We start from the raw sequence: 144,179 nt of genomic DNA, 5'->3' as shown, positions 1-144,179 counted from the left end.
CGTCGAGGAGTCGCCGGACTCGCTCCGTCATCAGGCGGCGCTCTTCACCCTCGAAGTTGTCCAACTCGTCTGCCGCTGCGTGGGCGGCTCGGATGTTCTCCGCGGGCGTGGCGTACACGGGGCGATTGGCCCCGAACAGGTTGGCGATGTCCACGCCGAGCTGCCGGACCGCGCCTAGGTGGCTAGGCCCCGTTGGGGCCGGCGAGCCGCCCACAGCGCGATCCATCTCTCGCTGGTAGGCCTCTGACAAGCGTCTCATGCTTGCCAGCTTCTTCGCGCCCTCGATGAGCTGAAGGCGGCGTGCCTCCAGCATCTCGGCATCAGCGTCTTCTGGAATGGGCGCAGCCAGGTCTTGCAGTGCTACGTCGAGCGGGTCATGAGCTCCGTCGTCAGAGTGCTCGCCATGACCGATGACGAGCACTTCTGTGACGGTGCTTCCGCCGCTCTCCGCGCGAGGGAGCGGCTCGTCGTAGACCACCACGTTGGTGGGGAATGCGTCGATCGACGCCATCTCAGAATCGACCAACATCGGGTCAGTGAAGCCTACGGACTCCAGGTCCATGGCAGGCTTGCCAGCGACGTGGAGTTGATCAAGGAGACCCGCGAGAAGGCTCTCGGGGCGGCCCGTGCCTGCGTCGGATGCAGGCTTGTCGGAGAGGCAAACTTCGCCGACAAGTTCGGCGAGGCAGCTAGCCGCGCAGGCAATCTCAGCGCCGTGCAGCGCGTCGGCGCGGACTCCATCTGGCGTGCCAGGCTGGCTGCACTCGCCACAGAGAAAAAGGGTTCCCATCCAGAGCAGGTCTCCGGACGACGGTGCACCTCGCCCCACGGTGGGCACCAAATGTCGGGGGTTGGGAGCGACATATGCCAAGGGATGGCTTATCATGGTGGGGGCGAGTAGAACATCGCCGGTGCCTGGAAGCGGGATGAGGCGTAGGCATGCATGCCGGCGAATTTTAGCCAGCTTCAGGGCTCTCCGAGGAGATAACACCCCTACTGCTGCTCTACGGGGTCTCCGCATGATCACTATGGCAAAGTGTGTACAAGGTTGCTCCTTGAGCTGTTTCCTGGAGGTAGGAGAAGGCAAGGCTAGCTCTCTCCTTCCTATATTATCTGGTTTATTGCTAATGGAATTGAACCCTTTGCATGGGTGCCCCGGGGGGTTTATATAGGCCTACCCACCGGGGGTACAATGGTAATCTGGTCGGGCGCGGGTCCCAACCTTCTGTCTCTAAGGCCGCCGTCTTCTCCACCGACTACTGGGCCCGCCGACTGGTGGGCCCCACCGACTGACCCGGTACGGAGCCGACAGGCCTTGTCCGCCGCGGGCGGGTCTTGCCGGCTGCGGATTACTGTAGTCGTGCTTCTAATGACGCTGGCTTGGTCATGGGGTCATGGCAACAGTGCCGCCGCCTGACGGGCGATCACTGTTGCCACTCCCCGTCTTGTCTGGTTAATGGCATGCGGGGCCCGTGGGAGGGGCCACCCGACTTCTGGAGGCTGACTCCCACTGGGTCCGTCTTGTGGCGCTCTCGCCGTCTTCTGTACCCCCGCTGACTGGCGGGGCCCGCCGTCTCTGGGCCGTACAGGCAGGCCGACGTGGGCACAGGGTTCCGCCACTGGGGCTGATGTCAGGGCTGGCATGGCAACAGTGCCGCGCCGGACGGAGATCTCCATGGGTATGGTGCACTGTGGCCATGCCTGCCCTTGGTAATCGGGGTGGGAGCGGGCCGTACTGCGGCCGTTCCCCGTCCCGTCCCTTCTTATGAAGGCAGAGGGTGGTTGGAGTCGCGGGCCGACTCCCCATAGCCGGCTTCTCTGGAAGCCGCCAGTTAGGAGTCGGCTCATCTTGTAGTCGTCCCTGGGACTCGGTCGTGAGTGGGTAGTCGGCAGCGCCGCTGCCGACTCCCAGAGGCGGCCCTCCGTCCTGGGGTTCCTGAGGGGCGTAGCCTGCCCCGATGTCTTGAAAGGTTCTGGGCTTTGGGTTAGCCTACCCGTGGCCCATTACTCCGACACTCCGGCTGGGTGGCGGACAGAGGAGGGTGTGGGGTTCGTCACGAGTTTTCGCAGTCTCGGTGTACGAATGGGTGTGCGGATGGGATGGGAGTGGGGAACCATGGCTTAGGGACGCGCTTGTCCAAAATGTGGGGTATGTTACGAAAGTACCCCCACCGATTTGAGGCGGTTCTTTCGGTTCAGGGGTACCACGGGCATTTCGCGTGTCGGGATTTCATAGGAGGTGGGAGTTTCCGCGCGCGTTGTAGTTTCAGAATAGCAAGGCGCGGGTTGAGATGGAGGGAGTTGTCGGAGCACAATGAGACAAAGATATATCTTAAATATTTCAGGCTCACAAGGCGCGGGTTGAAATTTCCGGACAAGCCTAACGTGTACTGTACCAAATCAATTCGCACTACAAATGTCATTCAAAACTTTGAATTCATGTTATGTTCAATTAAAATATTTCGCTACGTGTATAATGCATGCAACCTACTACTCAAATGAACGTTTTAGTGCATTCCGAATGTATATACTACCGCTTCAATATGAACTAAATTTGAATTCGTTTCTCTATTTGAATAAGATCTACAGTAATGATTGTTGTGAAGTCAAAGCATTTGAATTCGTTTCTTTGTTTCAATAAGATCTACAATCATCATTATTGTCAAGTTAAACCATCGTTTGTGTATTATCTTCACAGCACACCACATGATTAGTCTCGAGTTACATATGAACTATGTGTACTATATGAACTCGAACTCGATTTTTTGAATCCACTTTATGTTGATTTAAAATCACATTACATTTCTAGCTCTAGCTAGATCTTCATAATCTAAACCATGTCTCATATATATAATGAGTTTATCACATTATATATGGTGCCCCGCCCCCTAGCCTACAAGTATTTAGATGTTAGTTGTAAACACCACACATTACCACAAATTCAAATAAAATGTGAGAATGTTCGATATATCATATTGTTTAGATTGTTCGATATTTAGTTTTAAGCTCCAAACGCCACACATTATCACAAATTCAAATAAAATGTGAGATTGTTTGATGTATAGTATGGTTTATATTGTTTGACATTTAGCTGTGAGTTGCAAACGCCATGCATTATCACATTATGGTATAACATGTGCACAGCACGCGTATCACCGTTATATTCATGCATGCATATATTTAAAACACTATGATCTCCTATTCAAATATATGATTCCACTATCATATCAAATTATGATCTTTGTTAGTCTCTTACACCCACACAATCCTCTAACGTTTGTAGCTACCACTAACTTTCTCTCGTGCATGCACACGCCCTCCTCACCCTCCCCCTCCCTCGGCATTCTATCCACCGGGCACATTCATTTTTTTTCTTTAGGTCATTCTCCTAGAGTCTCCACAACTCCTTTCCGACACACACTGATAACCTCTCCAGCGATGCCTGCCTACAACATACACACGCACCTTCAATCTCCTCCTTTATGTGTCCTTGCCTCATGTCTCTCATATGGTCCCACACACGTGTAAACTCTCGCCCCTCTTTTCATCGAGCTCACAACCGCACACTCCTCCCCCTATCTAGCTAGTAGCTGAGCCTCTCGCACCACCTCCTAGCTCCATTCTCTCTGTCTATCCATCTCGCTGGGCCTTATTTGCCTCTAACAAATGGACGTACACCGACCGATCTCCTGCTATACATATAGCTAGCCAGGTCCTTATAACTCGTTTTTACCCACGCGTCGATCAATCTATCTCATTAGTTATGTCTCTCCCTTCCTCCGACAAACAACAATTGATCTGCCGATCTAGTTAGGTTTGCTTACCAAACACATGGTTCCCCTTCATCATCCATGGATGCGTCCCGACAGATCTATCACACACAGGTACACACAGAAACATATCCCCACTCTTATTGATAACATTGCAGTTCCACCCTCAGTTTGTCTAGTAGGCCTCTTCCACCATCTTCGAGAAGCAACTCCATCACCCATCCAGCACTCTACCCCTCTCCCTCCCTCTCTCTCTCCTCTCTCTCTCTCTTTCTCTCTCTCTCTGTCCCATCATATTTCACGTCCTTCAGTTATGTATGGATGTCGACCAATCTCCCTCAAGACATAGTTGGGTCTCTCCTTCTCAACACATATACGAGTCGTTCTACCTCTATAGTTAGGCCTCTGCCTACCCCACCCCCTCCCCCCACACACACCGATACATTGAGCGCTCTAGTCATGTGTCCCTGCCACACACAAACTTGGCATGTGCCCTCTGACGTTCCAGTAGGCCAGTCGCCCTATATCTTTGACTTGCACACACACACACACAATTTCCATGGCTCTCTTCATCGATCTCGCACCCACCCACTTGATCCTCTCTTCGACTCTATGGATATCTATGACCCCTCCCTCTCTTCTCGTGGATCGCCCGACCCTCTATATATGATATGGATAGGCCTCCATTTCACACATCCATTTCACACATTGCATGCAAAATTTTGTTTGAGATGTCATCGACACATATTCCCACAAATACATTCACGAAATGAACCCCCCCACCCTAAAACAATAAACACTCATGAACGCGGTTTGTATCTCTCACACACACCCACGTAGGTGGGGGACGTGCACCAACAGAAGAGGTGCATGCACAGCGCATGTACTCCCGTCTCTTTCCCAACCACACCCGCGCGGGTACACGGTGCAGCTCATTTCTGTACGAAAAGGCAGCCCATGTGGTAATTTGGCACGTGTACTGGTTGTCCACTTGGTGGAGGGAGGATCGTCTACCACGGGTGAACAAACAAATTGCGACTTGACGCATTATGTTAAAAAGAGAGGCAAACCATGTGGGGCCTACCTTAGAGGCAACGCTCTATACACTGGAGTACTTTTATGTCTCCCGTCAACTCGCAGAACGAGGAGAAGCTTGCTTAGTACGCCGTCTCGCCCGCCCACGGGCGCGGTGGCTCGCAGGATGAGGTGAAGCTTGCTTAGTACTATACGCCTTACGCCCACTCCCTCGCCCACGCGCGCGGTGGCTCGTAGGACGAGGAGAAAAATTTACTACTCCCTCCATTTACTCCTCGTCCCTACTACCTTGGTTATAGAGATTATATCATATTGTTTGGAATATATATGTCCTTTAGTAGATTTCAATATGAACTACTAGTACATACTCCAAACACTAATGTATATAGACGTATTTTAGAGTGTAGATTCACTCATTTTTCTCCGTATGTAGCACTCTCCCTCGCCCCTCGACCCTTTCCCACATGGTGGACATGCAGCAATTCATTCGGTCTCATATAGCCAGAACGACACATACTGCACTACCATTATTGCTCAACTTCCCGAAGAGGCGAAGAGCCAATCGCAAGGTTAATATTTTGGAGATGCCAAGCGCAAGGTTATAGGAGAACGAGTAGTAGGTGTTGCGTCATTTATAAATAAAGTTTTTTTCTTCAGTGGCACGTACGCAATATGATAGGTTCATATGGAGAGAAAAGGAAACCGCTCCACTATATACATAGTCAGGACGGGCCAGCCTACATGGTTGCTTGCTGGGGTTGCTCTCTTCACACTCTCTCGCACAAAACGACTGTGGCCACATCTCTAACATCCCGGCGGATCACGTTCGCCAGGGGAAGGGGTGGATGCTTAGTGTAGATGCGGTCGCCGTCGTCGACGGCGAAAACCCACTGTCGGCACCTCCCGATCAGGGGTCCCCGCCTTTCTCTCTCACAAAGCCGGTGAGGTTGCCTTCGTCCCTAGCTCACTGCCGCAACGTGGGCAGTTGCCGCCTCCTGCCGCCCTCCTCAAGGTTGAGCTACGTCACGACATCCCTCAGGTACAACTCCCTTTACAGCCGGCTTGCACCACTGCTCCAGGTGCCCACATCACTCCATGTGGATATTTCTCTACTTCTTTTCCCCGCACATAACTCTACTGGCTTCTACGTACTGTATTTGTGATGAGTTTATGTCTCATCAACTAGTCCCAGTAATCTTATTCTAATCACGCTTCTTCAATTTCTTTGCCACATGGATGCTCATCTCGATTTTGGTGAAACTGCACAAAATGATCTGATGGTCAAAAGGTTGCAAACTTCATTTCTTAGGAAGCTCGAACATTGCCAGCAAATTCAAGCCTGCTTAGGGTTCACGGTTCAAGGGCTAGGGACTGCATCGATCGTTTTTTTCTTTAGCTGCCTCTGTTCCAAAATAAGTGTGAACTTTAGTAGTATTACAACTTTGTACTAAAGTTTGCATAAAGTTGAGACACTTATTTTGGAACGGAGGGAGTACATATTTGCTATGATCTGTCAATCATTGAGATGCAATAGCATGCATGTTAGTCTCCTTTGTATTTGATGAAATGTTGCAACAGGCAACCTTGGAAGCAAGATACATGTAACGGAAGCTGGAGGCTTCATAGCATTGTACAAATTTATCTCGCTGATAAATTATAGTACGTACTATACTAGTACTTCCTCCGTTCCTAAATATAAGTCTTTGTAGAGATTTCACCATGAACCACATGCAGATGTATATAGATGCATTTTAAGTGTAGATTCATTCATTTTGTTCCGTATGTAGTTCACCTAGTGGAATCTCTACAAATACTTGTCTACTAGTAATAGCTAGCCCCCACTACTAGGAATTCTCTATCCTCTCCTTGAGCCACATCATCAAAATTAATGTAGCCGTTAGATGAACTAAATCAGTCCATAATAGCCGTCTGATCTAGACGTCGAGAGGCTCCGCACTAAGCCACATGCAAGCATGCAGAAATACCGTGACATGCATGTGAGTGGGTTTTAAATCATATCGACATGTCTGCATGCAAGCATGCACCGATAGCATCCATGTAAGTGAGCTTTTAAGTCCCATTAGCATGTCAAAAAGAAATATATAATCCCATTATGCAGTAGGAGTTGGCTGATCTTTTTTACTTACGTGGGATGATCTAAATGATGATGGGACTTTTTTTAGTTTGGCTACCACATTGTTCATGCGGTTATAGAGTTTGTTTTTAGTTCTACGAAATCAATAATTTTACACAGAGAGATATACGGCTGTTCCGCGGCAATGCACGGGACTCATCTAGTATTTAGGAACGGAGGGAGTACTATGTAAAGAGTTAGGTGTCACACGGTGTCCACAAAATATGGTGATAGTGTGAGGTGGGCCATGTAATCACTGAGCCTGCATGTTTTCACTGCTCTTGCACTCCTCCGCTGCAAGAATGGAGAAAATTGTAATCTAGTAGTACCTCCTTTCGCCGAAAGCGTGGGACATCCAGCATTCCTACCACCTCAGTAATAAATACCAATGAGCCATCAAATCACATAGACCCAGCAGTAAGTTGGACGGATGAAGCAACCATCACTCTTGAGCCAATGAGAGGCCGCGTCCGCTCTGCCCGGGCATGAATGTGGCACCGATTCTTTGGAGCAGCGCTGACCGTTTCAGGCGGAAGCGCGCGCGGGCGATGGAGGGGCTTTGGGTGGGCCAGGCTGGTCAGGAGCGGGTGTGGCAGCTGTCCGCCTGTCCCTACCGGACGCCTGGAAATGAGAGGATGCACCGACTCTCGCGGCTAAAATCGTACACTACACGCCATCTCTTTGTAGGAGTAGGTCGATCTATCGCTCTCTCTAACACACACATGCTGTTAAATACACACACACACACGCACGCACGCATACACAGGTTCATAGAGTAGGAAAATCATGCGAGTGAGAAGCCACAGGAAGTGAGATACAAATGGAGTACGTACAAGAAGAGAAGAGGTGATGAATATTCCATCAAACCTGGACCGAGGAGTAGTACTCCCTCCGTGTAGGTGTTAAGTCATCTTACGGAAATCAGATATTCCCAAAATGTTTAGGCGTCGTCCATTAACTTCGCATCTCAATCCCCTCCTGGCCTCGTTGCTAGCGAGCGTTGTTACTTAGGGAGCGTTTGGATCCTTAGCAAGAACAGCTTATAGCATAGCCAGGCAAGGTTAGGCGTTTGGAACTGTTAAATTATGTTAGTTTTTGTGGGCCAGCTAGCTTGGGTGGGCTAGAAAAACCTTGCTAGCTCAGGAGAGCCAGATCGGCTCGCTTCCGATGGCAAACTTCGCGTACTAGTGACATAGACTAGTAACATATGCATGTTACTAGTCCAAGTTACTCACCACTATGACCAGCCTAAGCAATGTAACCAAACGCTCCTTGCTCTGCCTTGTTATCTCCCCCGGAAACCCAATGCATGGAGCGCAACTACGCGTTGATCAGTCAAGAAATCAAAGTCGGCTTGCATGCGAGTTAATACATGGCCCTGCATGGTATCTGAAATGGCATCTCTTAGTTGTTTGGATTAATTGTTGCGTTTAGAGACAGAAATTAGGGCTTTGATTGGAGGAATGACCGGTCAAGCTTCTCCTTCTCCTCCAATGTGCTTGCACCTTGGTCCCGCTGCACCTTCTAACGTGACTTACTAAACCTAGACGGAGGGAGTAGTAAGTACGAGATACGGTGGCACACTGACTTAGGTCAAATACAAGTGCCCAAAATTGTGTGCATGTTATAATAAGGATTCACTTAAAATAGTATGTGAGCGAATAGAGGGATCAATTGGATAGTGTTCCCGAGAAGTAGCGAGTTGTGTGAGGTAAGATACACCGCTGGCGCTTTTAATTTTTCTTATTAATTTGTTTGTTTCACCCTCTGACTGGTGGGACCCAACATACTACGTGGAGAGAGGTAAGGTGACTAAGGCTGCATTATTTCTGCACCATGTGGATAGTCTTACCACCAAAGCCACATGACACGATTATGATTTAAATCCCAATGACTCCCACGCAAAAAAACATGGCATGCTTGTCACACAAATGCAGGAATGTATAAATTTTTTTTCCTCTCGTTGAACATAACGGGAGGGTTGTGTAGCTGGTTGGCCTGTTCGCTCATCAAACTTGAGGTCTCGGGTTCGATGACTACACTTGAGCATAATTCATGCTAGGAGGATTCTTTGAGTGGTCAGAATGGATGGATACAGAGCTATACGATCTCGTAGTGACCGTATAATCACCTCATCACGTATAAGCAGCAGCCTCGGCGCTTGTTTTCTAGGGTTTGCACGCTTCACACTCTCTCTCAGTATATATATACATGCTGGAGCCTCAGCGCTTGTAGTTTCTCTCTTCACACTCTCTCACCCTCTCCAGATCTAAACAAGACTTCGTTGGCCTCTCTCTCCCCTCACTGCTGGTCAAAGAGCTGGCAAGATCCGTCTGCCGGGAAGGGAAGGAGGCTTAACGCTGTCGCCATCGGCGAGGGAGGGAATCCACTACCGGCACAGCTATTCACTTTCACCCAGCGGCGGCGCGGGAGGTCAGGGTGTGCGTTCGGTTTTTTCGTTTTGATTCGGTTTGGTTTATACGATTTTCGGTTTATACGGTTTTTATACTTCGGTTTATATGGTTTTATACATAGATACGGTTCGGTTTCGGTAATAACCATTTAATTTTGGTTCGGTTTCGGTAATAACCAAAATAACCAAAGTTGACGTGAATTTTTGAACAATGCATAATTTTTTATCACATGATTCAATTTGTGTATGTAGGTTAGTTTTTTTCTTTTGAGAACTATGTACATAAATTAAATCATTAGATGTCATACATGATTTGGTGGGGCATATATGTATCATGTATGTACGACGTGCACCAGATCGAGGCATATGACTGATGAGGCGTTGAGCCGTTGACAGAGATGTATGCATGTACTATGAAAATTTGAGGATAAGACAGGGAAAGAGCACCCCGTGCGCTACGCTAGCCTCCAGATTTTTGTACGTGAAAAAATGCCACGAAATACCATAGCGCTAGCCTGTAGCCTCCAGGCTCCTAGTCCAAGCGCAGCACCAGCCCTGCGCGTGCGTTGGGCAGCCAAGGGTCCAGGCGGCCAGGCCCAAGCACCAGGCGCTAGCCACCAACTCGGGCACCAGCCGCGCCATGCAATAGTACCATCTCGCGGAGCGAGCAGGATTGAGATGGGTGGATGGCTATAAAAGGAGGGCGACGGGAGGGATCAAGATCAACTCAGGGCTTTGGTTGTTTAACACACAACAAAGAGTTTCGGTTTAATTCGGTTTAACCGAAAAACCGTCGGTTTTTAACCAAAAAACCGAAGGTTATATGGTTTTCTAAATTGAAAACTGAAACCGAAACCTGAAAAAACCGAAATTTGGTTCGGTTTGGTTTTTTCTGGTTCGGTTTTTGGTTTTCAGTTCGGTTTTGCACAGGCTGAGTGGGAGGGCATCCGACCCCTTCTTCTTCGCCGCTGTCCCGTCGCCCACCGAACCACGCCCCAAGAACCTTAAGGTATAATTTACTTATTCCACATGCATTGCTCTAGTTGCATGTGGACTTTTTCCGCTTCTACACTCGAATCTAGGTGTTGGACCAAACAGGAAAGTAGTGGGGAAAGTTGTATACCATGAATCTAGGACGTGGTTCAAAGAGGAAAGGAGTGGGGGAAAGTAGTGGGAAAAGTTGTATAGCATGAATCTAGGACGTGGTTCAAAGAGGAAAGGAAGGGGGAAAGTAGTGGGGAAAGTTGTATAGCATGAATCTAGGACGTGGTTCAAAGAGGAAAGGAATGGGGGAAAGTTGTGGGGAAAGTTGTATCGCATAAATCTAGGACGTGGTTCAAAGAGGAAAGGAAGGGACGAAAGTACTAGTACAGACTGGCTATCCAGCACCTACGTTGGTCGAAAAGGGAAAACAATGACAAACGCAGTATGCACATCTGTAACGAACTGATCTTTTGTTTTGGGGGACAAGGTTGTAGAGTTTGAGGACGACTAGATTTGTTGCGCTCACATAGGGAAAGGTGTCTAAAGATAACAAAACTGGGACCAACACAAATATGCTCCTTGGTTGTTTGTTCTTTGTTGCAACAGACTGTGCATGACCACAGTACATCGGTAGATGCACATGGTGCTGGTGCATCCACTGTCCCGTGCAACTCTTTAGCTGTTGTTAATCTAATGCCCTATTTGGTTAAAAACTCCCTAGTCCCTACCTGCTTGGTTCCAGGGACTAAACATGGACTAGAGGTTATTAAATGACATGCTAAAAGACCATGTTACCCCTAGTAATGAACTAATAGAGACAAGGTGCGATGCGTGGCAGGGGAAACTATTGGAAAAAGTCCCAAAAAGACTCCCTCAGGGTCTTCTATCTTTAGTCCCAAATGCCCACTTTTAGTCCCTAAAAGTCCCTCCTGTTTGGTTTAGATGGGACTGATATGGAGGTTTTTTAGTCCCTACACCAAAATGTCCCTGTAAACAAACACCCTCTAATAATGCCGCTGGAAAATTGATGCAATGCCACAGTTAAAAGCAAATTACATGTTTAATGAATTTTATTAATATAATCTCTGTGTTAATATTAATCAATGCCACCATTTGAGAAATGCTACTGTCTTGCTTTCTTTCCCATTTAGATAAGGTAGATGCTTCTTTTTGTTGGCTTATGTGTCATCCACCGTTATTGACCACTAGTTGTTTCCTTTGCACCTCTGTGTAAACAGGGTTATCTACTTCACCTCGTTGCCATTGTGACCTTTTGTTGCACTACACAAAACACTTTTGTTTTAAGAGTGTTTTGTGCAGTTCAACCAAAATGTCACACTGACAACGTTGCTTGATTGCCTGATCTTAGTGTAACTGCACAAGAGGAGATCTTACTTCCTATCCGTGTTGGAAAATTTGGTTAAGATCTTCTTCTTGTGAGTTGTTTGAATTCCGCGTCATGAGAGGTCAGTACTAGCCTTCTTTCACATGATTCTGCAGTGTGCTTTCATATGTTGTGCTACTTGTATGGTAATGTTGCTTGATTTTAGTGAACTGCACAAATGGAGACAAGACTTCCAATCTGTATGTGCACCGTAATATCCCATTGAGGTAAGATAAGGATATTTCACAACTGTTGGCCTATATTTTGCCACTTTCATCAGAAAATTAATGTCATTGTTTAGTGCTATACTTGTGCTCCCTAATTGACATGCCAAATCTTACATTGAAGGCGAATCTTGTATGTTATTGAACCAAGTGATGAAGGGGAAGAACAAGCGGAAGAAAAAACAAAAATCAACTCCCGGTGCTGTAATGAAGCACTGGAACTGTGATGACACAAGTAATGATATAGTTTTGCATCTTAATTTATTGCTACGGCTGGAACGAGCAATTGTTTTGCCACTGATTTGATGCCACTCTTAATGTAATACGTAATTATCTCTACTTGTGCAAATAGGGATCTTCTTTGAAGATACCATATATTTTAGTGGAACTGCACAAGAAGATGTTGGAAACATTAAACTAATCGAGGAGTATATAGTAAGCATGGCCACTACAGTAGATAGCAATATATGGTTCCGAAGAAGTGCTTCATCTGTATGCTCTACACAATAAGCCTCCTGACAAAGGTTGGTACTTGCCCACTGGTTTCATCCATATGATTGAGCTTTGTCATCTCTATTGGTGTTGTGCTACTGTTTAGATACTGTCATGAAAAAGTGGTATTGTCCTTGAGAAGTGCTTCATCTGTGTTGTTTTAAATATTTCCTTTCCTTTTCTTCGAGCAAACAAGGATGCTAGCATTTAGTTGTCCTCTTGTCTTTGCACAACAGGATCATATTCCTCTGAAGAAGAATATGGAGTACGTGAAGTGACTAGTTTCGATTATGGCAGGATGAAGAAGCCATGTCTATCTTCTCATCAGAAGGAGCAGTTGAAGGATGGTTACATTACTACCCACAAGACCAAACTAACTTCAGCTCAGAAGGACTGACAAATCTCCATTTTTTTGCTGTGATGCGTGAGTACAATGTTGTTCTAGGATTCTTTCTGGTGAGTTCCATTTTTGTAAAAGTGTGCTCTACATGGACCATGTAGGTGCCTGTTTAAACTGTCAATTCATAGTACAGTTTGCTTTATACTAATCACTTTTTTGTATTTGTGCAAACAGGGGTGCTCAGCTTGATTTCAATGGGAACTGCATAAAATGTTCATGAATACATCGAATCATTCATTTCCACCACAAGAAAGGAGGTGCTTATAAGTTCAAGGTGTTTCAACATATAAGGGCGAAATCATACAAGCTACGCGTGAATTTGGTTGATTTTGGTGGAACTGCACAAAAAGAACAGCTGGTTTATTTAGCATGAGGTGCCATGTCAATGTCCGAACTGATGGCAAACCCTGCCCATTCCACAATCGCAGGCATTTGATATTTTGGAATGGGACAACCTTGTCAAATATTGCTCATTGATTTTAGCAAGACATGCATTTGATATTTTCGAATGGTATGCCCTTTGCTGTCAGCAGCGTCGATCAATTTTTTCTTATTCTTTAGTTGTGAAGTAAATATTGCCTCTGACATGTGAGTCGCTGAGATGCATAATCATCGATCGTTTTGAATGTTCTCTATGAACCCTGTGTGTTTGATTGCAATGTACAGAAATGCTAAAAAGCTGCTCAAACTCTTTGTACTCTTTCTGTTCCTTTTTACTTCGCACATTGTGAAAGTGCATACTTTTTTCCATAAGATTGGTGAAAGTAGAGATACTTTGACTACAGACAAAACTTGTATGCAGACTAGAAAGGACCGGAGGGAGTACATGTGAAACTACTGCAAACAAGGTGATCACCCAGGGAATAATGCTAGTACGTATTGTTTTGCATGTTCATCCAATGCCAATGATACAGTAATTCGAACTAATCAAAATAAATGCATTCATACACGGTCGGATTTCATATAAACATGCCGGATTTCATTACATTTCATACATTCTTCAACTAAAAAGGCGTGCGCTGGAGGTATAATTAATTAACCGAAGCTACCCACCTATGTCCCCCTGAGCCGAACAAAAGCTTCAGTGACTTAACTGCAGGTGCAGTTGCGTAACTGGCATGTGGCCTGTTGGGCCCATGTGTTAGTCAGCCAACTGCACCAGCAGTTAAGTAGAAGTAGCGTCCTTCTCCAACACAGCTCTCCGACTCCACATCGCCGCCAAGAAGCTAACCGGCTGTCAATGGTCAACCCGCGTAGCTTGGCTTCAACCGGAGGGTAGCAGCGATGGCCTTACTTGGACCCGAGCGGCGGTGACCTACTGTGTTCTACTTTTCCTCGTTTTCTGCGTGGCGCGGCCTCGTAGGCAGCGGGGCAGGGCCTCGGCGGAGCCGGCGATGTCCTTTGTCTCGTTGCCGGCTGGCGGTGCCTCGGCAGAGCGGTGGAAATCCTCCCCCTCGTTGCTGGCAAGGTGGGGCCTCGGCTGAGCCAACGATGTCCTCTGCCTCGTTGTTGGCGGGGCGGGGCCTCGGCGGAGCCGGCGGTGTCCTCTGCCTCATTGTTGGCGCCGTGGGGCCTCGGCGAAGCAGGGTCTCGTCGACGCCAGCGGAGCAGGGACTCGTCGGAGCCGTCATTGTCCTCTGCCTCATCCTCGGTCTCGCCAAACAGCGCCTCGTCCGCTTCATCGCCCTCTTTTTAGGCGGCCGCACCCTCCGCCACCCGCATGCGGTACCGCCTGAGCTCGATGCGGCCCTCGCGGGCAGAGCGGTACGAGTCGAGTAGCGCCTCCTGCTCCGCCTGCTCCGCGGCGATTTGCTCCTCCGCCTGCAGGTGCTCCTGGAGGAGATGGTGGTTTCAGGCAGCGTCGGCCTGCGCCTCCCGAAACTGCTCCTCACGCATCTGCCTCACCGTGTCCATATATTGGGCATGGGCCTCGCCGATGGTCATGGTGCAATGCACTGGTGAGGATGGCGCGGAGGAGGGGGTTGGCGCCGGATCATAGACTACCATCTTCTCCATTGGGACGTCGTCGTCCTCCGGCTGCCTGCCGGCCAGCCGGTCGGCAGCAATGGCTGCCATCTCCTTGTGGTCCATCGTCTTCCTGTCCCGAAGAGCGCTGGAGCGCGAGGAAGTCATGGTGGGCAGTAGTGGTGTGGACAGGAGAAAGGGAACGGATTCGAATGACTGCGGCTATGGCCGGCGCAGCAGTTTATATAGCAATGTTGGGCTGAGGAGGGATGGACGTGTGGCACCGGAGTAGCCGCCTTGGCAATCGCGTATCGTTAATGTGGGCGGCAGACGGGCGGACGGACGGAACTTGTGTCGTTTTAAGGTGGACCAATCGCCTGCACCGGGAAGCGGGGCGGGCGGCGCTGACTGTTTCGGGCGGAAAGCGCACGTGGGGGAGGAAATGACTTTACTTGGAGAGGATGACAATGGGGACCCACCAGGGCCATAGCCTCACGTAAGCAAGTGCCTCCTTATTATATAAAACTATAATTTTTTTGGTTCCTCCTGGTTTCCTGACATCACGGTCCCACACCATTGTCAACCTATGTAGTCAATAAACGAGAGAATTGCACAAGAAGCGGCCGACAGTTGGGACCAAGCAGCTCGAGCAATATTTGTATTTTTGAGGTGTGAGCACTACAGAGTTTTTTGATGTTTAGCCCAGATATTAATTTTCTCCTCTAAACAACAACGAAAACATCGCTGCAGGTATTAACTGGGCGGGCTGTGGCCCGTCTAGCCCAGGCCAGATATCCGGCCCAGATATTAAATTTTTTCAAGATGAAAATGGCTAGCCCAGCTATACTTTTTTTTAGGAATACCCAGGCAAGGTCAAGTTATTATTCTCCATCCCGTTGGGCTGCAAATCTTTCCTAGGAGGGATGCATTAGGCTTAACAAGAAAATGGGCTTTAAGAAATAATAAATGGGATGTAATTATAAAAACTGGGCAGTAACTATAAAAAATGCACCAAACACGTAATTACTTTATAAAATATATTTTTTGGATATTGAAATTTTAATTTCATTAATTGTTGCGAGCACAATGTTTCGTTGGATTTTACGTAATATAAATTTATATTGAAATTGTATTTAATCTGACTAGAAATTTCGGGATAAAAATATTTCGGATCCCATCAAAAAGGTGGGAAATTTTATAGAATTATGTTTTGAACGGTTGGTTGAAATGGGCTATACTTTTAACAAACTATAAATGGGATGTAGTAAATTCCATTAGAATTCAAAAATGGGCTGCACATTCTTACAAATCTCAAATGGGCTATAAGTTCTCTGCCACACACTTGTGGCCTTACTAAGTTGACGCGTCCCTTAAAAAAAGAGTTTACGCGTATGCAAGGCTTTGTCAACTTATAGTCAACACACAGTTCTAGCAGCAGTGGCCGTTGGATGTCCATCCAACGGATGTCGTGCTTCTTCTTCAATCTCGGATATTCTAGCTTCACCCGCCCAAAAAATGATTCCTCCCCCTAACATCTGGGGTGCACCATTTCGGAAGCTGACCTGTGGGCCTATAAGTTGACGCGTACCAAGGGCTTTGTCAACTTAGTCAATATAAACAATTCTAGCTACAGTGACCGTACGACGTCCATCCAACGGTCGTCGTGATTCTTCAACCTTTGGTCTTCTTGCTCCAGCCGCCCAAAGCAGCGCCGGTCGTGCCGTTTGCTCCTGCCTCCCATGGCCAGTTGTGCTGCCGCGGAGGCCTCACCGCCCCCTACTACTCCCACTGCTGGCTAGGCCATCCCTCCACTCACCCACACCCCCTATTATTCTGCGGCGACGGCAGCCTCACAACTCAGCCGAACCAGTGAACCCTCATACTCCTCTCTGCGTGGGCATCCACTATCGTGTCTTCCCCGGCTCCGCGTCATTCCCTTCCTAGGCCTCGCCGTCGTCCACTGCCGTGGTGCTTTCGGTGCGGCATGGTTAACATGGTCAAGGAACGGCTTCCATCGGACATGGAATGTACGTGGAGAGGCTGACAGCTGGGTCCACGGCCACAGCAAGGAAGTTCCTCCTTATTACGTGGAAAATAATGATTCCTCCACCTGACAGCTGGGACCCACCGGACGGGCCACTGTATTTCGCGAAAAAAACGTTTCCCCCTGACTGCTGGGACCCACTAGCTACATCTTCGCACGCAAGGAAGTGCGTCCGGGCAAAAAGACGATTCGCCCCCCTGATTGCTGGGACTCACCATCTACATCTTCGCACACAAGGAAGTGCCTGACAGTCGGGACCCACCTGGTCGAAGCGTACGTAGCATTGTCATTCTAGTCGCGGATGTGTACATACATACTGGTGGATGTAGAGGCGCATCGTAGTAGAGGCGCGCACGTAGCATGTACACGTACGTATAGCAGCCAGTGTGCAAGAAAGAAAATACGGCCACGTACGTACATACGGGCGGGGTCTCGAACACCTACTCGCGCATACGTACGGCCAGGGCTTGTGTACATGGCTGGGTCGGAACGGAGAAACAGTGTCGTCGTCGTGTTCATGGGGAGCCAACCGGCTGGGTCGGAACGAAATGTGTCGTCGTGTTCATCAGGAGGGCTTGGATGGAACAGACGATGGAAATGAGGCCTGACGTACCACAGAACGGAGGAAACGGCCTTGTGTTCGACCGGCCACGTTCGAAACGGGATCCTGTTCATCGGGAGGGGTCTGGCGTAGCGCAAAACGGAGGAAACAGACTTGTGTTAGACCTCCTACGGTCGAAATGGGATCCTGTTGATCGGGAGGGGTGTGGTGTACCGCAAAACGGACGAAACGGACTTGTGTTGGAGCGCTACGGTCGATACAGGGGTCCTGTTCATCGGGAGGGGCGTGGCGTACCGCAAAATGGGACTCCACGGGATACTATTCATCTCCACCGTCGACCTCCTCCAGCCTCCACGGGCTACTGTTCATCCACCGTCGACCTCCTCTAGCCTCCACCTGCAACTGTTCATCCACGGGCTGCTGTTCATCCAGCCTCCACCGCGCGCTACTCCACCGGCTACTGTTCAACCACCCCTCTCCACGGGCTCCTGTTCAACCACCCCTCCACCGTCTACTGTGTTGGGGATCATAGTAATTTCAAAAAAATTCCTACGCACACGCAAGATCATGGTGATGCATAGCAACAAGAGGGGAGAGTGTTGTCCACGTACCCTCGTAGACCGAAAGCGGAAGCGTTAGCACAACGCGGTTGATACATTAGTCTTTTCCAATCTGTTACAATATTACAATTTACAGTCAGACAGATCAAAAACTCTTTGCTAAATAGGGCTTCACAGCTTGCTTGGCTTCACGGCTTCACACTCCAGAAAGAATAGGCAGGGAGCTCCTGTAAGAGAGTGAACATAAAGCAGCATTAGATTGTACTGCTGGTGAGACCAGAACCAAACAACTTGAATGGCAACACTAATGTAAGCAGTAGAGCAGATCCAAGATGTGATAAATGTTTAGCAAAATTGTTCATGGGAGTAACTTTAGTCGTTCAAAATCAGAGTTGTAAATGCAAGGAAATTAAGTTACATAAGACAATTAGGTATTCTATGTACGCAGCATTGTCAACAACAAATACAATTCTCAATAGCGACAAAATTCGTTTTCTTTACATCCTTAATCCGATCAAACCATAAGCTTTCTAGTTATTAAATACTTCGAGTTTCCTTGATGGTAATAGCTAGTAAATGGCATGGTGAGGTAACAGCCATGATCATGATCAAAAGAATTGATCATTGGTAGTTAAGACAACACATTCAGAAATGATCATGGTAGAAGTCAGAGAAGACAAGTGAAACAAGATTGCAAAACAGAAGGCAAAGGAAAATTTTGGATATAGAAATCAAACAGAAAACTAGTACAAAACATGGTCCTATCATATTGCTGCAATTTATTCAAGAACACCAGACTTAGAAATTGCATCAAGCAATTCATAAGAAAACAAGAATGTGAGTGCATTTCACAAGACAACAGTTAATTGAAGGTAAGAAATCATCAGACTTTAAACTACGAATCACAGGAAGGTAACTCCTGTCATGTTGTTGCAGTTTCTCATCATCACTTGAACCACAAATGAAATCAGGCAACATTTTAGATTGGAACTACAAATGGTAAGTATCTTTGTTGTGGAGATAGTTCAATTTATAAACTCGTTCAAGAAAAATTATATTTGTTGTGAAGATAGTAGGACTTCCTTCAGTATGTGGACATCATAGAAAGCCACAAACATATCAGGGTGTTGAGGTATCATCAGAGACTTAAATACTAAGAATCAAAGCAGCATAGCTCCATCATATTGTTGATGGTTTATTCCTCATCACTTGACCCTCAAACATATAAGCATGCATGGACAGCAAGAAAAAAGGCTATAACAATTTATAGTTTGGCAACTATCGGTATGAAATGCAAACATTATTGCTCAGAATATGAAATATCTTCTCATCAATGCCAAATGGCATCTCTAAAGTCTGACATACGTTGTAGATTTCATGATTCACCACAGCATTTTGCAAACCAAGCAAGTAGGCATATAGCAGGAACAGAGGGAATATCTGCTACTATCCCAACATGTACGTATATGCATGTGTGCTTGCTTGACCGGCGCATGCATCACTGTAGCAGCCAAGCAAGTAGGCATCGTTGATGTCTACTCACAACTTTCCTCGCACCAGAGAAAGAGTCAAAACAAAGAATATTATACCATAATATGACACCAGACCACATATTAGTAACTTTAAATCAGAAAGTATATCCACATCACCATAAAATATTCCCAGACCATCACAAAGAAGCCAAATGCTATTAAATGATGATTACTAGACACAGACATGATTCAGCCACATAATGGCTACCACAAGCAAACGTGACAACTGTGTAAGCAAGCTGCTAGTGTACAAAAGGTGATTGAAATCCTGCTGTTTAGTACATATACATGGTAGGCTACTGCTGCCAGTGTTCTAAACCAACAGAGCATAATATAGGAGCAGAAAATAGGGCTCTAGGGCTAGAAGATGGAGCCGACTCACCGGAGAGCTTGTGGTCGCCGCCGTACATAGCCGGCGTCACGCCGGTTGCCTCCGGCTCCTGCCCCCCACTGCCGTTCTTCTTCAGATTCTTGTACACGTCCTCTGCACATGGGTTAAGCAGAAACCAATCAGTGGCAGACACGAGTGAAGCTACCAAGACAATATAGAATTTATATAATCAGTTCCACTGCTCGACTTTTGCAATAGTTTAGAAAAGAACAATTGAGTTTTTAGTAAAGAGGAATATGTTTAAATTTAGGGGCACTTCTATTTTTCTTGTCATAAGAAGTGGCTAGAGCCTTTTCTTTTTGGTTAAGGTGCCGATGGTATGCACGCTTGTATTTACAAGAACTACAGCTGGGCGTTTTGTATGAGCAAGGAAAGCATAGGTGATTTTTTTTTAAGATCCACAAACCCAGGCACAACAAGTTTGTTTTTATGTGCTGTAAAAATAAGGAAAAGGAGCTAATATAGAAACTGAAAGTTCCCACAATTTATCTTTTTTTGTATAACCACACAATCAAACATGCTGTTTCGCAGAACATTACAAGTGCACCTATTAATCCACAATCAACATCTGATTTCACAAGAGATCTACAAGTACATCTGATACAAAGGTATTTTCTGGTCAGGAACTCAATTCTAGAAGTTTGGAATAAGTAGCCGATAATAATTTCATTCAGCAGGCACCAAACAATGAATCAACACTTAGACAGACTACTTTCAAAATGGAATAATGCCCAACTGTTCCAGCAATGAATCAACACTTAAGACTACTTTCAAAATGGATCAATGCCCAACTGTTACAGCAATGAATCATCAGCACGCAAGGCCTTGACTGCTAATAGCTAACATGACTGATAAGACTAATTCAGCTATCCTAAACACAACAATTCCCTTACCAGATCAGTCTGTTTAAAAACCGCGATATCGCTTCCGTATGCAGCAAAGGTGTATTCCTTGAAGGACGCGAGAGCGCGGATCTTCTTGGGCAGTTGAGGTCCTTAAATCGCAAAGAAAATTCACGCACCATGAGCGGGAGAGCTAAAAAAACACTGAACATAAGAAACCGAGGTACTGAATAGCAGGCTCACTGGCAAGGACCAAACTGAGCTTGGCACACTGCACAACAAGAACAGAAAACAGCATGATTAGTTTTATCGCAAAATGGAAGTCGGCTGCATCAGAGTTGTATGTAAAGCCCTGATCCAAAGTAGGTACTGCTTCCATGCCTTGCGGGAGGGAGAGAGGGAGATAATAAGTTACCTGATCCGAAGCTCCTGGTGCTCCTCGGTGCCATCGTTGTCGAGGACGAGCGGATCCGGAGGCGTTGCTGTCGAAGAGGAGGGGGTCCGGTGGCGGCCTTGTCGGAGAGGCGAGGATCCACCGATGGAGAGGAGCTGATCCGGCGGCGGCCTTGTAGGAGGATCTCACGCGCACCGCCACCACCGCCGAGGATGTTCATCTCAGCCGTGCGCAACGAAGAGGTCCACACCACCACCGAAACCCTAGCGGGAGGAAGTGATGCGGGCGACCACATGAGGCGGGGTAAAGCAAATCGACGCGGTGGTGAAGAGGGAGTGCAGCGAGAGGAAGCTGTGGGTAGGCTTGGCGACGCCGGAGGATGCCGGAATCAAGCGGGATCCGTAGGTGGTTGTGGCAGACAGGAGTGGTGCATGGGAGAGGGAGAGACGAGCGAAAGAGGGGTTGCCTGAGGTGGGAGGAGAGAGAGATGGGTGGGTGGTGGCTCTACCTAAGGTGGGAGGAGAGGGAGAGGACACCGGCCGGCGAGGTTTGGATCGGTGGCGGCAGCGATGTGGGAGATGAGGGAGGGAACGGATCGGGGAGAGGAGGGGGATGAGGCGGAGGACTGGTTTGGGAGGGGGCGGCGGCGGCGAGGAGATGGGGGATCAGAGCTAGGGTTTGGGCTGCGGGTGGGGTATCTCCTTTTCAGTTTTTTTCTTTTTTTCTATAGATAGATGGATGGATGGATGGATGTGGGATGGAGAGATGGATGGATGGATGGATGGGCGCCATGTCATCGATCCGTGGGAAGAGTTTTGATTGGTTTGGAAAAACCATTGATTTAAGTAGTTTCCAAGTACTAAAAATTCATTGATTTTGTGAAGTAGCTATCAAAAATATATTGCAAAAGGGCATCACACAAATTTTCACTAGAGTTAGACCACATTTCATGGATAAGGACTAATTTGTATGCATTTCTGATCTTTGTAGCTATTTTTAATCATTTTCCCAGTGGCAAAAATAGGTTTTTTTAAAGAACCTACCAAATATTTGTTGCAAAAATGGACTCCATCAATTTTCTAAAATACTAGTCCATATTTAATATACAATTGACAAAATGGTTGGGTGTAAAAAGTTTTGATCCACCTCTCGTGAAAAAGATAAATTTCCGCCGATTCAGCTGGAAGCGGGTCAAATTTGAACTGCAGCTGCCTCATAGTTTGCTATTTATTTTTTACAAAAATCATTTCTAGGTACATAAGTATCTATTTAATAAGAGAAACACCAAAAGTTTTCCAAGATTCAACCACTAGCTAGGAACGGTCAAGCCCGCCGTTTTGACCGCATTTTGAAACGGGCATAAAAAATTCAAAAAAAATCAAAAAATTGGGAAACCTTCACATTGTGTCATTATATGTGGCCAAGTTCCCAAGAAAAATAACAAACTTGTAATACGGCAATTATTTTAAAAAAGTGTTCTCAGAAATGAGCTATCATGTGTGAAGATTCATGGCTTTCAAGCCAAATGATCAATCTTATGGCCACATTCGTGGCATAGTTTGTTCAAATGATCTCATATTGTGCACAAGGGTGCATATTGGAATGGCAAACAATGTTGCCTAAGGAAGTTTTCATTTTCTTTGGACGAAAAAACCATTTTTCATTTTCCGAGTGCTGAAAGGAGGTTTTTTTGTGAAGGAACTACCAAATAATTGTTGCAGAATTGGACCAAATCAATTTTCTAAAATACTAGGACATATTTAATGCACAATTGACAAAATGGTTGGGTGTAAAAGTTTTGATCCACCTCTCGTGAAAAAGACAAATTTCCGCCGATTCAGTTGGAAGCGGGTCAAATTTGAACTGCAGCTGCCTCATAGTTTGCTATTTATTTTTTACAAAAATCATTTCTAGGTACATAAGTATCTATTTAATAAGAGAAACACCAAAAGTTTTCCAAGATTCAATCACTAGCTAGGAACGGTCAAGCCCGCCGTTTTGACCGCATTTTGAAACAGGCATAAAAAATTCAAAAAAAATCAAAAAATTAGGAAACCTTCACATTGTGTCATTATATGTGGCCAAGTTCCCATGAAAAATAACAAACTTGTAATATGGCAATTATTTTCAAAAAGTGTTCTCAGAAATGAGCTATCATGTGTGAAGATTCATGGCTTTCAAGCCAAATGATTAATCTTATGGCCACATTCGTGGCATAGTTTGTTCAAATGATCTCATATTGTGCACAAGGGTGCATATTGGAATGGCAAACAATGTTGCCTAAGGAAGTTTTCATTTTCTTTGGACGAAAAAACCATTTTTCATTTTCCGAGTGCCGAAAGGAGGTTTTTTTGTGAAGGAACTACCAAATAATTGTTGCTGAATTGGACCAAATCAATTTTCTAAAATACTAGGACATATTTAATGCACAATTGCCAAAATGGTTGGGTGTAAAAAGTTTTGATCCACCTCTTGTGAAAAAGACAAATTTCCGCCGATTTAGTTAGAGGCGGGTCAAATTTGAACTGCAGCTGCCTCGTAGTTTGCTATTTATTTTTCACAAAAATCATTTCTAGGTACATAAGTATCTATTTAATCAGAGAAACACCAAAAGTTTTCCAAGATTCAACGACTAGCTAGGAACGGTCAAGCCCGCCGTTTTGACCGCATTTTGAAACAGGCATAAAAAATTCAAAAAAAATCAAAAAATTGGGAAACCTTCACATTGTGTCATTATATGTGGCCAAGTTCCCAAGAAAAATAACAAACTTGTAATACGGCAATTATTTTAAAAAGTGTTCTCAGAAATGAGCTATCATCTCTGAAGATTCATGGCTTTCAAGCCAAATGATCAATCTTATGGCCACATTCATGGCATAGTTTGTTCAAATGATCTCATATTATGCACAAGGGTGCATATTGGAATGGCAAACAATGTTGCCTGAGGAAGTTTTCATTTTTCTTTGGACGAAAAAACCATTTTCATTTTCCGAGTGCCCGAAAGGAGGTTTTTTTGTGAAGGAACTACCAAATAATTGTTGGCAAAATTGGACCAAATCATTTTTATAAATACTAGGCCATATTTAATGCACAATTGACAAAATGGTTGGGTGTAAAAAGTTTTGATCCACCTCTTGTGAAAAAGACAAATTTCCGCCGATTCAGTTGGTGGCGGGTCAAATTTGAACTGCAGCTGCCTCATAGTTTGCTATTTATTTTTCACAAAAATCAGTTCTAGGTACATAAGTATCTATTTAATCAGAGAAACACCAAAAGTTTTCCAAGATTCAACGACTAGCTAGGAACGGTCAAGCCCGCCGTTTTGACCGCATTTTGAAACAGGCATAAAAAATTCAAAAAAAATCAAAAAATTGGGAAACCTTCACATTGTGTCATTATATGTGGCCAAGTTCCCAAGAAAAATAACAAACTTGTAATACGGCAATTATTTTAAAAGTGTTCTCAGAAATGAGCTATCATCTCTGAAGATTCATGGCTTTCAAGCCAAATGATCAATCTTATGGCCACATTCGTGGCATAGTTTGTTCAAATGATCTCATATTATGCACAAGGGTGCATATTGGAATGGCAAACAATGTTGCCTAAGGAAGTTTTCATTTTCTTTGGACAAAAAAACCATTTTTCATTTTCCGAGTGCCCGAAAGGAGGTTTTTTTTGTGAAGGAACTACCAAATAATTGTTGCAAAATTGGACCAAATCAATTTTGTAAAATAATAGGACATATTTAATGCACAATTGACAAAATGGTTGGGTGTAAAAAGTTTTGATCCACCTCTCGTGAAAAAGACAAATTTCCGCCGATTCAGTTGGAAGCGGGTCAAATTTGAACTGCAGCTGCCTCATAGTTTGCTATTTATTTTTTACAAAAATCATTTCTAGGTACATAAGTATCTATTTAATCAGAGAAAAACCAAAAGTTTTCCAAGATTCAACCACTAGCTAGGAACGGTCAAGCCCGCCGTTTGGACCGCATTTTGAAACGGGCATAAAAAATTAAAGAAAATCTAAAAATTGGGAAACCTTCACATTGTGTCATTATATGTGGCCAAGTTCCCAAGAAAAATAACAAACTTGTAATACGGCAATTATTTTAAAAAAATGTTCTCAGAAATGAGCTATCATCTCTGAAGATTCATGGCTTTCAAGCCAAATGATCAATCTTATGGCCACATTCGTGGCATAGTTTGTCTCATATTGTGCACAAAGGTGCATATTGGAATGGCAAACAATGTTGCCTAAGGAAGTTTTCATTTTCTTTGGACGAAAAAACCATTTTTCATTTTCCGAGTGCCCGAAAGGAGGTTTTTTTGTGAAGGAACTACCAAATAATTGTTGCAGAATTGGACCAAATCATTTTTATAAAATACTAGGCCATATTTAATGCACAATTGACAAAATGGTTGGGTGTAAAAAGTTTTGATCCACCTCTTGTGAAAAAGACAAATTTCCGCCGATTCAGTTGGTGGCGGGTCAAATTTGAACTGCAGCTGCCTCATAGTTTGCTATTTATTTTTCACAAAAATCATTTCTAGTTACATAAGGACCTATTTAATCACAAATACATGGTTTGGTGGCGATAGGTCGAGGTTTGGACGGTGGCCGAGGGCCCCAACTCTAGGGCGCGTAAACTCGTATGCCCGTCGCGTGGTCACCGCGTGACCGTAATGTTGCCATGTGTTTTGGGCGGCCTAGGCATGTCTAGTGGGTTGGGCACTCCCCAGGTTGGTGCTAGGAAGAAAATTACAACATAAGATTCTCACGAGGATACCGATCGATGCTCAAACATGAATTAGCAGCCAAGTGTTTGATTAGTGGTACGGGAAATGCACATGGCCAATGGGCGTGAGTTTTGGCTGAGGATGATCATCTACTATGGAGAATGTCTTCACAAATGTTGAGCTCAAAAGGAGGATCCTAGGTGGTACTTGCTTTGCAAAGTACCACGCTGGACAAAAATATGAATGTTGAAGCTGGGCTCAAAATAATGAATGGAGTGAGCTGAAATTTTGTGAAGGATGGTTATTTGGGAATAGGAAAGCATTGTAGAAAATTGATACCATTTGGACATGCCAAAGTAGTACTTCCTTCACAATGCTCATCTATGGACAGAAACTTGGGAAAACTAGTGAGAGAGATTGGATGAATGAAATGAGCTCAAAATTGGTGTAGGTAAGTTACTTAGGTATGGTCATGCGCTGGTAAATTTTCAGATCATTTGGGTAAGCCTAGCTAGTACTTACTTCACAAAGCTTCTCTCGAGGTAGAAACTTTGGAAATTTCCCAAGAAAGATTTACTAGGAAAATTGAGCTGAATATTATCATGTGGCAATGATTTGGGTATGGAAGAGTGCCCGAAAAGTTTGAGGGTAATAGGAGGGGTCTATATAACACTTGCTTTGCAACGTGCCAATTTGGCCATAAAATATAAATTGAACCTGGGCTCACATAGATGATTTGACTGAGCTGTAATTTGGAGGAGGGTGATAATTTGTACATATGAAGGAACTGTATAAATTTCATGTCATTTAGAGATATAAAAAAGGTACTTCCTTCACAATGCTTCTAGGTGGACAAAAACTTTGGAAATTTGCCGAAGAAGATTTGCTAGGAAAATGGAGCTGAATTTTGTCATGCGGTAATGATTTGGATAGGAAAGAGTGCCCAAAAATTCCGAGGGCAATCAAGAATATATAAATAGCACTTCCTTCATAAAGTGTTGTTGTGAACAGAATAGGAAAATGAATATTGTTGAATTAGTTTTGAACTAGGCAAGGAAGGTTTTTACATATTTGATGAAGATATGCCCCAAAGAATTTATGAGATTTTTTTGGGAATTTTGGGAATGATAGAAATATAGGTTGCTTCACAACCTAGGGCAAAAACTGCCACATGGACATGACACATAGGCAAAACTGATGAGATGGCGCCTAGTCATCACAACCCACCACAATCTACAAGGCTATGACCATCTATATTGGTCATTAACAACTAGAAATAAGGCAGCGGACTAGCACTGTTTGCTTTGTGACCATTTCGTGTAAGGAAATTACGACCTTTCTGACCAAAATGGTCGCAATGGTTTAGGGTTTGGAGCCCCCTGAACAGCTTTTGACCAATTGGTCTAAAATGGTCATAAATTTATGACCAATTCTTCGAGGGTCACTCACAGAAGGTCATAAGTTGACATATTTCTTTTAGTGAAGCAAGATACTATCAGGGACTAAGTTCATGATAAATTTAAGTTCAATTTAATCATATTACTCAAGAACTCCCACTTAGATAGACATCCCTCTAATCATCTAAGTGATCACGTGATCCAAATCAACTAAACCATAACCGATCATCACGTGAAATGGAGTAGTTTTCAATGGTGAACATCGCTATGTTGATCATATCTACTATATGATTCACGCTCGATCTTTCGATCTCAGTGTTCCGAGGCCATATCTGCATATGCTAGGCTCGTCAAGTTTAACCTGAGTATTCTGCGTGTGCAAAACTGGCTTGCACCCGTTGTAGATGGACGTAGAGCTTATCACACCTGATCATCACATGGTGTCTGGGCACGACGAACTTTGGCAACGGTGCATACTCAGGGAGAACACTTTTATCTTGAAATTTAGTGAGAGATCATCTTATAATGCTACCGTCAAACAAAGCAAGATAAGATGCATAAAAGATAAACATCACATGCAATCAATATAAGTGATATGATATGGCCATCATCATCTTGTGCTTGTGATCTCCATCCTCGAAGCACCGTCGTGATCACCATCGTCACCGGCACGACACCTTGATCTCCATCGTAGCATCGTTGCCGTCTCGCCAATCTTATGCTACTACGACTATCGCTACCGCTTAGTGATAAAGTAAAGCATTACAGGGCGATTGCATTGCATACAATAAAGCGACAACCATATGGCTCCTGCCAGTTGCCGATAACTCGGTTACAAAACATGATCATCTCATACAATAAAATTTAGCATCATGTCTTGACCATATCACATCACAACATGCCCTGCAAAAACAAGTTAGACGTCCTCTACTTTGTTGTTGCAAGTTTTACGTGGCTGCTACGGGCTTAAGCAAGAACCAATCTTACCTACGCATCAAAACCACAACGATAGCTTGTCAAGTTGGTGTTGTTTTAACCTTCGCAAGGACCGGGCGTAGCCACAGTTGGTTCAACTAAAGTTGGAGAAACCGTCACCCGCAAGCCACCTATGTGCAAAGCACGTCGGGAGAACCGGTCTCCCGTAAGCGTACGCGTAATGTCGGTCCGGGCCGCTTCGTCCAACAATACCGCCGAACCAAAGTATGACATGCTGGTAAGCAGTATGACTTATATCACCCACAACTCACTTGTGTTCTACTCGTGCATATAACATCAACATATAAAACCTAGGCTCGGATGCCATTGTTGGGGAACGTAGTAATTTCAAAAAAATTCCTACGCACACGCAAGATCATGGTGATGCATAGCAATGAGAGGGGAGAGTATGATCTACGTACTCTTGTAGATCGACAACGGAAGCGTTTGGTTGATGTAGTCGTACGTCTCCACGGCCCGACCGATCAAGCACCGAAACTACGGCACCTCCGAGTTCTAGCACACGTTCAGCTCGATGACGATCCCCGGACTCCGATCCAGCAAAGTGTTGGGGAAGAGTTCCGTCAGCACGACGGCGTGGTGACTATCTTGATGTACTACCGTCGCAGTGCTTCGCCTAAGCACCGCTACAATATTATCGAGGACTATGGTGGAAGGGGGCACTGCACATGGCTAAGAATATGATCACGTGGATCAACTTGTGTCTAGGGGTGCCCCCCTGCCCCCGTATATAAAGGAGCAAGGGGAGGAGGCCGGCCGGCCCCTATAGGCGCGCCAGGAGGAGTCCTCCTCCTAGTAGGAGTAGGACTCCTACTAGGAGGGGGAAAGAAGTGGGGAGGGAGAGGGAAAGGGGGGCGCCGCCCCCCTCTCCTAGTCCAATTCGGACCAGGGGGGAGGAGGCGCGCAGCCCACCTCTGGCTGCCCCTCTCTCTCTCTCCACTAAGGCCCATATGGCCCATTTCTTCTCCCGGGGGGGGGGGGTTCCGGTAACCCTCCGGCTCTCCGGTTTTCTCCGAAATCACCCGGAACACTTCCGGTGTCCGAATATAGCCGTCCAATATATCAATCTATATGTCTCGACCATTTCGAGACTCCTCGTCATGTCCGTGATCACATCCGGGACTCCGAACTAACTTCGGTACATCAAAACTCATAAACTCATAATATAACTGTCATCAAAACCTTAAGCGTGCGGATCCTACGGGTTCGAAAACAATGTAGACATGACCGAGACACGTCTCTGGTCAATAACCAATAGCGGAACCTGGATGCTCATATTGGCTCCTACATATTCTACGAAGATCTTTATCGGTCAGATCGCATAACAACATACGTTGTTCCCTTTGTCATCGGTATGTTACTTGCCCGAGATTTGATCGTCGGTATCCTATACCTAGTTCAATCTCGTTACTGGCAAGTCTCTTTACTCGTTATATAATGCATCATCCCACAAATAACTCATTAGTCACATTGCTTGCAAGGCTTATGTGATGTGCATTACCAAGAGGGCCCAGAGATACCTCTCCGACAATCGGAGTGACAAATCCTAATCTCAAAATATGCCAACCCAACATGTACCTTTGGAGACACCTGTAGAGCTCCTTTATAATCACCTAGTTACGTTGTGACGTTTGGTAGCACACAAAGTGTTCCTCCGGCAAACGGGAGTTGCATAATCTCATAGTCATAGGAACATGTATAAGTCATGAAGAAAGCAATAGCAACATACTAAACGATCGAGTGCTAAGCTAATGGAATGGGTCATGTCAATCAGATCATTCAACTAATGATGTGATCCTGTTAATCAAATGACAACTCTTTGTCCATGGTTAGGAAACATAACCATCTTTGATTAACAAGCTAGTCTAGTAGAGGCATACTAGTGACACTCTGTTTGTCTATGTATTCACACATGTATTATGTTTCCGGTTAATACAATTCTAGCATGAATAATAAACTTTTATCATGATATATAAGGAAATAAATAATAACTTTATTATTGCCTCTAGGGCATATTTCCTTCATCGGCCCCCTCACCCAATTTGGATTGGGCTTGGGGGGGCGCCCCCTCCTAGGCTTCCTCCTCCTCTATTCCACTAAGGCCCAATAAGGCCCATACACTCTCCGGCGAATTCCCGTAACTCTCCGGTACTCCGATAAATACCCGAATCACTCGGAACTTTTCCGACGTCCGAATATAGTCGTCCAATATATCGATCTTTACGTCTCGACCATTTCGATACTCCTCGTCATGTCCCCGATCTCATACGGGACTTGGAACTACCGCCGGTACATCAATACACATAAATCATAATATAAATCGTCACCGAACGTTAAGCGTGCGGACCCTACGGGTTCGAGAACTATGTAGACATGACCGAGACACGTCTCCGGTCAATAACCAATAGCGGAACCTGGATGCTCATATTGGCTTCCGCATATTCTACGAAGATCTTTATCGGTCAAACTGCATAACAACATACGTTGTTCCCTTTGTCATCGGTATGTTACTTGCCCGAGATTCGACTGTCGGTATCTCAATACCTAGTTCAATCTTTTTACCGGCAAGTCTCTTTACTCGTTATGTAATGCACCATCCCGCAAACAACTCATTAGTCACATTGCTGGCAAGGCTTATAGTGATGTGCATTACCGAGAGGGCCCAGAGATACCTCTCCGACAATCGAAGTGACAAATCCTAATCTCGAAATACGCCAACTCAACAAGTACCTTCGGCGACACCTGTAGAGCACCTTTATAATCACCCAATTACGTTGTGACGTTTGGTAGCACACAAAGTGTTCCTCCAGTAAACGGGAGTTGCATAATCTCATAGTCATAGGAACATGTATAAGTCATGAATAAAGCAATAGCAACATACTAAATGATCAAGTGCTAAGCTAATGGAATGGGTCAAATCAATCACATCATTCTCTAATGATGTGATCTCGTTAATCAAATGACAACTCATGTCTATGACTAGGAAACTTAACCATCTTTGATTCAACGAGCTAGTCAAGTAGAGGCATACTAGTGACACTTTGTTTGTCTATGTATTCACACATGTACTAAGTTTCCGGTTAATACAATTCTAGCATGAATAATAAACATTTATCATGAAATAAGGAAATAAATAATAACTTTATTATTGCCTCTAGGGCATATTTCCTTTAGTCTCCCACTTGCACTAGAGTCAATAATCTAGTTCACATCACCATGTGATTTAACACCAATATTCACATGTGTATGCGATTAATACCCATAGTTCACATCATCATGTGATCAACACCCAAAGGGTTTACTAGAGTCAATAATCTAGTTTACATCGGTATGTGATTAAGACCCAAAGAGTACTAAGGTGTGATCATATTTTTGCTTGTGAGAGAAGTTTAGTCAACGGGTCTGTCACATTCAGAGCCGTATGTATTTTGCAAATATTCTATGTCTACAATGCTCTGCACGGAGCTACTCTAGCTAATTGCTCCCACTTTCAATATATATCCAGATTGAGACTTAGAGTCATCTGGATCGGTGTAAAAGCTTGCAAAGATGTAACTTTTTACGACGAATTCTTTTATCACCTCCATAATCGAGAAACATTTCCTTAGTCCTTACTAAGGATATTCTTGACCGTTGTCCAGTGATCTACTCCTAGATCAAAATTGTACCCCCTTGCCAAACTCAGAGCAAGGTAAAAATAGGTCTGGTACATAGCATAGTATACTTTATAGAACCTATTACTGAGGCATAGGGAAAGACTTTTCATTCTCTTTCTATTTTCTGCCATGGTCGGGTTTTGAGTCTTACTCAACTTCACACCTTGTAACACAGGCAAGAATCCCTTCTTTGCTTGATCCATTTTGAACTTTTTCAAAACTTTATCAAGGTATGTACTTTGTGAAACTCCAATTAAGCGTCTTGATCTATCTCTATAGATCTTGATGCCCAAAATGTAAGCAGCTTCACCGAGGTCTTTCATTTGAAAAACTCCTTTCAAATACTCCTTTGTGCTTTCCAGAAAATTCTACATTATTTCTGATCAACAATATGTCATTCACATATGTTTATCAGAAATGTTATAATGCTCCCACTCACTTTCTTCTAAATACATGCTTGACCACAAGTGTGTATAAAACTATATGCTTTGATCAACTCATCAAAGCGTATATTCCAACTCCGAGATGCTTGCACCAGTCCATAGATGGATCGCTGGAGCTTGCACATTTTGTTAGCACCTTTAGGATCGACAAAACCTTCTGGTTGCATCATATACAACTCTTCTTTAAGAAATCCATTAAGGAATGTAGTTTCGACATCCATTTGTCAAATTTCATAATCATAAAATGTGGCAATTGCTAACATGATTCGAACAGACTTAAGCATCACTACGGGTGAGAAAGTCTCATTCTTGTCAACCCCTTGAACTTGTCGAAAACCTTTCACAACAAGTCAAGCTTTGTAGACAGTAGCATTACCATCAGCGGCGGTCTTCTTCTTGAAGATCCATTTATTCTTGATGGCTTGCCGATCATGGGGCAAGTCAACCAAAGTCCACACTTTGTTCTCATACATGGATCCCATCTCAGATTTCATGGCCTCAAGCCATTTTGCGGAATCTGGGCTCATCATCGCTTCCTCATAGTTCTTAGGTTCACCATGGTCTGGTAACATGACTTCCAGAACAGGATTACCGTACCACTCTGGTGCGGACTGTACTTTGGAAGACCTATGAGGTTCTGTAGTAACTTAATCTGAAGTTTCATGATCATCATCATGAGCTTCCTCACTAATTGGTGTACGAATCACTGGAACTGATTTCTGTGATGAACTACTTTCCAATTCGGGAGAAGGTACAATTACCTTATCAAGCTCTACTGTCCTCCCACTCACTTCTTTCGAGAGAACTCCTTCTCTAGAAAGGATCCATCTTAGCATCGAATATCTTGCCTTCGGATCTGTGATAGAAGGTGTACCCAACAGTTTCCTTTGGGTATTCTATGAAGACGCACTTCTCCGATTTGGGTTCGAGCTTATCAGGTTGAAACTTTTTCACATAAGCATCGCAACCCCAAACTTTAAGAAATGACAACTTTGGTTTCTTGCCAAACCACAGTTCATAAGGCGTCGTCTCAACGGATTTTGATGGTGCCCTATTTAAAGTGAATGCAGCTGTCTCTAATGCATAACCCCAAAACAATAGTGGTAAATCTGTAAGAAACATCATAGATTGCACCATATCTAATAAAGTACGGTTACGATGTTCGGACACACCATTACTGTGATGTTCCAGGCAGCATGAATTTGTGAAACTATTCCACATTGTTTTAATTGAAGACCAAACTCGTAACCCAAAATTCATCTCCACGATCAGATCGTAGAAACTTTATTTTCTTGTTATGATGATTTTACACTTCACTCTGAAATTCTTTGAACTTTTCAAATGTTTCAGACTTATGTTTCATCAAGTAGATATACCCATATCTGCTCAAATCATCTGTGAAGGTCAGAAAATAATGATACCCGCCGCGAGCCTCAACACTCATCGGACTGCGTACATCAGTATGTATTATTTCCAACAAATCTGTTGCTCGCTCCATTGTTTCGGAGAACGGAGTCTTAGTCATCTTGCCCATGGTTCGCAAGCATCAACAGATTCATAATCAAGGGATTCCAAAACCCCATCAGCATGGATTTTCTTCATGCGCTTTACACCAATATGACCTAAATGGCAGTGCCACAAATAAGTTGCACTATCATTATCAACTTTGCATCTTTTGGCATCAATATTATGAATATATGTATCACTACGATCGAGATCCAACAAACTATTTTCATTGGGTGTATGACCATTGAAGGTTTTATTCATGTAAATAGAACAACAATTATTCTCTATCTTTAAATGAATAAACGTATTGCAATAAACATGATCAAAGCATATTCATGTTCAACGCAAACGCCAAGACTAATCCCGAAAGTATAGGGAGTGTGCGATGATGATCATATCAATCTTGGAACCACTTCCAACACACATCGTCACTTCACCCTCAACTAGTCTCTGTTTATTCTGTAACTCCTGTTTCAATTTACTAATTTTTAGCAACCAAACAAGTATCAAATACTCAGGGGCTACTGTAAACACTAGTAAGGTACACATCAATAACATGTATATCAAATATACCCTTGTTCACTTTGCCATCCTACTTATCCACCAAATATTCAGGGTATTTCCGCTTCCAGTGACCATTTCCTTTGCAGTAGAAGCACTCAGTTTCAGGCTTTGGTCCAGCTTTGGGCTTCTTCACGGGAGTGACAACTTTCTTGCCATTCTACTTGAAGTTCCCTTTCTTTCCCTTTGCCCTTTTCTTGAAACTAGTGGTCTTGTCAATTATCAACACTTGATGATCTTTCTTGATTTCAATCTTCGTCGATTTCAACATCACGAAGAGCTCGGGAATCGTTTTCGTCATCCCTTGCATACTATAGTTCATCACGAAGTTCTAGTAACTTGGTGATGGTGACTAGAGAACTCTGTCAATCACTATCTTATCAGGAAGATTAAATCCCACTTGATTCAAGTGATTGTAGTACCCAGACAATCTTAGCACATGCTCACTAGTTGAGCAATTCTCCTCCATCTTTTAGCTATAGAACTTGTTGGAGACTTCATATCTCTCAACTCGGGTATTTGCTTGAAATATTAACTTCAACTCCTAGAACATCTGATATGGTTCATGACGTTCAAAACGTCTTTGAAGTCCCAATTCTAAGTCGTTAAGCATGGTGCACTAAACTATCAAGTAGTCATCATATTGAGCTAGGCAAACGTTCATAACGTCTGCATCTGCTCCTGCAATAGGTCTGTCACCTAGCGGTGCATCAAGGACATAATTCTTCTATGCAGCAATGAGGATAAATCTCAGATCACGGACCCAGTCCGCATCATTGCTACTATCATCTTTCAACTTAGTTTTCTCTAGGAACACATATAAAACATAGGTAAGCAACAACGCGAGCTATTGATCTACAACATAATTTGCAAAATACTATCAGGACTAAGTTCATGATAAATAAAGGTTCAATTCATCATATTACTAAAGAACTCCCACTTAGATAGACATCCCTCTAATCATCTAAGTGATCACGTGATCCAAATCAACTAAACCATGTTCGATCATCACGTGAGATGGAGTAGTTTTCAATGGTGAACATCACTATGTTGATCATATCTACTATATGATTCACGCTCGACCTTTCGGTCTCCAGTGTTCCGAGCCCATATTTGCATATGCTAGGCTCATCAAATTTAACCCGAGTATTCTGTGTGTGCAAAACTGGTTTGCACCCGTTGTAGATGAACGTAGAGCTTATCACACCCGATCATCACGTGGTGTCTCGGCACGACGAACTTTGGCAACGGTGCATACTCAGGAAGAACACTTTTATCTTGAAATTTAGTGAGAGATCATCTTATAAAGCTACCACTGAACTAAGCAAAATAAGATGTATAAAAGATAAACATCACATGCAATCAAAATATGTGACATGATATGGCCATCATCATCTTATGCCTTTGATCTCCATCTCCAAAGCATCGTCATGATCTCCATCATCACCGGCATGACACCATGATCTCCATCATCTTGATCTATATCAATGTGTCGTCACATGGTCGTCTCTCCAACTATTGCTCTTGCAACTATTGCTATCGCATAGCGATAAAGTAAAGCAATTATTTAGCGCTTGCATCTTATGCAATAAAGAGACAACCAGAAGGCTTCTGCTAGTTGCCGATAACTTCGAAAAAACATGATCATCTCATACAACAACTTATATCTCATCACGTCTTGACCATATCACATCACAACATGCCCTTCAAAAACAAGTTAGACGTCCTCTACTTTGTTGTTGCAAGTTTTTACGTGGTTGCTACGGGCTGAGCAAGAGCCGTTCTTACCTACGCATCAAAACCACAATGTTATTTTGTCAAGTTAGTGTTGTTTTAACCTTCACAAGGACCGGGCGTAGCCACACTCGATTCAACTAAAGTTGGAGAAACTGACACCCACCAGCCACCTATGTGCAAAGCACGTCGGTAGAACCAGTCTCACGTAAGCGTATGCGTAATGTCGGTCCAGGCCGCTTCATCCAACAATACCGCCGAACCAAAGTATGACATCCTGGTAAGCAGTATAACTTGTATCGCCCACAACTCACCTGTGTTCTACTCGTGCATATAACATCTATTCATAAGCCTGGCTCGGATGCCACTGTTGGGGAACGTAGTAATTTCAAAAAACTTCCTACGCACACGCAACATCATGGTGATGCATAGCAACGAGAGGGGAGAGTGTTGTCCACGTACCCTCGTAGACCGAAAGCGGAAGCGTTAGCATAACGCGGTTGATGTAGTCGTACGTCTTCACGATCCGACCGATCCAAGTACCGAACGTACGGCACCTCCGAGTTTAGCACATGTTCAGCTCGATGACGTCCCACGAACTCCAATCCAGCATAGCTTCAAGGGAGAGTTCCGTCAGCACGACAGCGTGATGACGGTGATGATGTTGCTACCGACGCAGGGCTTCGCCTAAGCACTGCTACGATATGACCGAGGTGGAATATGGTGGAGGGGGGCACCGCACACGGCTGGGAGAGATCAACAGTTCAAATTGTGCGTCAACATGGGGTGCCCCCTCCCCCGTATATAAAGGAGTAGAGGAGGAGGCGGCCGCCGGCCAGGAGGAGGGTGCGCCAAGGGGAGTCCTACTCCCACCGGGAGTAGGATTCTCCTCCCTTCCAAGTTGGAGTAGGAGATGTACGAAAGAGGAGGGAGAGAAGAAGGAAAGGGCGGCCAGCCCGCTCACCCAATTCGGATTGGGCTTGGGAGGGCGCGCCCCTCCTAGGCTTCCTCCTCCTCTATTCCACTAAGGCCCAATAAGGCTCATACACTCCCCGGCGAATTCCCGTAACTCTCTGGTACTCCGATAAATACCCGAATCACTCGGAACCTTTCCGATGTCCGAATATAGTCGTCCAATACATCGATCTTTACATCTCGACCATTTCGAGACTCCTCGTCATGTCCCCGATCTCATCCGGGACTCCGAACTACCTTAGGTACATCAAAACACATAACTCGTAATATAAATCGTCACCGAACGTTAAGCGTGCGGACCCTACGGGTTCGAGAACTATGTAGACATGACCGAGACACGTCTCCGGTCAATAACCAATAGCGGAACCTGGATGCTCATATTGGATCCCACATATTCTACGAAGATCTTTATCGGTCAAACCACATAAGAACATACGTTGTTCCCTTTGTCATCGGTATGTTACTTGCCCGAGATTCGATCGTCGGTATCTCAATACCTAGTTCAATATCGTTACCGGCAAGTCTCTTTACTCGTGATGTAATGCATCATCCCACAACTAACTCATTAGTCACATTGCTTGCAAGGCTTATAGTGATGTGCATTACCGAGAGGGCCTAGAGATACCTCTCCGACAATCGGAGTGACAAATCCTAATCTCGAAATATGCCAACTCAACAAGTACCTTCGGAGACACCTGTAGAGCACCTTTATAATCACCCAGTTACGTTGTGACGTTTGGTAGCACACAAAGTGTTCCTCCAGTAAACGGGAGTTGCATAATCTCATAGTCATAGGAACATGTATAAGTCATGAAGAAAGCAATAGCAACATACTAAACGATCAAGTTCTAAGCTAATGGAATGGGTCAAGTCAATCACATCATTCTCTAATGATGTGATCCCGTTAATCAAATGACAACTCATGTCTATGGCTAGGAAACTGAACCATCTTTTATTTAACGAGCTAGTCAAGTAGAGGCATACTAGTGACACTTTGTTTGTCTACGTGTTCACACATGTACTAAGTTTCCGGTTAATATAATTCTAGCATGAATAATAAACATTTATCATGAAATAAGGAAATAAATAATAACTTTATTATTTCCTCTAGGGCATATTTCCTTCATAATGTTCATCCAGCCCTCCGCAGGGTCGTCCTGTTCATCCAGTCCCAACCGGATCAATAGATCGGGGTCTGTACATACAGAGGCAACACCACGGGGTCCTGTTCATCCACCCCCACCGCTCACTGTTCATCCCTCCCCCCCCTCGCAACGCTCACTGTTCTTCCAGAGGGAGCATCGATTGGCTTCAGTTAGTAGCAGTAGTGAAGGAATCGCTCGATCACCTGGGTTCAGTAACGCGTAGCCTGCAGTGCAATCGCTCGGGTTCAGTTAGGCGACGCCTCGCTCGGGTTCAGATAGAGCCCAATGCCTCACACACAAGCACGTACGTGTACGAGAGAAACGCGCATCGCTCGGCCCCCGACCACCCACCATAACCGGGAACTCCCCGAAATTTTCCTCGCCCTCACTTCTACCACGGTTTTTCCCATCATGGACGGCCGAAAGAATGTCATGCAGCTGTGTCTCCGGCCCGCCCAGGACGAAAAGCCCATTTTCTATCATGATTTTTTTTCATAGAAGTAGGAGCCCACTGTCAGTGTCAAAACCGGCGGATCTCGGGTAGGGGGTCCCGAACTGTGCGTCTAAGGCCAATGGTATCAGGAGGCGGGGGACACAATGTTTACCCAGGTTCGGGCCTCTCGATGGAGGTAATACCCTACTTCCTGCTTGATTGATCTTGATGATATGAGTATTACAAGAGTTGATCTACCACGAGATTGTAGAGGCTAAACCCTAGAAGCTAGCCTATGATTATGATTTCTGTTGTCCTACGGACTTAACCCTCCGGTTTATATAGACACCTGTGGGGGCTAGGGTTACATAGAGTCGGTTACAGAGAAGGAGCTCTACATATCCGTATTGCCAAGCTTGCCTTCCACGCAAAGGAGAGTCCCACCCGGACATGGGACGAAGTCTTCAATCTTGTATCTCCATAGTCCAACAGTCCGGCCAAAGTATATAGTCCGGCTGTCCGAGGACCCCCTAATCCAGTTCTCCCTCAATAGCCCCTGAACCAGGCTTCAATGACGATGAGTCCGGCGCGCAGATTGTCTTCGGCATTGCAAGGCTGGTTCCTTCTTCGAATACTCCATAGAAGATCTTGAACACAAGGATCGTGTCCGGCTCTGCAAAATAATTTCCACATACCACCGTAGAGAGCACAATATCCCACAAATCTAATCCGCTGACAACTTTTCATAGAGTTACATCATGCTGCGGCCCGGTCATTACGAACCGTTTTTCCCAGCCTGCTACTGCACGTGTTGCGAGGCGGCTTTATTGGCACGTCTTTTCGAAGCAGACATCATGTTCCCCTTATCACGGGATTCTCATCAATACGGGTGTGGGTAACCCAACCGTGATTGTTAGTATGACTCCTCGATTTTAGGCAAGTTCCAAACAGCCACGCGGAGGACGCATGATATTCACCCTCTTTATAAAGGGGCCAAGGCCTATCATTTTCTTCCCACACTCGATCCTTCCCTTCCCCCACCTCGAGTTCCAACACCCAAGGCTCAGGCTAAGCGCTTCGGACCTTCAACCATGTCCGGATCCAACCTTCAAGGCCGGTGGATTGCCTCCTCTGTCACATAGGAGGACATCAAGAGCTTAGGGAGGCTAGGTATCTGACTGCCGAAATCCCGCACAGGCTGCCTGCTCAAGGGCGGGTCATCCCTACTCCCGAACCCCACGAGAGTGTCGTATTTGTTTCCCACTTCCTCCGAGGGCTAGGCTTTAGTCTGGATCCCTTTGTTAGAGGGCTCATGTTCCATTATGGGCTAGATTTCCATGATCTAGCCCCAGATTCCATCCTTCACATCTCATCGTTTATCGTCGTGTGTGAGGCCCTCCTCCGCATCACCCCACACTTTGGCTTATGGCTCAAGACCTTCAATGTGAAGCCGAAGATGATCCACGGGCAGCACGCGGAGTGCGGAGGCACTATAATAAGCAAAGGCGCTGATGCCCTATGGCCAAAGGGTTCCTTCCCGGAGGTGTCCAACTTATGGCAACGGGAGTGGTTTTACATCACAGCTCCCCGAGGCACAAAGCGGGCGGCCGCCCCCGCCTTCCGCTCAGGCCCTCCGCCCCAACTGGTGTCATGGGTCAACAAGGGGTTGGACTGGGTGCCAGTTAATGACGTGCTGACATTGCAAAGCCGCATCCGATATCTCCTCAAGAGGGATGTCAGTCTTGTCAAGGTAATGCAAGTAATGCTAGTTCGTCGGGTCCTGCCATGCCAACGTCGATCTCTCTGTATGTGGGAGTTCAACCCAGAAGGACTGCGAACTATTCAACAATTCTTCGGCGTGACGCTCGAAGGGATGTATGGATTGTTCTTCGAATCACGAATAAAGTGTTCGGACACCACCGAGGATGCGGGTCTCAACTTCAACCGTCCATATACCCAAGTAAGTAATTCCCCGACCGAACATGCCATCTTTATATTTGTCACAACATCATCTGAAAAATTGCTCTCGCCAGGACTGGATAAGAAAGGCGGAGAGGATCAGGTGTTTGCCCCCCCTTCCCGAAGGCTTGCCGGATCCTGTACTAACCAGGATGCTTGAGCACGCACCCTATCAAGTGCCATCGGGAGAAGATGAAGGGAGGAATAGAGAAGCCGAAAGCGGGCTTCATACATTACACATCCAAACCGGGGGAATTAGTATCTCCGCGAAGGAGGATAATCGGGGAGGTGAATCTAGAATCCCCTCTCCCCACGGGAAGAAAAGGGCCACCTCTGAAGACTTGGAAACGGAGGTTTCCAAACGAGGGAAGAAACCTTCGCCAGGGGGCCCTGCCCCGGAGGGCGTCCTTACCGGACAGCGCTCGCAAGGGGGCCAGCCATCAACCGAGTTGTAAGTGAACAAAAGTACTTCGGTAAATATATCCTGCTTTATCTCTAAGAACAATAACCGAGACATATATTTTGCAGTCCGGCTCGTAGCCCTTCTCAACAAAGTTCGTCTTCGGGGGATCTTATCCGAAGATGATGGAGAGGAAACGCCTCCTCCTGCCTCCCCGCCTCATGGGGCGGATGACCCCGAGGTGTCGTCATGGAGGATTTCTCGTGATACGCAAAGGCCAGAAGGTAATTCTTCAGCCGCCCAAAGTCCGGAGTATTCGGCTCCTAAGGAGAGCAACAAAAAGAGTCTGGAATTGTCCGGTGCACAACCGGACACACTAATGGGTCTTCTGTAGCAAGCGGCTATCTCAAAGGCGCATCGTACCTTAATGGGTATGGTGGTTGAGAGGATTTCATCCGCCAAAAGCGGGTTGAATGAAGCTTCTATGAGCCTGCTAAGAGGCTTTGAGATACGCAAAGTGATATATATGTATTTTTTGACGGTACCGCACACGCTAGGTGTGCTCTGTATAGATAGTAGCTCCTGAGACTCTGGTTGCCATCCAGAGGCGGCAATCAGAGGATCATAGTCCCGGGTAATGATCATGCTGCTTTGATGTGCAGGCGGCTGAGGGTCCGGTGGCTGGCCGGACTGCTGATTTTGCCAAACTGAGGCGGCAGCTTGACATGGCGGATGCCGACATCGCGCTTGTGAACAAGTGGCTTGACGAGGCACAGGGTATGTATTTTCGGGTGGTAAGCAAATATTAAGAGGAGCAAGATGCTAGTATCTATAATATGTTGTGACTGCAGATGGAGCTGCCGCCGTGGAGACCCTTCGGGCGGAACTTGCCCGAGCCAAGGAACAAGCCAGAAGAAATGATGCGGCCGCCCTAAAGGCGGCCGAAGAGTTAAGAGCCGAACAGGCTGCTCATCGCCAGAGCGAAGATAAAATAGCCAAGATGGTTGTTGAGCTGAAAGATGCCGCCGGCCGATATCAGCTCCTTGAAAAGGAAAGCCAAGCGAAGGCGGCTGACCTAGAGAAGGCCTTGGAAGCAGCCAAGGAAACTCGCTCTGAAATCAGAGCGGCAAGGGAGGAGCTTCGCCAAGCCAGAGATATCATGGCTGGGAAGCCCTTTTTGTTGCGGACAAAGTTCGGAGATCCGAAGTATGCCCCTCTGGATCAATTATGGAGTGCTGCAGACGCATACTTGGACTTGGCAAAGAGTGCTACTGATGCGACTGAGTATTTCAAAGATCAGAAAGATCATGAGGTGGAAAGGTTGTTCTGGTCACAGTTCAGTGCTCCAAAGCGTCCGCTGCTGTTGAATGAACAAATGGCCGAATGGGCCGAGCTCCATAGGTTGTCCGGGCTGTTGGGAACGTAGCAGAATTTAAAATTTTCTACGCATCACCAAGATCAATCTATGGAGCCTTCTAGCAACGAGAGGAAAGGAGTGCATCTACATACCCCTGTAGATCGCGAGCGGAAGCGTTCAAGAGAACGGGGTTGATGGAGTCATACTCGTCGTGATCCAAATCACCGATGACCGAGCGCCGAACGGACGGCACCTCCGCGTTCAACACACGTACGGTTGGGAAGACGTCTCCTCCTTCTTGATCTAGCAAGGGGAAAGGAGAGGTTGATGGAGATCCAGCAGCACGACGGCGTGGTGGTGGAAGCAGCGGGTTTCTCGGCAGGGCTTCGCCAAGCTCGGCGAGAGGGAGAGGTATCACGGGAGGGAGAGGGAGGTGCCAGGGGCTAGGGTGCGCAGCCCTCCCTCCCCCCTCTTTATATAGGGGTCCAGGGGGGCGCCGGACCCCTAGAGATCCATCTCAAGGGGGGCGGCGGCCAAGGGGGGTGGCTTGCCCCCCAAGCCAAGTGGGGCGCCCCCCACCCCTAGGGTTTCCAACCCTAGGCGCAGGGGAGGCCCAAGGGGGGCGCACCAGCCCACCAGGGGCTGGTTCCCCTCCCACTTCAGCCCATGGGGCCCTCCGGGATAGGTGGACCCACCCGGTGGACCCCCGGGACCCTTTCGGTGGTCCCGGTACAATACCAGTGACCCCCGAAACTTTCATGGTGGCCGAACTGGACTTCCTATATACAATTCTTCACCTCCGGACCATTCCGGAACTCCTCATGACATCCGAGATCTCATCCGGGACTCCGAACAACTTTCAGGTTACCGCATACTAATATCTCAACAACCCTAGCGTCACCGAACCTTAACAGTGTGGACCCTATGGGTTCGGGAGACACGCAGACATGACCGAGATGACTCTCCAGTCAATAACCAACAGCGGGATCTGGATACCCATGTTGCTCCCACATGCTCCTCGATAATCTCATCGGATGAACCACGATGTCGAGGATTCAATCAATCCCGTATACAATTCCCTTTGTCAATCGGTACGTTACTCGCCCGAGATTCGATCGTCGGTATCCCAATACCTCGTTCAATCTCGTTACCCGCAAGTCACTTTACTCGTACCGTAATGCATGATCCCATGATCAACCACTTGGTCACATTGAGCTCATTATGATGATGCATTACCGAGTGGGCCCAAAGATACCTCTCCATCATACGGAGTGACAAATCCCAGTCTCGATTCATGCCAACCCAAAAAACACTTTCGGAGATACCCGTAGTGCACCTTTATAGTCACCCAGTTATGTTGTGACGTTTGGCACACCCAAAGCACTCCTACGGTATCCGGGAGTTGCACAATCTCATGGTCTAAGGAAATGATACTTGACATTTGGAAAAGCTCCAGCAAACGAACTACACGATCTTGTGCTATGCTTAGGATTGGGTCTTGTCCATCACATCATTCTCCTAATGATGTGATCCCGTTATCAATGACATCTAATGTCCATAGTCAGGAAACCATGACTATCTGTTGATCAACGAGCTAGTCAACTAGAGGCTCACTAGGGACGTGTTGTGGTCTATGTATTCACACATGTATTACGATTTCCGGATAACACAATTATAGCATGAACAATAGACAATTATCATGAACAAGGAAATATAATAATAACCATTTCATTATTGCCTCTAGGGCATATTTCCAACTGTCTCCCACTTGCACTAGAGTCAATAATCTAGTTACATTGTGATGAATCGAACACCCATAGAGTTCTGGTGTTGATCATGTTTTGCTCTAGGGAGAGGTTTAGTCAACGGATCTGCTACATTCAGGTCCGTATGTACTTTGCAAATATCTATGTCTCCATTTTGAACATTTTCACGAATGGAGTTGAAGCGACGCTTGATATGCCTTGTCTTCCTGTGAAACCTGGGCTCCTTGGCAAGGGCAATAGCTCCAGTGTTGTCACAGAAGAGAGTCATCGGGCCCGACGCATTGGGAATGACTCCTAGGTCGGTAATGAACTCCTTCACCCAGATTGCTTCTTGTGCTGCCTCCGAGGCTGCCATGTACTCCGCTTCACATGTAGATCCCGCCACAACGCTTTGCTTGCAACTGCACCAGCTTACTGCTCCACCATTCAAAATATACATGTATCCGGTTTGTGACTTAGAGTCATCCAGATCTATGTCGAAGCTAGCATCGACATAACCCTTTATGATGAGCTCTTCGTCACCTCCATAAACGAGAAACATATCCTTAGTCCTCTTTAGGTACTTCAGGATATTCTTGACCGTTGTCCAGTGTTTCATGCCGGGATTACTTTGGTACCTTCCTACCAAACTTACGACAAGGTTTACATCAGGTCTGGTACACAACATGGCATACATAATAGACCCTATGGCCGAGGCATGGGGGACGACACTCATCTTTTCTCTATCTTCTGCCGTGGTCGGGCACTGAGCCGTGGTCAATTGCACACCTTGCAATACAGGCAAGAACCCCTTCTTGGACTGATCCATATTGAACTTCTTCAATATCTTGTCAAGGTACGTACTTTGTGAAAGACCAATGAGGCGTCTCAATCTATCTCTATAGATCTTGATGCCTAATATATAAGCAGCTTCTCCAAGGTCCTTCATTGAAAAACACTTGTTCAAGTAGGCCTTTATGCTTTCCAAGAATTCTATATCATTTCCCATCAACAGTATGTCATCCACATATAATATGAGAAATTCTACTGAGCTCCCACTCAATTTCTTGTAAACATAGGATTCTCCATAAGTCTGTGTAAACCCAAACGCTTTGATCATCTCATCAAATCGAATGTTCCAACTCTGAGATGCTTGAACCAGCCCATAGATTGAGCGTTGGAGCTTACACACCTTGTTAGCATTCTTAGGATCGACAAAACCTTCCGGCTGCATCATATACAATTCTTCCTTAAGAAAGCCTTTCAGGAATGTAGTTTTGACGTCCATTTGCCATATCTCATAATCATAGAATGCGGCAATTGCTAACATGATTCGAACGGACTTCAGCTTCGCTATGGGTGAGAAAGTCTCATCGTAGTCAACCCCTTGAACTTGTCGATAACCCTTAGCGACAAGTCGAGCCTTGTAGATGGTCACATTACCATCTGCATCTGTCTTCTTCTTAAAGATCCATTTATTTTCTATGGCTCGCCGATCATTGGGCAAGTCAGTCAAAGTCCATACTTCTTTTTCATACATGGATCCTATCTCGGATTTCATGGCTTCTAGCCATTTGTCAGAATCTGGGCCCGCCATCGCTTCTTCATAGTTCGAAGGTTCACCGTTGTCTAACAACATGATTTCCAAGACAGGGTTGCCGTACCACTCTGGTGCAGATCGTGTCCTTGTGGACCTACGAAGTTCAGTAGGAGCTTGATCCGAAGTACCTTGATCATCATCATTAACTTCCTCTCTAGTCGGTGCATGCACCACAGGAATATTTTCTTGAGTTGCGCTACTTTCCGCTTCAAGAGGCAGTACTTCATCAAGCTCTACTTTCCTCCCACTTACTTCTTTCGAGAGAAACTCTTTCTCCAGAAAGGATCCGTTCTTAGCATCAAAGATCTTGCCTTCGGATATGAGGTAGAAGGTATACCCAATGGTTTCCTTAGGGTATCCTATGAAGACGCATTTTTCCGACTTGGGTTCGGGCTTTTCAGGTTGAAGTTTCTTGACATAAGCATCGCATCCCCAAACTTTTAGAAACGACAGCTTAGGTTTCTTCCCAAACCATAATTCATATGGTGTCGTCTCAACGGATTTCGACGGAGCCCTATTTAAAGTGAATGCGGCAGTCTCTAGAGCATAGCCCCAAAATGAGAGCGGTAAATCGGTAAGAGACATCATAGATCGCACCATATCCAATAGAGTGCGATTACGACGTTTGGACACACCATTTCACTAAGGTGTTCCAGGCGGCGTGAGTTGTGAAACTATTCCACATTTCCTTAAGTGTGTGCCAAATTCGTGGCTCAAATATTCCCCTCCATGATCTGATCGTAAGAACTTTATTTTCCTGTCACGTTGATTCTCAACCTCACTCTGAAATTCCTTGAACTTTTCAAAGGTCTCAGACTTGTGTTTCATTAAGTAGACATACCCATATCTATTCAAGTCATCAGTGCGAGTGAGAACATAACGATAGCCACCGCGAGCCTCAACACTCATTGGACCGCACACATCAGTATGTATGATTTCCAATAAGTTGGTTGCTCGCTCCATTGTTCCTGAGAACGGAGTCTTGGTCATTTTACCCATCAGGCATGGTTCGCACGTGTCAAATGATTCGTAATCAAGAGACTCCAAAAGTCCATCTGCATGGAGCTTCTTCATGCGTTTGACACCTATGTGACCAAGGTGGTAGTGCCACAAGTATGTGGGACTATCATTATCAACCTTACATCTTTTGGTATTCACACTATGAATATGTGTAACATTACGCTCGAGATTCATTAAGAATAAACCATTCACCATCGGAGCATGACCATAAAACGTATCTCTCATATAAATAGAACAACCATTATTCTCGGATTTAAATGAGTAGCCATCTCGAATTAAACGAGATCCTGATACAATGTTCATGCTCAAAGCTGGCACTAAATAACAATTATTGAGGTTTAAAACTAATCCCGTAGGTAAATGTAGAGGTAGCGTGCCGACGGCGATCACATCGACCTTGCAACCATTCCCGACGCGCATCGTCACCTCGTCCTTCACCAGTCTCTGCTTATTCCACAGCTCCTGCTTTGAGTTACAAATATGAGCAACCGCACCGGTATCAAATACCCAGGAGCTACTACGAGTACTGGTAAGGTACACATCAATTACATGTATATCACATATACCTTTAGTGTTGCCGGCCTTCTTGTCCTCTTAAGTATTTGGGGCAGTTCCGCTTCCAGTGACCACTTCCCTTGCAATAAAAGCACTCAGTCTCAGGCTTGGGTCCATTCTTTGGCTTCTTCCCGGCAACTGGCTTACCGGGCGCGCCAACTCCCTTGCCATCCTTCTTGAAGTTCTTCTTACCCCTGCCTTTCTTAAACTTAGTGGTTTTATTCACCATCAACACTTGATGTTCCTTTTTGATCTCCACCTCCGCTGATTTCAGCATTGAATATACCTCAGGAATGGTCTTTTCCATCCCCTGCATATTGAAATTCATCACAAAGCTCTTGTAGCTCGGTGGAAGCGACTGAAGGATTCTGTTAATGACCGCGTCATCCGGGAGATTAACTCCCAGCTGAGTCAAGCGGTTGTGCAACCCAGACATTTTGAGTATGTGCTAACTGACAGAACTATTTTCCTCCATCTTACAACTGAAGAACTTGTCAGAGACTTCATATCTCTCGACCCGGGCATGAGCTTGGAAAACCATTTTCAGCTCTTCGAACATCTCATATGCTCCATGTTTCTCAAAACGCTTTTGGAGCCCCGGTTCTAAGATGTAAAGCATGCCGCCCTGAACGAGGGAGTAATCATCAGCACGTGACTGCCAAGCGTTCATAACGTCTTGGTTCTCTGGGATGGGTGCTTCACCTAGCGGTGCTTCTAGGACATAATCTTTCTTGGCAGCTATGAGGATGATCCTCAGGTTCCGGACCCAGTCCGTATAGTTGCTGCCATCATCTTTTAGCTTGGTTTTCTCTCGGAACGTGTTGAAGTTGAGGGCAACATTAGTGTGGGCCATTTGATCTACAAGACATATTGTAAAGATTTTATACTAAGTTCATGATAATTAAGTTCATCTAATCAAATTATTCAATGAACTCCCACTCAGATAGACATCCCTCTAGTCATCTAAGTGAAACATGATCCGAGTCAACTAGGCCGTGTCCGATCATCACGTGAGACGGACTATTCAACATCGGTGAACATCTTCATGTTGATCGTATCTTCTATACGACTCATGCTCGACCTTTTGATCTTCCGTGTTCCGAGGCCATGTCTGTACATGCTAGGCTCGTTAAGTCAACCTAAGTGTATTGCGTGTGTAAATCTGGCTTACACTCGTTGTATTCGAACGTTAGAATCTATCACATCCGATCATCACGTGGTGCTTCGAAACAACGAACCTTCACAATGGTGCACAGTTAGGGGGAACACTTTCTTGAAATTATTGCGAGGGATCATCTTATTTAAGCTACCGTCGTTCTAAGCAAATAAGATGTAAAACATGATAAACATCACATGCAATCAAATAGTGACATGATATGGCCAATATCATTTTGCTCCTTATGATCTCCATCTTCGGGGCGCCATGATCATCGTCGTCACCGGCATGACACCATGATCTCCATCATCATGATCTCCATCATCATGTCTTCATGAAGTTGTCTTGTCATCTATTACTTCTACTACTATGGCTAACGGTTTAGCAATAAAGTAAAGTAATTACATGACGTTATATGTTGACACGCAGGTCGTAAATAAATTAAGACAACTCCTATGGCTCCTGCTGGTTGTCATACTCATCGACATGCAAGTCGTGATTCCTATTACAGGAACATGATTAATCTCATACATCACATATATCATTCATCACATCCTTTTGGCCATATCACATCACACGGCACATGCTGCAAAAACAAGTTAGACGTCCTCTAATTGTTGTTGCAAATTTTTACGTGGCTGCTATAGGTTTCTTAGCAAGAACGTTCTTACCTACGCCAAAACCACAACGTGATATGCCAATTTCTATTTACCCTTCATAAGGACCCTTTTCATCAAATCCGATCCGACTAAAGTGAGAGAGACAGACACCCGCTAGCCACCTTATGCAACTAGTGCATGTCAGTCGGTGGAACCTGTCTCATGTAAGCGTACGTGTAAGGTCGGTCCGGGCCGCTTCATCCCACAATGCCGCCAAATCAAGATAAGACTAGTAACGGCAAGTAAATTGACAATATCGACGCCCACAGCTGCTTTGTGTTCTACTCGTGCATAGAAACAACGCATAGACCTAGCTCATGATGGCACTGTTGGGGAACGTAGCAGAATTTAAAATTTTCTATGCATCACCAAGATCAATCTATGGAGTCTTCTAGCAACGAGAGGAAAGGAGTGCATCTACATACCCTTGTAGATCGCGAGCGGAAGCGTTCAAGAGAACGGGGTTGATGGAGTCGTACTCGTCGTGATCCAGATCACCGATGACCGAGCGCCGAACGGACGGCACCTCCGCGTTCAACACACGTATGGTTGGGAAGACGTCTCCTCCTTCTTGATCTAGCAAGGGGGAAGGAGAGGTTGATGGAGATCCAGCAGCACGACGGCGTGGTGGTGGAAGCAGCGGGTTTCTCGGCAGGGCTTCGCCAAGCTCAGCAAGAGGGAGAGGTGTCACGGGAGGGAGAGGGAGGTGCCAGGGGCTAGGGTGCGCACCCCTCCCTCCCCCTCTTTATATAGGGGTCCATGGGGGCGCCGGCCCCTAGAGATCCATCTCAAGGGGGGGCGGCGACCAAGGGGGGTGGCTTGCCCCCCAAGCCAAGTGGGGCGCCCCCACCCCTAGGGTTTCCAACCCTAGGCGCAGGGGGAGGCCCAAGGGGGGCGCACCAGCCCACCAGGGGCTGGTTCCCCTCCCACTTCAGCCCATGGGGCCCTCCGGGATTGGTGGACCCACCCGTTGGACCCCCGGGACCCTTTCGGTGGTCCCGGTACAATACCGGTGACCCCCGAAACTTTCCTGGTGGCCGAAACTGGTTCCTATATACAATTCTTGACCTTCGGACCATTCCGGAACTCCTCGTGACGTCCGGGATCTCATCCGGGACTTCGAACAACTTTCGGGTTACCGCATACTAATATCTCAACAACCCTAGCATCACCGAACCTTAACTGTGTAGACCCTATGGGTTCGGGAGACACGCAGACATGACCGAGAAGACTCTCCAGTCAATAACCAACAGCGGGATCTGGATACCCATGTTGGCTCCCACATGCTCCTCGATGATCTCATCGGATGAACCACGATGTCGAGGATTCAATCAATCCCGTATACAATTCCCTTTGTCAATCGGTACGTTACTCGCCCGAGATTCGATCGTCGGTATCCCAATACCCCGTTCAATCTCATTACCCGCAAGTCACTTTACTCGTACCGTAATGCATGATCCCGTGATCAACCACTTGGTCACATTGAGCTCATTATGATGATGCATTACCGAGTGGTCCCAAAGATACCTCTCCGTCATATGGAGAGACAAATCCCAGTCTCGATTCGTGCCAACCCAACAGACACTTTCGGAGATACCCGTAGTGCACCTTTATAGTCACCCAGTTACGTTGTGATGTTTGGCAGACCCAAAGCACTCCTATGGTATCCGGGAATTGCACAATCTCATGGTCTAAGGAAATGATACTTGACATTTGGAAAAGCTCTAGCAAACGAACTACACGATCTTGTGCTATGCTTAGGATTGGGTCTTGTCCATCACATCATTCTCCTAATGATGTGATCCCATTATCAATGACATCTAATATCCATTGTCAGGAAACCATGACTATCTGTTGATCAACGAGCTAGTCAACTAGAGGCTCACTAGGGACGTGTTGTGGTCTATGTATTCACACATGTATTATGATTTCCGGATAACACAACTATAGCATGAACAATAGAAAATTATCATGAACAAGGAAATATAATAATAACCATTTTATTATTGCCTCTGGGGCATATTTCTAACACGGGCTTGCCATGAGGTCTGTCATGGATCATCTTTGGCCGAAGGGACCAAGGCCGGATAGTTATTTTGGTTTAGTGCAACGATTCCTTCGTGCTGTGCCGCATATCAACGCTGTAAAGAGGTCGGCGTGCATAGAGGGTGCGCGGGTGGCTCTTGCCCGTATTAAAACATATTGGGCAGGGATGGAGGCCACCGCTATTGCAACCCAGGGTCCAGCCGGAGGCCAGGAATCGGCCGAGCACTATTTTGAATAAGTCCTAGAAGGCGCCCGTTTAATAGAGGCTCAGTGCTCGAAGAGTACCATGTTCGAGTGACATGTATCTGACTTGTAAAAACAATGCTATTTTGATTACAAAGGCTGTGTTTATACTTTTGCTCGAAAGTATTATAGTGCCTCTTGTGCGGCCATTTATGCATGTATATAGCCTGAAAGTTTTCAGTCGTCGGCTTCAGCCCCCACGCATATAATGCGGGGGTGTTTGGAAAAGCGCGTAATCACACTTGATCCAACGTCTTGTCCATTAAGGAGGTGATAGCGCGATGAACAAGGAAATCGCACTATATAGCTTTAACACTTTCACTTAGCCATAGGAGTTTGACGGTGGGGCTACTATATAGCCCCTGGTACTTCCGCATGCATCCGGATACGATGCACGTACGTACATGACCGGGAAACCGGTCCTTCGTTAATGCGGAGGAATCGCGAAGATTCCACTAAGACATTGAGTGGTTGACCAATCTCGCGCTTTATCATGACAGTCAGTTTTCGGCTTTCTCTACTGAGGTGCTCATCCAGATGAACCAAGGCACAATCGCAGTAGTTCTCCCGGTGCCACCTTAGCTGATAGAGCGGAACGTAAGGTCGCAAAACACGGGAGCTGGGCAAACCCAACTATTGACCAAAGACATGATTCGGAGCTGATGCATATAAGGCCAAACTCGTGATGCCGAACACTCCCTAGGGTATTCGGACTTTAGAACATATACTGAGCTGAGTAACGCCCTCGATAATGAGCCCTGAATTTCCAGGTACATGCATTAGTCTGGCGTGACAGAATGTCAAATCGCCAGCATCCCTCTCGGTTGTGTTGAGTGCCCGGAGGGTGTGAAACAACAAGAGACATTAAAAAAGGTTTACACAGGGTCTTAATCTAAAAAGAAACCTTTGAGCGGGGCCCTACTGCACGTCTGCGCCTTTGTCTCCGTTGTGCCATATCCTGGAAGGGTGTAGCACGATGATCATCTGTAAAAAAGAAAAACCCAGGTGAAAGACTTCGTGCGAAACGTTTGTTATTCTTAATGAACCATGAAAATGCAATCTATTATTTTATTAATAGGGTCAAGCCGAACTATGGGCCTTTTACATGCGGGCGGCCCCTAGCACCACTTATGGGGGTATATCCATCAACCCAAGCTCAGGTTTATCTGGGCTGCTACAATTAGTGGTGTGCCGGACTCGTCTAACCGTGTCCGCAGTCTTGACGACCGATCATTTATTCTGGTTGGTGAGGCCGTTCAGTGTTCGGCTGCTAGAGCCGCCACATATTCTTCCACGCGTAAGGAATGCTCTGTATTTCTGCTAACTGTAATGACGACACGTGGACCGGGCATCTTAAGTTTAAGATAAGCGTAATGCGGTACTGCATTGAAACGAGCGAAGGCCGTTCTTCCGAGTAGCGCGTGATAGCCGTTTCGGAATGGAGTGATGTCGAAGATTAATTCTTCGCTTCGGAAGTTGTCGGGAGAACCTAATACAACCTCTAGTACTAGAGAGCCCGTGCAGCGGGCCTCTACGCCTGGTATTACTCCTTTAAAGGTAGTATTGCTTTGGCTGATTCTTGACGGGTCTATCCCTATTTTGCGGACATTGTCCTGATATATCAGATTAAGACAACAGCCGCCGTCCATAAGGACTCGGGTGAGGTGGTATCCGTCAATTATTGGGTCGAGCACCAAGGCAGCCGATCCTCCGTGCCAGATACTAGTCAGATGATCCCTGCGATCAAAAGAGATCGGGCAGGCCGATCAAGGGTTGAACTTGGGGGGGGGGGACGGGCTCTACAACGTATATGTCTCGGAGTGCGTGTTTGCGCCTCCTCTTTGGTATGTGAGTTGCGTAAATCATGTTCACTGTTTTGACCACTAGTGGAAAAAATTTCTGTCCCCCAGTGTTCGGCTGGCGAGGCTCATCCTCGTCTTCACTTGGCGTCTCCCTCCCCTTGTGTTCAGCGTTTAGTTTGTCGGCCTACTTGAAGACCCAGCATTCTCTATTGGTGTGATTTGTAGGTTTTTCGGGGGTGCCATGAATCTGACATAATCTGTCTAGAATCTTGTTTAGGCTGGACGGTCCATCTCTGATGCCTTTAAATGGCTTTTTCCATTGACCGGGTTGAGAGCACCTGAATCCGGCGTTTATCGCCGTGTTGTTTGGGTTGTCTTCATTGTTTCGACTCTTGTTTTTATTGCGTCGTGGTTTCCCATTGCCATCCCTGAATTTGGATGTTCCTGGGTCGCTGGTGCTGCTACGGGCCAACCAACTGTCCTCGCCCGCGCAAAAGTGGGTCATAAGGCTGGTTAGGGCTGCCATTGTCCTCGGTTTTTCCTGGCCGAGGTGTCTGGTGAGCCATTCATCCCGGACACTGTGTTTGAAGGCCGCTAAGGCTTCTGCGTCCGGGCAGTCGATGATTTGATTCTTCTTGGTGAGAAATCTGTTCCAAAGCTTTTGGGCTGATTCTCTGGGTTGTTGAATTATGTAACTTAAATCGTCTGCATCCGGAGGTCGGACATAGGTCCCTTGAAAATTAGCCCTAAAAGCATCCTCAAGTTCTTCCCAACTTCCAATTGAGTTTTCGGGTACGCTTTTCAACCAGTGCCAAGCTAGTCCTTCCAACTTGCGGGGTAGGTATTTGATGGCGTGGAGATCATCTCCGCGAGCCATGTGGATGTGAAGGATAAAGTCCTCAATCCAGACCCCAGGGTTTGTCGTTCCGTCGTATGCCTCTCTGTTCACGGGTTTGAATCCCTCTGGAAATTCATGATCTAGCACCTCATCGGTGAAGCACAGGGGGTGTGCGACACCCCTGTATTTGGATGTGTCATGGCATTCTTCTGACGGTTGTAGTGTTCGGTTTTGATTCCGAGCTGTTATTCGGTCAATATAGTCGTTTGGGCGGCCATGATCATGTGCCGGAGCACGCTTCCTAGATCCATAGATGGACCTGGCCATACCGGCTTTTTTGTCCAGGTGCTCACGTAAATCATGTGCTGACTTATGTGCAGCGTCACTAGCTGCCCTGTCGCGGCCACGGGGTGGTCGGCCCAGCTGATCAGCCGTTTTATTTTTCGGTTGAATGGGCTCTATAGCCTCGTCGTCGAATTTGGGCAGCAGCTTGCGCTTTGGGTAGCTCTTTGTGCGGCGATCGCCACCGTATTTTTCTTCAGTGTCGAGCACTTTGTTCCATCTGTGGTTGAGCGTATCTTGCACGGCCTTAAGCCTTTCCTTCTGCTTCTTCAAGCTCCTCGCGGTGGCAATAAGCCTTCTATGGAGGTTCTCTTGTTCCAGGTGTTTTTCCAGGATGATGAGTGCATCGCCGCCCGGAGTGTTATCCTCTCTGAAGACAGGTTTACGGGTTTTATCTCTGCTGTTGCTATGATCGGACAGCGGCCCCTGACTATGTTCGCCGTCCCCTGGCTCATCCTGCTCCACCGCTGGGTCCATGGGGTCTTCGTTTCCTTTGGAGTCGACCGGGTATTATTTCTTCTTGCGCTGTTATCGCTGTTTTTACTATGGCAGGATTTAGAGCGGCGCATACATCGTCGCTTTGGTTGCTTCTCGAGGGGATTATCCTCCGTTGCATCCTTCCGTTCCTCGTTGTTGTTTTCTTCGGGTTTATCCACCATGTATATATCATATGATGAGGTGGATGTCCAGCGCCCTGTGGGCGGTGGTTCATGTTCTTGTCCGGCGTCGTCGTCCATACCGTCGACGTCTTTGGAGTCGAAATCAAGCATGTCGGTTAAGTCATCGATAGTGACTATTAAGTGGGTGGTGGGTGGGGAACGAATTTCTTCGTCGTCCGCTTCCCACTCAAGCTGAACATAGTTCGGCCAAGAGTCTCCTGATAGGGAGAGAGATTTCAGTGAATTTAGCATGTCGCCCAAGGGTGAGTGCTGAAAGATATCCGTGGAGGAAAACTCCATGATCGGTGCCCAACCAGATTCGATAGGCACGGATGCGCGTGGTTCGGAACCTACGGCCGGAGACGAGTCCGAGGGTCCGATGACACAGATCTCATTGGAGGTGAAGCCTGTGTTCGGCTCTATCGCCGTTGAGTGTGCGTCCTCCGTGGCGGGGTCTATCCACCCATCCTCGGATGGCGCTGTCTGCTCCGGCTCTAAGGCCAGGGTAGCTATAGGTGTGTTCTCCTGAACACTGTCTGATTGTAGATCCATGTCAAGCTCATCGTGACTATACAACACACCTGTCATGGGCTCGAATCCGTCGAAGATCAAATCTCCGTGGATGTCGACAGTGTAGTTCAAGCTTCCAAACCTGGCCTAATGGCTAGGGGCCTAGCTATCGATCTGCTCCAGATGGCCAAGCGAGTTGGCCTGCAGTACGAAGCCGCCGAATACAAAGATCTGTCCGGGGAGGAAAACCTCACCCTGGATCGCATCGTTGCAGATGATTGAAGGAGCCATCAAGCCTTATCATGACAACACAGTGGAACTCTCAATGAAAGCACCAATGTCGGTGTCAAAACCGGCGGATCACGGGTAGGGGGTCCCGAACTGTGCATCTAAGGCCAATGGTAACAGGAGGCGGGGGACACAATGTTTACCCAGGTTTGGGCCCTCTCGATGGAGGTAATACCCTACTTCATGCTTGATTGATCTTGATGATATGAGTATTACAGGAGTTGATCTACCACGAGATCGTAGAGGCTAAACCCTAGAAGCTAGCCTATGATTATGATTGTTGTTGTCCTACGGACTAAACCCTCCGGTTTATATAGACACCGGAGGGGGTTAGGGTTACACAGAGTCAGTTACAGAGAAGGAGATCTACATATCCGTATTGCCAAGCTTGCCTTCCACGCAAAGGAGAGTCCCACCTGGACACGGGACGAAGTCTTCAATCTTGTAACTTCATAGTCCAATAGTCCAGCCAAAGTATATGGTCCGGCTGTCCGAGGACCCCCTAATCCAGGACTCCCTCACCCACCACATCTATGATGATACCGGGTTTTGTCACAATTATCGTCATAGAAGTGTCATAAGTACGACAGAAAAATTTTCATTTGGCCCAAAATGTCACGGATGTGTCTTTTTTTGTAGTGTAAGCGGTAGCGATAGTCATAGTAGCAATAGTTGGCGAGACAACAACGATGCTACGATGGAGATCGAGTGTGGCACCAGTGACGATGGAGATCATGATGATGCTTTGCCGATGGAGATCATGAGCACAAGATGATGATGGCCATATCATGTCACATATTTTGATTGCATGTGATGTTTATCCTTTATGCATCTTATTTTGCTTAGAACGTCGGTAGCATTATAAGATGATCCCTTACTAAATTTCAAGGTACAAGTGTTCTCCCTGAGTATGCACCATTTCTATAGTTTGTCGTGCCGAGACACCACGTGATGATCGGGTGTGATAAGCTCTACGTTCACATACAACAGGTGCAAGCCAGTTCTGCACACGCAGAATACTCGGGTTAAACTTGACGAGCCTAGCATATGCAGATATGGCCTCGGAACACTGAGACCGAAAGGTCTAGCGTGAATCATATAGTAGATATGATCAACATAGTGATGTTCACCATTGAAAACTACTCCATCTCATGTGATGATCGGACATGGTTTAGTTGATTTGGATCACGTGGTCACTTAGATGATTAGAGGAATGTCTATCTAAGTGGGAGTTCTTAAGTAATATGATTAATTGAACTTTAATTTATCATGAACTTGGTACCTGATAGTATTTTTCATGTCTATGTTGTTGTAGATCAATGGCCCGTGCTACCGTTCCTTTGAATTTTAATGTGTTCCTAGAGAAAGCTAAGTTGAAAGATGATGGCAGGAACTACACGGACTGGGTCCGTAACTTGAGGATTATCCTCATTGTTGCACAGAAGAATTACGTGCTGGAAGCACCGTTGGGTGCCAGGCCTGCTGCAGATGCTACTGATGACGTTAAGAATATCTGGCAGAGCAAAGCTGATGACTACTCGATAGTTTAGTGTGCCATGCTTTACAGCTTAGAATCGAGACTTCAAAGACGTTTTGAACGTCATGGAGCATATGAGATGTTCCAAGAGTTGAAGTTAATATTTCAAGCAAATGCCTGAGTTGAGAGATATGAAGTCTCCAACAAGTTCTACAGCTGCAAAATGGAGGAGAATAGTTCTGTCAGTGAACACATACTCAGAATGTCTGGGTACCATAACGACTTGACTCAACTGGGAGTTGATCTTCCAGTTGATTGTGTCATTGACAAAGTTCTTCAATCACTACCACCAAGCTATAAAGGCTTCGTGATGAACTATAATATGCAAGGGATGAACAAAACTATTCCTGAGCTCTTCGCGGTGCTAAAGGCCGCGGAGGTAGAAATCTAAAAGGAGCATCAAGTGTTGATGGTCAATAAGACCACTAGCTTCAATAAAAAGGGCAAAGGGAAGAGGGGGAACTTCAAGAAGAACGGCAAAAAGGTTGTTGCTCAAGAGAAGAAACCTAAGTCTGGACCTAAGCCTGAAACTGAGTGCTTCTACTGCAAAGGGCCTGGTCACTGGAAGCGGAACTGCCCCAAGTATTTGGCGGATAAGAAGGATGGCAAAGTGAAAGGTATATTTGATATACATGTTATTGATGTGTACTTAACTAATGCTCGCAATAGCGCCTGGGTATTTGATACTGGTTCTGTTGCTCATATTTGCAACTCAAAACAGGGGCTACGGATTTAGCAAAGATTAGCTAATTAAGGACGAGGTGACGATGCGCGTGGGAAATGGTTCCAAAGTTGATGTGATCGCAGTTGGCATGCTACCTCTACATCTACCATCGGGATTAGTTTTAGACCTGAATAATTGTTATTTGGTGCCAGCGTTGAGCATGAACATTATATCTGGATCTTGTTTAATGCGAGACGATTATTCATTTAAATCAGAGAATAATGGTTGTTCTATTTATATGAGTAATATCTTTTATGGTCATGCACCCCTGCTGAGTGGTCTATTTTTATTGAATCTCGATAGTAGTGATACACATATTCATAGTGTTGAAGCCAAAAGATTTAAGTTTAATAATGATAGTGCAACTTATTTGTGGCACTGCCGTTTGGGTCATATCGGTGTAAAGCGCATGAAGAAACTCCATGCTGATGGAGTTTTGGAATCACTTGATTATGAATCACTTCGTGCTTGCGAACTGTGCCTTATGGGCAAGATGACTAAAACTCCGTTCTCCGAAACAATGGAACGAGCTACTGACTTGTTGGAAATAATCCATACCGATGTATGTGGTCCAATGAGTATTGAGGCTCGTGGTGGGTATCATTATTTTCTTACATTCACAGATGATTTGAGCAGATATGGTTATATCTACTTAATGAAGCATAAGTCTGAAACATTTGAAAAGTTCAAAGAATTTCAGAGTGAAGTGGAAAATCATTGTAACAAGAAAATAAAGTTTCTACAATCTGATCGTGGAGGAGAATATTTGAGTTGCGAGTTTGGTCTTCATTTGAAACAACATGGGATAGTTTCACAACTAACGCCACCTGGAACACCACAGCGAAATGGTGTGTCTGAACATTGTAACCGTAGTTTATTGGATATGGTGCGATCTATGATGTCTCTTACTGATTCACCGCTATTGTTTTGGGGTTATGATTTAGAGACGGCTGCATTCACTTTAAATAGGGCACCATCAAAATTTGTTGAGACGACGCCTTATGAACTGTGGTTTGGCAAGAAACCAAAGTTGTCGTTTCTTAAAGTTTGGGACTGTGATGCTTATGTGAAAAAGCTTCAACCTGATAAGCTCGAACCCAAATCGAAAAAGTGTGTCTTCATAGGATACCCAAAGGAGACTATTGGGTACACCTTGTATCACAGATCCGAAGGCAAAATCTTTGTTGCTAAGAATGGATCCTTTCTAGAGAAGGAGTATCTCTCGAAAGAAGTGAGTGGGAGGAAAGTAGAAGTTGATGAGGTAACTGTACCTTCTCCCTTATTGGAAAGTAGTTCATCATAGAAATCAGTTCTAGTGATTCCTACACCAGTTAGTGAGGAAGCTAATGATGATGATCATGAAGCTTCAGATCAAGTTACTACCGAACCTCGTAGGTCTTCCAGAGTAAGATCCACACCAGAGTGGTACGGTAATCCTGTTCTGGAAGTCATGTTACTAGACCATGATGAACCTATGAACTATGAGGAAGCGATGATGAGCCCAGATTCCGCGAAATGGCTTGAAGCCATGAAATCTGAGATGGGATCCATGTATGAGAACAAAGTGTGGACTTTGGTGGACTTGCCCGATGATAGGCAAGCCATAGAAAATAAATGGATCTTTAAGAAGAAGACCGACGTAGACGGTAATGTTACTGTTTACAAAGCTCGACTTGTTGCAAAAGGTTTTTGACAAGTTCAAGGAGTTGACTATGATGAGACTTTCTCACCCGTAGCGATGCTTAAGTGTGTTTGAATCATGTTAGCAATTGCTACATTTTATGATTATGAAATTTGGCAAATGGATGTCAAAACTGCATTCCTGAATGGATTTCTAGAAGAAGAGTTGTATATGATGCAACCGGAAGGTTTTGTCGATCCAAAGAGTGCTAACAAAGTGTCCAAGCTCCAGCGATCCATTTATGTAATGGTGCAAGCCTCTCTGAGTTGGAATAAACGCTTTGATAGTGTGATCAAAGCATATGGTTTTATACAGACTTTTGGAGAAGCCTGTATTTACAAGAAAGTGAGTGGGAGCTCTGAAGCATTTCTAATCTTATATGTAGATGATATATTATTGATTGGAAATGATATAGAATTTTTGGATAGCATAAAGGGATACCTGAATAAGAGTTTTTCTATGAAAGACCTTAGAGAAGTTGCTTACATATTGGGCATGAAAATTTATAGAGATAGATCAAGATGCTTAACTGGACTTTCACAAAGCACATACCTTGATAAAGTTTTGAAGAAGTTCAAAATGGATCAGTCAAAGAAAGGGTTCTTACATGTGTTACAAGGTGTGAAGTTGAGTCAGACTCAATGCCCGACCACTGCAGAAGATAGAGAGAAAATGAAAGTCATTCCCTATGCTTCAGCCATAGGTTCTATCATGTATGCAATGCTGTGTACCAGACCTGATGTATGTCTTGCTATAAGCATAGCAGGGAGGTACCAAAGTAATCCCGGAGTGGAGCACTGGACAGTGGTCAAGAACATTCTGAAATACCTGAAAAGGACTAAGGATATGTTTCTCGTTTATGGAGGTAAAAAATAGCTCATCATAAACGGTTACGTCGATGCAAGCTTTGACACTGATCCGGATGATTCTAAGTCTTAAACCGGATACGTATTTTTATTGAATGGAGGAGCTATCAGTTGGTGCAGTTCCAAGCAGAGCGTCATGGCGGGATCTACGTGTGAAGCGGAGTACATTGATGCTTCAGAAGCAGCAAATGAAGGAGTTTGGATGAAGGAGTTCATATCCGGTCTAGGTGTCATACCTAGTGCATCGGGTACAATTAAAATCTTTTGTGACAATACTGGTGCAATTGCCTTGGCAAAGGAATCCAGATTTCACAAGAGAACCAAGCACATCAAGAGATGCTTCAATTCCATCTGTCATCAAGTGTCGGAAGGATACATAGAGATTTGCAAGATACACATGGATCTGAATGTTGCAGACCCGTTGACTAAGCCTTCCACGAGCAAAACATGATCAGCACCAAAGCTCCATGGGTGTTAGAATCATTACTATGTAATCTATATTATTGACTCTAGTGCAAGTGGGAGACTAAAGGAAATATGCCCTAGAGGAAATAATAAAGTTATTATTTATTTCCTTAATTCATGATAAATGTTTATTATTCATGCTAGAATTGTATTAACTGAAAACTTAGTACATGTGTGAATACATAGACAAAACTTATAGTCCCTAGTATGCCTCTACCTGACTAGCTCGTTAATCAAAGATGGTTATGTTTCCTAAGCATAGACATGTGTTGTCATTTGATGAACGGGATCACATCATTAGGACAATGATGTGATGGACATGACCCATCCGTTAGCTTAGCATTATGATCGTGTCAGTTTCATTGCTACTGCTTTCTTCATGACTTATACAAGTTCCTCAGACTACGAGATTATGCAACTCCCGAATACCTGAGGAACACTTTGTGTGCTACCAAACGTCACAACGTAAATGGGTGATTATAAAGGTGCCCTACAGGTGTCTTCGAAGGTGTTTGTTGGGTTGGCATAGATCAAGATTAGGATTTGTCACTCCGTGTTTCGGAGAGGTATCTCCGGGCCCTCTCGGTAATACTCATCACTATAAGCCTTGCAAGCATTGTGACTAATGAGTTAGTTGCGGGATGAAGTATTATGGAACGAGTAAAGAGACTTGTCAGTAACGAGATTGAACTAGGTATTGAGATATCGATGATCGAATCTCGGGCAAGTAACATACCGATGACAAAGGGAACAACGTGTGTTGTTATGTGGTTTGACCGATAAAGATCTTCGTAGAATATGCAGGAACCAATATGAGCATTCAGGTTCCGCTATTGGTTATTATCCGGAGACGTGTCTCGGTCATGTCTACATAGTTCTTGAACTCGTAGGGTCCACACGCTTAACGTTCAATGACGATTGGTATTATGAGTTTATGTGATATGATGTACCGAAGATTGTTCGGAGTCCTAGATATGATCACGGACATGACAAGGAGTCTCAAAATGATCAAGACATAAAGATTGATATATTGGACGACTATATTCGGACACTGGAAGTGTTCCGATAAGTTTAGAATAAAATTGGACTACCGGGGGTTACCGGAACCCCCACCCCTCAGAAGCTATTGGGCCTCATGGTCCTTAGTGGAGAGAGGGCAGCCAAGAGGTGGCATGCGGCCCTCCTTGCCCTAGTCCGAATTGGACAAGGGGAGGGGGCGGTGCCCCCCCTCTCCTTCCTTCTCTCCACCTCCGCCTTCCCCCTTCTCCTTGTTGGAATAGGAAGGGGGGCAAACCTACTTGGAGTAGGATTTCCCCCCCTTGGCGCGCCTCCTCCCCTGGCCGGCCTCCTCCTCCCTCCCTCCTTTATATACGGGGGCAAGGGGGCACCCTAGAACACACAAGTTGATTGTTTAGCCGTGTGCAGTGCCCCCCCTCCACAGAATTCAACCTCGGTCATATCGTCGTAGTGCTTAGGTGAAGCCCTGCGCCGATAACTTCATCATCACCGTCACCACGCCGTCGTGTTGATGAAACTCTCCCCCGACCTCAGCTGGATCTAGAGTTCGTGGGATGTCACCGAGCTGAACGTGTGCAGATCGCAGAGGTGTTGTACCTTCTGTGCTAGGATCGGTCGGATCGTCAAGACGTACGACTACATCAACCGCGTTGTCATAACGCTTCCGCTTTCGGTCTACGAGGGTACGTAGACAACACTCTCCCCTCTCGTTGCTATGCATCACCTACAGATAGATCTTGCGTGATCGAGGAAATAATTTGAAATTACCGCGTTTCCCAACACACGTCAGCATGGGCCAGACGACGTCGCCGCCGCCGACCTCCCTGGCGCTCTCTCGGATGATCACGGCGCGGCCTCCATGCCGCGTCGGGCTCCACCCGCGGCTCTGTGTGCGGTGTTGCTGATCCGCCACCGGCGTCCCTGTCGGCGCCTGCGAACCTCGTCCGCTGGCCATGGCTCTTAGCTCTTGATCAGAGGCTCTGATGCCACTTGTTGTAGCTGATCCAGAGAAGAACTCGCCTGATGAACTCGAACACACACACACACACGAGAGAGAGGAGGGTTTTGCGCTGTGTGCAACTTCTGCAGCTTTTTTGTTTTCTCGTTTATTTAACAGCTCAACTAACTAACAGAAAAATCCTAACTTTGTGCCACGACCAAGCTAATTGGACGTGCCATCCCACGTCCTTGACCACGCACAAAGCATCATGCTAGCAACCTAGCTACTGCCCCGATTCAGACGTGAACAAGCTCACGTTGCATGGACCAGTTTATTTGCTGAAAACAAACCTAAGCAACTAGTGCGACAGGATTACAAAAATTCCAACAGAGCTTGCTGGCGGCGTTGTAGACGAGGCCGGAGGCGACGCGCCGGACCGCGCCGGAGGGCGTTTGGACGAGCTCGCCAATGGCGTCATAGACAAGGCCGGGGACGACGCGGCGGACCACGCCGGAGGGCGTTTGTACGAGCTCGCCGACGGTGTCGTAGACGAGGTTGGAGACGGCCGCGCCAAAGGGCGTTTGGACGAGCTCGCCGACGGCGACATGAACGAGGCCGAAGGCGATGCAGCGGACCGCGCCAGAGGGCGTTTGGATGATCTCGCCGACAGCGTCGTAGACAAGGCTAGAGACGACGCGGCGGACCGCGACGGAGAGCGTTTGTACGAGCTCACCGACGATGTCATAGATGAGGCCGGAGACGACGCAGCAGATGCCGCTCCGGAGGGCATTTACACGAGCTCGTCGACGGTGTCGTAGACGACGCCGGAGACAATGGGACGCCCATGCCAACGGCTATTTGCGGTGGTTTCCATTGATGATGATCCTGTGAGAAGGCAAGAAAGATGAGGAATGACTTGCCCTTTTCTCTTCCTCTTTGCTTCATGATCGATCATGCAGAAGACAAAAGACAAACTCATTGTTAGACGATTTATTGTAAAAAGACTAGATCGAATGGATACTTCCCTGATCCTTTTGTTTGTGCGAATGGCGCAATGGCCAGACATCCAACGGCCAATTTCTCTGACGATGGTCATTGATCCGCTGCCGCAAATTGAAGTAAAACCATTTGCATCATGGCTCGATAGACGCCATGCCACACGGTGGGTGCAAACTGTCGTGGGAATGATTCCGACAATAATAAGGGATAGTGTAAAGAAGCATGATCTATCGAGATGCATATGGGTAACATAGTGGTTTTAGCGAGTTCGGGCCTCTCGCGGTGAAGATAACAGCCCTACATCTTGTGCTTCGGAGAGGTTTTGTTTTATCTGAGTATATATCTGGAGATTACAATTTGAGAGAGACAGAGGAACAGATCCCCGTGCCTGAGCTAAGTCCTCAGACTAATGGCGAGAGAGAGCCAAGAAAGGAATGAGAGAAGAAAAAGGCCCCATGTCTAGTGGTGGGGGTGGCTTATATAGAGTGTGCCACCTCCCCACCTCTTATGTTACAAAGTGGGGTCGTTAATGCCATAACTTAGCCTAATACTAAGATGATGCTTCAAGTGCCTTATCAACTGTTGGTCTTCGCATATCCGAGTGAGATCAGGTGTTCCAAGTGGAATGAGTTCGTCGAAAGGAGTGCTATGCTTCGAGTGGTTGTTATCATCCGAGTGACTTGATGGTCATCCGAGTGGATGGTTTGTCGATTGTCTAAGTGATGTTGTGGGTTCATCTAATATGTGAACCCCGTGCTTTATGATCTTTGATACTTCATGGGCCTACCTGTTATGTATGTCTCCAACAACAACACATACACGATTCGATGGAAAATGTGTAGCGCTGAGCTGTTGTGCATTGTGCCATGCTGCCATGGGCGGCAACTACAAGCCTGCAGGCGTTTCGATCTGCGCAAAGACGCGTGGCCGGCAAAAGCTAGCGGACAAGATGAGAGGTGAATCCCATTTCCCTTATTCTACGCCATGTCGAGCCATCCAGTGCGTGTTGCTTGGATATCAAATGGGATGAATTGCTTTTGTTCTATACATCTATTTATGCGTTTGATACGTGTACAAAAGTGAAGTGGGTTGGCTCCATTGCTACCTTTGGTTAGAAAGGTGCTGAGGTGGAAATAAGATTAAGCATAATGTTTACTCTCAGATATACTCCCTCCGTCCCAAAATAAGTGTCTTAACTTTGTACTAGCTCTAGTACAAATTTGTACTAAGCTCAAGACATTTATTTTGGGACAGAGGGAGTATATGGTAACTAGCAAGATGCCCGTGCATTGCACGGAAAATCAAGATGCATTTTTTTATAAACACCTGTTGTGGTTGATCCATGCGGGAGTAATCTCATATGTAAAAACTAATGATATTTCGAGAAAGAGGAAGACAAGGTGAGGAGGAGTGAGGCGTGGTGGTGATTGGTGGTCGGACTGAGTGGAGGCATGCCGATAGACGAGCCGACAGCGGCCACCATGCCAGATTGTTTCAGAGGCTTTCTTTTTTAATTGCTCAACAATGAAATTGTGGGAGATAAAGATGAACAAGAAAATGCCTTATCTGCAATTTTGTGGAGAGAGGTGCGGGTATTTTTTCATAAAATTGTCATAGTTTGTTTACTATCCGTCAGATATAGATCAGACGGTCTATATTACAAGATGACAGGCACACCATCTTCACCAACTCAGTTTTTTTATAAAAGTAGAGAAGATCATGAACACATGAGAATGCTCTAAAGACTGACTTCAATCACTTTCTTCATGTTATTGTATTTTGAATAAACAAACCATAGCATGTCCCCTATCTAATAAGCACATCCTGTCCAAGCTCCCATTAATGCATGCCTGCCTCTCAGCACATGGTTGCACTATCTTTGAGACAGACCGATTACAATTTGTAATTGCAGGATAGTTGAATACTCATCCTTGGGTGACAATAATATTGAAGTTACAAATTGTCTGGGCACTATAGCGTGGAGCGTATAAGTTTTGAAGGTGTACAACGATCGGCATATCATCGTTCTGCCTTCATTGTCAACATGTCATTACCTTTCAAAGACATGGCAGGTGAAACTCTACGATTTCTCAACCTGATGGGCAACTACGGACTCATCTAGTACTGTAACACATACAAGGTCAGAGCTTATGAGAAATTCCAACTTACTCAAAGTAATTCCGTCCTTTATAAATTTTTTTGTGAAATACGTATACACTTAAGAAGTTTATCTTAAGGATTCCTTCATGGCCCTAATTATCATTATTTACTATTATAACAATTCAGGCCCATTAAGAAGTGTTTGGGGGATCGTTGTGACAGTTTTAGATTTTCTCGTAATAATAATAATAATAATAATAATAATAATAATAATAATATAGCGTATCTTTCAAAAAATAGTTAATTGAAATTTGCATGATTGAAATTGTTAGAATTTTTTATGTTGCCTTTGACTAAAGCCCCTTTGGAAGAATATTATTCCAGCATACACCATAGGGTAACCAGTAACATTAAGATTGATGGTGTGTTTCCCGCAAAAGACAAAGATTGATGGTGTGTTTACTGTGGTACTATTGTAAACCTTAGAGCATGATTAATAGTATAGCCAACTCTTGGCTATATGGTGTTGCCATGTCATATATAGCCACCATTTATAGCCATTCAAACAATAAGGTTGGCTATAAGAATACTACATATTTACTGTATTGGCCTAGGAATCCGCATATAGCTTGACTCTTGCATGAGAGCTCACTCACTACAAGAAATATGTCAACTAGTGACCTTCTATCAGTGACCCTGGAAGAATTGGTCATAGATCTATGACCATTTCAGACCAATTGGTCAAAAGCTGTTCGGGGGGCCCCAAACCCTGAACCATTGCGACCATTTTGGTCAGAAAGGTCGTAATTTCCTTACACGAAATGGTCATAAAGCAAACAGCGCTAGTCCGCTACCTTATTTCTAGTTGTTAACGACCAATATAGATTGTCATAGCCTTGTAAATTGTGGTCGGTTGCTATGACTAGGCGCCACCTCATCAGTTTTGCCTATGTGTCATGTCCATGTGACAGTTTTTCCCTAGGTTGTGAAGCAACCTATATTTCTGTCATTCCCAAAATTCCCAAAAAAATCTCATAAAATCTTTGGGTCATATCTTCATAAAATATGTAAAAACCTTCCTTGCCTAGTTCAAAAATAATTCAAAAATATTCAAATTCCTATTCTGTTCAGAACAACAGTTTGTGAAGGAAGTACCACTTTGACATGTCCAAATAGTATCCATTTTCTACAGTGCTTTCCTATGCCCAAATAACCATCCTCCACCAAATGCCAGCTCAATCCATTCATTATTTTGAGTCGAGCTTCAACATTCGTATTTATGTCCAGTGTGTTAGTTTGCTAAGCAAGTACCACCTAGGCTCCTCCTTTTGAGCTAAAAATTTGTGAAGACGGTCTTCTTAGTAACTGATCATCCTCAGCCAAAACTCACACCCATTAGCCATGTACATTTTCCGTACCGCTAATCAAACATTTGGCTGCTAATTCATGTTTGAGCATCGATCGGTCTCCTCGTGAGAATATTATGTTGTAATTTTCTTCCTAGCACCTACCTGGGCATTGCCCAACCCACTAGACATGCCTAGGCCGCCCAGAACACATGGCAACGCCACGGTCACGCGGTGACCACGTGGCGGGCATGCGACTTTACGCGCTCTAGAGTTGGGGCCCTCGGCCACCGCCCAAACCTCGATGTATCGCCACCAAACCATGTATTTCTGATTGAATAGGTCCTTATGTAACTAGAAATGATTTTTGGAAAAAATAAATAGCAAAGTATGAGGCAGCTGCAGTTCAAATTTAACCCTCTTCCAACTGAATCGGCGGAAATTTGTCTTTTTCACCAGAGGTGGATCAAAAATTTTTACACCCAACCATTTTGTCAATTGTGCATTAAATATGTCGTAGTATTTTAGAAAATTTCTTTGGTCCAATTTTGCAACAATTATTTGGTAGTTCCTTCACAAAAAAACCTCCTTTTGGGCACTCAAAAAATGGAAAATGATTTTTTTATCCAAAGAAAATGAAAACTTCCTTAGGCAACATTGTTTGTCATTCCAATATGCACCCTTGTGCACAATATGAGATCATTTGAACAAACTATGCCATGGATGTGGCCATAAGATTGATCATTTGGCTTGAAGGCCATTGATCTCCACACGTGATAGCTCGTTTCTGAGAAGAGTTTTTTATAATAATTGCCGTATTACAAGTTTGTTATTTTTCCTAGGAACTTGGCCACATATGATGACACAATACGAAGGTTTCCCAATTTTTTTATTTTTTTTAATTTTTTATGCCCGGTTCAAAATGCTGTCAAGACGGCGGGAATGACCGTTCCTAGCTAGTGGTTGAATCTTCGAATTTTTTGGTGTTTCTCTGATTAAATAGATACTTATGTACCTAGAAATGATTTTTGGAAAAAATAAAGAGCAAACTACAAGGCAGCTACAGTTCAAATTTGACCTGCTTCCAACTAAATCGGCAGAAATTTGTCTTTTTCACAAGAGGTGGATCAAAACTTTTTACACCCAACCATTTTTTCAATTGTGCATTAAATATGTCCTAGTATTTTAGAAAATTGATTTGGTCCAATTTTGCAACAATTATTTGGTAGTTCCTTCACAAAAAAACCTCATTTCGAGCACTCGAAAAATGAAAAATGGTTTTTTCATCCAAAGAAAATGAAAACTTCCTTAGGCAACATTGTTTGTCATTCCAATATGCACCCTTCTGCACAATATGAGATCATTTGAACAAACTATGCCATGGATGTGGCCATAAGATTGATCATTTGGCTTAAAAGCCATTGATCTCCACACGTGATAGCTCGTTTCTGAGAACAGTTTTTTATAATAATTGCCTTATTACAAGTTTGTTATTTTTCCTAGGAACTTGGCCACATATTATGACACAATGCGAAGATTTCCCAATTTTTTGATTTTTTTTAATTTTTTATGCCCGTTTCAAAATGCGGTCAAAACGGCGGGAATGACCGTTCCTAGCTAGTGGTTGAATCTTGGAATTTTTTTGGTGTTTCTCTAATTAAATAGATACTTATGTACCTAGAAATGATTTTTGGAAAAAATAAAGAGCAAACTACAAGGCAGCTACAGTTCAAATTTGACCCGCTTTCAGCTGAATCGGTGGAAATTTGTCTTTTTCACGAGAGGTGGATCAAAACTTTTTACACCCAACCATTTTGTCAATTGTGCATTAAATATGTCCTAGTATTTTATAAAATTGATTTGGTCCAATTTTGCAACAATTATTTGGTAGTTCCTTCACAATAAAACCTCATTTCGGGCACTCAAAAAATGGAAAATGGTTTTTTCGTCCAAAGAAAATGAAAACTTCCTTAGGCAACATTGTTTGCCATTCAAATATGCACCCTTGTGCACAATATGAGATCATTTGAGCAAACTATGCCATGAATGTGGCCATAAGATTGATCATTTGGCTTGAAAGCCATTGATCTCCACATGTGATAGCTCGTTTCCGAGAACACCTTTTTATAATAATTGCCGTATTACAAGTTTGTTATTTTTCCTGGGAACTTGGCCACATATGATGACACAATGCGAAGGTTTCCCAATTTTTTTTGATTTTTTTTTGAATTTTTTATGCCCGTTTCAAAATGCAATCAAAACGGCGGGAATGACCGTTCCTAACTAGTGGTTGAATCTTGGAATTTTATTGGTGTTCTCTAATTAAATAGATACTTATGTACCTAAAAAATGATTTTTGGAAAAAATAAATAGCAAACTATGAGGCAGCTACAGTTTAAATTTGACCCACTTCTAGCTGAATTAGCGGAAATTTGTCTTTTTCACGAGAGGTGGATCAAAACTTTTCACACCCAACCGTTTGGTCAATTGTGCATTAAATATGTTCTAGTATTTTATAAAATTGATTTGGTTCAATTTTGCAACAATTATTTGATAGTTCCTTCACAATAAAACCTCATTTTGGGCACTCGAGAAATGAAAAAATGATTTAAAAGAACTCATTTCTCATAACTCTTTAAAAAAATTATCTTATTTCAATTTATGATTATTCCTGAAAACAATAGTCAAATTTGCTGACACAATAAGAAGTTTTTTTTTCAAATTTTCAGGTCATAATAAAATAGCTAACATGATTTAGCACATTACTTTTAGTCGATTATGACCAATTTAAATGGTCAAAATATCATACCTGTATACTGCATTCTGATTGGTCCAGGGGCCTCTCACGCGGATCATGGGTAAATCACCATCGGATCCCCTGGATCCAACGGCCGGCACCAAGCATGGACATGTCCCCGAAACCCTAGCTTTGTCCTATGGTCATTTCCATCCACACACCCCCCCGCCTCCTTTCTTTCCCTCGCTCTCTGCTCCTCCTCTCCCCTTCCAGATACGGCGGAGCTCCTCTCGATCCCCTCCCCTTCCTTCCTACGGCGACCGATCCGGTGAGTTTTGGCGGCAATCGGCGGCTCCCAGCGCACCACTGTGCCCCCTACCTCCACTTCATCCTTCCCTCGGACCAGATCCGACGCGCGCATCCTACAGCGGCCACGCGCCACCCTCCGACGTCTAGGGTTTCGACCTCCTTGTCACGGGTGAGGCTCCTCTGGTCGTTAGCCACCGTGACATGGACGGATCCGCGGCATGGCAACGAGGGCCTCCCTCCTCTAACCTCCAATGATGGCCATGGCGAGGTGAGCTCTCTTCTTCCTGGATCCCCCTCCTTAATTCTCTCTCTGATTACCACGATTCCCCCTTGGTTTGATTCGATTCGAACTTGGAGGAGGCCGCCACCTGCGAGGACCGCTACAACAAGTCCAACCTCGTCCACTCCACCCTCGGCGTCGACCTCGAACCCCTCTACCAGTGCATCGGCCGGCCGCTCTACCGCAGGTATGGCCACGCCTTCGAGGCCTTCAAGCTCATTGTCACCGACCCCGATGGGGTGCTTGACTTCCTCACCTACGAGGAGACCGTCGTCGGACCCGATGGCGAGGAGGTTCGTTCCCGACCGCCTCCCCACAACCGCCCCTTGCTTCTAATCCCTAATTAACTACTCATGTTTGGGTGTACTAGAAGCAATCCTATCAATTCACTTCGGGCTAGTTGTTTTATAACCCACACCAATATATTGCAACCGATTGGACCTTCACATGCATTTTTTCAAGTAGTATTCGTTTGTTAGCAGTACTATAGTCTGTTAATTTTGTCCTCTATCAAAGTTGCCTCACAAAGAGTTAATTTCTAGTAATTATTTGAGGAGAAGTTAATTTGTTAGTAGCTGATTTGGAGCATGCACTTAATAATTACCTGATGTTCTTCGAATCACAGTCGATTCAATTATATGTGTTGCTTCAAATTGGTTGGTTGAAGTTTGACATTGTACTTTGTTAACTCCCTTAGCTGTTTTGGATGTCAGAGTGAACTGAGAAGAACATCAACCAGAACTCAGGACAAGTATGGGATGAGAAACCATCAAATTGGTTGGTTGAAGTTTGACATTGTACTTTGTTAACTCCCTTAGCTGTTTTGGATGTCAGAGTGAACTGAGAAGAACATCAACTAGAACTCAGGACAAGTATGGACTGAGAAGAACATCACTCCAGCATGTTGGTTTAATAAAATCCTCTAGTAATGCCACAGCTTGTCATGCATGTCGCATTTCCTTATTTTTGGGGAATTTCGACCAGTACCACCACTCTCTGTTTTGGGAATTTCGTTGCCGTAATTATTATAGCCAATTGTTCAAACTTGTTTTTGCGTGGAGCAAATCTTCATGTGCAAAGTGTGTGTGTGTGTGTGTGTGTGTGTCCAGTGAGCAAATCTGTAGTAATTACTGAGTATACTATTTGCTTTCTTTTAGTGTCTATTATTTGCTCAGTTCTCTTTTGACATATAGTTTATTCATCATACTTGTATATGGTTGTTATTCATGCAATAGGAAGCAACTTAAAATGCGATTTGAAAATTAATTTCCAACCAAATGAGCTTTTATTTCTTCTATATATTCTGTTGTCATTGAGTTTCTGAATTGTTTTATATTAGGATCGGGCTGAGTCTTTGTGATGGCTGAGTCTTTGTATGGTCACCAGCTCACCGGTGTACATGTTTGCTTTCGGTTGGATTCTTGGTGTGCTAGGAAGCACTCTTTATACTTCCAGGGTGCATTTTTTATATGTGAGTATCTTATGTTGCCATGTGCAGGTAGCTCAGCATCCGAGTCCCAGCCCACCCCTCGCCCTTGCTCTGATCCCAAGGTACTGCGCGGTTCCCGGCCAGTCCATGATTTTGGCTTCTGCGGGCTCTGATCAGGTTGGCGTCCGGCGGCAGGATGAAGGCCAAGGTGAGCTCCCGCGCCGGCAACTCTAGGTCAGTGCCCCGACCCGACCCCTCGCTCGTTATATGGTGTAAGTGCAATGGTACGCTAGGTATGTGGTGTAAGTATCTCCACAAGTTTTCATTCAGTAAATCATCTCAGTTATCCAGTTTTGAAATATTTTGACGATGCATCATCTCTATGTGCCAGAGTAGTAGCACTCTTTGTTTGTTGAGTAGATGTTCCTAAGCCATATAACTGCATAGCTGATAGTGTCAAACTATTCACCATATAGTTATGTTCTGATATGGCTGCTCTGGTCTAGTTGTGTGAACGGGAACAGGCAAGCTGATCTGCTGCTGTTTTTCTCCCCTTGAACGATCTGGTGAAGGACAAGTTGGTCCATAGGTCCTCCTGCCCTGCTATCTCTCTCTGCTGCATAGATAGGTTCAGTTTTTCTTTTGTTCTCTTTCTAGTTTAAGCATGAGGATATTCCGGTGTCTATGTATTCCTCTCGTGCTCATAAGTCAGAACATGTGATCTAATTAGGGACTGCAGACTTGCTCATGTCATGTGCAAAACTTTCATGAATGTACATAAACATTTTCATGTCCAGAACCATGACTGTACATACTCATGAAAATCATTCACAACCTTTGTTCACTAGTTCCAACTAGTAATCGTGTATATATATGTAAGCTCCAAGCCTGATGTGCTTTAGGCGTTAAATCTGTGTATATATACGATCTTCTTGATGCATGTATAACGCGACACACACATCAGGAAATTTGGTTATGTTTCTTGAGTCAGGATTCACTTGATTATGTTTCTAACTTATCATAATTTATTATTTGCAGATGCTGGCCTTCAGTCTTCAGAAGTTGGAGCTCTAGGAAGAAGAATCCAAGTTCACAGCTGTGAAGCATATCAACAAAGACTAGCATATTAATGTTGTAAATGTAGGCAGTAGTAGGCTTATCTGGGCTGTAGTATACTGTAACGTTTGTAATAGACTAATGTCGTGTTGTTTTGGACGAATTTCATTTTCTATTTGGATTGTTTGAAATAATGATTATGTATGTGATTTGAATACCCGTCAAATGGAAACCTGACAAGTTATAATGGTTGTTTGACAGATTTTGAATTTTTTGATGTGTGGGATCAATTTTGTGATAAGCATGACAAGTGGGATCAATCTGATTGATGGGACCAGTGGCAAAAAAAAGACGAAAATAAAAAATCAGTAGACTGTAAAAGGCTGCATCTTATAAAAAAAGGCCGAATTAATGGCCCAATCCCATGTAGCTAGCGAAAATTAACAAGAAAAAAATACATTAAAAAGGCCGAATTGTTGGGCTAGGCCCATGTAGAAAACTGAATTGGACCGGGCTGATTCTTGTGCCACATCAGATTGCCACGTCGGATGCCTACGTGGCCTGGGGAGGCTGCTAGTGACCAAAACAAGACAGTAGGCATATTTTGGTCGTAAACGTTCACGACCTTCTCACAGAGAAGGTCGTTAATTTCAGTTTACGACCGCCAGCTTTTGAACTTCTGTTTTTGGTCAAAAAAAGGTCGCAAATGAAAAACAATGACCTTTCAGTGACCAATAGTCAAGGTCACAAATTGACATATTTCTTGTAGTGACTCCCTGTATTTTTTCATGTCTCTCTCCTTCACATCGACAAAATTGCCATGTAAGCGGGCTATAAGTCTGCTATTGTACTTGCTCTTATGTTATTAGTCTGCATACTATGTATTCCCTCCGTTCCTAAATACTCCCTCCGTTCCTAAATATTTGTCTTTTTAGAGATTTCAAATGGACTATCACATATGGATGTATATAGACATATTTTAGAGTGTAGATTCACTCATTTTGCTCCATATGTAGTCACTTGTTGAAATCTTTAGAAAGACAAATATTTAAGAACGGAGGGAGTACAGGTCTTTTAAGAGATTTCAGTATAGACTACATACGAAGCAAAATGAGTGAACCTATACTCTAAAAGACGTCTATATACATTTGAATGTAGTCCCTATAGTGGAATCTCAAGAAAGGCTTATATTTAGAAACAGAGGGAGTAAGTTATAACTAAAACGACATTTGTGCAATGAAAAATTTAATGAAACATCAAGGGGTCAACATTGTTTGTTACGATGTATCTTGGATGTGGTGACCTATCTACAATGACGTATGAGGCGCTTTACACCTTGGTTGTACTCCCTCCGTCCGGAAAAACTTGTCCCTTATATGGATGTATCTAGCATCAAATTAGTGCTAGATACATTCATTTGAAAGGGTCATTTGCATTTCTGTCCCTAAGTCAAACCACCTACTCAGATATGCCCCTAATTTCAAAGTCTGCTCAAATTTGCCCCTCTGCCGTTAAGTGACCCTACAAAAATGCCCTTCCATTCCGTTTCCGTCCAGTCAAAGGGGCTTGACCGTCTATGGGGTGTTTGTTGGACATTTTTACCCCTGAAAAAAAAATAAAACAGAAATTAAAGAGAAGAAAGAGAGTGCTTACCTTTTGGCCCAAGTGCAATGTGCACTTTCGGCCCATGTGCATATCGCCAGGCCCACCCATCTCCCCAGTCGTCGTCTTCATCAGCTCATTGACTCCACACGCCGGCGCGCGCCACCGTCGCCTGTTGTTCGACTGTTGCCGCCGTAGTAGCTCGAGTAGGGCTACTTAGCGATGCCTGCAGGCCCTTGGACAACCCTAGATAACTTTCCCTCCCTTCCCCCGCTCGCTCTCCTCCCCTCAGCCGCATCCCAGGACGGCTGTCGTCGTGACCTTCGCAATTGTCGCGGCCATTGTCCTCACAGACGGCTGAAAAGCTATCCAGGAGACGCGCACGCCTCGACTTCTGTCTACTCCAAGGAGCAGCTCGAGCAGGACCTTGCAAACATGACCAGATCGACCGTCTTTCTCGTTTGCGACCGCCGGAGCGCCATCATCGATTCACCGCCCCTGTGCTGCTAAACCACAAATTAATGTCTCGATCGTGTTCATGGTGCCCCTAAGATGTCGCTCAGCCCCCTAAACCACTGGATCCATGGCTGCCTTCTCGAGTTCGTCGAGCGCCGCCGTCGGCTGCCGCCTAGCTCGTTGCTGCGGTCGACTCTGACCACCCCTTCACACTCTGTTGGTACCACTGGACGCGCCCTAGTGCACTCGTCCGAACTATACTCTTCGTCAACAAGTTGGTCGCCGGAGTTGCGATTTCGTCCATCGTCATCGTGGCTTTGGTCAATAGAACACGTCGCTAGTCCAGGGCACAGTCACAGGAGAGGGAGGGAGAGGAAGGAAGGGAGGGAGAGGGAGAATGGAATGGAGGGAGGGCTGCGGCGCATGGGGAGCTGGTGCCGACGATGCACAATCTGGCCTATCGGCGCTCGCCGGAGGTGAGACAGAGAAGTCGTGAGGTAGGGGAGAGAGGTGGAAGGGTTTTTTTTATTTATCTATTTTGTTTGGGGCCCACATGTAAGTGTGTGAGAGAGAGGGTGAGAGGGAGAGTTTTTCCTTTTTATTTTTATTTATTTTTGATTGGGTCCCACATGTAAGTGGCACATGGAGGCAAGGGCAAAATGTCCAACAAACGCCCCGTGGACGGTCAAACCCCTTTGACCAGACGGAAACAAAATGGAAAGGCATTTCTGTAAGGTCATTTAACGGCGGAGGGGCAAATTTGAGCAGACTTTGAAATTACGGATAAATGTGAGTAGTGGGTTCAAGTTAGAGACACAAATGTAAAAGACCTTTTGAAATACAAGCTTGGGACAAGTTTTTTTGGACGAAGGAAGTATATCTCATTTGTGACTGCGGGCACCAACAAAATCATCCCATCATCAGCGACGATGGCAAACAGGAAAAGTGGCAACACAAATTGGTCGCTTAAGGCATGTGATGATTTATTTTTCCCGGCGCAATGCATGGACACATTTACTAGTAAAAATAAAGAAACCAACATAAATGAAAAACAAAAAGAAAGAAAACTCATTCAGGTAACCAGTGGAGAAAGACACCCCAGATGAGGGGTATTCGCTCTATGCAACTGGGGAAAAACGGTTAAAAAAATAAACTACTCATTCAGAAAAGCCGGTTTCTTACTGACTTAAAAAATGATCATGAAATCAAAAGTGTTCACAAATTTAAATAATGATCTTCAGTATTCTAAAATGTTCAAAAAAGGAAATATTCATTTAATTTTAAAATAATTATGATTCCAAAAACTTGTTCACAAAGTTTAGAAGATAATTATAAATTAAGTTGATAAATAGAGGAAAACACAAAAGAAACATAAAAAAACAATGGAGCAAAAGAAATTCAAAAATACAAAATGCAAAATCGGCAACAATGTACCGGCCCAGCAGCCCATGTCACTGGAGGGGTGTGCAATTCAGGCACTATTCCGCTAGGAGCAGTACGCAGAATAGGATAAATCCAAGCACAGCAATGGCAAGAACTATACTCACTATATAAATAGCTTGCTGCCGCTAAATATCAACACAGAAATTGAAAAAAAGGGAAAAAATGATTCTTACCACTTACTAGTCTCATACATAATATGATATGAAAGTACATGAAATTTTAAGTTTGATGAGAACTGCAGTAAGAACTATTTTGCTTCCTAAAGCATGCTAGAACTGTGAAACGACTACCATACACTTCCGTTTGCATTAAGAACTCCCTACGAACATGATAAGGAACTGCAAAATTACTAGCAACACATGTATCAAGAGGCCCTTGTATTTGTTCCGGAACTACAACCTGCGTATCAAAATATAAGACGTTTTTTTACAGTCAAAAAACATCTTATATTTTGATAGAGGGAGTACATTGTGATTCAATTCTCTTATGGCTGCCAACTCTGTTATTACTGATTTAAAATGACAACAAAACTGCAGACAATATGAAATGGGACACAACCCATTCAAATACACCTCCTTCAGTGGTCATCTACTCTTGTTTGCTTGACACTAGGCTCAGTTCAGTTCGAAAAACCCATCTTCGCCATCACTATCATCCACACTTGGGACTGAAATTAACAGAAATCATAGAGTTAAATGAGAATATAAAGACCATAAGAGTAAAATAAAAACATTAGATCAGACTATATGACTAACCTCCCATTAATGTCAGCTTCTCCATGGCCATTGTCATATTGTGGATGATGGGCTTCAGAGCATCACTAAACTCTTTCCTTGCAAGTGCAAAAGCAACTGACGCACTTTGGTAGTGTTTGCCATATTCCAGTCTACCCTTACAGCCATCAGATTATACTGTGCAGCTTCAACAGAGTGATGGAGATCATAATCTTGATATCCGAGATTTTCAACTGCTTCATTTAGCCTCTCAACAGTCTCAGGGGAATCTTCATGCACAACAGCAGCATTTGGGTGTTGGCAATGTTGACAGTCCAAGTAAACAGTATTATGTACTTCAGGAAACATTTCCAGTAAAACGTTGTGTGCCTCTACAATAAACAAACAGCAAGCTTATCATGTGTTGAATAAGACATTATATCATGTTTTGAATAAGACAGCATAAAACTCAACAGCAGTGGGCTTGACATTCAAGAGACTGTAGATGCATTTCTCATGTTAGTTAGATTTTGACAGCAAACAAGCATGCAATTCAAAGAAAAACTATGCGAAATAAATGCAGTCAGCGCAACTAGATAAAGACGAAGCTCAATGCTTGTCAATTTGACATGAAACCATTTCATCATAGTGCACATACTATAAATACTAGTTTACTAATGGGCACCCCATACAGTGATACAGGAGCAGGTTATCACATGAAGCAGTACCAAATCACCCATCAGTTTCTGGCGTCTTCTCTAAAATAAATCTAACATCCATACAACTTGAGAAATGCATTACTGAAAGAAACCCTATGTTGGATTAACATTCAAATGAGCATATGAACAATGATAGATGCTTTAAGTTGAATGCTAGAGACCCATGACAGTAACTAGATGAGTTTAATGTTATACATTGACTGATAGAAAGTTCCGATGAAGTTTGAAAAAATGAAGCATGGCTGCAATGGCGTGTCATAAGGAAAGAACATTTTTTTGGATCTTATGCAATGTTTTCCTTCACAATGGGTTGTAACTCTACCATGATCTGAACTGCAATTTATCATGCTTAGTTATTCACATAATGCAATTGTAAGCATCAAAGTAACTAAATGACACATATCTGGAGGGTCGCACTATACATAAAATGGCAACGGAACTTCATTTTGCCGTTGACGTTTAGCTGAACATTATGCATCAGGTTATAGACAACAAGACGTGACTTGAGTTACTCCTTACATACCTGGAATGTTCCTATTGTACATGATAAATATAAGCATCTTTTTAGCTTCATCCAAAGCAGCCTCCAAACTTTCAAGATCTGGTGATGGTCTACCAGCAAGTACATCGGTGCATATATCAGCGTCATTGATGAACTTCTGTATGTTAGAATAATCCAAATAATACGTGAGTTAGTTTAGGCAAGTGTAGGCGTGCTAGTTCTGTTCGGTTAGGATTAGTATTAGAGTGATTAAGCTTGCCGGTTGATTAGTTTAGGAAATCTAGGTTCAATCGGTTTGTACTTTCCTAGAACTAAGTTGAGTCCGGTTAGGACTTGTGCCTAGCCATCGAGCTGTTTTGGTAGGAGTCTGTACTAGGATTAGGAGTGTATGGCTGAGTCTGGTTTGGACTCAAGACAGGTCCGTGTAGATTAGGTTGGCTCATGTGTATATATACATGAGTAGGTCGTCTGAGATTGTATCAAGAGAAAAAGGAGAAAATCAATAAAGAAGAGAAACAAGGGCACGACAAGGGCCCTTTGGCTATCAGTTTTTCGTGCGCATGTTCATCGTGTGTTTTGATGTGATTGAGCCTGTGGGAGAATTTCCAACTATTGATATCTAGAGCAAGGTTCGAGTGAAGCTGCGCTTGCCCTGGGGTGGCGACCCTGCTAGCGCCTCGGGGCGGGCAATAGAGTCGCAGTAGTAGCGACGAAGCGGAACGGGCGATACAGTCATTGGTACAGTGACAACGAGGAACGGGCAATACAGTCGTTGGTGTAGCGACAAGGAGGAGCGGGTGATATAGTTGCTGGGTGGTGCAGCAACGAGGAAGAGCAGTCAATAGTCGTCCGAGAGGCGACAAGAAGGATAGTCGTTCAGCGGAGTGGCAACGAGAAGGCGGCGAGGACGCTGTCACAAGCGAGGTGACGGTGATCATCGTTCGACGGAACTACCTGGAGGAGGGCGACAGGGCTGTCGTCGGCAAGGCGTTGGTGATCCTTGTGGTTATGGAGGTGCCGAAGTTGCGACACCGAGGAAATCATCGAGATCATTGTTGGAGGGTGCAAGGTGGAGATGGCGAAGTTGCGAGCTGTCATCAAGGTGTGCACATGAGTTCTTGTAAGGTGCGTCCAAGAGCTCAGGTGTGTCAATATTCTGCTGCAGTTGAGATCCGTCACTGGCGGAGGAGAATTGCGAGCGAGAGCGGGTGGAAAAAGGAATTCGTGCCTTGCGTTTCCGTTCGTGGTGGTGGAGTTCCGGCGAATTCATATACGGTGGAGATGAGTTGCACGTATATGGCGAGTTGTGTTGCCGCTGGACAGAGGTGTCATTCGATAAAATGTGGCATCGGCGACATTGAGAAGAAAAAAGATGTGGCGGGTGAAAAGTTGTGTCTTCCCGTGCACAAGCAAGCGATGAGAAGATGAAGATCAACGTAAAGAGGACGCACACTGGTTAAGTTGAGTTCCTGCATGAGGCTATGCGTTTAGTCTGCATGTAGCGCGCTAAGTTGTGGCAGCGTGGCTGGTAGTCTGGATAATCGTTGGTTTCAATTTTCAAGTCGGCACAAAAGTATGATGATGATGTGGTGGCCATCATTGAAAGAAGAGAGAAGCTGTGGTTCGGTAAGTCGCATCACCGAAGGCAATCGACGGGATAAAGATGAAGAGATGATCATCTGCGTGTGTCATCGTGTAAAGTATCGAATGTTCGGATTAGGGGGTGAATGTTAGAATAATCCAAACAAGACGTGAGTTAGTTTAGGCAAGTGTAGGCGTGCTAGTTATGTTCGGTTAGGATTAGTATTAGAGTGATTAAGCTTGCCGGTTGATTAGTTTAGGAAATCTAGGTTCAATCGGTTTGTACTTTCCTAGTACTAAGTTGAGTCCGGTTAGGACTTGTGCCTAGCCATCGAGCTGTTTTGGTAGGAGTCTGTACTAGGATTAGGAGTGTATGGCTGAGTCTGGTTTGGACTCAAGACAGGTCCGTGTAGATTAGGTTGGCTCATGTGTATATATACATGAGTAGGTCGTCTGAGATTGTATCAAGAGAAAAAGGAGAAAATCAATAAAGAAGAGAAACAAGGGCACGACAAGGGCCCTTTGGCTATCAGTTTTTCGTGCGCGTGTTCATCGTGTGTTTTGATGTGATTGAGCCTGTGGGAGAATTTCCAACAATCCGCCTCATCTTCACTTCGTCTCTTGCCGTTGGTGACACAACTTACCAAACGGCGCTGTATTGATTTGCCTTGGACCAGAGAAGGTTATAGTTGACAACTGTGAAACCGATACTCAGATCATGCTCAGCATTAGGTGGAATGTATCCCACCTTCTCATAAGGGCATTGCATCTCCACTTCCATTGGCAGTACATATGGTTCGACTTGAGGTTGAGCATCGCCCATCAACTTCCCAACAGCATATGAGAAGTTATCAGATAATATATCTGAATCCTGCATAAGCCCATGCAGTTGATAGGCATCACCAAGAGGCATATACACCATCGCCGTGACATGAAGAGAAGAAGGCAATATAGGGGCAGCTACTGTCTGTCCATAAGTTCTGCAACTAGTGACAAAAGGGTCAAATTTTGAAGCCCTGATCCATTTAGTAGAGCCTCCTTCCTGAGTTCCCACGCTCCATGAGAACGGGATAACCTCGTTGTCAGGGTACTCAAAAACTTGTAGTGGGACTTTGGCATTAAAGCAGTCTGGTGGTATATCATCATACATGACAGAAGCCATGTCCTGAAGATTCTCCATAGCCTACAATTATAAACACTGCATTAATATATACTTGATGTTGCCATTTTAGAGAAACTACTAGTGGGGCAGCATAACAGGGTCAACCTCAAGTCTGAACATACACGCAACATGCATAATTTGTATAGTATGAACTCCAATATATGCCTGCACATGAACACTCACACATCTCTGATATGCTGTCTTACGGATAGCACATAACATGACATGATGCAGAGCACGGTAGCATCGGATCGAAAAATTAGAAAAGGGTCTGGAACACAACATTTGCAGTACATTTTGTACATATAGAAACAGACATGAATTAAACAAAAAGTTCTGTATTGCATTGTTCTCACAACGCAACAAAATATAAGATAACAAGCTTTTTTGGAGAAACACGCTGAGTAATTTATACATCTATCCACTGTCTTAAAACATAAACCCATTGCAAAGAGGGAAAGAACCAACAAGTTTCTAAAGGTCACCTAGTTTTTAGGATAAAACAGGTCTGTTTTAGCATATAGATCCACTCCCGTGAATACTAGCTACACGGGTGATTCAATTGAAGATCCATTCACCTTCTACACTATCAATCCACTGCCGTACAGAAGCAAAAACATCCAAAGATATTGGATATCGGACCAGATGATTTGAGTAACACAGCTTAATCAGAGTATAATCCCAGTAAAAGCATACACGATTGAGCAACTCGTAGCACAAACTGGCTAGGGTTTCCCGGGCATTACCAGATCAAGTGGCAGCGGTAGGCTGTGATGTACTGGGATCTCCCGATCGCCATCGGGGGTGTGGTCAGGTACATGCTCTTTCAGTTGAGAGACATGGAATACTGGGTGAATCAGAGCTTCATCGGGTAGCTGCAATTTGTATGCAGCTGGTCCAATTCTTTCCAGGATTTCAAAAGGACCAAAGAACTTGAGGGCCAATTTTGGACAAGGCCTGTTGGCCACTGAATGTTGAGCATAGGGTTGTAACTTGAGGTACACCTTGTCGCCAACCTGAAACTCTCTTTCACTTCTTTGTTGGGCAACATAATGTGTGATCCTGGTCTGAGCTCTCAAGAGATGTTCTTTGAGCTGATCACAGTATGCTTGATTTTCAGAAATCCACTGCTGCACATCAGGGTGTGGAGAAGAGGAGGTCATAGGAAATGTACCATAATGAGGTTCATGTCCATAGAGAGCTTTGTAAGGAGAGCAACCCAAAGAGGTGTGGTGGTTGGTGTTATACCAGAATTCGGCCATAGAAAGCCAAGATTGCCACTGTCTAGGTTGATCATGCACAACACATCTCAAATACATTTCTAGACATTGATTCACCCTTTCGCTTTGTCCATCAGTTTGTGGGTGATAGGCCGTGCTCATCAAGAGTTTAGTGCCCCATAATTTGAACAACTCTTTCCAAAAAACACTAGTGAAGATTTTGTCTCTGTCTGAGATAATAGTTTTGGGAGGGCCATGTAGCTTGACCACTTGATCCAGAAATGCTCTTGCTACTACAGGAGCAGTGAATGGATGCTTGAGTGGGATAAAATGAATGTATTTTGTAAACCTGTCGACCACCACGAGGATAGAGGAGTAACCATTTGATTTAGGCAGTCCCTCAATGAAATCCATTGTAATGTCCAGCCAAGGCCCCTGAGGCACAGGCAATGGATTTAACAAGCCTGGAGATCTGCAATGTTCATGCTTAGCTTGCTGACAGACTCCATGTTGTTTGACAAAGTCTTGAACATCTTGTTTCAGATTTGTCCAGAAGAATAGTTTCTTGACCCGCTGATAAGTTGCTTGAATTCCAGAGTGTCCCCCTACTGTACTGGAGTGAAAGTTAGCAATAACTTTAGTTTTGAGGGCTGTATTGGCCCCTAGCCAAATCCTTCCTTGATAGTCAATAATGCCCTCTTGCAGACTGTAGCCATCCAGAGGCTCTGAGGAAAGGGCCAATTTCTGCAGAAGTTGTTGTGCTTCCTTTTCCATTGTATATGAATTTAAAACTTCCTGCATCCATGCTGGCTGAGTGTGGGAAATTAATCGAGTGGCCATAAGATGACCCACCCTGGACAAAGCATCAGCAACCACATTCTCCACTCCTTTCTTATACTGAAATTTGAATTCCAATCCTACCAATTTTGTCATTGCTTTTCTTTGCAATTCAGTTGAAAGGACTTGATCCCCCAGGTGACAAAGACTCTGGTGATCCATCTTAGTAATGAAAGGCCCCCTTCTCAAATAGGCTCTCCATTTCTCCACCGCCATGATGATAGCCAAAAATTCTTTCTCATAAATGGAGAGCTGCTGGTTTCGCACACTCAAAGCCTTGCTGTAAAATGCTATAGGGTGTCCCTCCTGAGCCAACACTGCTCCAATGCCCGTTGCACAAGCATCTGTCTCTATAGTGAATTGTTTAGAGAAGTCAGGTAAAAGCAGCACCGGAGTAGAGGTCATGGCCTTTTTGAGAGCTTGGAAAGCTAGGTTGGCCTCCTCACTCCATTGAAAAGCTTTCTTCTGAAGCAAGGTTGTTAGTGGTCTAGCCAGTACTCCATAGCCCTTCACAAATTTTCTGTAGTAACCAGTCAGCCCCAAGAACCCTCGCAGCTCAGTTGGGTTAGTTGGCACTGGCCACTTAACCATAGCCTCTGTCTTGGTTGGGTCTGTGGCCACCCCTTTGTCAGAGATGATATGGCCCAAATATTCCAACTGAGACTGAGCAAAGGAGCATTTGGATTCTTTTGCATAAAATTGATGCTCCCTGAGCAGTTGAAACACCACCTTTAAGTGCTCCTTATGCTCTTCCAGAGTGTGACTAAAGACTAGAATATAATCCATAAAGGCGAGCACAAACTTCCTAATATACGGTGCAAACAGATAATTCATGACACACGTAAATGTGGATGGGGCCATTGCCAAACCAAAAGGCATGACCTTAAATTGGTATTGTCCCAGATGTGTCTTAAAGGCAGTCTTGAACTCATCTTGAGGAACCATTCTAATTTGATGGTACCCGGCCTTTAGATCTATCTTGGAAAAATAGGCTGTGCCAGCCAACTCATCCAATAATTCTTCCACAATTGGCATAGGAAATCTGTTCTTCATAGTGATAGCATTTAATTTTCTATAATCAATGCAAAATCTCCATGAACCATCCTTCTTTTTCACCAATAGAACAGGGGATGCAAAGGGACTCATGCTAGGTGTGATTAGTCCAGCTTTAAGCATTTCCTCCACTTGCCTCTCTATCTCATCTTTCTGTAGAGGTGAGTATCGATAAGGCCTGGAATTAACTGGCTGAGCATCAGGGATAAGATGGATTGCATGGTCAAAAGTCATGTGGGGAGGGAGTGTCTTGGGCTCTTGAAATATGTCCCGATATTCAGTAATGAGCTGTTGTATAGGTTCCGGAGGGGCTACTGAAGTTGGACTTTCCTTAGGCATAAGCACAGCAGTGGCCCATATATCATTTCCTTTCTCCCATTTCAACACTTGATCAACTGACATTCTCTGTAATACTGCTGGTTGCTGAGTCTGAATGCCCTTCAGTTTTATTTCTGTGCCTTTGTAGAGAAATTGAACCCACTTTTCCTTCCAATGGCAAGTCATAGGACTCCATTGTTCAAGCCAATCCATTCCCAGGATTATGTCATGTCCTCCTAACTCCACCACTTTCAGTGGGTAACTGAAAGTGTTGCCCTGTATCCACCAAGTGAGTTCTGGAAGTTCAGCTTTACAAGGTAACACCTCCCCATTAGCTACTTTAACTGACAGAGCTGTCTGCAGAGATTGTGGCTGCAGTTTCAATCTGTCCAGGATAGCTTCATCAATGAAACTATGTGTACTGCCGGAGTCAAGGAGAATAATCACAACTTGATTTCCCACCATTTCTCTCAATCAAATTGTTTTGGGATGATCTGCACCGGAGAGAGCATTGACAGATAACATGAGCTCTTCTTCGACTGCTTCATGCATAGCAATGGCGTCCAACACGGCGTCAGGTATTCGGTCAGCATCAGTGTCAGTCCCAACTATGGCATTTGCTTGAGCCGCCGCGGGTTTAGCACAACTATGACCTGGGGCAAACTTCTCCCCATACCCAAAACAGAGACCATTTGCACGGCGGTACTCTTTCAGTTGTCGTGCACGCCAGATATCCCCGGAGGCTTGCCCCCCTCTGCTGTCAGGTTTAGTGACACTGGATTTTGGAAATTGTCGTGGTGCCAGAGCTTGAAGCAGTGTTCCCTCTTGAACCGATGCAAATGCTGCAGCTACTGCCACTGTGAGTGGAAACTGAATCTCCACTGCCCCATGCAATTCTTCTTTTAATCCTAAAATAAACCGTGTGACCAAGAAGGTATCACTGATAGCAGGGTCATACAGCCGCACCTGATAGACTAACTGAAGGAAACTTCTCTTGTATTCATCTACAGTGCTTTCCTGTTTCAACATCAGCAGCGCTTTCATCTTATCCCGGTGACAGTGAGCATCAAACTCTTGTATGACAGCCTCTTTGAACTGACGCCATTCCACCCATCCCACCTCCTGTTTGTATGTGAGATACCAATGTGCAGCATCACCTCCCAAGTGCAGAGTAGCTGATGTTACCTTGAAGTTCTCCGGGATGTCATAGAGCAGGAAGAATGACTCACAACCATCGATCCAAATGCGAACATCGTCCCCTTCAAATCATGGGAAGTCCATTTTCAGCATCCATGGCCTGCGTGACGACTGTCCCTCTGGGGTCTGACCCTCCACACGTCCTGGATCCGGTTGAGCTGAGGATCCAGTTTGCGGCCGCGGCCGGGGAACTTGTAAGGGCGGAGGCGGGGGATGCGGAGGTGGCGAGGGCAGCAACGCCTCGGTCGCGTCGCGCGGTGAGGCAGTCTGCTGCGCCGCCTTGGCCCCCTTGGCCACCGAAACTTGCTCTTGGCGCACATTCGCGATCGAGCTCATCGTGAGGTTCACCTTTGCTTGTACTGCGTCGATCCGGCCAGCTTGTTCCTCCATCTTCTTATCGATCTCGTCCAGCCGCGATGAGACTGTGTCAATCCCCTCAATTTTGTCCCGCACAAATTTGAGGGCCTCCAATTCCTTCATCAATCTCTCCTCAAACGCCTCCATGGCCGAAATCACCTGCCTCGATTGCACACTCGGCTTGGATGGCGCAGTTGTTGCTGCTGCCCCGAATCCGCTAACCCACTTCTGGATTTACGCAGATCAAACCCGAGGGCGTTCTGCAACCTTCCGCAGGATTTACCAGCTAGATCAAGAGAATAGGGAAGCGCAAACGGGTCAGACCAAGCTCTAAATACCATCTGTGATGTACTGGGATCTCCCGATCGCCATCGGGGTAGGTAGGTGCGAGTAGGTGAGGTTTCCGTGGGGAAGGGGAAGAAGGAAGGAGGAAAGGGGATGGAAGAGAAAGTGAGCAATGAATCAATTCATCATAGCTATCGTTTACAGAAGCAAACCTCCAGGTTATATCCTCCTGGCCACTTACAGGCTCTCACACTCCAACGCCCAACGACACGGCCCAGCACTTGCTATAACCCCTGGGCTAGGCCCAAACACACTCCCTCTACTACTCTCTATTTCCTCCTGACGGCATGCCCGCAGTAGTTGAAGCCATGGTGCTAACACAGGCGCGCTGAAGGAGCAACGGTGATGGAGACAAGTTTGGAGGTGGCGATGGCGACCAACTCGCCAGTAGGGGGCGACAGCGACGGCGACAAACTCGGAGGGGGCAACGGGCAGACGAAATCGCCAGCGGGGGACGACGTGAGCAGTGGTGAAGTTAGAAGCCCCAAGCCGAGAGGGGGTGGGGTGGGATTGGGGGCATTTACTGGGGGCGGTGCTTTACTTATTTATTTTTCACATAATTATTCGGACAAAATCGAGCATCTTCTAGAATGCCTGTCACAAATAATGAAGATGTGCATCATTTTTTAGTTTACTTTCGATTTCTACTTACTGGCTCAATTTCAAAGGAAAGTCACTTAATGTACTAGTAGAATATACTCTTAAACCTCGCAAAAAAAACTACGCACTGTTCAAACCAGAGGTACCAAGTTACTAAAAATGCTTGCGCAGATAGAAAAAGAAGAAATCAGATTTTAGTGTGATTGTGTAACATCCTCTTGCATAGTGAGCGGACTGACCTGACATGAATAAGGGCAACAACTAAGAGAGAGCCGACCCATTTTGTTCGCGTGCGTCTGTTTGGATCGCTACGGACAGAAAAGTCGACCCGACACGCCAACCCAAACAGACGCGCGTTCGCTTTTCGTCCGCCTGCCGAACCATTCCCGACCCAAATTTGAGTCACATTTCCATCGACGCGGACACGAAACGGACGCGTGTGACGCGCGCCTACTCCTCGCCCTGGCCCGCCAGTCGATGGCACAACAACCACCATTTTCCTCCACTTTCTCAAAACTCTCCCGCCCGCTCGCGCTCCAAGCCATGGTCGACGATGCCCCGACCCTCGATGCCGTTGCCGGCCTCGCCTCGTCTGACCTCGCCTCTGTCGCCTCCGCGAAAGGAAATCACCGCGCGCCCTGCAAGACCGCGGCGCCGCCCAAGAAGAAGAAGCTGACGCCTGATGAGAGGGTCGTGCAGCCGACAAAACGGAAGGACAGGAGGCACGCGGCGGACGGAAGGGAGGCCATAGTTTGAGAAGATGCAGGCCATCATTCTCAAATTCATGATCTATGGCGGAAAACGCCACCCTTTTTTTATGCCGGCAAGTGTGCTGGCATGACCACGGCTGAGATGGCATGGTCGAATTCCCGTCCCTTTTGTGTGCTGGCATGTGTGCCGGCCGCTGGCAAGTACGCCAACATGATCTGTGTGATGGATTTTTTTTTGGAGGCTGGCATTGTATGAAGGCCGCTGGCATGGCGCCGGTATGAACTTTGGGCGATGGCATAGCATGATCTATGGTTGCGGGCCTTTTAAAATTTATGCGTTGACATGAAATGGGTCGCACGCGTTGGGTGCACAGCCAACCCAAATCAAAAGAGGGCGGACGTCGAGCGGGTGGCCGACCCAAACAGACAAAAGACAGATAAAGCGTGCGTCCGTTTGGATCGGTGCGTTGAAGTTGCTCTAAACGCCCCCATCTGATCCATGTGTGTATGTTTGGTCTCAGACGACAGACGTCGCGGTCCAACGCGCGGCCGCATCCATAAATATTGTATGTTTGCGTCTAGACAGACAACGAACGGACGGGCACGTGTTTGCTTCTCGTCCACCTCGAGGACGCATGGCAGCTGTCCACCTACCTCCACCACCCAAAATAATTGCGCACGCGCGGTGGGCCACAACTGTCGGCCACCCAACTGCGCGGTCATCGTCCTTCTTAATGTGGATGTCGTGGACCGGCAAGTCCACATCTTCCATTTTCGAGCCCGACTGCCTCCTCGAGCCCCGACACGAGTCAGCAAACCCTAGCCGCCGACGTATCCCTCTCATCCACCTCCTCGCCGACGCCATGGGCTGGCATTGGACCAGCAAGGGGAAGTACGACCATGAGGCTGACTCCTCCACCGATCGCCGCCACTCCACAAAGTCCGCGTCGCCCTCACCACCCGCTTTTTCCATAGCGCCACCGGCCGCCCCGTAGCGCAGACGACCCTACGTCGGCACCGACATCTGCCGACACTATTGGGAGACGGCAACACCACTCCCGCGGGGAGATCCCCACCTCCCCAACAATTGACATCTCTCCGCAGATCGGGTGTCAATCCCACCGGTGCCAGTGAGCGGCCGCGTCCGCCGTGAGAGATCAGCCGTCACCACGCCTGCCTGCCACCGGATCTGCTCTACGACCGCGGGTACACAGTAGATTCGCCGATGTGGGATACGTGGCTCTATGACGAGCACGACCTGCGACAACAATCCTTTTTTGTCGGTCGTCCTTCGAGCCTGTGGCGACCGCGTCCTACTCGTGCTCAGAGTCTGCCCCAAACGCCTGGGTGTACGCATGTGCGTGGCCTCACGCCAACGCCGTCCCCGTCCCCGCCACCACCACATCCCATGACCGAGGAGGAGTCGAGCTCATGAGGCAGGTCATGAAAGACTCCATTAACACCTACGACGACCGCCAATGGGAGGGCCTCGAAACCCAGGTGGCCCTCTCTACAACCGATGACTTCGCCATCCCAGAGATGGACATGGCCGTCAGGGAACAGGTTCGGGAGGAGGTGGTGTAGGAGCCACCCATCGCCGCGTGGAACCGATGCTTGGTAGGCCAACAGTGGAGTTCGTCGTCCACGACGCCAGAGAAGGCCGACGCGGTGGGTGTCAGGCGATGGTCAGCCATGTTGCCACGGTCACCAGAGAAGGAGCTAGAGCCATGGGAGGAGGTGGTGCAGGCGCGTCCGCCCTAGCACGGGCCACCGGCCCACCTTTGGCAGCCTCCACCATACGTCGACTTCACCATGGACGACGACGATGATGGCGACGTGTGAAGATAACATCGGGATCAAAGACGACGACAAGGGCATCCAAGACGACCACGTCGGCAACGTCTATCTATCTTTTTCTTAAATTGTTAAGTTTAAGTTATGTTTAAATGTGCGCCCGGGACTAGTTTGAACATAAAGTTAAAGTTTAATTATGTTTTATGTGTGTGTTTTAACATTTGTGGCATGTTTTTCATTTTTAAAATGTTCATATGCGATGAGGACAAGATGCGATGCGGCCGCGTGTTAGGGACAACGTCCGGCGAATGGGCAAAAACAGACACGGGCGTCCGTTTTGCCGCCCCAAATGGATGAAATCCGAACAAAACGAAGGTCCGTTTGGGGTCGTGCGTTGGTGTTTCCCTAAGAGAGCTGGTCATCCAACCGCACTGCATCCCCTACATGTCTGTCTAGATCCGGCTAATTTAACATTCAAATGTACAACGGCCAATCACAAAAAAAGAGATCGGCGTCCATAGCTTTCACAGACACAAAAGTATCTCAGCCCGGCAGTCCGTGCTAAAAGGATTTTTTTTGCCCTGCCGGACTAGCTATCTAAGACTCCAGGCTCACTCTATCATCGGCTCCTCCTCACTAGTCGCCTCCTTATCTGACGTCTCAAGCTCGGTTGCAAAGCACTTCAACATCCTAACATGTACGGCTTGCATGATCATCCTTGCATCTTCATTCAAGTCGTCCATCTTCAAGGTCAACCTCTTTGAATCCTCCGAAGCAGTTGCGATCTCAACCTTCTTCTCTTCGAGTTTGAGATTCTTCTTGGTCGCCGTCATGAACATGTTAAACCTCTCGGCCTTTTTTTCCTCCTTGACGTCATAGTGCTTGACACATGCCTCCTCCTTCTTCATCAAGATGTCCTCAAACCTCTCCATCATCTTGGCCGCCACCCCTTCTCTCTTCTCCTCCCTCTAGTTCTTTCCCCAAAACCCTCTTCTAATCTTCTTGGGTGGCTCTTTTGTTGGGTCGGTTGGAAAACCCAGCTTTTCCTCGGAGCCGACGCCGACGGTCTTGACGGTGTTGGCAATGAATATACTCCACTCAACTTCAACCAACAATGCATAAGGACGAAGTTTCTCTTCTCCACCTTCAATAACAAGTTGCATGCACGAGAAGGCTAGAAAGAAACAACATTGTCATCAAGTTGCATACCGGGCCAACAAGTTGCATATCCAGCCAAATGACCAACACATAGAGCATATCTGACCCACAAGTTGCATATCCGGTCAAAATGACTAACACATAAACAACTTACTTGCTCGGTGATTTGCGCACCACTTGGCCATCAAACGATTAGTTGTTTCAAATGCCACAATACTTGGACACGACCTCTTAGATGGAGTACCATCGATAGTTGAGTGACTTCCTCCCACGGTTGTTGATGTGTTTGTCGAAGTAGGGATTCAAATGCTTGTGCTCATGGAATCAAACATGAATGTTGGCCCAAAATGTTGCACCTTTTTGCTCTGTGCCCTGGATCAGATCGATGCTAGTGGCCAACCATGCATTGCCCAATAACTCGCCCCCCTGCATGTTGAAGCTTTCTTCTCTACCCTTTTTCTTTGGATTGGCCGCAAATTCGTCCGGATCAAAGTCCACCGTCACCGTCCTGCTCTGCTCGTCGTTGTATGAATACGTCTGGCCGATATACGTGCCCGACTAGGTGTACATGCCTGACTATGTGTATGCTTTTGACTGCTATGCGTGCTCCTCCAACCCCGAGTCATCCATCTGCTCGTCCTCATACAAGCCTCCGCCCACCCCTTCATTGTGGAACATCTAGTCGTGTACCGAGCTGCTCCATGCCTGTCGGCCGCGACCGGACAAATTGCGGCGACACACTAGAAGAAAAGGAGAGGCACATCGTTGACGTCAACACAATAAGGCACGTGCCCGGTGGCGGATGCTGGGGACTGCTCGCCGAACTGCTGGGCCGCGTAGAAGTAGGGAGGCTTGTATTGGTTTGACCAGGACGGCGTCTGAATGGGCATCGATGACACCCCATGTCCCAAGCCCCGCCAGCCCCCTGCACCGTTGCCGCCCTTCTTTTCGAGTATTGGCTCCTTTACCCTTCTGTTTGAGGCGGCGAGCCTGTCGTGTCGCCGAGTTGATATTTCGAGCGGTCGTCTTCACCGGATCCTCCACCTCCCTGTCTCTGGTAGCATTTCGAAAGGGTCCATGCGGCAGCGGCAACGAAGAAGGGCAGGAATTGGGATGCAGAGCAATGGGATGGTAGAGGAGAGGGTTGAGAAAGGGTGGTTCCGGAAAAAAGTGCGGCCAGCTCCAAATGCTTGGGCTACGCCTCAATTTTGGGTGGGCCAGGGATGTCGGAGTCCTACGTGGCTGTTGTTTGGACTCCCGCAAAGCCCCCCGGTTTGCTTCCGATTCGCGGGAAGTTGACACACAGATTGGTCCACGAAAAAATGTGGGACACCATTGGATGGCTTACGACGTCCGGACAATTCAGTCTGCATGCTTGCGAGAGGTTTGGCGGTCGGTGTTCATGATGCCCTTTATACGCTCAAACCATTTTTCTTTCCCAAAAAATTATTTTTTTTCGAGGGACTAAACTTTTTCTCGCTAGCATATCCTCTAAATTTAATACCCTAAAAGATTTCACACACAAATTTTAGCACCCAAATTTATTTTAAAATACTTTAGTTCATAATTAAACAATGGTATTGTGTTAATATCAAATCTACCATACTAGAATGAATCATTACATAGTACAGTAATTACAACTAATCAACATTGAACTAAGAAAACGTCACCTACACATAGATAAAATCTACGCTTGTTGGAGGATATGTTGATCAACCCTGCGCTAGAGGAATCGGCCTCGTCATCGTTGGCGGCAGGCCGAGTCCACAACATAGGGGCTAACCTGTCGGCATCCTTCATCTCCTCAACGGCCATTTCGCCTTCTATGTCCTTGCACAACTTCGCAAACTCGAACTCGCAAGAAATGCGCTCAACTCGTGCGTGCACTATCCAACGACATGAAGATCGTGCGATTCCCGGCCATGATCTCCGGGTTAGCAGGAAGCGCGGCGATGGAAGCGCTCAGCCTCGAACTACTCCTCTGCCTCGGCTCCTCCACCTCCTCGGATAGCGCGCGCTCGTATTCTGCATGTGCCTCAACATCTGGAGGAGGCGAATGTCATCGCCCCTAACCGCCACTCAATCACGTCAAAGCCGGCAGCAGCGAACCCGGTGTCAAGGTCCACCGCCATTTCCTCCTCCCCCGAGCTCTGGTCTGGAGAACTCAAAGGCTCGGCGGTGGCGATCTGTGCCGCCCTACGCGCAAGGTACACACGCTCCTCGGTAGCAAGCTGCACGGTGCGCGAGCATGAGCAGCTTATATGTGGTGATTTTCTTCTTAACCATGGTGGGGCGGAGAAGCAGGAAGAAGGCACCAAGATGATGGGAGGTGGCGCGGGAGCTCGGGAAGCAGCGCCGAGGTCGGGATGTGGTGATGCTCGAGGGCGGCAGCGTCGTTTCCCCAAATCCGGGTGGTAGAGAACCGAATTGGCGGCAGCGACAATGGAAATGGTTTGGGGAGGTTTGATCTAGGATTTGGAGGCGTTGCGCCGACTTTTATGGGCAGTGGTGGTCAAATCTGGTATTGCGCTGGCCGCTTGGCCATAGCAGCTTCTCATATTTACTGAGACTTGCTCCTATTAGACTAAAAATACGGAGATGGTGCGAGGTTTTCAGGGACAAAAGTCAAAATTTTGATGCACTCGTTTAGGGTATCTACCAGCTAATGCTTAATTATTTAAAACAAAAATTCTCATCAAAATTGACTTTTGAGGCATCTGCTAGAAATGCTCTAAAAGGGATACACATAATTGTTCTAATAAAAATTCAAAGTATCATCTGATGTGTTCCAACCAATGGGCTACTTATCGGATTGCATGTACAGTAAAGACTGAAACTAGCTGCCTTACCTTATGAAACAGAGGATTTCCAGGACGGGAACTCGAACTTCAGCCTTTAAGAATAAGAAAATCAAATCCTGTAATATAATACAAACTACACGAACCATCATGTCAGTGTTGATTGTCCTCCTTGACATAGGAGTCCGTACTATCATAATGAAAAAGAAATTTCACAAGAACTACTATTGTAAAACACAGGTCCCGAATCTATAGATAGGAGAACGACGGTCGACGGGAATGGTAGTGCAGAGTGGTATTTATCAGAATGCTCCGCGCTAATGCCACGGACGACTACGAATGCATCGGCTGTAGTTCATTGTTTCATTATTTCCTCTATCCCTGCATTTCCGTATTCAGGCTGAGGAGTTTGGACCCCACCCACGTGATGGATTCACCTCTCCCTCCCTCAGGGTGTGTTTGGTTGCGTTCTCGTCTCAGCACAGTTGTTCCCTCTTCATGCATGCTCAACTCAACATCCCTCTTCATGCATGCTCTTTTCATGCATGCTTCTAGTGTATTTGTAGCAGATGCCTTCTAGCACAGTGTGAACTCATGCACCCTCCATACACTCTAACAAACATTCCAAAGTGGGTCGAGAAGGGAACTCTTGGGCTCATGCACCCTTCATACACCCTAAATCTCTGTCTCCTTGTTCACTCCTAACAACTTTTCATTGGATGGGTTTCAAAATACTCCCTCCCATCCCAAATATAAGTCTTTTTAGAGATTCCAACAAGTGACTACATACAAAGCAAAATAAATGAATCTACACTCTAAAATATGTCTACATACATCCGTATGTTGTAGTTCATTTGAAATGTCTAAAAAGACTTATATTTAGGAACGGAGGGAGTATTTTTTATTCAACCCTCTTCAACTATTTTTAAACTGTTTAAATCATGGATCCAAAAGTGATTTCAACCATTTCATTCTTTCAAAAATATTGACCACAACTATTTCAGAAAGATCACATTGTTTCTAAAAAGGTGATTTAAACTAGTTCATTATTCCAAAAAAGGTGATTTCAACATTTCAAAAATGATTTCAACCATTTCAGAAAAAAATGGCATGTTTCAGAAATAGTGATTTCAACCATTCCAGGAAAATGTTAGCATTATTTAAAATAATAATGGTTTAAATTATTTCGTTATTATTTCAGAAAGGTGATTTAAACTACATTACTCAAAATTGATATGAACTATTTTCATTATTCCTACATAGAGATTTTAGTAAAAAAGCATCATTAAAAATAAGTTATATATTTCAAAAAAAATGATTTCAGAGTTTTCATTATTGGAAAAAAACTATTATTGCTTTTAAATATTATTGAAGCAATTAAGTATAAATTGGTAAAAATGTACATCAAAATCAATCTTAACTATTTTCATTATTCTGAAAAGATTATTTAAGAAAGGTTTCACCATTTAAAAAAACAGTTATGTATTTAAAAAAAAGTGATTTAAGCTTTTTCATTATGCAAAAAGTGATTTCAAAGATTTCACTATTAAAAATGATTTCAATTGTTGATTTTAAATATGATTGAAGAAATTAAATATAAAACTGGTGAAAATGTATCTCAAAAATTGATCCTAACTATTTTTATTGTTCTGAAATTTGATTTTAGAAAGATTTCACCATTGCAAAAAAAAGGTTATATATGTCAAAAAAAGTGATTAAGCTATTTCATTATAAAAAAGTGGTTTCAAACATTTTGCTATTAAAAAATGATTTCAGTTATTGATGCTAAATATGATTGAAGCAATTAAATATAAATTTGTGAAAATGTGTTCCAAATTGATCTTGTTTTGAACATCTTATTACTGGGAATTCAAATATATAAAAATATTAGAAATCAAAATTCTGATTCAAAATAATCACAATGAAAGAAAACATATGCATTTTGTATGTGATAGAGAATATTGAGTTGCATGCAACCGTAGTCTCTGTGTAAACTTTCTGACAAAAGGTGGGCTTTGGACTTTTGGTGTATGCAGAGGCCCACAAGCCACATCATAGGGTTGTATTTTGTGTTACGCATTGTTTCTGGTCACCGTTTTGACACAAAAGCAACGTGCACTCCCCTCCGGCACTAGCTACTCGCGTTTATGTCGATGTCGAGCCGTCAGTCCACATTGAAGACGGCTCAGGGCAGACGCGACCTCTCACTGCCCCGCCATTGAAGTGGCACCCCGGTCAAGGGCGCTGCCTGCTGCAACCCGGCTAAACACGCCTCATCGCCGCATTCAAACGGCTCCATTAAACCCATGTGGAAGCCGAGAAATCTTACTCCAGCAACACGTCCGTTCATGAGCGGGTCGGCATTAAAGACAATGTCAGGCAAAGTTCTTCCCATCTGCCCGCTATTCAAAGAGGCAAGACGCCGGGGCAAGAATCGCACGACTCCGCCGCTCCCCATCTCCTCCTTCCACCATTTCTCGACCCTTTGAATGGCGTGCGACAAGCAGGAAGAGCAGTTGTCTGGCATAAAATCTAGCTGGGTTATCCATCGAGCCCGCCGGATATGAGCGAGGCAACTCACTGCTCCACCTTCCTCGCCTAGCCCGATGGAGCAAGTTGTCGCCCCAAGCCAGCACGTGGTTTAGCAACTTGCCGCTCCAAGACAGCTCGCGGAGGAGTGGCAAATTGCTCCAGGCCGACGCGGGAGGGAGCACGGCAGCACACGCATCGTGGCTGCATGAACGACGCCGTGTCGTACCGCCCCTCCCGTGCTTTCGACCGTGCCATTCGACTTCAGTGCACGCGTAACCGGCCCTACCCGTAGAAAAAGAAGAAGGTTGCATGAACATCGACGAGGTGGCAGGCAGCACAACCACACACGCTGCCATCATCGAGAAGTAGAACATGGGAGGCTGCCACCATTTGGGTCCCATGAAGGCCATCATCGAGGAGATGCCGGCGTACACAGCCGGGGTCTCACCCTCTGGCAGGCCACCGTCACCCCCTTACCTAAAACCAACTTTGATCCATGCAGTGTAGAACCCTTCCCCTCTGGCTGAAGCATCAGCCGGCAGTTCCACTCCGACGAGCGGTGGGGAAGCAAGCCGCCCTTTGCGCTGAAGCATATACCTCCAGGGCTCATGGCTGCCGGACATAGGACGACAATGAAGATCCGCCGCGGCCGGCAGTAGACTAGTCAAGGGTATCCATGTCGTCGGAATGGATATCCGTCGGCGTCGGTCGTACACTAGTTTTATCTTAGCCCGGTTTCATTTAGTTTACGGCCGATTTGTATGAAATTTGCTGTGTTTGCATGAACATCATCTGATGTTATTTTACCTGTTAAATATTTTTTAACTAAATGATGTTATTTTACCTATTAAATATTTTTGAACTAAATGATGTTATTTTACCTGTTAAATATTTTTTAACTAAATGATGTTATTTTACCTGTTAAATTTGCTGTAAATGTCGACTAGAATACGATGTTATTTTACCTGTTAAATATTTTTATATATTATTTTAGTGCAAGCTTGCAAATAAACACCTAGTAAAACCAGATTGAGATGAAAGAAAATATCAATAACCACACATGCACACCTTTGAAAAATCTCGCAGGGGAAAACAACAAATTTCTCATCTTATTCTGATGAGAGAGAGAGAGGCCTTAGGATTGACCACATTCAAACACGTTATGGTTGTGTGAACGCAAATGTGATGCCCTATTAAAATAAAGGATGTGGACCTATTGAGGTCTTACTCATGGTTATTAGGTTAAGAGCGTGTATTGTTTTTTCTTCTGTTGCAACACACGGGCTCTTTTGCTAGTGTGTACTTACAATAACAGACCATTGGTTGGACTGTTAGACTCGGTAGCCTAAACCAGTTTACTCATTGGTCTAGTTCAATAACTGTGCAGTGAATAAAGTACTAGGTTGTTTAAATAACCCATCTCATAATCTATATGAGTTCTTCTAGGTACACTATTTGAGCACTGCAACTAGCATAAGGGAAATCCGTTGTTTTTACACATAACCATGTTAGATGAACAATCTTTTACCAAGAACTAGCAGAAAGGAAATCCATTGTTTTCCCACATAGCCATGGAACATGAATAATATCTTTTACCAAGAACTAGCAGAAAGGAAATCTCATGTGTGTGTGTGTTTGTACAGGCGTACCAAGAAGCGAAATAAATAAATAAAAATGATTACAATAATTACCTGTAAAATTATTGTGCACTAGAATAGCCCATGAGTATATAAGATTCTCCCTCAGTTCTAATTTCATCAGACGAGTCTACAAAAATATCAGAAACTAGAAGACATAAGCAAACATGTGATTTGGAGGACCAAGTAGAAGGGCAAAAGCAGTTATAAAATGGGGTAAAAAAAAGCTAGCCATTTTAAACTGAAGTTGAGCTAACCTAGGGATAACAATGAGGTACCTGGCAAGAATGAAAACCACATAATGCATGGGTGGCAGCAGGAGATAGACAGGTAGCTTGAGGTCATGGTCTATGATTGTAAGGTCGCTTTATTTGTTTATTTATGCGCATCCTTTGGGTTCTAAACTTATTTTTTTTAAACATAAACACATGTAGATCTTCTGCATGATCTCGTGTACACAAATAATTAATCACAACTGCATATTGGTATAACAGTAATGCTTTATCCAGATTCTAGATAGAGGAAATCAGCATGAACCTGGCTTTACATCAGACTCGAACATTGAAAAGGTGATCAATGCTTGGACATGCATCTAACTATTGACCTCAGATTATCAAGATGGATACAAAATAACTTGATAACAAAAGGAATCTATGGTGTCTTCGTGACAATCCTCCATAAGTCGCATTGAGTGGAAGATGAGCAACTGCGAGTACATTTTACTGAATAGACTGATAGTGTGACATGGAAACTGGAAAATCAGGAAATGTTTCCACGAAGTCTCTTGGAAGAAAAATAATTAACTATGGGGCTCTTCATGATTACAGAAATAATGGATGTGTGGCAGAAGATACCCCATTCGAAAACAAAACAAAATTCTGTAGATGTGGAAATATACAAGCAGCTGGTCAGCTTGTTGGGGGATATGAAACATGTGGATCACATCATTTTCTCTTGTTATATTTATGGCTAAGTGTGGTGTTTTCGTGTAGATCTCTTTGATTGGCAGATTTCGGAATAGAGTTGATTTTGCTAATATTTGTCTGAAACAAGGTGGAGGACACTGCAGACATGTTTTCATCTGGATGCGCTGCTGTGTTCTGATCCATTTGGAACATCAGAAATGACATGGTTGTTACAAATTTATCCCTGATGCAGCAATGTAGGAGGTGGAAGTTCGATTCCGTACTATTTTCAGAACAGCTCTAGGAAGTTGGCGGTGCTCTGGTGAAGCCGAATATCTGGGTGGACATCTATGAAGGAATGTCAACAACGTGATAGAACTGGCTGATGTTTCTTTTGTTTTACTTTCAGTCTCTTGTAGGTGATATTTGGCTCAAAGCTACTGGGGAGGGCTGTTGTGTTCAATGATGTGATGTTTCTGTTTGTTGGTGCCAAACTTTTTTTTTGTGAATACGCAAAAGGCTTGCGTATCATTGTATTGATAGGAGGAAATAGAGTGATGGTTACAGGGGTGATCTCATGAGCACATGCGCAAAGGAGATGGTGTGAATGAGAAAAACAAAGGCACAACGGAGGGGGTGCCGCGCGACCCTAACATAGCATCCTACGTCTCATCGATAATCTGGCCAAGCCCCTTGGCCCCGGCGCGCACCCAAGCGCGGGCATCTTCTTGATGCTGTCAGAGAGTCTGGAGATAAGAGGGGTTGGCGGCGTTGAACACACAGTCATTGCGGTGCTTCCAGAGTCTCCAGTTGGTAAGGATGATGATGGTGGCGAACCCTCGGCGAAGGGCAGTCAGGGAGCCATGAATGGCAGCAGAGAACCACTCGCGGAACTCGCAGTCCGGGTTAGGGAGGGCGGCAGTGGCGTGACACCAGGAAAGGATCTCATGCCAGACTTGCCGCGAAAACGAGCATCCAGCCAGTAGATGTTGCATGGTCTCGGGCTCTTGGTCACATAGCAGGCAGAGAGGGGCGTGCGGGAGGCCATGGCGTGCCAACCTGTCTTCCGTCCAACATCGGCCTCGATAGGCAAGCCAGAGGAAAATCTTGACGCAGAGAGGAGCCCACGACTTGCAAGTAAGCCGCCAGGCTGGTTCAATGGTCGAACCAGAGAAAAGTGCCTTGTAGCAAGATTTGGCAGAGTAGATGCCAGAGGAGGTCCAGCGCCAGGTGATGCGGTCTGGGCCAATAGAGAGCTGGCAGTCGCGAAGCTGAGCCCACAGAAGAACGTACTAGACCAAGGCCTCGGGCCCCAGGCTACCGTGGATGTCGCTAATCCAAGCCCGGTGAAGCAGGCCATCACGCACCGTACGCTGCCGACGGCGTCGGTTTGGAACCAGCGTGTGTACCAGGGGGGCAATCTCGGAGATAGAGTTGCCGTGCAGCCAATGATCTTCCCAGAATCTGCAGGATGCGCTATCGCCAAGCTCCCAGAGCGTTGAGGCCCTGAAGATCGAGTGAACCTCCAGCGCACAGGGGATGTGAAGATGCTACCAAGGACTAGAAGGGTCAGTCTTGCGAAGCCAAACTGTCATAGGGGATCTGGTGGTGCCAGTTTTTATACCCATTGGGCAGGTTATATCTGGTTATCTTCGTTTTCTTTCGGATTTCGAATAGTGTCAAAAAGGTTTCAGTCTCGAAGTCGGGGGCGTTTGGCTCTGATGTGTGATCAAAAATAGAGACAAAGGAACCAAGCAATGGAGCTTGCTTTGCGATTCTTGAAGCCTCGCCTATACCATCTCATGTATGAAACTTATGTAATTCATATATTTCACAGGAGTACATAAAGCAACTATAAGACATATTTCAGATGCGGAAGAAGCCACAAACTGATTAAATGTAGACATTGAGATACTAATTTGGCTTGATAAAAACTCTGGAACGTCTAGGTGCATGTGTAACAGCAAATCAATGAAAGACAATATTTTTAACTAACACAAGGAGACAACCCACGGGTGATTTGATACCCCTGAGTCCCTGACTCGCAATCAAACTATCTAAGGTTACTTTTGCAGCATGGCCTAACGAGTTCAATCAATATCCATATGTCAACATATATGATGATATGAAATACTGTATAAATAAGAAAGGACACAGAAGGTGGAGGACACGAGACTTTTTTTAGATTGAGAAAAAGAGAGTTCGCGAACCAGAACAAACATATTTCCATAGCATCAGGTCAAGTCATGTAGAAACTTACAGGACTCGATGCAAAGCATGGAACGCCATGCGGCATCGTGGCAGGCATCGTGCGATCTTGCGGTTCCCATCGTGGATCGCTACCAGTAGTCTCCATCCTCCTACCTGGACTGAGCAAGGAGGAATTGGGGACGTCAAACACGGCATGGGCATCCCATCGGCACCGACTTGCACCAGCCCGGCCGGCATAGCCGTTTTGCTCTGGCCCTGCGGCATCCTCTCTGCCCACCTGCAGCGGGGTGGGCTGGAACACGCCCGAAGAAAGCACGAGATCTGGGCGGGAAGCCATCGTTCTCTGCCATGTAGAAGCGTGGCGACCGGCGACCCATCGAGGAGGGTCGCGTCGCATCTGAGTGACTGGATCTAAGGATCTAGCGATGAGATAACCTCTGCGGCCGGCTGATTCATCGGGGGTGGGGGGGTGGGGGGGTTGTCCGTTGGGATGTGACTACGAGGCACATATTTTACCGCGGCGGTCTCACCGACCCGGCGGAGCGGGGCAATGACGTGGGCACAATATACGGAGCTGCATATGTTCGTCCCGTGTTTCTTTAGAATCTGACCATCAAACGCATTAAGCTACTCATGAGAGCATTGGTTGGAGGAGATAACGAATATAATAATACTCCCTCCGTCCGGAAATACTTATCATCAAAATGGATACAAGGGGATGTATCTAGATGTATTTTAGTTTTAGATACATCTCTTTTTATTCATTTTTATGACAAGTATTTTCGGACGGAGAGAGTATATCCTTACTTAGTTGGAGTAGAGAGAAGACAAGAGATAAGAGAAGCGGACTCTTGGTTAATAGCTAGTTTCAACACGAGACCCAAAACACCTTGTGAGGATGTAAGATGGATCAACTATTGATAAACTAGTATATATTTAAAACTTGTTATTGTACATGTCGGCTAAGAGGTTGAATGTAGATAACATGGCGACTTTTTATAGCGGTCCGTTGGTTCTATTATTAACCATGTTTTGAAGGACGGTCAACCAGCTATGCCACATGGCGCAAAATGATTAGCCATGATGAGAGATCTTTTGGGAAAAAATAGATGAAGGTGTGGATTTTTTTTAATGTATTTTTTTCTTTTTAGATGCAGGGAGGCCCTCCGGTATTTTTTTAATGGAGGCTTATGCAAAGTGGCACTCATTGATAGGCTGCGGTGGTAATTTTTTTCCTTTTCCTTTTTTTACTTTTGTTTAGATGAAGGTGACGATTTTTTTGAGATGTTTTTTTAGACGGAGGTGAGGACTTTTTGTATTTTTGTAAAATGGAAAGATGCGCACTGCATAGGTTCGTCCCGTGTTTTTTTAGAGTGTGACTATTAAACCCATTGAGCTACGCATGAGAGCAAGTACAATAGGGTGACATAAGCTGAATATAAAGAATATAATAATATATCCTTGCTTAGTTGGAGGAGAGAGAAGAGGAGTGACAAGAGAAGCGGGCTCTTGGTTAATAGCCAGCTGCAACATGAGACTCAGCACGCTTTGTGAGGATGTAAGGTGGACCAACTATTAATAAACTAGTACACATTTAAAACTTACTATTGTACTCCCTCGGTCCGGTAAAGAGTGAACATCTAGAGATTTTAGGACAAATTATGAAGTCAAGTAAAAAATGCATTGGAAAAGGGCAAGCCACCATCTCTCTCCTCTTTAATTAACCAACACCCAATGAGCTAAGTGCATGTAGAAATTAAGAATACCATGTGTAGATGGTTATTGGTCTTGATTACCGTGTGATGAGAGAGAAGTATTTTTTCCTACTTTAAAGTGCATTGGAAAGATAGAAGTACACTCTTTTATGGACAAATTTTGAAGCCAAACGCACAATCTTTACCGGACGGAGGGAGTACATGTCAGCTAAGAGGTTGACTGTAGATGACATGGCGACTTCTTATAGCCGCCCGTTGGTTGTATTATTAACCATGCTCTGAAGGACGGTCAACCAGCTATGCCACATGGCGCAAGTTGGTTGGCCGTGGTGAGAGATCTTTTGGAAAAAAAATTAGATGAATCTGTGGATTATTTTTTCAATGTATCTTTTTTTAGATGCAGTGAGGCCCTTCGGTAATTTTTTAATGAAGGCTTATGCAAAGTGTCACTCGTTGGTGTTGCTGCGGTGGTAATTTTTTTTCTTTTTTCTTTTTGTTTAGATGAATGTGACGATTTTTTTTCTGAGATGTTTTTTTAAACGGAGGCGACGATTCTTTGTATTTTTTTAAATGAAAAGATGCGCACAGCTTTTTTTAAGCGGCGCCATATGGTGACGCTCCAACCACTAGTATGACATCAATAGACATGAGATAATACCTCACATCTAACATGACATCAGACTCATTAACCTACGTGCAAGGGGCGGATGCTCGCGCTATCCATGTAGGCAATATTTACTGTCGCGATTTTACTGTGTCGAAGGAGGAAAGAAACAGAACGCCAGCGACCCTCGCAGCCTGCACCCAGCGTACTCTTTCCTTTTCTCCTTCCAGCGAGTGAATAGCAAAAAACTACCAAATTACGGGTCATCGTTTCAAAAAACTACTGCTTTTTCAATCTTTTCAAAAAATTACCCCAAATTGTTCTGCTATTCTAAAAAACTACCATGTCGCACTGATGACTACTTTGGTTAACTTTAAACGTTATTATGATAGCTCGGGTCCACTCGTCAGGTTGACAGTTAGATTTGACCGTTAGTTTGACCGTTGACATATTATGACAGGTGGGGCCTAAGTATTTTTTAGCAAACAGGTCCCTGAAACAAACTATAAAAGCAATCGGGTCCCTGAAAAAATAAAAATAAAGGCAATCCCGTCCTCCTGGGGAGTTCGTCGCCGGAGCCGGCTAGCACCATGCCGGCGAGCTCGTCAGGGCCATCCAGCTCTGGTCGTGGCCGGCGGGAAGCAACAGCCGTGGCGGGCTGGAACCACCCGAGCTCCATGGCTGCTCCCCACCCATGCTCGAGCTCGCGGCCAGGGGCGGGGCGGATGCTCGTGTCCAGCGGCGGGGCGGACCTAAGCAGGCGGTGGCGCGTCCATGGAGTGGTGGTGGTCGGCCCTGGAGGTGGAGGTTGTGGTTGCGCTGGTCGTGGTGGTGGCCGGCCCGGAGGCGCTCCCCGTGGCATGGTGGTGGTCGGCCCTGGCGGCGACGGTCATGGCTGCGCCGGCCGTGGTGGTGGTGTTGGGGAACGTAGTAATTTCAAAAAATTTCCTACACACACGCAAGATCATGTGATGCATAGCAACGAGAGGGGGGAGTGTGATCTACATACCTAGTAGATCGACAACGGAAGCGTTTGGTTGATGTAGTCGTACGTCTTCACGGCCCGACCGATCAAGCACCGAAACTACGGCACCTCCGAGTTTTAGCACATGTTCAGCTCGATGAAGATCCCCAGACTCCGATCCAGCAAAGTGTCAGGGAAGAGTTCCGTCAGCACGACGGCGTGGTGACGATCTTGATGCACTACTGCAGCAGGGCTTCGCCTAAACTCCGCTACAGTGTTATCGAGGACTATGGTGGCTGGGGGCGCCACACACGGCTAAGGAAAAGATCACGTGGATCAACGTGTGTCTCTAGGGTGCCTCTGCCTCAGTATATAAAGGACCAAAGGGGGGAGGCTGGCCGGCCACATAGGGCGCGCCAGGAGAGTCCTACTCCCTCTGGGAGTACGATTCCCCCCCCCCCCAATCCTAGTTGGAATAGGACTTGTGGAGGGGGGAAAAGAGAGAGAGGGGCCGGCCCCCTCTCCTTGTCCAATTCGGACCAAGGGAGGGGAGGGGCGCGCGGCCCATGTAGGGCTGCCTCTTCTCTTTTCCACTAAGGCCCATCATGGCCCATTTAGCTCCCGGGGGGTTCCGGTAACCTCCCGGTACTCCGGTAAAATCCCGATTTCACCCGGAACACTTCCGATATCCAAACATAGGCTTCCAATATATCAATCTTTATGTCTCGACCATTTCGAGACTCCTCGTCTTGTCCGTGATCACATCCGGGACTCCGAACAACCTTCGGTACATCAAAATGCATAAACTCATAATATAACTGTCATCGTAACCTTAAGCGTGCGGACCCTACGGATTTGAGAACAATGTAGACATGACCGAGACATGTCTCTAGTCAATAACCAATAGCGGGACATGGATGCCCATATTGGCTCCTACATATTCTACGAAGATCTTTATCGGTCAGACCGCATAACAACATACGTCGTTCCCTTTGTCATCGGTATGTTACTTGCCCGAGATTCGATCGTCGGTATTCCAATACCTAGTTCAATCTCGTTGCCGGCAAGTCTCTTTACTCGTTCTGTAATACATCATCCCGCAACTAACTCATTTAGTTGCAATGCTTGCAAGGCTTAAGTGATGTGCATTACCGAGAGGGCCCAGAGATACCTCTCCGACAATCGGAGTGACAAAACCTAATCTCGAAACAAAGTGTTCCTCCGGTATTCGGGAGTTGCATAATCTCATAGTTATAGGAACATGTATAAGTCATGAAGAAAGCAATAGCAACATACTAAACGATCGGGTGCTAAGCTAATGGAATGGGTCATGTCAATCAGATCATTCTCTTAATGATGTGATCCCGTTAATCAAATAACAACTCATTGTTCATGGTTAGGAAACATAACCATCTTTGATTAACGAGCTAGCCAAGTAGAGGCATACTAGTGACACTTTGTTTGTCTATGTATTCACACATGTATTATGTCTCCGGTTAATACAATTCTAGCATGAATAATAAACATTTATCATGATTATAAGGAAATAAATAATAACTTTATTATTGCCTCTAGGGCATATTTCCTTCAGTCTCCCACTTGCACTAGAGTCAATAATCTAGATTACACAGTAATGATTCTAACACCCATGGAGCCTTGGTGCTGATCATGTTTTTCTCATGGAAGAGGCTTAGTCAACGGGTCCGCAATATTCAGATCCGTATGTATCTTGTAAATCTCTATGTCTCCCACCTGGACTAGATCTCGGATGGAATTGAAGCGTCTCTTGATGTGCTTGGTTCTCTTATGAAATCTGGATTCCTTTGCCAAGGCAATTGCACCAGTATTGTCACAAAAGATTTTCATTGGACCCGACGCACTAGGTATGACACCTAGATCAGATATGAACTCCTTCATCCAGACTCCTTCATTTGCTGCTTCCGAAGCAGCTATGTACTCCGCTTCACATGTAGATCCCGCTACAACGCTTTGTTTAGATATGCACCAACTTACAGCCCCACCGTTTAATGGAAACACGTATCCGGTTTGCGATTTAGAATCGTCCGGATCAGTGTCAAAGCTTGCATCAACATAACCTTTTACGATGAGCTCTTTGTCACCTCCATATACGAGAAGCATATCCTTAGTCCTTTTCAGGTATTTCAGGATGTTCTTGACCGCTGTCCAGTGATCCACTCCTGGATTACTTTGGTACCTCCCTGCTAGACTTATAGCAAGGCACACATCAGGTTTGGTACACAGCATTGCATACATGATAGATCCTATGGCTGATGCATAGGGAACATCTTTCATATTCTCTCTATCTTCTGCAGTGGTCGGGCATTGAGTCTTACTCAACTTCACACCTTGTAACACAGGCAAGAACCCTTTCTTTGCTTGATCCATTTTGAACTTCTTCAAAACTTTGTCAAGGTATGTGGTTTGTGAAAGTCCAATTAAGCGTCTTGATCTATCTCTATAGATCTTAATGCCTAATATGTAAGCAGCTTCACCGAGGTCTTTCATTGAAAAACTTTTATTCAAGTATCCCTTTATGCTATCCAGAAATTCTACATCATTTCCAATTAGTAATATGTCATCCACATATAATATCAGAAATGCTACAGAGCTCCCACTCACTTTCTTGTAAATACAGGCTTCTCCAGAAAGTCTGTATAAAACCAAATGCTTTGATCACACTATCAAAACGTTCATTCCAACTCCGAGAGGCTTGTACCAGTCCATAAATGGATCGTTGGAGCTTGCACACTTTGTTAGCTCCCTTTGGATCGACAAAACCTTCTGGTTGCATCATATACAACTCTTCTTCCATAAGTCCATTCAGGAATGCAGTTTTGACATCCATCTGCCAAATTTCATAATCATAAAATGCGGCAATTGCTAACATGATTCGGACAGACTTAAGCATCGCTACGGGTGAGAAGGTCTCATCGTAGTCAATCCCTTGAACTTGCCGAAAACCTTTTGCGACGAGTCGAGCTTTGTAGACAGTAATGTTACCGTCAGCGTCAGTCTTCTTCTTGTAGATCCATTTATTCTCAATTGCTTGCCGATCATTTGGCAAGTCAACCAAAGTCCATACATGGATCCCATCTCAGATTTCATGGCTTCAAGCCACTTTGCGGAATCTGGGCTCACCATCGCTTCTTCATAGTTTGTAGGTTCATCATGATCTACGAGGTTCAGTAGTATCTTGTTCTGAAGTTTCATGATCATCATCATTAGCTTCCTCGCTAACTGGTGTAGGTGTCGCAGAAACAGTTTTCTGTGATGTACTACTTTCCAATAAGGGAGCAGGTACAGTTACCTCGTCAAGTTCTACTTTCCTCCCACTCACTTCTTTCGAGAGAAACTCCTTCTCCAGAAAGTTTCCGAATTTAGCAACAAAAGTCTTGCCTTCGGATCTGTGATAGAAGGTGTATCCAATAGTTTCCTTTGGATATCCTATGAAGACACATTTCTCCGATTTGGGTTCGAGCTTATCAGGTTGAAGGTTTTTCACATAAGCATCGCAGCCCCAAACTTTTAGAAACGACAACTTTGGTTTCTTGCCAAACCACAGTTCATAAGGCGTCGTCTCAACGGATTTTGATGGTGCCCTATTTAACGTGAATGCGGCCGTCTCTAGAGCGTACCCCCAAAACGGTAGCGGTAAATCAGTAAGAGACATCATAGATCGCACCATATCTAGGAAAGTACGATTACGACATTCGGACACGCCATTACGCTGTGGTGTTCCGGGTGGCGTGAGTTGCGAAACTATTCCACAATTTTTCAAATGTACTCCAAACTCGTAACTCAAATATTCTCCTCCACGATCAGATCATAGAAACTTTATTTTCTTGTTACGATGATTTTCAACTTCACTCTGAAATTCTTTGAACTTTTCAAACGTTTCAGACTTATGTTTCATTAAGTAGATATACCCATATCTGCTCAAATCATCTGTGAAGGTGAGAAAATAACGATATCCGCCACGAGCCTCAATATTCATCGGACCACATACATCTGTATGTATGATTTCCAACAAATCTGTTGCTCTCTCCATAGTACCGGAGAACGGCGTTTTGGTGATCTTGCCCATGAGGCACGGTTCGCAAGTACCAAGTGATTCATAATCAAGTGGTTCTAAAAGTTCATCAGTATGGAGTTTCTTCATGCGCTTTACACCGATATGACCTAAACGGCAGAGCCACAAATAAGTTGCACTATCATTATCAACTCTGCATCTTTTGGCTTCAACATTATGAATATGTGTGTTACTACTATCGAGATTCAACAAGAATAGACCACTCTTCAACGGTGCATGACCATAAAAGATATTACTCATATAAATAGAACAACCATTATTCTCTGATTTAAATGAATAACCGTCTCGCATCAAACAAGATCCAGAAATAATGTTCATGCTTAACGCTAGCACCAAATAACAATTATTTAGGTCTAATATTAATCCCGAAGGTAGATGTAGAGGTAGCGTGCCAACTGCGATCACATCGACTTTGGAACCGTTTCCCACGCGCATCGTCACCTCGTCCTTAACCAATCTTCGCTTGATCCGTAGTCCCTGTTTCGAGTTGCAAATATTAGCAACAGAACTAGTATCAAATACCCATGTGCTACTGCGAGCATTAGTAAGGTACACATCAATAACATGTATATCACATATACCTTTGTTCACCTTGCCATCCTTCTTATCCGCCAAATACTTCGGCCAGTTCCGCTTCCAGTGACCAGTCTGCTTGCAGTAGAAGCACTTAGTTTCAGGCTTAGGTCCAGACTTGGGTTTCTTCTCTTGAGCAGCAACTGGCTTGCTGTTCTTCTTGAAGTTCCCCTTCTTCTTTCCTTTGCCCTTTTTCTTGAAACTAGTGGTCTTGTTGACCATCAACACTTGATGCTCCTTCTTCATTTCTACCTCCGCAGCTTTCAGCATCGCGAAGAGCTCGGGAATAGTCTTATTCATCCCTTGCATATTATAGTTCATCACGAAGCTCTTGTAGCTTGGTGGCAGTGATTGGAGAATTCTGTCAATGACGCAATCATCTGGAAGATTAACTCCCAATTGAATCAAGTGATTATTATACCCAGACATTTTGAGTATATGCTCACTAACATAACTGTTTTCCTCCATCTCGCTGCTATAGAACTTATTGGAGACTTCATATCTCTCAATCCGGGCATTTTCTTGAAATATTAACTTCAACTCCTGGAACATCTCATATGCTCCATGACGTTCAAAACGTCGTTGAAGTCCCGATTCTAAGCCGTAAATCATGGCACACTGAACTATCGAGTAGTCATCAGCTTTGCTCTGCCAGACATTCATAACATCCGGCGTTGCTCCTGCAGCAGGCCTGGCACCCAGCGGTGCTTCCAGGACGTAATTCTTCTGTGCAGCAATGAGGATAATCCTCAAGTTACGGACCCAGTCCGTGTAATTGCTACCATCATCTTTCAACTTTGCTTTCTCAAGGAACGCATTAAAATTCAACGGAACAACAGCACGAGCCATCTATCTACAAACAAGCATAAACGAGCAAGATACTTATCAGGTACTAAGTTTCATGATAAATTTAAGTTCAGTTAATTTACTTAAAGAACTCCCACTTAGATAGACATCCCTCTAATCCTCTAAGTGATTACGTGATCCAAATCAACTAAACCATGTCCGATCATCACGTGAGATGGAGTAGTTTCATTGGTGAACATCATTATGTTGATCATATCTACTATATGATTCACGCTCGACCTTTTGGTCTCCGTGTTACGAGGCCATATCTGTATATGCTTGGCTCGTCAAGTATAACCTGAGTATTCCGCGTGTGCAACTGTTTTGCACCCGTTGTATTTGAACGTAGAACCTATCACACCCGATCATCACGTGGTGTCTCAGCACGAAGAACTTTCGCAAAGGTGCATACTCAGGGAGAACACTTCTTGATAATTAGTGAGAGATCATCTTATAATGCTACCGTCAATCAAAGCAAGATAAGATGCATAAAAGATAAACATCACATGCAATCAATATAAGTGATATGATCTGGCCATCATCATCTTGTGCTTGTGATCTCCATCTCCGAAGCATCTTCGTGATCACCATCGTCACCGGCATGACACCTTGATCTCCATCATAGCGTCGTTGTCGTCTCGCCAAGCTTGTGCTTCCACGACTATCGCTACCGTTTAGTGATAAATTAAAGCATTACATCGCGATTTCATTGCATACAATAAAGCAACAACCATATAGCTCCTGCCAGTTGCCGATAACTCGGTTACAAAACATGATCATCTCATACAATAAAATTAGCATCATGTCTTGACCATATCACATCACAACATGCCCTGCAAAAACAAGTTAGACGTCCTCTACTTTGTTGTTGCAAGTTTTACGTGGCTGCTACGGGCTTAAGTAAGAACCAATCTCACCTACGCATCAAAACCACAACGATAGTTTGTCAATTTGACTCCGTTTTAACCTTCGAAAGGACCAGGCGTAGCCACACTTGGTTCAACTAAAGTTGAAGAAACTGTCACCCACAAGCCACCTCTGTGCAAAGCACGTCGGGAGAACCGGTCTCGCGTAAGCGTACGCGTAATGTCGGTCTGGGCCACCTCATCCAACAATACCGCCGAACCAAAGTATGACATGCTGGTAGGCAGTATAACTTATATCGCCCACAACTCACTTGTGTTCTACTCGTGCATATAACATCAACATATAAAACCTAGGCTCGGATGCGACTGTTGGGGAACATAGTAATTTCAAAAAAATTCCTACGCACATGCACGATCATGTGATGCATAGCAACGAGAGGGGGGAGTGTGATCTACATACCTAGTAGATCGACAATGGAAGCGTTTGGTTGATGTAGTCGTACGTCTTCACGGCCCGACCGATCAAGCACCGAAACTACGGCACCTCCGAGTTTTAGCACACGTTCAGCTCGATGACGATCCCCGGACTCCGATCCAGCAAAGTGTCGGGGAAGAGTTCCGTCAGCACGACGGCGTGGTGACGATCTTGATGCACTACTGCAGCAGGGCTTCGCCTAAACTCCGCTACAATATTATCGAGGACTATGGTGGCTGGGGGCGCCGCACACGGCTAAGGAAAAGATCACGTGGATCAACTTGTGTCTCTAGGGTGCCTCTGCCTCAGTATATAAAGGACCAAAGGGGGGAGGCTGGCCGGCCACATAGGGCGCGCCAGGAGAGTCCTACTCCCTCTGGGAGTAGGATTCCCCCCCCCCCAATCCTAGTTGGAATAGGACTTGTGGAGGGGGGAAAAGAGAGAGAGGGGCCGGCCTCCTCTCCTTGTCCAATTCGGACCAAGGGAGGGGAGGGGCGCGCGGCCCATGTAGGGCTGCCTCTTCTCTTTTCCACTAAGGCCCATCATGGCCCATTTAGCTCCCGGGGGGTTCCGGTAACCTCCCGGTACTCTGGTAAAATCCCGATTTCACCCGGAACACTTCCGATATCCAAACATAGGCTTCCTATATATCAATCTTTATGTCTCGACCATTTCGAGACTCCTCGTCATGTCCGTGATCACATCCGGGACTCTGAACAACCTTCGGTACATCAAAATGCATAAACTCATAATATAACTGTCATCGTAACCTTAAGCGTGCGGACCCAACGGGTTCGAGAACAATGTAGACATGACCGAGACATGTCTCCAGTCAATAACCAATAGCGGGACCTGGATGCCCATATTGGCTCCTACATATTCTACGAAGATCTTTATCGGTCAGACCGCATAACAACATACGTCGTTCCCTTTGTCATTGGTATGTTACTTGCCCGAGATTCGATCGTCGGTATTCCAATACCTAGTTCAATCTCGTTGCCGGCAAGTCTCTTTACTCGTTCTGTAATACATCATCCCGCAACTAACTCATTTAGTTGCAATGCCTACAAGGCTTAAGTGATGTGCATTACCGAGAGGGCCCAGAGATACCTCTCCGACAATCGGAGTGACAAAACCTAATCTCGAAATACGCCAACCCAACATGTACCTTTGGAGACACCTGTAGTACTCCTTTATAATCACCCAGTTACGTTGTGACGTTTGGTAGTACCCAAAGTGTTCCTCCGGTAAACGGGAGTTGCATAATCTCATAGTTATGGGAACAAGTATATGCCATGAAGAAAGCAATAGCAACATACTAAACGATAGGGTGCTAAGCTAATGGAATGGGTCATGTCAATCAGATCATTCTCTTAATGATGTGATCCCGTTTATCAAATAACAACTCATTATTCATGGTTAGGAAACATAACCATCTTTGATTAACGAGGTAGTCAAGTAGAGGCATACTAGTGACACTTTGTTTGTCTATGTATTCACACATGTATTATGTTTCCGGTTAATACAATTCTAGCATGAATAATAAACATTTATCATGATTATAAGGAAATAAGTAATAACTTTATTATTGCCTCTAGGGCATATTTCCTTCAGGTGGCCGGCCCGGAGGCGCTCCCCATGGCGTGGTGGTGGCCGGACCAGGCGACGGCGGCGGCCGTGGCTCCGCCGGCCGTGGCGCTCGGGTTTGAGAGATAAGGGAGAGAGAGGGGGGAGAAGAGAGATAAGGGAGAGAGATATTACTTACATGTGGGACCCAGCTGTAAGTTAAACGGTCAAACAAACGGTCTGTTTAGGAGCGGGCCCGACCTGTCATAAACGGGATTAATTCTAAGTCAAATGGTCATTTGGTTTTTTGGAGCAACAAAACAATTTTGTGGTAGTTTTTTGAAAAGGTTAAAAAAGCGGTAGTTTTTTCGAACGATGACCCGTAGGGATGTAAACGGATCGGATCGTATAGGATAATGTCTTTACCATATCCTTGACCATATTTTTTTGTCAGATTCGGCGCGGATCGGAGAATGACCGGATGCGGATTCGAATACCGATTATACCGGACTACGAATTCGGAGCGGAAGCGGAGCGGACTCGGACTGAAAACGGGTAAAAAATCTATGTACGTATTTTCCCTAATATATATCTATCATGATCTATGCAAAGAAGAATAGTATATAAGTAACCAATCAATTGTCACTCATCAATGAAATTAATAGCTTACACGCTGCAGCAAGCAAGACATTAGACATCATAGTTTCATAGTGTTCTCTAGTCCATAATAAAAATCTATTTAAATATTAGGTAAGTGAGCTTGTACAGTATGTGTTCTCAATTCAATTGGCTACACTTGTACGTACATGTGATGTGTACAGTCGTACCACGATGCTATTAGGGTTGGGGTTATATGATATCTATATGTGGTGATTTTAATCAGTGGCCTAATTGGGTATTTGGGCTTGTCGATTGGACCAAATTTATTGGATAATCCTATTTGATAACGCCGGATAATCCACATCCCTCGAATATTATTGATACCATATCCGCGATCATATTCATCGGATATCCGCTTGACAAAAATCTGTATCCGCATCCGTATCCATGAATTGGGGAAAGTGCATACCATATCCTTAAAAAGGATGCGGATGCGGATTCGGAACAGAAATTATCCGTACCATTTATATCCCTAATGACCCGTAGTGTGATAGTTTTTTGCTATTCACTCCCTTCCAGCTGTTGCCGCCACCGCCTCCTCCGGTCCTCCCATCTCCATCCTTCGCCTCGGCAACGTCCGCAAAGGAGCAGAGCGGTCGGCAGCAGATCGGCGCATCATGGGAGCAGACACGGCGGCCGTCAAGGTACAAATCAGAGCGAAGTCGGTGCGGCAGACGGGCGAGATCTGGAGAGTGGTGTTCTCTTTCGAAATCTCCTAGCGCCGGCGCCTCCACTTCTCTCCTCCTCATCTCCTGGCGCGCAGATATCTTATCTTTCTCCCTCCTCTGCCGCTGCAACTCCATGTGCGTGTTCGCTGTTGATTAGTGTGTGTTCTATGAATCCAATCCTTCAGTCTGCAGTGGGTGCTTTGGGGTTTCTGTAGGGACAAGGAGAGGATCTGTGATGCGTAGATCGCCGGGTCGCACCACTAAGCCAGCGATGGCTTCGCGGACCAGCTGTCGGAGATCGCCGAGGCCACCAGGGGCAAGGAAACCCTCTTGCAGTGCGCCTTCAGTCAGGTGAGGTCCCATCCTTCTTCAAAATTCATCTCATATATGTACCTTCTTGATTCCTCCAACATTACTTGCTAAGCCAAGCAAGGTAGTAGTATACTAGAAGAAAAATTACTTTTTGTGGATGCCCATAGGTAACAGAAAGCCACGAGTGGTCAGGATCAACAAATGACATGTGGAGCTTCATATTCAGTTATTTGTTAGCTACTTGCTTGCTTCAAATGTCTACATACTATAGGAATTAAGGTTTTGTTGTCTCTATTTCATAGATTTCATTGTATATACATGTAGATAACTTCAGCATGAGAGCAAGAGTTTGGAGCAGATGCAACACATTCGGTTGCTCCTGCACTGTATAGATGCATGTTTTTGTAGGTGATTGTTCATCTTTTAGTCAATTTCCTTATAGTTGTAGTTCAGACACAACTTTCCATGTTGTCAACCAGAAAAAAAAACTATTTATTGGAACCATTAGATCATGGACCTCAATAAATCTCGAACGTTCGGAATTTAAGCATGTCATCCCGAACGGTTTTTGATGGCAACTTTAGTTGCTGCGAGGTGACAACTTTAGTTGTTAACACATGGCAACTTTGTTCCAGTTCGATTTTTTGTCAGAAAATTGCCATGTTTGTCAACATCGCCTTAACTAAAGTTGCCGTGCAAAGTGTTCGGATTAGCATGCTTAAAAATGGAACGTTTGGGATTTATCTATTTCGTAGATTATTAGTAGATGTAGTCATTATATTTCTACACAGGGGACGAACTAAAGTAAAGAAACCCATCCTTTTTAATTCATGTAAAGTTCATGTATGTAATGAGGTGGCACTCTTAAAAGGTGAAAATTATGCAATATTAACCCCTTTCTTTTGTCAGTTCTAAATATTTTTTGTGGTCCGTACTTTGCCAATGAATCTCATATCCCAATACTTAGCTATAACCATTGTCACTACACTCATATGAATGGTTACAAATTACATGTTTGTAGATTTTTCAACTTAGCAGAATTAATATGTTGATGGAAGGGGAAGCCATCAATTTCGGGGACAATGCTCACAGGGACAACACCGTTAGGCATGGTGATGGCACTAGATGTGATGAAGGGTATAGTGGCCAGGATCAACAAATGACCTGTGGAGCTTCATATTCAGCTATTTATTAGCTACTTGCTTGCTTCAAATATCTACATACTATAGACTATTTCCTAGATTTTACTGTATACATGCAGATAAATTATTCAATTTGTTGGACAATGAACATGTTTTAAGAATAAAAGTGGATATTATGGTGTGCGTTGATACGTCTCCAACGTATCTATAATTTTTGATTGCTCCATGCTATATTATCTACTGTTTTGGACTATATTGGGCTTTATTTTCCACTTTTATATTACTTTTGGGACTAACCTATTAACCGGAGGCCCAGCCCAGAATTGTTGTTTTTTGCCTATTTCAGTGTTTTGAAGAAACGGGATATCAAACGGAGTCCAAATGCAATGAAACCTTCGGGAACACGATTTTCTCACCGAATATGATCCAGGAGACTTGGACCCCACGTCAAGAAAGAAGAGAGGCGGACATGAGGGTGGAGGGCGCCCCCCCCTAGGGCGCGCCCCCTGCCTCATGGGCCCCCCGAAGCTCCACCGACATACTCCTTCCTCCTATATATACCTACGTACCCCAAACGATCAGATACAGAGCCAAAAACCTAATTCCACCGCCGCAACCTTCTGTACCCACGAGATCCCATCTTGGGGCCTGTTCCGGAGCTCCGCCGGAAGGGGAATCCACCACGGAGGGCTTCTACATCATCACCATAGCCCCTCCGATGAAGTGTGAGTAGTTTACCTCAGACCTTCGGGTCCATAATTAGTAGCTAGATGGCTTCTTCTCTCTTTTTGGATCTCAATACAATGTTCTCCCCCTCTCTCGTGGAGATCTATTCGATGTAATCTTCTTTTTGTGGTGTGTTTGTTGAGATCGATGAATTGTGGGTTTATGATCAAGTTTATCTATGAACAACATTTGAATCTTCTCTGAATTCTTTTATGTATGATTGGTTATCTTTGCAAGTCTCTTCGAATTATCAGTTTGGTTTGGCCTACTAGATTGGTTTTTCTTGCCATGGGAGAAGTGCTTAGCTTTGGGTTCAATCTTGCGGTGTCCTTTCCCAGTGACAAAAGGGGCAGCAAGGAACGTATTGTAGTGTTGCCATCGAGGATAACAAGATGGGGTTTTTATCATATTGCATGAATTTATCCCTCTACATCATGTCATCTTGCTTAAGGCGTTACTCTGTTTTTAACTTAATACTCTAGATGCATGCTGGATAGCGGTCGATGAGTGGAGTAATAGTAGTAGATGCAGGCAGGAGTCGGTCTACTTGTCTCGGACGTGATGCCTATATACATGATCATACCTAGATATTCTCATAACTATGCTCAATTCTGTCAATTGCTCAACAGTAATTTGTTCACCCACCATAGAATACTTATGCTCTTGAGAGAAGCCACTAGTGAAATCTATGGCCCCGGGTCTATTCTCATCATATCAATCTTCAATCACTTTATTATTGCTTTGCTTTTTTACTTTGCTTTTATTTTACCTTGCATCTTTATATCAAAAATACCAAAAATATTATCTATCATCTCTATCAGATCTCACTCTTGTAAGTGACCATGAAGGGATTGACAACCCCTGATCGCGTTGGTTGCGTTGAGCTATTTGTTTTGTGTAGGTACGAGGGACTTGCTTGTAGCCTCCTACTAGATTGATACCTTGGTTCTCAAAAACTGAGGGAAATACTTACTCTACTCTGCTGCATCACCCTTTCCTCTTCAAGGAAATCCAACGAAGTGCTCAAGACGTAGTAGGAAGATTTCCGGCGTCGTTGCCGGGGAGTCTATGCAAAAGTCAACATACCAAGTACCCATCACAATCCCTTATCTCTCGCATTACATTATTTGCCATTTGCCTCTCGTTTCCTCTCCCCCACTTCACCCTTGCTGTTTTATTCTCCCTTTTTCCGTTCGCCTTGATGTCTTTCTTGGCTCGTTTTCTCGCTTGGTTGAAATAGTTGAGCATTTATTCCTAAACAGAGAAGCTAATATCTATGGATCATATTCCGCTTGCCAATCTTTTTAAGAGATCCAATTATGATGAACCAATTCCTAGTGATTTGGATGCACTAGATTATCTTTATAAGCTTTTGCCTGAAATCCATAAATCTGAAAATTGTGATGAAGTGCTTCATGATAGATCTTTGAATAAAAAGCATGATTGCAATGATTTTATTATAAATATTGATGTAAATTATGCTAATAATATGCAAAACCCTAATCTTGGGGATGCTAGTTTTTCTATGTCCGATAGTCATGACTAGGGAGATTCTTCTTATGATCTTGAAAATTTATTTAAGCCCCATGATGAATATAAGATTGATAATAGTGTTTGCAATAATATTGAAAGTGGGTTTGGAAGAGTGTCAACTTTAGATCCCACATATTTGGATAACATTCAATCTTATGAAATTTTTGATAAAAGTGGGCTTGGAGAAATCATGACTTTAGTTAATGATAATCCCACTATTTTGGAAGAGTGTCAACTTCACATGCATGTGGATCGTGTTGAGAATATGTTGTGTGATAGCTATATTGTTGAATTTTCTTATGATCCTACATGTAATTATTATGAGAGAGGAAAATATGGTTATAGAAATTTTCATGTTACTAAATTACCTCTCGTTATGTTGAGGTTGCTATTGTTCCTTTCCACTTCCTTGCATATGCTAGTTTTTGCTTGCTATGATAATTTGTTTGCCTATAATATGCCTATGCATAGGAAGTATGTTATACTTAAGTGTGTTTGTCACATGTTTTATGATGCTCTCTTTGTGCCTCAATTCTTGCCTTTCATGTGAGCATCATTGAAATCTCAGTGCCTAGCTAAAAAGGCTTTAAAGAAAAGCGTTTGTTGGGAGACAACCCAATATTTTACCTTGCTGCTTAGTAATAAATAATCCATATACCTTCTATTTAGATGTGGTTTTATGTTTTAATTAGTGTTTGTGCCAAGTTAAACCTATAGGATCTTCTTGGATGATAGTTATCTGATCTTGCTGTAATTTCCAGAAACTTTCTGTTCATGAAAACAATTGTTGAAAATCACCAGAACGTGATAAAATAGTCATTCCAATTGCTGATGATCAATAAACAAATTTCCTAGGTCGTACTATTTTGGATGATTTTTTGGAGTTCCAGAAGTTTGCGTTAGTTACAGATTACTACAGACTGTTCTGTTTTTGAAAGATTCTGTTTTTTCGTGTGTTGTTTGCTTATTTTGATGAATCTAGGGCTAGTAAAATAGTTTCTAAACCATAGAGAAGTTGGAATACAGTAGGCTTAACACCAATATAAATAAATAATGAGTTCATTATAGTACCTTGACGTGATCTTTTGTTTCCTTTCGCTAACGGAGCTTATGATATTTCTGTTGAGTTTTGTGTTGTGAAGTTTTCAAGTTTTGGGTGAAATCTTTTGATGGATCATGGAACAATGAGTGGCAAGAGCATAAGCTTGCATGCCTGCAGGTCGACTCTAGAGGATCCCCGGGTACCGAGCTCGAATTCGCCCTATAGTGAGTCGTATTACAATTCACTGGCCGTCGTTTTACAACGTCGTGACTGGGAAAACTTTACTTGGAGCTATATTTTTATTCACCACATATGATATGTGTTTTGCTTGGAGCATGTTGTATGACTTGAGTCTTTACTTTTTAGTTTACCACACTCATACTTGCTGTACACACCTTTTGAGAGAGCCATACATGAATTGGAATTTGTTAGAATACTCTATGTGCTTCACTTATATCTTTTGAGCCTTATAGTTTTGCTCTATGTGCTTCACTTATATCTTTTGAGCTATATAGTTTTTGCTCTAGTGCTTCACTTATATCTTTTAGAGCACGGTGGTGGATTTGTTTTAAAGAAATTATTGATCTCTCATGCTTCACTTAGATTATTTGAGAGTCTTAAATAGCATGGTAATTTGCTTAATAATTCTAATATGCTTGGTATTCAAGATTTGTAAAACTTTCTTTTGAGTGCGTTGAATACTAAGAAAAGTTCGATGCTTGATAATTGTTTTGAAATATGAAGATGGTGATATTAGAGTCATGCTAGTTGAGTAGTTATGAATTTGAGAAATGCTTGTGTTAAAGTTTGTGATTCCCATAGCATGCACGTATGGTGAATCGTTATGTGATGAAGTCGGAGCATGATTTATTATTGATTGTCTTTCTTATGAGTGGCGGTCGGGGATGAGCGATGGTCTTTTCCTACCAATCTATCCCCCTAGGATCATGCGCGTAATACTTTGCTTTGATAACTTATAGATTTTTGCAATAAGTATATGAGTTCTTTAAGACTAATGCTGAGTCCATGGATTATACACACTTTTCCTTCTTTCCACCATTGCTAGCCGCTCTAATACCGCACACCTTTCGCCGGTATCATACACCCACCATATACCTTCCTCAAAACAGCCACCATACCTACCTATCATGGCATTTTCATAGCCATTCCGAGATATATTCCATACAACTCTCCACCGTTCCGTTTATTATGACACGCTCCACCATTGTCATATTGCTTAGCATGATCATGTAGTTGACATTGTATTTGTGGCAAAGCCACCGTTCATAATTCTTTCATACATGTCTCTCTTGATTCACTGCATATCCCGGTACACCGCCGGAGGCATTCATATAGAGTCATATTTTGTACTAAGTATCGAGTTCTAATTGTTGAGTTGTAAGAAAAATAAAAGTGTGATGATCATCATTCTTAGAGCATTGTCCCAAGTGAGGAAAGGATGATGGAGACTATGATTCCCCCACAAGTCGGAATGAGACTCCAGACGAAAAAAAATAAAAAATAAAGAAAAGAGGCCATAAAAAAGAGAAAAGTGTTGGGGAACGTAGTAATTTTAAAAAAATTCCTACGCACACGCAAGATCATGGTGATGCATAGCAACGAGAGGGGAGAGTGTTGTCTACATACCCTCATAGACCGACAGCGGAAGCGTTATGTCAACGCGGTTGATGTAGTCGTACGTCTTCACGGCCCGACCGATCAAGCACCGAAACTACGGCACCTCCGAGTTCTAGCACACGTTCAGCTCGATGACGATCCCCGGACTCCGATCCAACAAAGTGTCGGGGAAGAGTTCCGTCAGCACGACGGTGTGGTGACGATCTTGATGTTCTACTGTCGCAGGGCTTTGCCTAAGCACCGCTACAATATTATCGAGGATTATGGTGGAGGGGGGCACCGCACACTTGTGTGTCTAGAGGTGCCCCCTGCCCCCGTATATAAAGGAGCAAGGGGGGAGGCCGGCCGGCCCTTGTGGGCGTGCCAAGGAGGAGGAGTCCTCCTCCTAGTAGGAGTAGGACTCCCCTCTTTCCTACTCCTACTAGGAGGGGGAAAGGAAGGGGGAGAGGGATAAGGAAAGGGGGGCGCCGCCCCCCCTCTCCTAGTCCAATTCGGACCAGAGGGGGAGGGGCGTGCGGCCCACCCTCGCCGCCCCTCTCTCTCTCCACTAGGGCCCATAAGGCCCATTACTTCTCCCGGGGGGGTTCCGGTAACCCTCCGGCACTCCGGTTTTCTCCGAAATCACCCGGAACACTTCCGGTGTCCGAATATAGACGTCCAATATATCAATCTTTATGTCTCGACCATTTAGAGACTCCTCGTCATGTCCGTGATCACATCCGGGACTCCGAACAAACTTCGGTACATCAAAATATATAAACTCATAATGAAACTGTCATCGTAACGTTAAGCGTGCGGACCCTACGGGTTCGAGAACAATGTAGACATGACCGAGACACGTCTCCGGTCAATAACCAATAGCGGAACCTGGATGCTCATATTGGCTCCTACATATTGTACGAAGATCTTTATCGGTCAGACCGCATAACAACATACGTTGTTCCCTTTGTCATCGGTATGTTACTTGCCCGAGATTCGATCGTCGGTATCTCAATACCTAGTTCAATATCGTTACCGGCAAGTCTCTATACTCGTTTCTGTAATACATCATCTCGCAACTAACTCATTAGTTGCAATGCTTGCAAGGCTTATTGATGTGCATTACCAAGAGGGCCCAGAGATACCTCTCCGACAATCAGAGTGACAAATCCTAATCTCGAAATACGCCAACCCAACATGTACCTTTGGAGACACCTGTAGAGCTCCTTTATAATCACCCAGTTACGTTGTGACATTTGGTAGCACACAAAGTGTTCCTCCGGCAAACGGGAGTTGCATAATCTCATAGTCATAGGAACATGTATAAATCATGAAGAAAGCAATAGCAACATACTAAACGATCGGGTGCTAAGCTAATGGAATGGGTCATGTCAATCACATAATTCTCCTAATGATGTGATCCCGTTAATCAAATGACAACACATGTCTATGGTTAGGAAACATAACCATCTTTTAACGAGCTAGTCAACTAGAGGCATACTAGTGACACTCTGTTTGCCTATGTATTCACACATGTATTATGTTTCTGGTTAATACAATTCTAGCATGAATAATAAACATTTATCATGAAATAAGGAAATAAATAATAAATTTTTATTGCCTCTAGGGCATATTTCCTTCAGTCTCCCACTTGCACTAGAGTCAATAATTTAGTTCACATTGCCATGTGATTTAACACCAATAGTTCACATCATCATGTGATTAACACCCATAGTTCACATCGTTATGTGACCAACACTCAAAGGGTTTACTTGAGTAATAATCTAGTTCACATTGCTTTGTGATTTAACACCCAAAGAGTACTAAGGTGTGATCATGTTTTGCCTGTGAGAGAAGTTCAGTCAACGGGTCTGCCATATTCAGATCCGTATGTATTTTGCAAATTTCTATGTCAACAATGCTCTGCACGAAGCTACTATAGCTAATTACTCCCACTTTCAATATGTATCCAGATTGAGACTTAGAGTCATCTAGATCAGTGTCGAAATTTGCATCGATGTAACCCTTTACGACGAACCTTTTTGTCATGTCCATAATCGAGAAACATATCCTTATTCCACTAAGGATAATTTTGACCGCTGTGCAGTGATCTTCTCCTAGATCACTATTGTACTCCCTTGCCAAAAACAGTGTAAGGTATACAATAGATCTGGTACACAACATGGCATACTTTATAGAACCTATGGCTGAGGCATAGGGAATGACTTTCATTCTCTTTCTATCTTCTGCCATGGTCGGGTTTTGAGTCTTGCTCAACTTCACACCTTGTAACATAGGCAAGAATCCTTTCTTTGCTTGATCCATTTTGAACTTCTTCAAAAACTTTGTCAAGATATGTGCTTTGTGAAAGTCCAATTAAGCATCTTGATCTATCTCTATAGATCTTAATGCCCAATATGTAAGCAGCTTCACCGAGGTCTTTCATTGAAAAACTCTTATTCAAGTATCCTTTTATGCTATCCAGAAATTCTACATCATTTCCGATTAGCAATATGTTATCCACATATAATATCAGAAATGCTACAGAGCTCCCACTCACTTTCTTGTAAATACAGGCTTCTCCAAAATTTTATACAAAACCAAATGCTTTGATCACACTTATCAAAGCGTTTATTCCAACTCCGAGAGGCTTGCACCAGTCCGTAAATGGGTCGCTGGAGCTTGCACACTTTGTTAGCTCCCTTTGGATCGACAAAACCTTCCGGCTGCATCATATACAACTCTTCTTCCAGAAATCCATTCAGGAATGCAGTTTTGACATCCATCTGCCAAATTTCACAATCATAAAATGCGGCAATTGCTAACATGATTCGGTCAGACTTAAGCATCGCTACGGGTGATAAGGTCTCATCGTAGTCAACCGCTTGAACTTGTCGAAAACCTTTTGCGACAAGTCGAGCTTTGTAGATAGTAACACTACTATCAATGTCCATCTTCCTCTTGAAGATCCATTTACTTGCCGATCATCGGGCAAGTCAATCAAAGTCCATACTTTGTTCTCACTTTGTTCTCATACATGGATCCCATCTCAGATTTCATGGCTTCAAGCCATTTTGCGGAATCTGGGCTCACCATCGCTTCTTCATAGTTCGTAGGTTCATCATGATCTAGTAGCATGACTTCCAGAACAGGATTACCGTACCACTCTGGTGCGGATCTTACTCTGGTTGATCTACGAGGTTCAGTAGTACTTGTTCTGAAGTTTCATGATCATCATCATTAGCTTCCTCACTAATTGGTGTAGGTGTCACAGAAACCGGTTTCTGTGATGTACTACTTTCCAATAAGGGAGCAGGTACAGTTACCTCATCAAGTTCTACTTTCCTCCCACTCACTTCTTTCGAGAGAAACTCCTTCTCTAGAAAGGATCCATTCTTAGCAACGAATTTCTTGCCTTCGGATCTGTGATAGAAGGTGTACCAACTGTCTTCTTTGGGTATCCTATGAAGACACATTTCTCCGATTTGGGTTTGAGCTTATCAGGATGAAACTTTTCTTATAAGCATTGCAACCCCAAATTTTAAGAAACGACAACTTTGGTTTCTTGCCAAACCACAATTCATACAGTGTCGTCTCAACGGACTTAGATGGTGCCCCTTTTTAACGTGAATGCAGCTGTCTCTAATGCATGATCCCAAAACGATATTGGTAAATCGGTAAGAAACATCATAGATTGTACTATATCCAATAAAGTACGGTTATGACGTTCGGACACACAATTATGTTGTGGTGTTCCAGGTGGCATGAGTTTGTGAAACTATTCCACATTGTTTTAATTAAAGACCAAACTCGTAACTCAAATATTCATCTCTGCGATCAGATCGTAGAAACTTTATTTTCTTGTCACGATGATTTTCCACTTCACTCTGAAATACTTTGAACTTTTCAGACTTATGTTTCATCAAGTAGATATACTCATATCTGCTCAAATCATCTGTGAAGGTCAGAAAATAACGATACCCGCCGCGAGCCTCAACACTCATCGGATCGCATACATCAGTATGTATTATTTCCAATAAGTCAGTTGCTCGCTCCATTGTTCTGGAGAACGGCGTTTTAGTCATCCTGCCCATGAGGCATGGTTCGCAGGTATCAAGTGATTCATAATCAAGTGATTCCAAGTGATTCCAAAATCCCATCAGCATGGAGTTTCTTCATGCGCTTTACACCAATATGACCTAAACGGCAGTGCCACAAATAAGTTGCACTATCATTATTAACTTTGCATATTTTGGCTTCAATATTATGAATATGTGTATCACTACAATCGAGATCCAACAAACCATTTTCGTTGGTGTGTATGACCATAGAAGGTTTTATTCATGTAAACAGAACAACAATTGTTGTCTAACTTAAATGAATAACCGTATTGCAATAAACATGATCAAATCATATTCATGCTCAACGCAAACACCAAATAACACTTACTTAGGTTCAACACTAATCTCAAAAGTATAGGGAGTCTGTGATGATGATCATATCAATCTTGGAACCACTTCCAACACACATCGTCACTTCACCCTTAACTAGTCCCTGTTTATTCTGCAACTCACGTTTCGAGTTACTAATCTTAGCAACTGAACTAGTATCAAATACTGAGGGGTTGCTATAAACACTAGTAAAGTACACATCAATAACATGTATATTGAACATACTTATGTTCACTTTGCCATCCTTCTTATCCGCCAATCACTTGGGGTAGTTCCGCTTCCAATGACCAGTCCCTTTGCAGTAGAAGCACTTAGTCTCAGGCTTAGGACCAGACTTGGGCTTCTTCATTTGAGCAGCAACTTTCTTGCTGTTTTTCTTGAAGTTCCCCTTTTTCCCTTTGCCCTTTTCTTGAAACTAGTGGTCTTGTCCACCATCAACACTTGATGTTTTTCTCGATTTCTACCTTCGTCAATTTCAGCATTACGAAGAGCTTGGGAATCGTTTCCGTTATCCCTTGCATATCATAGTTCATCACGAAGTTATACTAACTTGGTGATGGTGACTAGAGAATACTGTCAATCACTATTTTATCTGGAAGATTAACTCCCACTTGATTCAAGCGATTGTAGTACCCAGACAATCTGAGCACATGCTCACTAGTTGAGCGATTCTCCTCCATCTTTTAGCTATAGAACTTGTTGGAGACTTCATATCTCTCAACTCGGGTATTTGCTTGAAATATTAACTTCAACTCCTGGAACATCTCATATGGTCCATGCCGTTCAAAACGTCTTTGAAGTCCCGATTCTAAGCCGTTAAGCATGGTGCACTAAACTATCAAGTAGTCATCATATTGAGCTAGCCAAACGTTCATAACGTCTGCATCTGCTCCTGCAATAGGTCTGTCACCTAGCGGTGCATCAAGGACATAATTCTTCTGTGCAGCAATGAGGATAAACCTCAGATCACGGATCCAATCCGCATCATTGCTACTAACATCTTTCAACACAATTTTCTCTAGGAACATATCAAAATAAACATATGAAAGCAACAATGCGAGCTATTGATCTACAACATAATTTGCAAAATACTACCAGGACTAAGTTCATAATAAATTTAAGTTCGATTAATCATATTACTTAAGAACTCCCACTTAGATAGACATCTCTCTAGTCATCTAAGTGATCACGTGATCCAAATCAACTAAACCATGTCTGATCATCACGTGAGATGGAGTAGTTTCAATGGTGAACATCACTATGTTGATCATATTTACTATATGATTCACGCTCGACCTTTCGGTCTCCGTGTTCCGAGGCCATATCTGTATATGCTAGGCTCGTCAAGTTTAACCTGAGTATTCCGCGTGTGCAACTGTTTTGCACCTGTTGTATTTGAACGTAGAGCCTATCACACTCGATCATCACGTGGTGTCTCAGCACAAAGAACTTTCGCAACGGTGCATACTCAGGGAGAACACTTCTTGATAATTAGTGAGAGATCATCTTAAAATGCTACCGTCAAACTAAGCAAAATAAGATGCATAAAAGATAAACATCACATGCAATCAATATAAGTGATATGATATGGCCATCATCATCTTCTGCTTGTGATCTCCATCTTTGAAGCACCGTCATGATCACCATCGTCACCGGCGCGACACCTTGATCTCCATCGTAGCATCGTTGTCGTCTCGCAAATCTTATGCTTCTACGACTATCGCTACCATTTAGTGATAAAGTAAAGTATTACAGGGCGATTGCATTGCATACAATAAAGCAACAACCATATGGCTCCTGCCAGTTGTCGATAACTCGGTTACGAAACATGATCATCTCATACAATAAAATTTAAGCATCATGTCCTGACCATATCACATCACAACATGCCCTGCAAAAACAAGTTAGACGTCCTCTACTTTGTTTGTTGCAAGTTTTACGTGGCTGCCAAGGGCTTTAAGCAAGAACCAATCTTACCTACGCATCAAAACCACAATGATAGTTTGTCAAGTTGGTGATGTTTTAACCTTCGCAAGGACCGGGCGTATCCACACTCGGTTCAACTAAAGTTGGAGAAACTGACACCCGCCAACCACCTGTGTGCAAAGCACGGCGGTAGAACCAGTCTCGCGTAAGCGTACGCGTAATGTCGGTCCGGGCTGCTTCATCCAACAATACCGCCGAACCAAAGTATGACATGCTGGTAAGCAGTATGACTTATATCGCCCACAACTCACTTATGTTCTACTCGTGCATATAACATCAACACATAAAACCTAGGCTCAGATGCCACTGTTGGGGAACGTAGTAATTTCAAAAATTTCCTACGCACACGCAAGATCATGGTGATGCATAGCAACGAGAGGGGAGAGTGTTGTCTACGCACCCTCATAGACCGACAGTGGAAGCGTTATGATAACGCGGTTGATGTAGTCGTACGTCTTCACGGCCCGACCGATCAAGCACCGAAACTACGACACCTCCGATTTCTTGCACACGTTCAGCTCGAAGACGATCCCCGGACTCCGATCCAGCAAAGTGTCGGGGAAGAGTTCCGTCAGCACGACGGCGTGGTGACGATCTTGATGTTCTACCGTCGCAGGGCTTCGCCTAAGCACCGCTACAATATTATCAAGGATTATGGTGGAGTGGGGCACCGCGCACGGCTAAGAGAACGATCACGAAGATCAACTTGTGTGTCTAGAGGTGCCCCCTGCCCCTGTATATAAAGGAGCAAGGGGGAAGGCCAGCCGGCCCTTGTGGGCATGCCAAGGAGGAGGAGTCCTCCTCCTAGTAGGAGTAGGACTCCCCTCTTTCCTACTCCTACTAGGAGGGGGAAAGGAAGGGGGAGAGGGAGAAGGAAAGGGGGGCGCCGCCCCCCTCTCCTAGTCCAATTCGGACCAGAGGGGGAGGGGGCGCGCGGCCCACCCTGGCCGCCCCTCTCTCTCTCTCCACTAGGGCCCATAAGGCCCATTACTTCTCCCCGGGGGGTTCCGGTAACCCTCCAGCACTCTGGTTTTCTCCGAAATCACCCGGAACACTTCCGGTGTCCGAATATAGCCGTCCAATATATCAATCTTTATGTCTCGACCATTTTGAGACTCCTCTTCATGTCCGTGATCACATCCAGGACTCCGAACAAACTTCGGTACATCAAAATATATAAACTCATAATGAAACTGTCATCGTAACGTTAAGCATGCGGACCCTACGGGTTCGAGAACAATGTAGACATGACCGAGACACGTCTCCGGTCAATAACCAATAGCGGAACCTGGATGCTCATATTGGCTCCTACATATTCTACGAAGATCTTTATCGGTGAGACCGCATAACAACATACATTGTTCCCTTTGTCATCGGTATGTTACTTGCCCGAGATTCGATCGTCGGTATCTCAATACCTAGTTCAATCTCGTTACCGGCAAGTCTCTTTACTCGTTTCTGTAATACATCATCTCGCAACTAACTCATTAGTTGCAATGCTTGCAAGGCTTATGTGATGTGAATTACCGAGAGGGCCCAGAGATACCTCTCCGACAATTGGAGTGACAAATCCCAATCTCGAAATACGCCAACCCAACATGTACCTTTGGAGACACCTGTAGAGCTCCTTTATAATCACCCAGTTATGTTGTGACGTTTGGTAGCACACAAAGTGTTCCTCCGGCAACCGGGAGTTGCATAATCTCATAGTCATAGGAACATGTATAAGTCATGAAGAAAGCAATAGCAACATACTAAACGATCGGGTGCTAAGCTAATGGAATGGGTCATGTAAATCACATCATTCTCCTAATGATGTGATCCCATTAATCAAATGACAACACATGTCTATGGTTAGGAAACATAACCATCTTCGATTGACGAGCTAGTCAAGTAGAGGCATACTAGTGACACTCTGTTTGCCTATGTATTCACACATGTATTATGTTTCCGGTTAATACAATTCTAGCATGAATAATAAACATTTATCATGAAATAAGGAAATAAATAATAACTTTATTATTGCCTCTAGGACATATTTCCTTCAAAAAGGCCCAAACAAAAAAATGAGAGAAAAAGAGAGAAGGGACAATGTTACTATCCTTTTACCACACTTGTGCTTCAAAGTAGCACCATCACTACAAGAAATATGTCAACTTGTGGCCTTCTGTTGGTGACCCCAGCTGAATTGGTCGTAAATCCACGGCCATTTTGCTTAGAAGGGCTCAAACCCTGAAATTGCTTACACCAAATGGTCACAAAGCAGACAAGAGTGGCCAATGACCTTATTTCTACCTGATTACGACCAATATAAATGGTCATGAGGTTGTGAACGTGGATGCATTGGTACTTATTGCTATGACTAGGTGCCACCTCATCAGTTTTGCCTATGTGTCATGTCCATGTGTCAATTTTTGTCCTAGGTTGTGAAGCAACCTATATTTCTGTCATTCCCAAAAATCCCAAAAAAATTGGGCATTCTTTACTATCCAAATCATTGCCTCATGACAATATTCAACTCCATTTGCTTGGTATATCTTCCTCAGCAAATTTCCAAAGTTTTTGTTCAACTCGAACTGTTGTGAAGGAAGTACTAGCTAGGCATATCCTAATGAGTTGAATTTTTGCCACATCTTCTATATTCCCAAATTATTGCTCTCCACAAAATTTGAGCCCCATCTAACAATACTTGTGAGTGTGGCTTCAACGTTCATATTTCTGTCCAGTGTGGTACGTTGCAAAGCAAGTGACACCTAGGCTCCTCCATTGGAGCTGCAAATTTTCCAAGATAGTGTCCTTAGTAGATGATCATCCTCGGTCAAACTCAGGCCCATTGGTGATGCACATTTCCCGTACCACTAATCAAACACTTGGGTGCTAATTCATGTTTGAGCTCAGTTCAGTCTCCTCATGAGATTCTTATATTGCCTTCTTCTTCCATACACCTATCAAGGGAGTGCCCAACCTACTTGACATGCCTAGGCTGCCCAGAACGCATGGCAACGCGGCGGCGGGCATGCGAGTCTACGCGCTTTGGAGTTAGGGCCCTGGGCCACCATCCAAACATCGACGCATCACCACCAAACCATGTATTTCTGATTAAATATATACTTATGTAACTAGATATGATTTTTGGAAAAAATAAAGAGAAAACTATAAGGCAACTGCAGTTCAAATTTGACCCGCTACGTGCTGAATCGGCAGAAATTTGTCTTTTTCATGAGAGGTGGATCAAAACTTTTGAAACCCAACCATTTTGTCAATTGTGCACTAAATATGTCCTAGTATTTTATAAATTTATTTGGTCCAAATTTGCAACAAATATATGGCAGGTCATTCCCAAAAAAAAACTCATTTTGGGAACTCGAAAAATGGAAAATTGATTTTTCGTCCAAAGAAAATGAAAACTCCCTTAGGCAACATTGTTTGCCATTCCAATATGCACCCTTGTGCACAATATGAGATCATTTGAACAAACTATGCCATGAATGTGGCCATAAGATTGATCATATGACTTGAAAGCCATGAATCTTCACACATGATAGCTCATTTCTGAGAACACTTTTTTAAAATAATTTCTGTATTACAAGTTTATTATTTTTCCTGGTAACTTGGTCACATATGATGACACAGTGCGAAGGTTTTCCAATTTTTTGATTTTTTTTGAATTTTTTATGCTCGTTTCAAAATGCGGTCAAAACAGTGGGAATGACTGTTCCTAGCTAGTTGTTGAATCTTGGAATTTTTTTGGTATTTCTCTGATTAAATAGATACTTTTGTACCTAGAAATGATTTTTGGAAAAAATAAATAGAAAACTATGAGGCAGCCGCAGTTCAAATTTGACCCGCTTCCAGCTGAAACGGCGGGAATTTATCTTTTTCACCAGAGGTGGATCAAAAAATTTTACACACAATAATTTGGTCAATTGTGCACTTAAATATGGCCTAGTATTTTATAAAAATGATTTGGTCCAATTTTGCAACAATTATTTGGTAGGTTCTTCACAAAAAACCTCATTTGGGGCACTCAAAAAACGGAAAATGACTCTTTTGTCCAAAGAAAATGAAAATTTCCTTAGGCAACGTTGTTTGCCATTCCAATATGAACCCTTGTGCACAATATGAGCTCATCATTTGAACAAACTAGACAATGAATGTGCTGGGAAACATAGTAATTTCAAAAATTTCTTACGCACACGCAAGATCATGGTGATGCATAGCAACGAGAGGGGAGAGTGTTGTCTACATACCCTCGTAGACCGACAGCGGAAGCGTTATGATAACGCGGTTGATGTAGTCGTACGTCTTCACGGCCCGACCGATCAAGCACCGAAACTACGGCACCTTCGAGTTCTTGCACACGTTCAGCTCGATGACGATCCCCGGACTCCGATCCAGCAAAGTGTCGGGGAAGAGTTCCCTCAGCACGACGGCGTGGTGACGATCTTGATGTTCTACCGTCGTAGGGCTTCGCCTAAGCACCGCTACAATATTATCGAGGATTATGGTGGAGGGGGGCACCGCACACGGTAAAGAGAACGATCACGAAGATCAACTTGTGTGTCTAGAGGTGCCCCCTTGCCCCCGTATATAAAGGAGCAAGGGGGGAGGCCGGCCGGCCCTTGTGAGCGCGCAAAGGAGGAGGAGTCCTCCTCCTAGTAGGAGTAGGACTCCCTCTTTCCTACTCCTACTAGGAGGGGGAAAGGAAGGGGGAGAGGGAGAAGGAAAGGGGGCGCCGCCCCCCTCTCCTAGTCCAATTTGGACCAGAGGGGGAGGGGGCGCGCGGCCCACCCTGGCGCCCCTCTCTCTCCACTAGGGCCCATAAGGCCCATTACTTCTCCCGGGGGGGTTCCGGTAACCCTCCGGCACTCCGGTTTTCTCCGAAATCACCCGAAACACTTCCGGTGTCCGAATATAGCCGTCCAATATATCAATCTTTATGTCTCAACCATTTCGAGACTCCTCGTCATGTCCGTGATCACATCCAGGACTCCGAACAAACTTCGGTACATCAAAATATATAAACTCATAATGAAACTGTCATCGTAACGTTAAGCGTGCGGACCCTACGGGTTCGAGAACAATGTAGACATGACCGAGACACGTCTCCGGTCAATAACCAATAGCGGAACCTGGATGCTCATATTAGCTCCTACATATTCTACGAAGATCTTTATCGGTTAGACCGCGTAACAACATACGTTGTTCCCTTTGTCATCGATATGTTACTTGCCCGAGATTCGATCGTCGGTATCTCAATACCTAGTTCAATCTTGTTACCGGCAAGTCTCTTTACTCGTTTCTGTAATACATAATCTCTCAACTAACTCATTAGTTGCAATGCTTGCAAGGCTTATGTGATGTGCATTAACGAGAGGGCCCAGAGATACCTCTCTGACAATCGGAGTGACAAATCCTAATCTCGAAATATGCCAACCCAACATGTACCTTTGGAGACACCTGTAGAGCTCCTTTATAATCACCCAGTTACGTTGTGACGTTTGGTAGCACACAAAGTGTTCCTCCGGCAAACGGGAGTTGCATAATCTCATAGTCATAGGAACATGTATAAGTCATGAAGAAAGCAATAGCAACATACTAAACGACCGGGTGCTAAGCTAATGGAATGGGTCATGTCAATCACATCATTCTCCTAATGATGTGATCCCGTTAATCAAATGACAACACATGTCTATGGTTAGGAAATATAACCATCTTTGATTAACGAGCTAGTCAAGTAGAGGCATACTAGCGACACTTTGTTTGTCTATGTATTCACACATGTATCATGTTTCCGGTTAATACAATTCTAGCATGAATAATAAACATTTATCATGATTATAAGGAAATAAATAATAACTTTATTATTGCCTCTAGGGCATATTTCCTTCAGTCTCCCACTTGCACTAGAGTCAATAATCTAGATTACACTATAATGATTCTAACACCCATGGAGCTTTGGTGCTGATCATGTTTTGCTCGTGGAAGAGGCTTAGTCAACGGGTCTGCAACATTCAGATCCGTATGTATCTTGCAAATCTCTATGTCTCCCACCTGGACTAGATCCCGGATGGAATTGAAGCGTATCTTGATGTGCTTGGTTCTCTTGTGAAATCTGGATTCCTTTGCTAAGGCAATTGCACCAGTATTGTCACAAAAGATTTTCATTGGACCCGCTGCACTAGGTATGACACCTAGATCGGATATGAACTCTTTCATTTGCTGCTTCTAAAGCAGCTATGTACTCCGCTTCACATGTAGATCCTGCCACAATGCTTTGTTTAGAACTGCACCAACTGACAGCTCCACCGTTTAATGTAAACACGTATCCGGATTGCGATTTAGAATCGTCCGGATCAGTGTCAAAGCTTGCATCAATGTAACCATTTACGGTGAGCTCTTTATCACCTCCATATACGAGAAACATATCCTTAGTCCTTTTTAGGTATTTCGGGATGTTCTTGACCGTTGTCCAGTGATCCATTCCTGGATTACTTTGGTACCTCCCTGCTAGACTTATAGCAAGACACACATCAGGTCTGGTACACATCATTGCATACATGATAGAGCCTATGGCTGAAGCATAGGGAACATCTTTCATTTTCTCTCTATCTTCTGCAGTGGTCGGGCATTGAGTCTTACTCAACTTCACACCTTGTAACACAGGCAAGAATCCTTTCTTTGCCTGATCCATTTTGAACTTCTTCAAAACTTTGTCAAGGTATGTGCTTTGTGAAAGTCCAATTAAGCGTTTTGATCTATCTCTATAGATCTTAATGCCCAATATGTAAGCAGCTTCACCGAGGTCTTTCATTGAAAAACTCTTATTCAAGTATCCCTTTATGCTATCCAGAAATTCTATATCATTTCCGATTAGTAATATGTTATCTACATATAATATCAGAAATGCTACAAAGCTCCCACTCACTTTCTTGTTAATACAGGCTTCTCCAAAACTCTGTACAAAACCAAATGCTTTGATTGAAGGAAATATGCCCTAGAGGCAATAATAAAGTTATTATTTATTTCCTTATAATCATGATAAATGTTTATTATTCATGCTAGAATTGTATTAACCGAAAACATGATACGTGTGTGAATACAGAGACAAACAAAGTGTCACTAGTATGCCTCTACGTGACTAGCTCGTTAATCAAAGATGGTTATGTTTCCTAACCATGAACAATGAGTTGTTATTTGATTAACGAGGTCACATCATTAGTTGAATGATCTGATTGACATGACCCATTCCATTAGCTTAGCACACGATCGTTTAGTATGTTGCTATTGCTTTCTTCATGACTTATACATGTTCCTATGACTATGAGATTATGCAACTCCCGTTTGCCGGAGGAACACTTTGGGTGCTACCAAACGTTACAACGTAACTGGGTGATTATAAAGGAGCATTACAGGTGTCTCCGAAGGTAGATGTTGGGTTGGCGTATATCGAGATTAGGATTTGTCACTCCGATTGTCGGAGAGGTATCTCTGGGCCCTCTCGGTAATACACATCACATAAGCCTTGCAAGCATTACAACTAATATGTTAGTTGTGAGATGATGTATTACGAAACAAGTAAAGAGACTTGCCGATAACGAGATTGAACTAGGTATTGGATACCGACGATCGAGTCTCAGGCAAGTAACATACCGATGACAAAAGGAACAACGTATGTTGTTATGCGGTCTGACCGATAAAGATCTTCGTAGAATGTGTAGGAACCAATATGGGCATCCAGGTCCCGCTATTGGTTATTGACCGGAGACATGTCTCGGTCATGTCTACATTGTTCTCGAACCCGTAGGGTCCGCACGCTTAAGGTTACCATGACAGTTATATTATGAGTTTATGCATTTTGATGTACTGAAGGTTGTTCGGAGTCCCGGATGTGATCACGGACATGACGAGGAGTCTCGAAATGGTCGAGACGTAAAGATTGATATATTGGAAGCCTATGTTTGGATATCGGAAGTGTTCCGGGTGAAATCGGGATTTTACCGGAGTACCGGGAGGGTTACCGGAACCCCCCGGGAGCTATATGGGCCATAGTGGGCCTTGGTGGAAAAGAGAAGGGGCTGCCCTAGATGGGCTGCGCACCTCCCCCTTCCCCTAGTCCTATTAGGACTAGGAGAGGTGGCCGGCCCCCTCCTCCTCTTTTCCCCCTCCGCGAATCCTATTCCGACTAGGATTGGGGGGGGGGGAATCCTACTCCAAGAGGGAGTAGGACTCTCCTGCGCCCTCCTCCTTGGCCGGCCAGCCTCCCCCCTCTACTCCTTTATATACGGAGGCAGGGGGCACCTCTAGACACACAAGTTGATCCACGTGATCTATTCCTTAGCCGTGTGCGGTGCCCCCTGCCACCATATACCTCGATAATACTGTAGCGGAGTTTAGGCGAAGCCCTGCTGCTGTAGTACATCAAGATCGTCACCACGCCGTCGTGCTGACGGAACTCTTCCCCGACACTTTGCTGGATCGGAGTTCGGGGATCGTCATCGAGCTGAACGTGTGCTCGAACTCGGAGGTGCCGTAGTTACGGTGCTTGATCGGTTGGATCGTGAAGACGTACGACTACTTCCTCTACGTCGTGTCATCGCTTCCGCAGTCGGTCTGCGTTGGGTACGTAGACAACACTCTCCCCCTCGTTGCTATGCATCACATGATCTTGCATGTGCGTAGGAAATTTTTTGAAATTACTACGAAACCCAACATTGATCACACTATCAAAGCGTTTATTCCAACTCCGAGAGGCTTGCACCAGTCCAAAAATGGATCGCTGGAGCTTGCACACTTTGTTAGCTCCCTTTGGATCGACAAAACCTTCCTGCTGCATCATATACAACTCTTCTTCCAGAAATCCATTCAGGAATGCAGTTTTGACATCCATCTGCCAAATTTCATAATCATAAAATGCGGCAATCGCTAACATGATTCGGACAAACTTAAGCATCGCTACGGGTGAAAAGGTCTCATCATAGTCAATCCCTTGAACTTGTCGAAAACCTTTTGCAACAAGTCAAGCTTTGTAGACAGTAATATTACCGTCAGCGTCAGTCTTCTTCTTGAAGATCCATTTATTCTCAATTGCTTGCCGATCATTGGGCAAGTCAACCAAAGTCCACACTTTGTTCTCATACATGGATCCCATCTCAGATTTCATGGCTTTAAGCCATTTTGTGGAATCTGGGCTCACCATTGCTTCTTCATAGTTCGTAGGTTCATCATGATCTAGTAGCATGACTTCCAGAACAGGATTACCGTACCACTCTGGTGCGGATCTTACTCTGGTTGATCTACGAGGTTCAGTAGTAACTTGTTCTGAAGTTTCATGATCATCATCATTAGCTTCCTCACTAATTGGTGTAGGTGTCACAGAAACCGGTTTCTATGATGTACTACTTTCCAATAAGGGAGCAGGTACAGTTACCTCATCAAGTTCTACTTTCCTCCCACTCACTTCTTTCGAGAGAAACTCCTTCTCTAGAAAGTTTCCGAATTTAGCAACAAAAGTCTTGCCTTCGGATCTGTGATAGAAGGTGTATCCAATAGTTTCCTTTGGATATCCTATGAAGACACATTTCTCCGATTTGGGTTCGAGCTTATCAGGTTGAAGCTTTTTCACATAAGCATCGCAGCCCCAAACTTTAAGAAATGACAACTTTGGTTTCTTGCCAAACCATAGTTCATAAGGTGTTGTCTCAACGGATTTCGATGGTGCCCTATTTAACGTGAATGTGGCCGTCTCTAAAGCATAACCCAAAAACAATAGCGGTAAATTAGTAAGACACATCATAGATCGCACCATATCTAGTAAAGTACGATTACGACGTTCGGACACACCATTACGCTTTGGTGTTCCGGGTGGCGTGAGTTGCGAAACTATTCCGCATTGTTTCAAATGTACACCAAACTCGTAACTCAAATATTCTCCTCCACGATCAGATCGTAGAAACTTTTTTTTCTTGTTACGATGATTTTCAACTTCACTCTGAAATTCTTTGAACTTTTCAAATGTTTCAGACTTATGTTTCATTAAGTAGATATACCCATATCTGCTTAAGTCATCTGTGAAGGTGAGAAAATAACGATATCCGCCACGAGCCTCAACATTCATCGGACCACATACATCTGTATGTATGATTTCCAACAAATCTGTTGCTCTCTCCATAGTACCGGAGAATGGCGTTTTGGTCATCTTGCCCATAAGGCACGGTTCGCAAGTACCAAGTGATTCATAATCAAGTGGTTCCAAAAGCCCATCAGTATGGAGTTTCTTCATGCGCTTTACACCAATATGACCTAAACGGCAGTGCCATAAATAAGTTGCACTATCATTATCAACTCTGCATCTTTTGGTTTCAACATTATGAATATGTGTGTCACTACTATCGAGATTTAATAAGAATAGACCATTCTTCAAGGGTGCATGACCATAAAAGATATTACTCATATAAATAGAACAACCATTATTCTCTGATTTAAATGAATAAGCGTCTCGCATCAAACAAGATCCAGATATAATGTTCATGCTCAACGTTGGCACCAAATAACAATTACTTAGGTCTAATACTAATCCTGAAGGTAGATGTAGAGGTAGCGTGCCGACCGCGATCACATCGAGTTTGGAACCATTTCCCACGCGCGTCGTCACCTCGTCCTTAGCCAATCTTCGCTTAATCCGTAGTCCCTGTTTCGAGTTGCAAATATTAGCAACAGAACCAGTATCAAATACCCAGGTGCTACTGCGAGCATTAGTAAGGTACACATCAATAACATGTATATCACATATACCTTTCTTCACCTTGCCATCCTTCTTATCTGCCAAATACTTGGGGCAGTTCCGCTTCCAGTGACCAGTCTGCTTGTAGTAGAAGCACTCAGTTTCAGGCTTAGGTCCAGATTTGGGTTTCTTCTCCTGAGCAGCAACTTGCTTGCTGTTCTTCTTGAAGTTCCCCTTCTTCTTCCCTTTGCCCTTTTTATTAAACTAGTGGTATTGTTGACCATCAACACTTGATGCTCCTTCTTGATTTCTACCTCCGCAGCTTTCAGCATTGCGAAGAGCTCGGGAATTGTCTTATCCATCCCTTGCATATTATAGTTCATCACGAAGCTCTTGTAGCTAGGTGGAAGTGATTGGAGAATTCTGTCAATGACGCAATCATCCGGAAGATTAACTCCCAATTGAATCAAGTGATTATTATACCCAGACATTTTGAGTATATGCTCACTGACAGAACTGTTCCCCTCCATCTTGCAGCTATAGAACTTATTGGAGACTTCATATCTCTCAATCCGGGCATTTGCTTGAAATATTAACTTCAACTCTTGGAACATATCATATGCTCCATGACATTCAAAACGTCGTTGAAGACCCGATTCTAAGCCGTAAAGCATGGCACATTGAACTATCGAGTAGTCATCAGCTTTGCTCTGCCAGACGTTCTTAACGTCGTTAGTTGCATCAGCAGCAGGCCTGGCACCCAGCGGTGCTTCCAGGACGTAACTTTTCTGTGCAGCAATGAGGATAATCCTCAAGTTACGGACCCAGTCCGTGTAATTGCTACCATCATCTTTCAACTTTGCTTTCTCAAGGAACGCATTAAAATTCAACGGAAGAACAACACGGGCCATCTATCTACAATCAAACATAAACAAGCAAGATACTATCAGGTACTAAGTTCATGATAAATTTAAGTTCAATTAATCATATTACTAAAGAACTCCCACTTAGATAGACATCCCTATAATCCTCCAAGTGATCACGTGATCCAAATCAACTAAACCATGTCCGATCATCACGTGAGATGGATTAGTTTCATTGGTGAACATCACTATGTTGATCATATCTACTATATGATTCATGCTCGACCTTTCGGTCTCTGTGTTCCGAGGCCATATCTGTATATGCTTGGCTCGTCAAGTATAATCTGAGTATTCCGCGTGTGCAACTGTTTTGCACCCGTTGTATTTGAACGTAGAGCCTATCACACCCGATCATCACGTGTTGTCTCAGCACGAAGAACTTTCGCAACGGTGCATACTCAGGGAGAACACTTCTTGACAATTAGTGAGAGATCATCTTAAAATGCTACTGTCAATCAAAGCAAGATAAGATGCATAAAAGATAAACATCACATGCAATCAATATAAGTGATATGATATGGCCATCATCATCTTGTGCTTGTGATCTCCATCTTCGAAGCACCGTCATGATCACCATCGTCACCGGCGCGACACCTTGATCTCCATCGTAGCATCGTTGTCGTCTCGCCAATCTTATGCTTCTACGACTATCGCTACCGCTTAGTGATAAAGTAAAGCACTACAGGGCGATTGCATTGCATACAATAAAGCGACAACCATATGGCTCCTGCCAGTTGCCGATAACTCGGTTAGAAAACATGATCATCTCATACAATAAAATTTAAGAATCATGTATTGACCATATCACATCACAACATGCCCTACAAAAACAAGTTAGACGTCCTCTACTTTGTTTGTTGCAAGTTTTACGTGGCTGCTATGGGCTTTAAGCAAGAACCAATCTTACCTACGCATCAAAACCACAACGATAGTTTGTCAAGTTGGTGATGTTTTAACCTTCGCAAGGACCGGGCGTAGCCACACTCGGTTCAACTAAAGTTGGAGAAACTGACACCCACCAACCACCTGTGTGCAAAGCACGGCGGTAGAACCAGTCTCGCGTAAGCGTACGCGTAATGTCGTTCCGGGCCGCTTCATCCAACAATACCGCCGAACCAAAGTATGACATGCTGGTAAGCAGTATGACTTATATCGCCCACAACTCACTTGTGTTCTACTCATGCATATAACATCAACACATAAAACCTAGGCTCGGATGCTACTATTGGGGAACGTAGTAATTTCAAAAATTTCCTACGCACACGCAAGATCAAGGTGATGCATAGCAACGAGAGGGGAGAGTGTTTCCTAGGCACCCTCGTAGACCGACAGCGGAAGCGTTATGATAACGCGGTTGATGTAGTCGTACGTCTTCACGGCCCGACCGATCAAGCACTGAAACTACGGCACCTCCGAGTTCTTGCACACGTTCAGCTCGATGACGATCCCCGGACTCCGATCCAGCAAAGTGTCGGGGAAGAGTTCCGTCAGCACGACGGCGTGGTGACGATCTTGATGTTCTACCGTCGCAGGGCTTCGCCTAAGCACCGCTACAATATTATCGAGGATTATGGTGGAGGGGGGCACCGCACACGGCTAAGAGAACGATCACGAAGATCAACTTGTGTGTCTAGAGGTGCCCCCTTGCCCCCGTATATAAAGGAGCAAGGGGGGAGGCCGGCCGGCCCTTGTGGGCGCGCCAAGGAGGAGGAGTCCTCCTCCTAGTAGGAGTAGGACTCCCCTCTTTCCTACTCCTACTAGGAGGGGGAAAGGAAAGGGGGGCGCCGCCCCCCTCTCCTAGTCCAATTCGGACCAGAGGGGGAGGGGGCACGCGGCCCACCCTGGCCGCTCCTCTCTCTCTCTCCACTAGGGCCCATAAGGCCCATTACTTCTCCCGGGGGGTACCGGTAACTCTCCGGCACTCCGGTTTTCTCCGAAATCACCCAGAACACTTCCTGTGTCCGAATATAGCCGTCCAATATATCAATCTTTATGTCTCGACCATTTCGAGACTCCTCGTCATGTCCGTGATCACATCTGGGACTCCAAACAAACTTCAGTACATCAAAATATATAAACTCATAATGAAACTGTCATCGTAACGTTAAGCGTGCGGACCCTACGGGTTCGAGAACAACGTAGACATGACCGAGACACGTCTCCGGTCAATAACCAATAGCGGAACCTGGATGCTCATATTGGCTCCTACATATTCTACGAAGATCTTTATCGGTCAGACCGCATAACAACATACGTTGTTCCCTTTGTCATCGGTATGTTACTTGCCCGAGATTCGATCATCGGTATCTCAATACCTAGTTCAATCTTGTTACCGGCTAGTCTCTTTACTCGTTTCTGTAATACATCATCTCTCAACTAACTCATTAGTTGCAATGCTTGCAAGGCTTATGTGATGTGCATTACCGAGAGGGCCCAGAGATACCTCTCCGACAATCGGAGTGACAAATCCTAATCTCGAAATACGCCAACCCAACATGTACCTTTGGAGACACCTCTAGAGCTCCTTTATAATCACCCAGTTACGTTGTGAAGTTTGGTAGCACACAAAGTGTTCCTCCGGCAAACGGGAGTTGCATAATCTCATAGTCATAGGAACATGTATAAGTCATGAAGAAAGCAATGACAACATAGTAAACGATCGGGTGCTAAGCTAATGGAATGGGTCATGTCAATCACATCATTCTCCTAATGATGTGATCCTGTTAATCAAATGACAACACATGTCTATGGTTAGGAAACATAACCATCTTTGATTAACGAGCTAGTCAAGTAGAGGCATACTAGTGACGTTTAGTTTGTCTATGTATTCACACAAGTATTATGTTTCCGGATAATACAATTCTAGCATGAATCATAAACTTTTATCATGCTATAAGGAAATAAATAATAACTTTATTATTGCCTCTAGGGCATATTTCCTTCAGAATGTGGCCATAAGATTGATCATATGACTTGAAAGCCATTGATCTCCACAGATGATAGCTCGTTTCTAAGAACACTTTTTTAAAAAGAATTGCCGTATTACAAGTTTATTATTTTTGTTGGTAACTTGGTCACATATGATGACACAATGCGAAGGTTTTCCAATTTTTTTGATTTTTTTTGAATTTTTTATGCCCGTTTCAAAATGTGGTCAAAACGGCGGGAATGACCGTTCCTAGCTAGTGGTTGAATCTTGGATTTTTTGGTGTTTCTCTGTTTAAATAGATACTTTTGTACCTAGAAATGATTTTTAGAAAAAATAAATAGCAAACTATGAGGCAGCCGTAGTTCAAATTTGACCCGCTTCCATCTAAAACGGCGGGAATTTGTCTTTTTCACCAGAGGTGGATAAAAACTTTTTACACCCAATAATTTGGTCAATTGTGCATTAAATATGACCTAGTATTTTAGAAAAATGATTTGATCTAATTTTGTAACAATTATTTGATAGGTTCTTCACAAAAAAACCTCATTTGGGGCACTCAAAAAATGGAAAATGACTTTTTCGTCCAATGAAAATGAAAATTTCCTTAGGAAACATTGTTTGTCATTCCAATATGCACCCTTGTGCACAATATGAGATCATTTGAACAAACTAGGCAATGAATATGGCCATAATATTGATCATCTAGCTTGAAAGCCATTGATCTCCACAGATGATAGCTCGTTTCTGAGAACACTTTTTTAAAAGAATTGCCGTATTACAATTTTATTATTTTTCCTGGTAACTTGGTCACATATGATGACACAATATGAAGGTTTTCCAATTTTTTTTTCTTTGAATTTTTTATGCCCGTTTCAAAATGTGGTCAAAACGGCGGGAATGACCGTTCCTAGTTAGTGGTTGAATCTTGGAATTTTTTTGGTGTTTCTCTGATTAAATAGATACTTTTGTACCTATAAATGATTTTTGTAAAAAATAAATAGCAAACTATGAGACAGCCGCAGTTCAAACTTGACCCGCTTCCAGCTGAATCAGCGAAAATTTGTCTTTTTCACCAGAGGTGTATTAAAACTTTTTACACCCAATAATTTGGTCAATTGTGCATTAAATATGGCCTAGTATTTCAGAAAAATGATTTGGTCCAATTTTGCAACAAATATGTTATAGGTCCTTCACATAAAAACTCAGTTTGGACACTCGAAAAATGATTAAAAATAGCTAGAAAGATCAGAAATGGATACAAATTGGTGCCCTTTTGCAAAATATTTTTGATAGTTGCTTCACAAAATAGCTCTATCTTTAGTACTTGGAAATTATTTTAAATCACAGATTCTCGGACCAATCAGAACACTTCTCACGGATCACCCCACTCTATGTGATCTGAACCGTCCACACCAGGCAAATCCAACGTCTCTCACTCACCTCTCAGCAGGCCAATCCAAACCCTAACTCCACTCCTCTCCCCTCTCTCCCCCGATTCAGATCCCCTCGCAGCCGCCACCTACCTCCTGTCCCCGATTCAGATCCTGCCGCCCACGCCCGCGCGCCACCACACTCCGCTGCCTGCGCCCGTAGGATGCAAACCCCACGCCGCTGTTCCTCCGCCCGCCGACCCACCCCGTCCCTGATGCCTCAGGGCATCTCCAGCCGAGCCCCCGAGAACGCCCCCCAGGCCACTTTTTTATCACCGGCGGCAAAAAATCCTCCCAGTCACGCCCCCAAAGCATCACTTTTCGCCGGATTTATAGAAAAATAGTGCCGGTAGTCTCACCCCGAACCCAGCCCCCCGGGGGGCAGCTGGGCGTGCCGGCGCCACTTTTTTGCCTCCTGCGGCTCACCTGCAGCCACTCCCCCGTCGCTTTCTCCACTTTTTCCTCGCAGAGCCCCCACCTTCCCCCTCTCTCCGTCCGCTTTCTCTCTCGCCATGCCCGGTGCCTTCCCGCAGCTACCGTCGCGTCGCCGCCGCGCGCGCCGCCCTGCCCCGGTGCCTTCCCGCAGCTCAGGCCTGCTGCGTCGCCGCCGCGCCCGGCTACGCGCGCCCCGCCCCGCCAGCCATCTGCGGCCGCGCCCGGCCTCCCGCCAGCCAGCCCGCGCCGCCCCGCCACCCCTCTGCGCCGCGCGCCCAGTCGGCTCCGGGATGCAGAAGCGCATGGCCTCCTCGAGCCAGGCGGGGGTGCAGAAGCGTAGTGCGGAGGCTCCACGGGCGTAGTCGAGGAGGACGGAGCTCCACCGCAGGCGGGGGTCGGTGTCACGTACGCGTAGGCGAAGCGCATTGTGGAGAGCGCCTGCTGGGAGACGAGAAGGGGCGTGCCCTGCACCGGGGCAGAGTGGGGGCGGCAGGCGAGCGCGAGCCTCTCGGAGGACGATGCCGGACGAACAACGCGGTCGCGGCAGCTGGGGCATCCGCGTGCTTGAGGGCGCAGCCTGGGCGAGCGGGCGGGCGCGGACGGGCGAGCGAGCAGGCGCGGACGGGCGAGCGCAGCCGCGGGAGCGCGCGACCTGG

General features: G+C 44.8%; 2 non-coding genes and 1 pseudogene across 2 annotated transcripts; all 3 read right to left on the bottom strand.

Moving 5' to 3' along the window:
* Positions 1 to 18,845: 18,845 nt before the first annotated feature.
* Positions 18,846 to 18,924, bottom strand: LOC125541861 (annotated as a pseudogene).
* Positions 18,925 to 19,098: 174 nt separating this feature from the next.
* On the bottom strand, positions 19,099 to 19,183 carry LOC125541859. Its single transcript, XR_007297701.1, has one exon. It is a non-coding gene; the product is annotated as a small nucleolar RNA Z199 (small nucleolar RNA).
* Positions 19,184 to 19,267: 84 nt separating this feature from the next.
* LOC125541874 lies at positions 19,268 to 19,364 on the bottom strand. The gene has a single exon (XR_007297714.1). It is a non-coding gene; the product is annotated as a small nucleolar RNA R64/Z200 family (small nucleolar RNA).
* Positions 19,365 to 144,179: the final 124,815 nt, after the last annotated feature.

The sequence above is a fragment of the Triticum urartu genome, chromosome 2 (assembly GCF_003073215.2).
Source record: "Triticum urartu cultivar G1812 chromosome 2, Tu2.1, whole genome shotgun sequence".
In the NCBI taxonomy this organism is placed as follows: Eukaryota; Viridiplantae; Streptophyta; class Magnoliopsida; order Poales; family Poaceae; genus Triticum; species Triticum urartu.
Note: the sequence above shows the minus strand (reverse complement) of the source record. Positions and strands in the feature narration are given on the sequence as shown.